The following is a 136,813-nucleotide window of genomic DNA, read 5'->3' as shown; positions in this document are numbered from 1 at the left end:
TAGCATCATATCTCAGGGGAACCATATTGAGGAGGATCTGTGCTGGGGGGTAGCATCATATCTCAGGGGAACCATATTGAGGAGGATCTGTATTGGGGGGTAGCATCATATCTCAGGGGAATCATATTGAGGAGGATCTGTATTGGGGGGGGGGGGTAGCATCATATCTCAGGGGAATCATATTGTGGAGGATCTGTGCTGGGGGGTAGCATCATATCTCAGGCAATCTGTCATATATGAGGAGGGGAGCATGGTTTGTGCCACCATATCTGAGGGTTGGTCTATGCTGGGAGGGGGGGGTACTATGATATCTCAGGGCATTTACATGTGTGATGGATTCTGTGCTGCCATATGGGAAGGAGGGGGGGGGGGGTACACTGACATATCTGGGATGAGGGCCTCAGTCATACCTGGTGGGACTGGTCTACACTGGGAAGTATCGTATCTCCGGGAATCTGCACTGTCATATGTTTGGGGGGGGAAGTCTGTGCGTCCATATGAGGGAGGCGGTCTATATTGTCACTGTCATATTTGAAAGGGGTCTGTGTCTGGGGGGGGGGGGGCTGTGTTATATCCGGGAGTCAGACTGCGCTATCATATCTGGGGGTCTGTGTTATCATATCTGACGGTGGTCTGTGTTGTCATATCTGAGGGGGTCTATGTTGTAATTTATGAGGGGGGAGGTCTGTGATGTCATATCTGAGGGGGGGGTCTGTAATGTCATATCTGAGGGGGGGAGGTCTGTGATGTCATATCTGAGGGGGCCTTAATTATCATATTTGATGGGGAGGTCTGTGTTGTCATATTTGATGGGGAGGTCTGTGTTGTCATATTTGATGGGGAGGTCTGTGTTGTCATATTTGATGGGGAGGTCTGTGTTGTCATATTTGATGGGGAGGTCTGTGTTCTCATATTTAATGGGGGGGGGGTCTGTGTTATCATATCTGGGGGGGGGGGGGGGTCTGTGTTGTGATACCTGATGGGGGGGTCTGTGTTATCATATCTGATGGCGGTATGTGTTATATCTGAAGAGGGGGTCTGTGTTATCATATCTGAAGGGGGTCTGTGTTATCATATCTGAAGGGGTCTGTGTTATCATATCTGTAGGGGTCTGTGTTATCATATCTGAAGGGGTCTGTGTTATCATATCTGAAGGGGGGTCTGTGTTATCATATCTGAAGGGGGGGGGGTATGTGTTATCATATCTGAAGGGGGGGTCTGTGTTATCATATCTGAAGGGGGGGGGGTATGTGTTATCATATCTGAAGGGGGTCTGTGTTATCATATCTGCAGGGGGTCTGTGTTATCATATTTGAAGGGGGGTCTGTGTTATCATATCTGAAGGGAGGGTCTGTGTTATCATATCTGAAGGGGGGGTCTGTGTTATCATATCTGAAGGGGTCTGTGTTATAATATGTGAAGGGGGGTCTGTGTTATCATATCTGAAGGGAGGGTCTGTGTTATCATATCTGAAGGGGGGGTCTGTGTTATCATATCTGAAGGGGGGGGGGGTATGTGTTATCATATCTGAAGGGGGGTCTGTGTTATCATATCTGAAGGGGGGTCTGTGTTATCATATCTGAAGGGGGTCTGTGTTATGATATCTGAAGGGGGTCTGTGTTATCATATCTGAAGGGGGGGGGTATGTGTTATCATATCTGAAGGGGGGTCTGTGTTATCATATCTGAAGGGGGGGGGGTATGTGTTATCATATCTGAAGGGGGGTCTGTGTTATCATATCTGAAGGGGTTATGTGTTATCATATCTGAAGGGGTCTGTGTTATCATATCTGAAGGGGTCTGTGTTATCATCTCTGAGAGTGGTCTGTGTTATCATATCTGAAGGGGGGGTATGTGTTATCATATCTGAAGGGGGGGGGGGTATGTGTTATCATATCTGATGGGGGTCTGTGTTATCATATCTTGGTGTCTGTGTTATCATATCTGAAGGGGGGTCTGTGTTATCATATCTGAAGGGGTTATGTGTTATCATATCTGAAGGGGGGTCTGTGTTATATCTGGGGGGGTCTGTGTTATCATATCTGAAGGGGGGGGTATGTGTTATCATATCTGAAGGGGGGTCTGTGTTATCATATCTGAAGGGGGGGTATGTGTTATCATATCTGAAGGGGTTATGTGTTATCATATCTGAAGGGGTCTGTGTTATCATATCTGAAGGGGTCTGTGTTATCATCTCTGAGAGTGGTCTGTGTTATCATATCTGAAGGGGGGGTATGTGTTATCATATCTGAAGGGGGGGGGGTATGTGTTATCATATCTGATGGGGGTCTGTGTTATCATATCTTGGTGTCTGTGTTATCATATCTGAAGGGGGGTCTGTGTTATCATATCTGAAGGGGTTATGTGTTATCATATCTGAAGGGGGGTCTGTGTTATATCTGGGGGGGTCTGTGTTATCATATCTGAAGGGGGGTATGTGTTATCATATCTGAAGGGGGGTATGTGTTATCATATCTGAAGGGGTCTGTGTTATCATATCTGAAGGGGGGTCTGTGTTATCATATCTGAAGGGGTCTGTGTTATCATATCTGAAGGGGGGTCTGTGTTATCATATCTGAAGGGGTCTGTGTTATCATATCTGAAGGGGGGTCTGTGTTATCATATCTGATGGGGGGTCTGTGTTGTAATATCTGGGGATGTCTGTGCTATCTGATGGGGGGGGGCTGTGTTGTCATATCTGAAGGGGGGTCTGTGTTATCATATCTGAAGGGGTCTGTGTTATCATATCTGAAGGGGGGTCTGTGTTATCATATCTGAAGGGGTCTGTGTTATCATATCTGAAGGGGGGTCTGTGTTATCATATCTGATGGGGGGTCTGTGTTGTAATATCTGCGGATGTCTGTGCTATCTGATGGGGGGGGGGGGCTGTGTTGTCATATCTGACTTATGTCTTAGGTGGGGGATGTTTTGTCATCTCTGAGAGTGGTCAGTGTTGTTGTAACAGAGGGGGTCTGTGTTATGGTATTTGAGGGGAGGGGGTCTGTGTTGTATTATCTGAGTGGTCTGTGTAATCACAGAGATCTGCTCTGAACTATCACTGAACGGTAGTGTCCATTCTTACGTATATTAGAAATGATGGATCCAACCATCTTCCTCTCCTAACTCCTGTGATGTCTTCATGCACATGTGGTATCATGTTTGGTCAGTTTTGCGATAGATATGACAATAATCAGCATTTGCAACCCCAGTGACAGGAAAAGTCTGCCAGTGAAACAATATGGCTGTGACACTCGGCACCAATGGGGGGGGGGGGGAGGGGGGCAGATCTGGCAGAGGTGGTGCCTGAGTGTGTCGTGTGATGTCATAGTTCAAGGGAGCTGAGCGGAGCGGCTGGAGCCTCGTGTGCGGGTCTGCGGAACGGGAGCAATGCAAGCCGGGAGTGGGACTGTCAGTGCTGTTTGGACTGGAGTGGACTGAAGGGAGCACCTGGTGTGGAGAGAGACTGTCACTGTGCCTCAGGAAGGGACATGTAATGTCGGGGAGGTGTCATCATCATCTGTGCTGCTGCACACTGCTGTCAGTGTCACTGTGAGAGTCAGTCTCTTGAATGTGTGCCTGCCCATTGTAATTTCATCACCTCCTAAGTCCTGTCCCTGAGCTACTTACCTACTATATTGAAAATAAAATAAGAAATATGTTTATCGCCTTAATATCTACCTTAAATCACATTGCTAATTGAATATATTGGACAGCTCGATTTTGGTCTCATCTGACCACAACACGGTGCGGTGCAGTTGTCCTGTCCCCTTAGCAGAAAAACACCCCCAAAGCAGAATGTTTCCACCACCATGTTTCACAGTTGGGATGGTGTTCTTGGGGTCATAGGCAGCATTCCTCCTCCTCTAAACACGGCGAGTTGAGTTGATGCCAAAGAGCTGGATTTTGGTCTCCTCTGACCACAACACTTCCCACCAGTCCTCCTCTGCATCATTCAGATGTTCAGTGGCAGACTTCAGACGGGCCTGGACATGGGCTTTCTTGAGCAGAGGGACCTTGCGGGCACTGCAGGATTTCAGTCCTTGTCGGCGTAGTGTGTTACCAATTGTTTTCTTGGTGACTGTGGTCCCAGCTGCCTGGAGATCATTGACAAGATCCTCACGTGTAGCTCTGGGATGATTCCTCACTGTTCTCATGATCATTGACACCCCACGAGGTGAGATCTTGCATGGTGCACCAGACCTAGGGAGACTGACACTTGTTTTGTGTTTCTTCCATTTGTGAATGATTGCACCAACTGTTGTCACCTTCTCACCAAGCTGCTTGGCCATATTTTGGTAGCCCAGTCCAGCCTTGTGTAGGTCTACCATCTTGTCCCTGACATCCTTGGACAGCTCTTTGGTCTTTGCCATGGTGGAGAGTTTGGAATCTGATGGTTTGATTGCTCCTGTGGACAGGTGTCTTTTATACAGGTAACACAATGAGATTAGCAGCACTCCCTTTAAGAGACTGCTTCTAATCTCAGCTTGTTACCTGTATGAGAGACACCTGGGAGCCAGAAATCCTGCTGAATGATAGGGGATCAAATCCTTCTTTCCCTCATGAACATGCAGATCAGTCATCATTTGTTAGACGCATTTCTGCTGAATTTGTTGTTGTATTCTGTCTCTCGGTGTTACACCGAACATTCCATTGTTAGACCGATCATTTCTGTGTGAGGGGCGAACATTCCATTGTTAGACCGATCATTTCTGTGTGAGGGGCGAACATTCCATTGTTAGACCGATCATTTCTGTGTGAGGGGCGAACATTCCATTGTTAGACCGATCATTTCTGTGTGGGGGGGCGAACATTCAGCATCAGCAGGGGAGGGAATACGCATTTCCTTCACTGTATGTGAACCTAGCCTTAGAACCAGTGGCGGACTGACAACTCATGGGGCCCCCGGGCAATAGGAAATCATGGGGCCCCTGTGTCCTCTCCCACACTCAAACCACACCCAAAAAAGCCCATGAAAGGTACCAAGGGCATCTCATGGGGCCCCCTACTGACCCTGGGCCTAAGTGACTAAATGGTCAGTCCGCCCCTGATCCTGCCAGTCACTCTGACTTCCTAGTTCAAGGTTCAACTGGCGGTCTCTCCCTGGTTCTTGCAGCTACCCCCCCCCCCCCCCCAACAAAGAGGTGCCGGGTCTCACACATGTGCAGAGATGTGCTTAGAACTAACGTTCAGTTGGAGAACATTGTATGGGCAGCGTTAGTAAACCATGAGCACAGAATCTGATATAAAGGGCGGGAGCCCTACACATAGTAAAACGGCCTCATGTAACATAGCTGTTTCCTGGTAATCCCAGGATCTGTGAATAAAGGACACCGCGCTCTGCGTAGGTGGCTGATGCACTCTTATTATAATGGCATCAGCAGTTTATCATGATAGGCGACTGGATTATGGGATGCCCGCGAAGCACAACCCCACAAGTCCTGCACTTTATTACACTTATGAAATTGCCGGGGTCTGGCTCCAGCTCCGCTCTGCGCATCAGTCTAATCATCCATTTAAATGGTAATAATTCTAAAAATACCCACAAAGTGCAGCCATAAGTCATATTAACGGGGACGTGTTACTTCTACCGAGAACTCTTTCATCATCTGCCTGGGAAAAACGCCTCGCCTTTTCAGCCTCCCATTAACGGGAATAGCAATTTTCACTCCTAATTAATATTATTAATCTAAACTGGTGCCATCACTCAACGGGGGTTCGAAGCTCAAGTGGCGACCGTTAATTTCCAGTCTGGTAATCTGGCCACTTGTAGGTCAGTTAATGAGCTCCCAGTGTCACTAATGTAAGCGGTTACCACTTGGAGCAATTAGACGCCCTCGTCGCCCAGCTGCCGTCCTCTGTATTGTGGCAGCAGATGATGAGCATGATAAAAAAAAATGCATTGTCTCTAAATCGACTTACCTTTTTAAAATGCATCAGCCTTTACTTTTTTAGAAATCCGTTGGGGTAATGGACTTGTATTTTTGTTCTGGCTCAGTCCACCAAAAATATTGTTAACCACTTCCAGTCCGGACACTTTTACCCCCTTCCAGTCCAAACACTTTTACCCCCTTCCAGTCCGGACACTTTTACCCCCTTCCAGTCCGGACACTTTTACCCCCTTCCAGTCCGAACACTTTTACCCCCTTTCAGTCCGGACACTTTTACCCCCTTCCAATCCGAACACTTTTACCCCCTTTCAGTCCGGACACTTTTACCCCCTTCCAGTCCGGACACTTTCACCCCCTTCCAGTCCGGACACTTTCCCCCCCCTGCCAGTCCGGACACTTTTACCCCCTTCCTGTCCGGACACTTTCACCCCCTTCCGGTCCGGACACTTTCCCCCCACCTTCCAGTCCGGACACTTTCACCCCCTTCCAGTCTGGACACTTTTACCCCCTTCCTTACCGGACACTTTTACCCCCTTCCTGTCCGGACACTTTCACCCCTTCCTGTCCGGACACTTTCACCCCCTTCCAGTCCGGGCACTTTCACCTCCTGCCAGTCCGGACACTTTTACCCCCTTCCTGTCCGGACACTTTCACCCCCTTCCAGTCCGGACACTCTCCCCCCCTTCCTGTCCGGACACTTTCACCCCCCTTCCAGTCCGGACACTTTCACCCCCTTCCAGTCCGGACACTTTCACCCCCCCTTCCAGTCCGGACACTTTCACCCCCCCTTCCAGTCCGGACACTTGCCCCCCCTTCCAGTCTGGACACTTGCCCCCCCTTCCAGTCCGGACGCTTTCCCCCCCTTGCAGTCCGGACGCTTTCCCCCCCTTCCAGTCCGGACACTTTCACCTCCTTCCAGTCCGGACACTTTCACCTCCTTCCAGTCTGGACACTTTCACCCCCTTCCAGTCCGGACACTTTCACCTCCTTCCAGTCCGGACACTTTCACCTCCTTCCAGTCCGGACGCTTTCCCCCCCTTCCAGTCCGGACACTTTCACCTCCTTCCAGTCCGGACACTTTCACCTCCTTCCAGTCCGGACACTTTCCCCCCCTTCCAGTCCGGACACTTTCACCCCCTTCCAGTCCGGACACTTTCACCCTCTTCCAGTCCGGACACTTTCACCCCCTTCCTATCCAGGCCAATTTTCAGCTTTCAGCGCTATCACACTTTGAATGACAATTGCGCGGTCATGCAACACTGTACCCATATGAATTTTTTAGCATTTTTTTTGAGACAGATAAAGCTTTATTTTTATGGTATTTATCCACCACTGGGATTTTTATCTTTTTTTGCTTTGTAGATGAAAAAGTCCAAAAATTTTGAAAAAAAAGTGTTTTTCTTATAAAATGTTGCAAATAAATAATATTTCATCATAAATCTTGGCCAAAATGTATTCTGTTATCTTTTTAGTAAAAGAAAACAAAAAAAAAACAAATTAGTTTATAACCAAAAATTATAATTTTTAAACATTTTATTTTACATTTTTATTTTATTTTTAATATTATTATTAATGGTGTTTTTTTACATACTGTCACCCTAGTAGTATAGTGTCACCATGGTGACACTGTACTACTTGTGGGGGGTGATGAAGATTTTTTTTTTTATACACTGATTGCTTTTACACCCATAAAGGCTGTAAAAGCAATCATTTCTCCTTCTCTCTAGCTGCATTCTTGCAGCCATTGAGAACTACTGAGTGAGCTGTGATTGGTCACAGCTTGTCACGTGGTACAAGGCTGTTGTGAATAGCCCTGTACCATGTGATCTCTGTGATTATTCACAGATTTCACACGTAGTAAGCCATGATGTCAGAAGTGACATCATTGCTTACTACTCTGCATGTGATCACTGATTGGACAATCAGTGATCACATGATCGGGACCTCGCAGAGAGGTCCCGTACGACGATCGGTGTTCCACTGTGTTCGGAGGACACAGCAGGCACCGGATTGCGGTGCTGCATGCTTCCAGGGAGTGCGCACAAGCAGGGAGCGGGGAGGCCGTTTATAAACCGCCACCTGACCCTGCACTGCTACTGTCCGGCCATTTATATACAACGGCCGGACGGGAGGTGGTTAAAAGAAAAATTGGAATAATTTATTGGCAGGGTGGCATGAGAACTGGGAGAAGCTGGAGGCCGTATCTTAAAGGCAGCAGAGGCCTGTATCGCATGATTTAAAATCGGTAACGGGAGCAGAGGGCCCTCTACGTGAAATGCTAAGTGACAGTTGAAATCCAGCGTGGGCAGACTGGAAAGCCTGATAATCGGATATATGAAGATTTTGCTCTTTGAGGCATCGGTGCATGCAGAAGTAGAGATAGTCAGACTGTATTAACAGGAGATAAGGCTGGATGAAAATGTTATTATAATCACAGCCTGACTGTCTGCAGAGCAAGGAAGAAGTTCTTCTGTGGAACGCTAACGAAACAGATCAATCACGCGGCCTTAAAACAGCTAAATTCGGAGATAAAAACACATTTACTGGAACTGTTCTAACTGCCAGAAGATACTTTGTTCCTCCCACACCTGCTGTGCCATGCTGTACGGCCAAAAGTACATGGGTACGTCTACAAATCATTATTATTATTATTATACAGTATTTATAAAGCGCCAATAGTTGGCTCAGCGCTGTACATTACAAATGGGGACAGAACATGTGACAGAACAATACCAATACAATGCAAAACATGAGAGGATCGAGGGCCCTGCTCCTTGGAGCTTACAATCTAGGAGGGAGGGGATGGTGGTACAGGAGGAGATAGCTGTGGGGGATGGGGTGGTAGGAAGAGTGAAGGAAGTTGGCAATTAGCAGGGGGTGGGGTAGGCTTCCCTGAAGAGATGGGTTTTCAGGGTGCGCCTAAAGGAGAGGAGAGTAGGTGATAATCTGATGGGTTGGGGCAGGGAGTTCCAGAGGATGGGTGACACCCTGGAGAAGTCCTGGAGGCGGGCATGGGAGGAGGAGACCAGGGAACTAGAGAGGAGGTCTTGTGAGGAGCGGAGTGTGCGTGTTGGGCGGTACTTAGATATTAGGTCGGTGATGTAGTTCGGGGCAGTATGGTGGACGGCTTTGTACGTCAGCATTAGGATTTTGAATTTGATCCGTTGCGCAATCGGAAGCCAGTGGAGGGATTGGCAGAGGGGGGTGGAGGACACTGAGTGGAGGCCAGTGGAGGGATTGGCAGAGGGGGGTGGAGGACACTGAGTGGAGGCCAGTGGAGGGATTGGCAGAGGGGGGTGGCGGAGATGGAGCGGTTGGTAAGGTGGATGAGTCTGGCAGCCGTATTCAGGATGGACTGAAGCGGGGATAGCCAGCGGTAAGGCAGGCCAGTGAGGAGGGAGTTGCAGTAGTCGAGTCGTGATATGATGAGGGAGTGGATGAGCTGTTTAGTGGTTTCTGGGGTTAGGAACGTGCGGATTTTGGCGATGTTGCGGAGGTGGAGTCTGCATGTTGTGGAGGCGGAGTCTGCACGAGTTTGTTAAAGATTGGACTTGGGGCTGGAAGGATAGGTTGGAGTCCAGAATGACACCAAGTACTCTGGCCTGCGGGGCGGGTTTGATGGTGGCGTTATTCGATGTGATAGAGAAGTCAATGGGGGGTGGTGTCCAGGCTGGGGGGAAGACAAGAAACTCGGTTTTGGAGAGGTTCAGTTTAAGGAAGTGGAGTGAAGGAAGGGTATTTCTGCAAGCAAAAGCATAAAAGTTTGCTAACAATTAATGTTCATTAATAAAAGAACACACATTCCACATTAATAACTACGCTACTAAAATTAGCGCGTGCTGTAAATTGCCTCCAACATTGCTCCTGTTTCTTCTTTCTGGAGGCCGCCATTTTGTTGAAGCCCAAACTCTCCCCATTTCCTTGGTCTCAAAAACTATGTTTCCAGCCATGATTGTATATCTTGGCTCAGATAGAGAGAAAGGCTGACAGAAGCTTTACAATGCTGAACTTCACAGCTTTCCAAAAAGGATCAGGAAGATAAAATAAGAGACTGCAGGTAGCTAGGTGGTCTTTTTCCTGTTCCTTGGGGGGTCCCCTCAGGATACCAACGGTCACACCTGGACACAGCTACGAGTTCTCGGAAAGTGGATGCACTCAAGTCACCTCAGTTGCGATTGCAAACACTTGGCATAACAACAGGGTTTTTATACTGTAGCCTTCGGGCAGACACACTTTCAGACCATCCAATCAAATACATGTACATTATTTTTGCCTTAACTCAACAATTATTTGTATGAGGTCTGCATTTACACCTTTCTGCCTTATCTTTCACACCATATCTGGTCTAATGTCCAGACCATGGCTATAACCTGGCCCAACGAAAAACTAAAAACAATGGTGTAGCGCTAAGTGAAAACTAAACAAAACCATCAATAGCACATCATAACATATAAGACATATACAAACATATGTGAGCAGTCACAGACTACACAAGTGACCCCCCAAAAGAGAATATCCCCAATATGGGGGACCAAACAACTATGAAATAGGTGATTCCCTATAGGCCAATTCCACTGGTATTTAAGTGCAAGTGTCCAACATATATACAATTCATGCCAGCTAAAAGTCCATTAGAACAGCTTGTATTGTGCAAAATGCAAATAAACCACTTCAATCGGTAAAATCGTGGGGTGATAATGGTGCCACAAACTGTGAGATGATATCCATAAGTGGCCAAAGTGCCTCCTCACCTCCATACATTGACCATAAGGGCCAGCTGGCTTTGTGGGAAACCCACGTATTTGCAGAAATTGCCACGTCACCAGTAAGGCCTCCTTAGGTAAGCCTGTGACCCCAATACTCCTGGGCACTCTCCAATTACCAGGTCCTCATAGACCTCCGTTTCCACCATAGGATCATATTAAAAGACAGAAGAGATCCTCCATAGTGTAAACCTGTAACTTTATTTTCCAAAAAAGCAATAAAAATGCCCACTCACATGTCAGAAAAACAATAACAGCTTTTTCCCATATTATGGGTGTATACTCATGGTTCTCGATGTTTCAATATGGCGTCCGCGCCGGAAACGACGTCACCACGCCCCGGAAGTGCTGTCGATGCGTACCGACGCGTTGCATCACGATGCCCACGTGACTTCCTCAGGCCCAACGATCAAGCTGTGGTTACAACTTTTCAGAAATGAAAGTAAAAGTTACCGTATTTCTCGCTCCATAAGACGCACTTTTTTCCCCCCACAAAAAAAATGTCAGTGCGTCTTATGGAGCGAATATGGAGCGGCCGGTCTGGTATTTCCACCGCCGCCGTGTCAGAATACCGGGCCGACCGCTCAGCTCTGCAGCAGAACCTTACCTGTTCCTCTATCCAGCGGCGCGCTGTCTTCCCAGCTTCTGTAGTGTGGGCGCTCGGCTTGACAGCCGGGTGCCAAGTGCGCATGCGCAAGAAGCGGTGCTCTTTGTGAATGATAAGGCGGCACCTGGGACACATGACAGGTCCCCGAAGCCGCCGGACCAATCACAAAGCGCAGCGCTTCTCGCTCATGTGCACTGGGCACCCGGCTGTCAAGCCGAGCGCCCACACTACAGAAGCCGGGAAGACAGCGCGGGGCTGGATAGAGGAACAGGTAAGGTCCCGCTGCAGAGCGGACGCTAACCAAAGAACAACTCCGCGGAAGTAAGAGCGGGTACCCGCTCCACCCCCTCCCCAAAGGTCAGCAGTCATCTCCTGTACTGTCCACAGTCTCTGGTCATCCCTGTACTGTGTCCGCAGTCTCTGGTCATCCCTGTACTGTGTCCACAGTCTCTGGTCATCTCCTGTACTGTGTCCGCAGTCTCTGGTCGTCTCCTGCACTGTGTCCACAGTCTCTGGTCATCTCCTGTACTATGTCCACAGTCTCTGGTCATCTCCTGTACTGTGTCCGCAGTCTCTGGTCATCTCCTGTACTATGTCCGCAGTCTCTGGTCATCTCCTGTACTATGTGCGCAGTCTCTGGTCATCTCCTGTACTGTGTCCGCAGTCTCTGGTCATCTCCTGTACTGTGTCCGCAGTCTCTGGTCATCTCCTGTACTGTGTTCGCAGTCTCTGGTCATCTTTTGTACTATGCCCACAGTCTCTGGTCATCTCCTGTACTGTGTCCACAGTCTCTGGTCATCTCCTGTACTGTGTCCGCAGTCTCTGGTCATCTCCTGTACTGTGTCCGCAGTCTCTGGTCATCCCTGTACTGTGTCTGCAGTCTCTGGTCATCTCCTGTACTATGTCCGCAGTCTCTGGTCATCTCCTGTACTATGTCCGCAGTCTCTGGTCATCTCCTGTACTATGTCCGCAGTCTCTGGTCATCTCCTGTACTGTGTCCACAGTCTCTGGTCATCTCCTGTACTGTGTCCGCAGTCTCTGGTCATCTCCTGTACTATGTCCGCAGTCTCTGGTCATCCCCTGTACTGTGTCCGCAGTCTATGGTCATCTCCTGTACTGTGTCTGCAGTCTCTGGTCATCTCCTGTACTGTCCACAGTCTCTGGTCATCTCCTGTACTGTGTCTGCAGTCTCTGGTCATCCCCTGTACTGTGTCCGCAGTCTCTGGTCATCTCCTGTACTATGTCTGCAGTCCATTGGTTCAGAATATTTTTTTTCCTGTTTTCTGCCTCTAAAACCTAGGTGCGTCTTATGGTCAGGTGCGTCTTTTGAAGCGAAAAATACGGTATCTCCTTTTTTGTAAAGTTTGCAAAAACACTTATTTCTACATAATGATGGCATGGACAGTTTTGTTAGTGTGTACAAAGTTCATATATATATGTATGTTAAACAAGCATCTTGTATCAGTGTATACAAAATGGATTCGGTTATATTCCTTTCAGAAACTATCTTTGTAAGTTTAAAGTTTACCTAAATGCAAAACTTTTATATTTTTTTTTGGGCGGAGTGGAGATGGATTAGAATTTTATTGCTGGAGGTGTCCCTGTTTGGGAGATTCACCCTCTCTATTTATCCTGTTTACGGTTATCATCGAAAAGTGAAAGTAAAAATTTTGGGCTGACATAAGAACAGTAAGGGCAGCTGCTAAACTGGAGGTTAGGCGCTTTTGGCATTTTTGTGCCAATGCTTCTAAACTCAACTCCATAAAAGCCTACGTGTTCATGTACACTTGGCTTTTAGCAGAGTTTAGGAGCTTAGGTGAGGTTAAACCTCCCTCTCCAGAATCGCATTCAGGATAGGAACCTTCTGGAAGCCATCTGCAGGAAAACGCAAACCATGGCAAAATCGCCGTACCGCAGTTGCCATGATTTGCGTTTTCCCATGGCCAGCGGTCAGGGTAGGCTCATGTGCCTAATAGAGGGGAAATCTTCCAATGGGGACACAAGTTCTGGTGACCCTGGTGTCACACCGGGATTTCCTACACTTCCTGTTTCGGCAGTGGGACAGGAAGTGAAGGTAAATCTCCTCAATGGGTTATAACCCTCCCTTACTCTATCTAAAATTAAAAAAAAAAGTTTTCCCTTTAGTTACACTTTAACTCTTTTGTGCCTCCCTGGCAGCAGAGTTTGGCCTGTCACCTCTTCAGCTTTTGTTTGCTGCATCCCCAATCTGTGTTTCCTCAGCACAGTTTGCGTCCTTCCTGTTGCTTTCTTACCCCTTTGGTAATAGTAAATCCTCAAGCTGTCAGCTGATCAGCCTCTAGTGGCTCTGATTTTAGCCACAATGCCGAGAATATAAAGCAACTGAGCATGTGCAGGGTGAGACAGTGTATTTCTGGATATTAAACAGTGTAAGCACCTATTTTTTATATTTTGCATAGTTATACCTGCCGTAGGGGTCACCATGAAGTGATCTATCTGGACTTAATTTTCTGACGAAAGTTCCACTTTAACTCTAACAACATACAAAGACATTTTCAACCTTGAGCCAGCAGCTTGGAGAAGGCCCTTTTTTGTTCCAGCATGAATTTGCCCCTGTGTACAAACCTAGTTCCACAAAGATATGGTTTGACCAGGTTCGTGTGGAGGAACCAGAGTTCTGAAGTCAACCCTACTAAATACCTTTTTTGGATAAATTGGAATGCCAACTATAAGCAAGCTCTTCTCATCCAACATAAGTAACTGGCATCACTAATGCTCTTTTGCCCGAATGTGCACCAAATCTTGTGGAAAGCCTTTCCTTCCAGGGGAGTGAAGGCTATTATAGCCACAAATGGTTATGGGGGAACAGTATCTCCATAAAAATAGTCCATGGTTTTAGACTTCTCATCCAAAATTAGTACCTGGCATCACCGATGCTCTTTTGCCCGAATGGGCACAAAATATTTTGGAAAGCCTTTCCATCCAGAAGAGTGAAGGCTGTTGTAGCCACAAATGGCTATAGCTGGAAGTGGGTCCTTGGGAGGGCTGCGTCATCTCCATAAATAAAAAGGCCATGGTTGTGAATTGGTCCAGCAAGCTCATCTCCATAAATAAAAAGGCCATGGTTTTTGAATTGGTCCAACAAGCTCATCTAGTATATTTGTGGATGTCAGGTGTCCACAAACCTATAGACATACAGTTTATATTGATTCAGAGCATACAGAAGGTGCAGTTCTGCTCCTCAGAATATGTAAATGAAGATAGAGAGGGGCTGTCTATCTTCTTTTACATGTTCTGAGGTCATCAACCTACGTCATCTCCATAAAAAAAGGCCATGGTTGTGAATTGGTCCAACAAGCTCATCTCCATAAAAAAAGGCCATGGTTTTTGAATTGGTCCAACAAGCTCATCTCCATAAAAAAAGTCCATGTTTTTTTAATTGGTCCAACAAGCTCATCTCCATAAAAAAAAGGCCATGGTTTTTGAATTGGTCCATTAAGCTCATCTCCATAAAAAAAAAAAGGTCATGGTTTTTTAATTGGTCCAACAAGCTCATCTCCATAAAAAAAAGGCCATGGTTTTTGAACTGGTCCACCAAGCTCATCTCCATAAAAAAAAAGGCCATGGTTTTTGAATTGGTCCAACAAACTCATCTAGTATAGTTGTGGATGTCAGGTGTCTACAAACCTATAGCCATACGGTTTATATTGGTTCAAAGCATACAGAAGATGCAGTTCTGCTCCTCAGAATATGTAAATGAAGGTAGACAGGGGCTGTCTCCCTTCTTTTACATGTTCTGAAGTGATCGGCCTGCGTCATCTTCATTAAAAAAAAGGCCATGGTTTTTGAATTGGTCCAACAAGCTCATCTCCATAAAAAAAAGGCCATGGTTTTTGAATTGGTCCACCAAGCTCATCTTCATTAAAAAAAAGGCCATGGTTTTTGAATTGGTCCACCAAGCTCATCTTCATTAAAAAAAAGGCTATGGTTTTTGAATTGGTCGGTCCACCAAGCTCATCTCCATAAAAAAAAGGCCATGTTTTTTGAATTGGTCCAACAAGCTCATCTCCATAAAAAAAAAAGGCCATGGTTTTTGAATTGGTCCACCAAGCTCATCTCCATAAAAAAAAAGGCCATGTTTTTTGAATTGGTCCAACAAGCTCATCTCCATAAAAAAAAAAAAAGGCCATGGTTTTTGAATTGGTCCACCAAGCTCATCTCCATAAAAAAAAGGCCATGGTTTTTGAATTGGTCCACCAAGCTCATCTAGTATAGTTGTGGATGTCAGGTGTCTACAAACCTATAGCCATACGGTTTATATTGGTTCAAAGCATACAGAAGATGCAGTTCTGTTCCTTAGAATATGTAAATGAAGGTAGACAGGGGCTCTCTATCTTCTTTTACATGTTCTGAGGTGATCGGCCTGGATCCACACAAGGAACTTGCAGGAACCGTTACACAGCCCATTGCATATTGTCGTTATTGATGGACATCAGACTTATTTTGCTGATACACTTGTGCGTTTGTGATTTTTCTATTGCAGTTCTGCTCCTCCACATAGGGCTCATTGACATTTGCATTAGCCCTCTGAACAATGATCTTCAGAGGGCATTCGACAGGCATTATTCTGTTGCCTCCTCACTGCCTGTTTTAACCCCTAAAAGCCCGCACCACCTGCAGTAAATGGGTTGCGATGTGGCCCCATTCACTTGAGGTACTTGCAATATTGAACGTGACAACGGGGCTAGGTTTTGCCACAGCATGATGTAAAATAGCATGTGTATACCCCTGTATGGGTATCTTATCAACTTAGAGCAGTGGTTCTCAACCTGTGGGTCGCGACCTCTTTGGGGGTCGAACAACCCTTTCACAGGGGTCACCTAAGCCCATCGGAAAACACATATATTATACTGTATAGAAAGCAGCTACTGTGTTGAAAGCAGCTACTGTGTTGAAAGCAGCTACTCTGTTGAAAGCAGCTACTGCGTTGAAAGCAGCTACTTTGTAGAAAGCAGCTACTGTGTTGAAAGCAGCTACTGTGTTGAAAGCAGCTACTTTGTAGAAAGCAGCTACTGTGTTGAAAGCAGCTACTTTGTAGAAAGCAGCTACTGTGTTGAAAGTAGCTACTCTGTTGAAAGCAGCTACTGTGTAGAAAGCAGCTACTGTGTTGAAAGCAGCTACTGTGTAGAAAGCAGCAGTATTGGAGGTAAAACGACACTTCATGAATTATAATTACTGGGTAAATAATTTTATGGTTGGGGGTCACCACAACATGAGGAACTGTATTAAAGGGTCGCGGCATTAGGAAGGTTGAGAACCACTGACTTAGAGGGAGCGGTTTTTAGCACCCCCCAACTGCAAGTGTAAACTTTGCCTACTTAGCCTACTGCTCCTCCTAACTATACTAATTACAACCATCCTCAGCTCTCTCCAATCTGTTAGCCCACCTGAGAATTTCATCCTCTTGCCCATCAAGCCTTAGCCTTAAAGGCTACTTTTTAGGTAGGTGTGTGGCATCTCCACATAATGGTGGGCTCCAAGCAAAATCAGTGTGGTACTAAAAAAGAACTCTTTGACTTTTTTTCCTTGTATATGGGAGTGTTTATGTTGGTTCATTTTATTTTTTTTTCTATATGATTGGAATTTTAACTGTTTTTTCATGCTTTAAAACATGAAAATTGAAGTTAATGCCGCACATATCACAGTTCCACTGAATTTTATTACTTTTTTATATCTGTCCAGAGAATTTCTTTTTGAATCTATTCGAAAAAAGAAAAGTGGAAGTAAAGTCAAACTGAAGATTTTCTTTGTTTTATGGAACATCTACAAATGTTAATAGTCCCCAAGCAGTACCCCAAAAAAATGCACTTTTTGTCTAGATTTCCTGCTTAAAAATAGCAGTGCACTTCCTGGTATGAAGGTAATGTGAAACGTTCAAGGCCTGACAGGGAAGAAAAAGGGAAAATCAGCGAGCGCTAGGAAACAGCTGCTAATGCACTAGCAAGGTAACCAGATAACCTCCAATAAGTATACAATAATAATAGTGCAGCGCTCATAAAACTAGTGACAATCCATATGCAGGTAATGCTGTGTTCATGTATATATGCATACTGAGACGCAATAAAAATGTGCAAAATTGCTATAAATAAAGTGCTTCAAATAAACTATAAAAAGTCCTGGTGAAAAAAAGTGAAAGTAATAATGTCCATAAAACTGTGATAATAGGTGAAGATCCGTATATGAGTGATCATAAGTAATAATCCATGTGTACTTGACAGAGTACTAGGTGTCATTCTGGACTCCAACCTATCCTTCCAGCCCCAAGTCCAATCTTTAACAAACTCATGCAGACTCCACCTCCGTAACATCGCCAAAATCCGCACGTTCCTAACCCCAGAAACCACTAAACAGCTCATCCACTCCCTCATCATATCACGACTCGACTACTGCAACTCCCTCCTCACTGGCCTGCCTCGCCGCTGGCTATCCCCGCTTCAGTCCATCCTGAATACGGCTTCCAGACTCATCCACCTTTCCAACCGCTCCGTTTCCGCCACCCCCCTCTGCCAATCCCTCCACTGGCCTCCACTCAGTGTCCTCCACCCCCCTCTGCCAATCCCTCCACTGGCCTCCACTCAGTGTCCTCCACCCCCCTCTGCCTGGCTTCCGATTGCGCAACGGATCAAATTCAATATCCTAACACTGACGTACAAAGCCGTCCACCATACTGCCCCGAACTTCATCACTGACCTAATATCCAAGTACTGCCCAACACGTACACTCCGCTCCTCACAAGACCTCCTTCTCTCTAGCTCCCTGGTCTCCTCCTCCCATGCCCGCCTCCAGGACTTCTCCAGGGTGTCACCCATCCTCTGGATCTCCCTGCCCCAATCCATCAGATTATCACCTACTCTCCTCTCGGCGCACCCTGAAAACCCACCTCTTCAGGGAAGTTTACCCCACCCCCTGCTAACTTGCCGACCTCCTCCACTCTTCCTACCACTCCATCCCCCACAGCTCTCTCCTCCTGTGCCACCATCCCCTCCCTCCTAGATCGTAAGCTCGAAAGAGCAGGACCCTCGATCCCCTCATGTTTTGCATTGTATTGTTATTGTTCTGTCACATGTTCTGTCCCCCTTTGTAATGTACAGCGCTGAGCGAACTATCGGCGCTTTATATATACTGTATAATAATAATAATGTACAAAATGAGGTATTTCGGGGATGTGCCAGGGATATAGTAAGAATACGCACTCACCAGATGCGTATTTACAATACGCATATATGTGTAAAGTGTGGTCAGCCGGGGGTCCCCTTTAAAGGATGAAGCAGCCTGGGCAGGAATCTCCCTCCTCTGGGTCCTGTACTGTACTGCAGCCATCCTCCGCAATGGGCTCTGTGGATTGTTTAGCTTGGAATGGAGCCAAAGAAAAGGCTGCCCATAGTGTAGTAACTATGAGTAATTTATTGAATAAATATATGTAGCCATCGACGTGGGTATAAAAACAGTAAAAAAAACAGGTAACAGTAGCATATAAACACACTAACCATCCAAGCTCAAAGATGGCCGCCGGACCTTCTCGAGGCTACGGCGGCATGACGTCACGGCGTATGACTCCTCCTTGACGCGTTTCGTGCCACGCACCTAATCATAAGGGGTGTGCCTTATGATTAAGGGCATATCCCTTGATTAAGACCACACAGATATGAAATTGTATCACTGGACCAAGCCATTCTTCCAGATGATTAGCGCTGAAAATGGTTCATGCACACTGTATGGTTTTCTTGCAGTTGAAAACAGTTGGCACCCCCGTAGTTGAAAATGGAGAAAGTGGAAGAAGAAGGCTTGGAGTGTTCCATCACAGGGCAAAGTCTTCTGGGATCCCGAGGTTGTGCAGAAGACTGTTGCCATCACCTTTCCCTCTGGAAGAACACTTTGAGCCGCCTTCTTCCACTTTCTCCATTTTCAACTTGGCTACGGGGATGCCAACTGTTTGCAAAGGACAAACCCAACTTGAAATGAGAATGTAAGTCCCTTACCACCATGACCTCAAAGTAGCGCTATGACCCACAATTACTGCAACATCAATAATATCGCAGTGCAAAGAGTGCAAATAATGTCCACAAGAAAAGTCCATACAGAGTCCACAAAAGTGCAGAAATATTGTAAACACCACCAGAAATTTCTGTGAATCACCACTTGTGCAAGTGAGGCACCTCCCCCTCCAAGGAGAAACTCACCAGAACATTATGCCATTCATTCTCATGACTGGCATAAAATACATAAATACAAATCCCTGGGATAAACTGCCAATCCATCACTCCTCCATCCGGCTCATAAATCACCATAACATTTAAGGGAGAAAAAGAAACATCCAATTCCAATGGTAAAATCGTCAACAACCACTTTTATATAAAAAATGCCACTCGCAAAGGTAAAATATAAAAGCTCATCTCATAGAAGAATCGATGTCAGACAGTAGTGAACAGTGCTTGTCTCAATCTCTCACCACATCCAGAACTCACAGCCACCTCAGGCCCGTCACTTCCGGTTGCCGCATAGCCACACCCCGACATATTTCATCCTTCGGACTTCATCACGGGGTATTCTCAGGGTGTGCAACAGCAGTGCAGAAGACTGTTGTCATCACTTTGCCTGTTGATGGAACACTTCGAGCCTTCACCTTCCACTTTCTCCAGTTTCAATTTGACTACAGTGGTGCCAACTGTTTGCAAAGAGCACATGAAAACCGTATAGTGCACATGCACTGAACGTCTGGAAGAGTGGTTTGCTGCAGTGGTAAAGTTTCATGTTTGTGTGGTCACCCTTTTCATGTCAGGCCGTGAACTTGTTTGTGAGTGTGTGTAGACACTCCTGTGCATACAGCCCCATAGCTATATATGTGTGAAACTAATGCACTGCTGCCTGTGACTGCCCATCTCTGGAGTGAGAATTAGTGATGTTGCTCGTGTGCTTCTCACTGTTCTCCTTGCTGGAGACTCTGACATGAGGAAGGAAATTCCTGCCCCTACCAAATGTCAAGGTCCTACCTTTTCCCAGAGGTTATGTTACTCCATGTGCTGGCATCCATCTTGGATTTCTGCTGAGCATGGTGGGAATCTTTTATGCCTTCAGGTCTCTGAGGTCCATCCCCCAAAGGGGTGTGGCTGAGTACATATAAGCCTGTGATCCGCACATGCTCTTTGCACTTGTGTCTTGGTCTTGCTACAGCTCTGTGAATACTCTCGTGACTCTTCTGGTATCTGACTCGGCTTGTGACTAAGACCATTCTCTGTGTTTTCCTTCGATCTGACCTTCCGTTGCTGAACCCGGCCCGTGACCTTTGATTCTCTGTCTACTGTTCTGTACCGTTTTGTCCCGTTGTTTTTGACCCGGCCTGCCTGACTACGCTATTGTCATTCTTACCAGCTACACGCCATTGGCGGCGGCCATTACCGCAGCCGGGGTGTCTCGGGGGCCGCGACCTGGTTCCTGGCTGCGTCAAGTCCATCCCCACCATCAGGGGCCCTGGTGAAGGGCAGCCTGGGACTTAGACTCCGCGTCCTGAGGGACTTCGGTCTGTTGGTGGTGGTTGTCATCAGCCAGTGCGTTACCCTGCCACTAGGCCTACCTGTCCGTTCCACAGCCCTGCCCTGACACCAAAATGGCCACCTTCACCCAGAGACACAGTGCACTGCAAGGCATGGTGAGTCAATAATGGGGAGTGATCAGATGATGGGAGAGCTCAGACAGGACCGGTGACTAGTCCTTTGTCTACCTATTTTTGGGCACAACTTCCAGAGCGCAGTTCCTCACGAAGAGCAATTCAAATATGAATTCCCTATTTATCACACGCCTACTGAAATAAATAACAGGGGTTTTGTTTTCTAGAATCCCCTATTTATTTATTTCATTATGTACTATTTGTTGGTTCCTGTAATTAATTAGTAACTATATAAGCTTTGACAATATTGAAGGACGTAATGCAATGCGATATTAGCGATAATAACAAACACAATGCTCAAAGAAGCAAAGTCTTATTTATTTACAAAGCAAGTAAAACTAACATAGAAATGTAAGCCAATATTATAGAATATATAGGAATAATAGTAAAGATAATACGTTGCGTGAGTTCGTCCTCAAAGCTGACTATTTTTTAGCTGGTCCCAGGTCAGAGCAGAAAGAGAGACCAAACACATGGCCCACACTATATTTAAAGGCCCTCTCAAGCACCCCACACACACCCTTGACCCGTCTGGGGTTTTGTTTTCTAGGATCCCCTATTTATTTATTTCATTATGTACTATTTGTTGGTTCCTGTAATTAATTAGTAACTATAGAAGCTTTGACAATATTGAAGGACGTAATACAATGCGATATTAGCGATAATAACAAACACAATGCTCAAAGAAGCAAAGTCTTATTTATTTACAAAGCAAGTAAAACTAACATAGAAATCTAAGCCAATATTATAGAATATATAGGAATAATAGTAAAGATGATACGTTGCGTAAGTTCGTCCTCAAAGCTGAGTATCTTTTAGCTGGTCCCAGGTCAGAGCAGAAAGGGAGACCAAACACATAACCCACACTATATTTAAAGGCCCTCTCAAGCACCCCACACACACCCTTGACCCGCCTGGTGTAGTTCTCCATCCAATGAGCAAGCGTCCATCGCCGGGGCGTCTGGGCTGAGGCCATGCCCCACCGCTAGGGGGTATGTGTGAACTCCCAGGACAAGGATTTTGGTGTGCAACCTTTTGTTACACATCCTGTCGTAAATACTTGCTTTTCTTGACACTCCCAAGATAACATTCAATAGTTCTTTGGCAACCATGCAGCAAGACTCCATAAATGTCTGCTATAGAAACGTGTTGCCTTCCATCACCTACCAAGATGTACCACTGGTGAGACCCACTGGTGATCTGGTGTAAAATGATACTGGGCAGCACAGTGGCTAAATGGTTAGCACTTCTGCCTGGCAGTACTAGGGTTGCTGGTTCGAATATATATGTAAAGCGCTGCGTAAATTGCCGGTGCTATATAAGTACCTGAAATAAATAAAAATAATAAATATATCTTAGTGCTGCATAGTTATAACATTTCACAGTATACATTTCAAATCTGTGTTACTACTATGCTGGTTGAAGCCTTGCAGTCCCAGACAGTGCCCCAAGTTCCCAAACCACCTCAGTGTCCTCCTTGTTTCCCTCACCCCTTCGTGTACACAAATTAACTACTTGTCGACCGCAGATAGCCGAATGACGGCTACACTGCGGCCGGCCAGTTCTGGGTGGACGTCATATGACGTCCTCCCAGAACGCGCTCCCAGGGGCGCGCACCCGGCGATCTCCATGATCGCTGTGTCCTATGGACACAGCTGATCACGTGACGTGGTAAAAGGCCAATCACAGCGGCCTTTTACCACGTGATCAGCCGTGTCCAATGACACGCTGATCACCGGGAAATGCAAATGCTGGTTCTCGGCTGCACTTTCCTCACGCTGTCAGATCGTGAGGAAAGTACTGCCGAAAACCGGCAGTTGTCAGAGCGGGGATCGGCACCGATCGTCAGGGTCACTGATCATCAGTGCCCTGATGATCGGTGCCCAGCAGTGCCACACACAAGTTCCGCCCACTTGTGCCCAGCAGTGCGCCCACCTGTGTCCAGCAGTGCGCCCACCTGTGCCCAGCAGTGCGCCCACCTGTGCCCAGCAGTGCGCCCACCTATGCCACCCAGCAGTGTCACCACCTGTGCCCAGTAGTGCCACCCACCTGTGCCCACCAGTGCCACCCACCTGTGCCCACCAGTGCCCATCAGTGCAGCCCAGCAGTGCTGCCAGTCAGTGCCACCAGTCAGTGCCCAGCTGTTGTGCCAGTCAGTGCCCAGCAGTGCCGCCAGTCAGTGCCCAGCAGTGCCGCCAGTCAGTACCCAGCAGTGATGTCAGTCAGTGCCACCTATCAGTGCTGTCTATCAGTGCCGCCTATCCGTGTCACCTCATTAGTGCCGCCTATCAGTGCCGCCTATCAGTGCCCTTCAGTGCTGCCTATCAGTGCCCATCAGTGCCGCCTATCAGTGCCCATCAGTGCTGCCTCATCAACGCACATCAGTGAAGGAGAAAAATTACCTGTTTGAAAAATTTTATAATAGAAACAAAGAAACTTTTTTTTTTTTTTCAAATTTTTTTGCACTTTTTTTGCTTATAGCACAAAAAGTAAAGTGCCCAGCGGGGAGTAAATACCACCAAAAGAAAGCTCTATTTGTGAGAAAAAAATGATAAAAATTTCATATGGGTACAATCTTGCATGACCGCGCAATTGTCAATCAAAATGCGACAGCGCTGAAAGCTGAAAATTGGCTTGGACAGGAAGGGGGTAGAAGTGTCCTGTAGGCAGGAAGGGGGTAGAAGTGTCCTGTAGGCAGGAAGGGGGTAGAAGTGTCCTGTAGGCAGGAAGGGGGTAGAAGTGCCCTGTAGGCAGGAAGGGAGTAGAAGTGCCCGGTAGGCAGGAAGGGGGTAGAAGTGCCCTGTAGGCAGGAAGGGGGTAGAAGTGCCCGGTAGGCAGGAAGGGGGTAGAAGTGCCCGGTAGGCAGGAAGGGGGTAGAAGTGCCCTGTAGGCAGGAAGGGGGTAGAAGTGCCTGGTAGGCGAGGGGTTAAAGCAAACCTATACTCCATTGTGGAAATAAAGGTCTGTGACTCTCGCTGTTTTGGGTAAGTAGAGAAAAGCAGAAGACCTAAAAGACGTCTCTTTCTTGGAGGATATTCTACTCCTTTCAGTGCTGGCCGTATGTCCGAAAGTTGAAATATCGGTTTTGGATTGAGCGTCCCTTTAAGGGCAGTCCAATTTCAGTCATCATGTTTTATCCATCATCTGCCATACCGATGAATAAAATTAACCTGTCGTTATCTTTCATTCAATGTTGCCCGGTCTGAATGGTGAGTTAAGCCGAATCCCTTTGTAGACCGAAGGAATGTAATGTCCCTAAAGTGCTTTTCTCCAGTATGTTAAAATGTTTTACTGCTATGGAAGGATGTCAATAACATTTACAGCTCCATATAATCTTCTACTCGCTGCCATTGTTCCATCAGAAAAAAAAAAAAGAAGGCGCTCACTTTGTGAAAGTAAAGCAGCATCATGGACAGCTTTCACATGGGCCGACCTCTATTCAGCATCTCATGCTATAGCAACCATTAGAGGCTTCTTTTTATAGAATTCAGCTCCCAGCCATCCGTAACCCAAGGTCAGAGGTGCATGGAAGAGGTGTTTCTTCTAGCTCTCAAGCAAATGTAACATGAAGTTGTATCTACAGCCCTGTGGATATAAAAGCCAAGTACTCAAGTTCCTTTGACAGAGTCGATAGGCAATGTGCCCTTAGAGGCTGCATGACCTTCTAATGCTTATGCCCGATGGAAACCAGTTGTGTTGATGTGATTTGGGTGGTCTTGTTTTCCCCTCTGTGTGTCCTGCAGCCTTATTTTTTTCCCCAACAGAATGTCTTTTTTTTTTTTTTTTTTTGTTCTGGGATTTTCCTTGGCATTAATAATGACCTTTCTCCTTTTTCTGTTGTTTCAGTTAAAGGATCAAGAAAGTTAAGTCTGCCAACAGATCTTAAGACTGATCTTGGTACGGTAGGCGAAAGCCAACAGTTTTAAGCTTCCTCACTTCCATTTAGCAAAAGCATTTTTACCGACCAGCCCATGAGACTCCCGAGGTCTTCCTTCCAGTGCTTGGCGGAGACTTCTCGTTCCATGCAGTTCTGTTGGCAGCATCTGGCATCCCTGCTTGTGTGACCCTCATTTCCTGTGACCGCATTTGTATACCATTTTGCAAGCAGACACACATTGGGAGAAATCAGTAAGATGTCAACATGCTCATTGCCATTTCAGTAATTGCTCTTCACCGCACTTATCCCTTTAACTCCAACAATATCACCCTGAGAATCTCAAAGAGTAAAAAGAAAAAAGAGTTGTTTTATATTTAGACTTTTCCTGGCAGGTTTAATGTTGGAATGGATGTTTATGTTCTAGAAAGAACTGCAAGGATAGTAGTTTTTATGGCTAAGGACGCAGAATTTGTGGAACGCCTATAGCGAAGATGAATGTTGCATTTTTGTGTTGCTCAAAAGTAAAAAACAAAATATGTAGTGATAGGTTCATGGTCTGACAGTCCTTTCAGCTTGGTAATACTTATATACTATACCAGCCCTTACCCACCATCTAGTCCGCAGTGGTTCTCAACCTTCCTAATGCCGCGACCCTTTAATACAGTTCCTCATGTTGTGGTGACCCCCAACCATAAAATGATTTACCCAGTAATTATAATTCATGAAATGTCGTTTTACCTCCAATACTACTGCTTTCAACACAGTAGCTGCTCTCAACACAGTAGCTGCTTTCAACACAGTAGCTGCTCTCAACACAGTAGCTGCTTTTAACAGAGTAGCTGCTTTCAACACAGCAGCTGCTTTCAACACAGTAGCTGCTTTCTACAAAGTAGCTGCTTTCTACACAGTAGCTGCTTTCAACACAGCAGCTGCTTTCTGCACAGTAGCTGCTTTCTACACAGTAGCTGCGTTCAACACAGCAGCTGCTTTCTGCACAGTAGCTGCTTTCTACACAGTAGCTGCTTTCAACACAGCATCTGCTTTCTGCACAGTAGCTGCTCATTACACATCGGAAATATGTGTTTTCCGATGGTCTTAGGTGACCCCTGTGAAATTGTCGTTAGACCCCCAAAGGGGTCACGACCTACAGGTTGAGAACCACTGATCTAGTGCTTCTTTTCTAGACCAGTGCTTCCCAACCTTTTCTCTTTCAAGGGAATTGCGCACAATCCTGGAGCACGCCAGTCTTAGAGTTCGTTCACACCAATAGGTGAGTTTGAGCCTGCGTGCTTCTTGCACATTCCCGCATGTTGCGTTTTTTTAATGGGCTGCTTTTTGCGTGTGAAACATGCAAAAAGGTGCTGGCATGATTTTCAAAATGATGCCGCACCAAAACACATGGTGCTGCGGTATTATGTGTTTTAGCAGACGCGAATATATGCGCATTTGCTAGCTGCGTGATGGTGCCATTAAAAGTTAATGGCTCCCACGTGTGTCTGCAAAAGGCAGTACATTTTTGTGCGGTGCAGGAATACGCTCAATTTTGCATGTGTTACCGCACTGCACCTGGTGTGAACAAGCCCTAGAGTGTACTCCGTGAGGCAGAGTTCAGTGGTCTGTAGGTTGAAAATCTTCTCCCCCCAAAATCCACTTCCTAGCACAAACCCCCCTGCTCCTAAATCCCCCTCCTAGCACAAATACCCACTCCTAGCACAAATCCCTTCCTTCAAAACCGCCTCCCCTAGCACAACTCCCCCCCATCCAAATCCCCCCTCCTAGCACAAATACACCCCCCAAATCCCCCATCCTCGCACAAATACTCCCTCCCCATTTCCCCCTTCCTTGCACAACCCCTCCCAATTCAATCCTCCTATCACAAACCCCCTGCTCCTAAATCCCCCTCCTAGAACATATACCCACTCCTAGCCGGAAGGAGGTGTGGACTGTGGTCTTTCTCCTTCCCCTGCTCCAGCTCATGTCCTTTCTGTCTGTATACAGGAGTTAACACAAGATCACTCTCAGATCCGAATGTACAGGGTTTGATTACCGCCCCACCAGGGTGCTGTGGCAAAAGGACCCTGTAAATTCAGATCTGAGAGCGATCCTGTGTTAACTCCTGTATACAGAAAGGAGTGAGGGAGCACAGCCTGCACCTCCCCAGGGCTCTCTCCTCCTATCTGCTGCTAAACTAAAACCAGCAACCTAGAAATCTCTGTGGGCCACCTGCCTGCATCCTGGCAACCAACGACATCTTTGGTTGCTAAGGACATGTCGGGTGACCCGCACAGCTTTCTAGGTTGCCAACTTTATTATAGATAGCAGCAGAGAGGAGGAGGTAACTGGGAGGAGACATGGGCTGTGCTCTCTTCTTCCTCTCTGTGTACAGGAGTTAACACAGGATCACTCTCAGATCAGAATGTACAGGGCTGGGACAGTTTTTTGTCCTTTTGCCACAGCACCCTGGTTGAGAAGCATTGTTCTAGACTACCAGTCCTCATCCTAAATCTATCATTCCTCCTCCAAACTGAAAGTCCAGATTCACAGCCCAGTAATCCTTGTCAAGATTTCTTGCCCTTACCCATATACTAGCATTCTTCATGTAGTGTCTACCCTTATTATATAATCTAGCATTTTCACAGAGATTGCATACCATGAAAGTGTATATAAAGGCAAAATATTTTTTTTTACACTTTTGAGTGGTTAAGACCCTCTGTCAGGTTTTTATTGTCTGTGTACATGCTGGGGAGATTTATCCTTTCTATTTGTTCTGGCGACCATTGCCATCGAGACAGAGGAAAGTCAAAATGTTACAGTTGTCACCAGAGCAAGAGGAGAGGGGAAATCTTTCACTGGGAACAGACATTTTGGTGACAACTTAGACGAGAATTCCCCTCACTTTGGTGAGATTTCCTATCATCTCCTGCTATGTCACCAGGAAAGGAAGTGAAGGGAAATCTTCCAAGCAGGACACAGAAAGCAAAAAAAACCACGAAAAACTGAAAGGCTAAAAACCATTTCTCTAATCTATTCAAAGCAAAATAAGTTTGTTATAAGAAACACGGAACCTTGCTGCATTGAGCTGCCGTAATCTCTATGACTAAGCCTGGATGGGTAAAACACGTTAGAGGGGCAGAAGGATATGGTGTTTGCTGTCTATCAAATAAACGTACCTATTTTGTGACATCATCATAGAGCGGCCCTTTCCTTCATAGTAAAATAGGTTTTCTGTTTTATATACATGTGAATCTTATTCTAGCACTCTGTCTAACAGCCCTTGGCCACCGTTTTGTGTTTCTCCAGTCTGCAAGTACTTACAATCTAGTGTTCTACCTCCAGACTGCCAGCCTTACCCAGAGGCTAGTGATTCGCATGCAAAGGGCTAGTCTTTAGTCTTTACCAGAATCTAATATTCTTTATCCAGAGCCTTTACCCAGTCTTGTGTTACTTTCCAGACTACCAGCCCCTAGTCCTAGTCTAGTTTACCTCCTTTAGACTACCAGCCCTTACTCCTAGTCTAGTATACCTCCTCTAGGCTACCAGCTCTTACTCCTAGTCTATTGTACGTCATTCAGACTACCAACTCTTACTCCTAGTCTAATGTACCTCCTCCAGACTACAAGCCCTTACTCCTAGTCTATTGTACGTCCTTCAGACTACCAACTCTTACTCCTAGTCTAATGTACCTCCTCTAGACTACCAGCCCATACTCCTAGACTAGTGTACCTCCTCCAGACTACCAGCCCTTACTCCTAGTCTAGTATACCTCCTCTAGGCTACCAGCTCTTATTCCTATTCTACTGTACGTCCTTCAGACTACCAACTCTTACTCCTGGTCTAATGTACCTCCTCTAGACTACAAGCCCATACTCCCAGACTAGGGTTCCTCCTCCAGACTATGAGCCCTTACTCCTAGTCTAGTATACCTCCTGTAGACCAGCCTTTCTCAACCAGGGTGCCCGGGCACCCTGGGGTGCCTTGAGGTTTCTTCAGGGGTGCCTTGGCAAAATGTCTAAAAATTGCCCAAACATTGTATACAAACCAGTGGGTGGAGCAAGCCTGCCTTTTAGTTGCACAAAGCCAGAGGTTTTCATTGTACACCTGTCACGTACCTGAAAGACTGAAATGACGAGGTCGGCCTCACTTGTGTCACTAGCCCTGACCCCACTGGAGTTGGAACAGAGGGAGTCTAGGGACCAGAGGGACAGGAGCGCCAGTAGATATTGGTTGCAGCTCTTGCAGATGATGACTTTGGAAGACTGATGATCTTCTGATTCAGGCACCGTAGTAACAAGCAGAACGGTTCTTGTAGATCGCCAGGCGTGCACCAGAGCAAGGCAGGCAGTGAGGGTAAGAGACAGGAGCAGTGCCACGGAATAGCCAGGGTCATCAACAGTCGGACAGCGCGGTACAGAATCAGGAGGAAAAGCCAAAGTCAGGAGCAGAGCCAAAGTCAGGAACCAGGAGCAGGAGAGCAATCAGAGTCAGGTCAGGAACAAGCCGGGTCAGCAACAAAGGAATCACACAGGAACAAGCAGGACACGGGGGAGCTGAAGACTAGTCAGCACCTAACATGGGCAGAGGCACTCTTTAAATAGCCCGTCTGGCACCAATCTTCGCCGTGCGTGTGCACGATCGTGCATTTCCACGCGCATGCGCACAACTGACCACTGTTCTCTGGACGTTCCTATATGCATGCGCATTTCTATGCGCCATTCGTCTTACCGGAAATCCGTTACAGCACCATTACAACCTTCTAGCGGCTGGTATCCTGACAACCAATGACATCATCAGTTGCTAGGGAGGATGTCAGCTGCCTGCACAGCATCCTAGGTTTGACCCTCCCCTGCCTCTGTCCATCAGTACTGGGGTCACGTTAGCTGAGTGATGGAGAAAAACGTGAGGGAGAGGAGAAACACTGGAATTCTAGTCAGTACCAGTGTGCAAAAGTGTATTTGCTTTTGGAAAAATAAATCACCTCTAACGTTGGGTGTCCTACATGTGTGGATGTTGCTGCATTATATAAAACTAGAATAGTTTTTCACATTTTAGAATGGGGTGCCTCGGGACCGTCCATAATTTTAAAGGGTGCCTCGGGACCGTCCATAATTTTAAAGGGTGCCTCGGGACTGTCCATAATTTTAAAGGGTACCTCGGGACTGTCCATAATTTTAAAGGGTACATCGGGACTGTCCATAATTTTAAAGGGTGCCTCGGGACTGTCCATAATTTTAAAGGGTGCCTCGGGATGTCCATAATTTGTAAGGTGCCTCGGGACCGTCCACTGAAATACTAGTCACTACCAGTGTGCAAATGTGTATTTGCTTTTGAAAAAATAAATCACCTCTAACGTTGGGTGTCCTACATGTGTGGATGTTGCTGCATTATATAAAACTAGAATAGTTTTTCACATTTTAGAATGGGGTGCCTCAAGACTGTCCATAATTTTAAAGGGTGCCTCGGGACTGTCCATAATTTTAAAGGGTGCCTCGGGACTGTCCATAATATTAAAGGGTGCCTCAGGACTGTCCATAATTTTAAAGGGTGCCTCGGGACTGTCCATAATTTTAAAGGGTGCCTCGGGACTGTCCATAATATTAAAGGGTGCCTCAGGACTGTCCATAATTTTAAAGGGTGCCTCGGGACTGTCCATAATTTTAAAGGGTGCCTCGGGACTGTCCATAATTTTAAAGGGTGCCTCGGGACTGTCCATAATATTAAAGGGTGCCTTGACTGAAAAAAGGTTGAGAAACACTGATGTAGACTTCCAAACTTTACTCCTAGCCTAGTGTTTCTCCTCATACTGCCTGCTCTTACTACTAGTCTAGTGTACAGACTCCTCAGAGAGGAACAGAATGTCTGTTTTTACCCATAATCTAGGGTTACTTATAGAATCTGGTATTTCTTATCAAAAAATCTTATCCACAGTCTAATACTCACTGTAATATGCACAATGCTCGTCCATAATTGTCTGGCCCTTATTCCAAATCTAATGTCCCTCATGGTCCTTATCCAGTCTTCAAGCCCCTACCCAAAATCTAGTGTCCTGATGCAGATTACCAACCCATACCCCCAGTCTAGTGTCGCTAATGTTTTTGAAGTGCTTGTCCTTACTCTTAGCCCAGCATCTCATGCAATTAAACAGTCTAGTGTATCTTCTACTTCTTATGTCCTTCTACCTTTTCTTAGTTATAGTCTATTGTTCTTCATCCAGTCTTCTAGTCATTACCTAATGCTTATTATGCGTCATCCAGTCTACTAGTCGTTACCCCGAGGCTGATGTTCACTTATCCATAATCTATTTTCTTTTAATGTATCGGTTATTATTTGTTCACGATAAGTATCTTTCATTCAGGCTGCCTACCTTACCCACTACCAGTGCTCCTCATCCAAACTGCTAGCCATTACCCATGTCTAATATTCTCCTAGTGCAGTGGTTTTCACCTTTTTTTTGTCATAGACCCCTTTAAGAATGTGATGAAAGCTATGGACCCCCTCCCCAGAAATATTCCCATAAACACAACTTTGCATGCAATGAATATACAGTGCTGTGAAAAAAGTGTTTGTTCCCTTCCTGATTTTTTTTTTTTGCATATTTGTCACATTTAAATGAGTCCGATCATCAAACAAATTTTAATATTACATAAAGATAACCCGAGTAAATACAAAATGCAGTTTTTAAATAATGATTTCATTATTAAGGGAAAAAAAGCTGTCCAAACCTGCCTGGCCCTATGTGAAAAAGTAATTGCCCCCTTCCCGTTTGCTAAATCATGAATTACTTGTAATTAACCCCTTGACGCCGAGCGAATGCAAATATGCGGCCTCTCGGCGGCTGGGCCTTGGCGCCGAGCGGCCGCAAATTTGCGTACCATTTGAAAATACATATGTGCTGAGAGCGCGCGCTCCCAGAACATATGTCGTTGATTCACGAAAAGGTCCCGATCTCCCCTTGCGATCGGGACCTTTTCCGATCATGTGACCACCGTGACTGCGAATCACGCCTGTCACATGACCCTAAAACCCCAACCTGCCTCCCTGCTTCTGAAACCCCTTAAAGGGCTGGGAGGTGCAAACGCAAAGGGGTTAACCACCCTGGGCAAAAATGGCCTCCATGGGAGAGTTCCAAGGCCAAAGCCACTGCTGACCAAAAAGAACACAAAGGCTGGTCTCACATTTTCCCAAAAACATCTTGATTACCCCCAAGACTGTTGGGCAAATATTCTGTGGACTAATGAGGCAAAAGCTGAACTTTTTGGAAGGTGTACGTTTGGCACCATTTAACAGCATTTCAGAAAAGGAACATCATACCAACAGTCAAACATGATGATGGTAGTATGACCATCTGGGGCTGCTTTGCAGCTGCAGGACCTGGATGACTTGCAATAATTGATGGAACTATGAATTCTTTGCTCTACTAGAACATTCTGAAGAAGAATGTCCAGCCATCGGTCCATGATCTAAAGCACACTTGGGTTATGCAGCAGGACAACCTCTGAAGGGCTAAAAGTCCACCTCTGAAGGGCTAAAAAAAACCCATAATGAAGGTTTTGGGGTGCCCTAGTCAAAGTCCGGGCTTAAATCGGATTGAGTTCCTGTGGCATGACCTTAACCCCTTTACGCCGGCCGCACACATATGCGTGGCCTCCCAGCGTCTGGGCCTAGACGCCGAGCGGCCGCACATTTGCATTCAATATACAAAATACATATGTGCTGAGAGCGCGCGCCCTGCGTGCTCCCAGCAAACATGTACGGTACTCACGGAAAGGTCCCGGTCTCCTCTTTTGATTGGGACCTTTCCCGATCATGTGACCGCCGCGACGACGCGTCACGGCGGTCACATGATCCCTAAACCCCGCCCACCCGCCCCGCCTCTGGGCTTCTGAAACTCTTAAAGGGCCCGGCGGCGCCGGCGTGAAGGGGCTAAACAGGCCGTTCATGTTGGAAAACCTCTGAATGAAAACAATTCTGCAAAGAAGAGTGGGCCAAAATTCCTCCACACTGATGTGAAAGACTCATTGCTAGGTATTGCAAACACTTGATGGCAGTTGTTGCTGCCAAGGGTGGCACAACCAGTTATTATGTTCAATTACTTTTTCACATAGGGCCAGTCAGGTTGGGTCAGCTTTTTTCCCTTAATAAATGAAATCATCATCTAAAAACTGCATTTTGTATTTACTCGAGCTATCTTTGTGTAACATAAAAATTTGTTTGATGATCTGAATCATTTAGGTGTGACAAAAATGAAAAAAAAAAACAAAACAAAGGAAGGGAGCAAATACTTTTTCCCTGTGTGTACCTTTATACACAGCCCTGTATGTACTTCTCATTTCATTCTCTGACATACACAAAGTTTAAATAAAGGAAACAATCATGACAAAAATCCCCACTCCTTTCCATGCAAAAAGTAACGGCCAGTCATCACAAAAATAAAATACAATCATCTTGTGCAAATTAAACAAAGCCATTTTAATTCTGCTCAGATCTACTACTACAACTAGAAAATGAGAATTAGCACTTGTTATGATGGAGCAGGGGCAGACTGACAACTCATGGGGCCCCCGGGCAATAGGGGATCATGGGGCCCCTGTGTCCTTGCCCAAACTCAAAAAAGCCTATGAAAAAGGTACCAGGGGCATCTCATGGGGCCCCCTACTGACCCCGAGCCCCCGGGCAGTGCACGAGTTTCCAAATGGTCAGTCCTCCCCTGTTATGGAGTGGCACAAGATGGCGGTTGTGCGGAGAATGATGTTAGAAATGTAAATGGCAAACATGGGCCAACAACAAGTGAAGAAATAATTAGCGGTAGGCAAGGCTTTTTTTCTCAAGAAATAGGTGCAGGAACTCCCCTCTTTTCAGTTAGTCTCCGCCCCCCCTATCCACCTCTGAGCGCTGTCACTTGGCACCACCCCCTACCCACCTACCAGTACCATTTGTTAATGATGACAAGGAAAGCAGTAAAATCGATCTGCAGCCAGCAGCATTAAACCCCCCCAGCAACAAGATTCCTCCAGCAACAATGGACCCCCAAAACGAAATACCACCCCAACAACAATAGACCCCCAGCAGCTGCAACAGATTATCTCAGCAACCAGCATCAATAGACTCTCCAGCAGCCAGCAACAATAGACAGGAGACCCCTCCCTCAACAGTAGATCCCTTCCAGCAACAATTGACCCACGTCAACAAAAGATCCCCCATCAGCAAAAATAGACCACCGCACAAAAATAGATCCCCTCCAGTGACAATAGATCCCCAAGCAGCCAACAACAATAGATCCTCAAGCACATCCCAGCACCCCTTGCGATTACATACATTCAGTGCTGGAGGTGCCAGAGCCCTGGCGGTAGGTGCCATAAGCAGTGGCAGGGGACATTTTCTTAAACCTCTTTCAAATGGAAACCATTGATTGGGATTGGGGGGGGGCTGTATAGTGACTGTAAATGGTTTTTTTTTATCTGACCCTCACGGACCCCCTGAAACCCTTCCAGGGACCACTTAGGGATCAATGGACCCCAGGTTAAGAATCCCTATACTAGAGATTACCATCCCTTACCCCAGTCTAGTGTTCCTCTATCATGCTAACAGCCCTAATACAAGTCTAATATTCTTCCACCAAAATACCAGCCACAGACCAAAGTCTGATTTTCTTCATTTCAATTGCCAGCCTTCACAGTCTAGTGCTCCTCCAGCAGATTATGGATTTTTATCTACAGTCGAGTGCTCCTCCAGCAGATTATGGACTTTTATCTACAGTCTAGTGCTCCTCCAGCAGACTATGGACTTTTATCTACAGTTTAGTGCTCCTCTAGCAGACTATATACTTTTATCTACAGTCTAGTGCTCCTCCAGCAGACTATGGACTTTATTCTACAGTTTAGTGCTTCTCCAGCAGACTATAGACTTTTATCTTCAGTTTTGTGCTCCTCCAGCAGACTATGGACTTTTATCTACAGTTTAGTGCTCCTCCAGCAGACTATGGACTTTATTCTACAGTTTAGTGCTCCTCCAGCAGACTATAGACTTTTATCTACAGTCTAGTGCTCCTCCAGCAGACTATGGACTTTTATCTACAGTTTAGTGCTCCTCCAGCAGACTATGGACTTTTATCTACAGTTTAGTGCTCCTCCAGCAGACTATGGACTTTTATCTACAGTTTAGTGCTCCTCTAGCAGACTATAAACTTTTATCTACAGTCTAGTGCTCCTCCAGCAGACTATGGATTTTTATCTACAGTTTAGTGCTCCTCTAGCAGACTATGGACTTTTATCTACAGTCTAGTGCTCCTCTAGCAGACTATATACTTTTATCTACAGTCTAGTGCTCCTCCAGCAGACTATGGACTTTTATCTACAGTTTAGTGCTCCTCTAGCAGACTATATACTTTTATCTACAGTCTAGTGCTCCTCCAGCAGACTATAGACTTTTATCTACAGTCTAATGCTCCTCCAGCAGACTATGGACTTTTATCTACAGTTTAGTGCTCCTCCAGCAGACTATGGATTTTTATCTACAGTTTAGTGCTCCTCTAGCAGACTATAGACTTTTATCTACAGTCTAGTGCTCCTCCAGCAGATTATGGACTTTTATCTACAGTCTAGTGCTCCTCTAGCAGACTATAGACTTTTATCTACAGTCTAGTGCTCCTCCAGCAGACTATGGATTTTTATCTACAGTTTAGTGGTCCTCTAGCAGACTATGGACTTTTATCTACAGTTTAGTGCTCCTCTAGCAGACTATAGACTTTTATCTACAGTCTAGTGCTCCTCCAGCAGATTATGGACTTTTATCTACAGTCTAGTGCTCCTCTAGCAGACTATATACTTTTATCTACAGTCTAGTGCTCCTCTAGCAGACTATAGACTTTTATCTACAGTTTAGTGCTCCTCCAGCAGACTATGGATTTTTATCTACAGTTTAGTGCTCGTCTAGCAGACTATAGACTTTTATCTACAGTTTAGTGCTCCTCCAGCAGATTATGGACTTTTATCTACAGTCTAGTGCTCCTCCAGCAGACTATAGACTTTTATCTACAGTCTAGTGCTCCTCTAGCAGACTATGGACTTGTATCTACAGTCTAGTGCTCCTCCAACAGATTATGGATTTTTATCTACAGTCTAGTGCTCCTCCAGCAGACTATGGACTTTTATCTACAGTCTAGTGCTCCTCTAGCAGACTATGGACTTTTATCTACAGTTTAGTGCTCCTCCAGCAGATTATAGACTTTTATCTACAGTTTAGTGCTCCTCCAGCAGATTATGGACTTTTATCTACAGTCTAGTGCTCCTCCAGCAGATTATAGACTTTTATCTACAGTTTAGTGCTCCTTCAGAAGACTATAGACTTTTATCTACAGTTTAGTGCTCCTCCAGCAGACTATAGACTTTTATCTACAGTTTAGTGCTCCTCCAGCAGATTATGGACTTTTATCTACAGTCTAGTGCTCCTCCAGCAGACTATGGACTTTTATCTACAGTCTAGTGCTCCTCCAGCAGACTATGGACTTTTATCTACAGTCTAGTGCTCCTCCAGCAGACTATGGACTTTTATCTACAGTCTAGTGCTCCTCCAGCAGACTATGGACTTTTATCTACAGTCTAGTGCTCCTCCAGCAGACTATGGACTTTTATCTACAGTCTAGTGCTCCTCCAGCAGACTATGGACTTTTATCTACAATTTAGTGCTCCTCCAGCAGACTATGGACTTTTATCTACAGTTTAGTGCTCCTCCAGCAGACTATGGACTTTTATCTACAGTCTAGTGCTCCTCCAGCAGACTATGGACTTTTATCTACAATTTAGTGCTCCTCCAGCAGACTATGGACTTTTATCTACAGTTTAGTGCTCCTCCAGCAGACTATGGATTTTTATCTACAGTCTAGTGCTCCTCCAGCAGACTATTGACTTTTATCTACAGTTTAGTGCTCCTCCAGCAGATTATGGATTTATATCTACAGTCTAGTGCTCCTCCAGCAGATTATGGACTTTTATCTACAGTCTAGTGCTCCTCTAACAGATTATGGACTTTTATCTACAGTCTAGTGCTCCTCTAACAGATTATGGACTTTTATCTACAGTCTAGTGCTCCTCTAACAGATTATGGACTTTTATCTACAGTCTAGTGCTCCTCCAGCAGATTATGGACTTTTATCTACAGTCTAGTGCTCCTCCAGCAGATTATGGACTTTTATCTACAGTCTAGTGCTCCTCCAGCAGATTATGGACTTTTATCTACAGTTTAGTGCTCCTCTAGCAGACTATGGACTTTTATCTACAGTCTAGTGCTCCTCTAGCAGACTATATACTTTTATCTACAGTCTAGTGCTCCTCCAGCAGACTATGGACTTTTATCTACAGTTTAGTGCTCCTCTAGCAGACTATATACTTTTATCTACAGTCTAGTGCTCCTCCAGCAGACTATAGACTTTTATCTACAGTCTAATGCTCCTCCAGCAGACTATGGACTTTTATCTACAGTTTAGTGCTCCTCCAGCAGACTATGGATTTTTATCTACAGTTTAGTGCTCCTCTAGCAGACTATAGACTTTTATCTACAGTCTAGTGCTCCTCCAGCAGATTATGGACTTTTATCTACAGTCTAGTGCTCCTCTAGCAGACTATAGACTTTTATCTACAGTCTAGTGCTCCTCCAGCAGACTATGGATTTTTATCTACAGTTTAGTGGTCCTCTAGCAGACTATGGACTTTTATCTACAGTTTAGTGCTCCTCTAGCAGACTATAGACTTTTATCTACAGTCTAGTGCTCCTCCAGCAGATTATGGACTTTTATCTACAGTCTAGTGCTCCTCTAGCAGACTATATACTTTTATCTACAGTCTAGTGCTCCTCTAGCAGACTATAGACTTTTATCTACAGTTTAGTGCTCCTCCAGCAGACTATGGATTTTTATCTACAGTTTAGTGCTCGTCTAGCAGACTATAGACTTTTATCTACAGTTTAGTGCTCCTCCAGCAGATTTTGGACTTTTATCTACAGTCTAGTGCTCCTCCAGCAGACTATAGACTTTTATCTACAGTCTAGTGCTCCTCTAGCAGACTATGGACTTGTATCTACAGTCTAGTGCTCCTCCAACAGATTATGGATTTTTATCTACAGTCTAGTGCTCCTCCAGCAGACTATGGACTTTTATCTACAGTCTAGTGCTCCTCTAGCAGACTATGGACTTTTATCTACAGTTTAGTGCTCCTCCAGCAGATTATAGACTTTTATCTACAGTTTAGTGCTCCTCCAGCAGATTATGGACTTTTATCTACAGTCTAGTGCTCCTCCAGCAGATTATAGACTTTTATCTACAGTTTAGTGCTCCTTCAGAAGACTATAGACTTTTATCTACAGTTTAGTGCTCCTCCAGCAGACTATAGACTTTTATCTACAGTTTAGTGCTCCTCCAGCAGATTATGGACTTTTATCTACAGTCTAGTGCTCCTCCAGCAGACTATGGACTTTTATCTACAGTCTAGTGCTCCTCCAGCAGACTATGGACTTTTATCTACAGTCTAGTGCTCCTCCAGCAGACTATGGACTTTTATCTACAGTCTAGTGCTCCTCCAGCAGACTATGGACTTTTATCTACAGTCTAGTGCTCCTCCAGCAGACTATGGACTTTTATCTACAGTCTAGTGCTCCTCCAGCAGACTATGGACTTTTATCTACAATTTAGTGCTCCTCCAGCAGACTATGGACTTTTATCTACAGTTTAGTGCTCCTCCAGCAGACTATGGACTTTTATCTACAGTCTAGTGCTCCTCCAGCAGACTATGGACTTTTATCTACAATTTAGTGCTCCTCCAGCAGACTATGGACTTTTATCTACAGTTTAGTGCTCCTCCAGCAGACTATGGATTTTTATCTACAGTCTAGTGCTCCTCCAGCAGACTATGGACTTTTATCTACAGTTTAGTGCTCCTCCAGCAGATTATGGATTTATATCTACAGTCTAGTGCTCCTCCAGCAGATTATGGACTTTTATCTACAGTCTAGTGCTCCTCTAACAGATTATGGACTTTTATCTACAGTCTAGTGCTCCTCTAACAGATTATGGATTTTTATCTACAGTCTAGTGCTCCTCCAGCAGATTATGGACTTTTATCTACAGTTTAGTGCTCCTCCAGCAGATTATGGATTTTTATCCACAGTTCAGTGTTCCTCTTGCAGATTGAATGTCGTTACCTAGTCAAAGCTCCTCCTTATAGCAGCCCTTTGTCCCCCTCTAATGTTTCTAATCTACTTTTACATTCTCCCCAGCCTAGCAGTTATCCTCTTCCTGCCAATTTCTTATAGTCCTCCACTCAACACAGTTTAACCCCTTCCAGTCCGGACACTTTCCCCCCCTTCCTGTCCACGCCAATTTTCAGCTTTCAGCGCTGTCACACTTTAAATGACAATTGCGTGGCCATGCGACACTGTACCCATATGAATTTTTTCGCATTTTTTTGAGACAGATAAAACTTTATTTTGGTGGTATTTATTGGTATTTATTCACCGCTGGGATTTTTATTTTTTTGCTATATAAATGAAAAAGTCCAAACATTTTGAAAAAAAAGTGTTTTTCTTATAAAATTTTGCAAATAAATAATATTTCTTCATAAATCTTGGCCAGAATGAATTCAGCTATCTTTTTAGTAAAAAAAATAACCCAAATTAGTTTATAACCAAAAATTGTCATTTTTAAAAAAGATTTTTACATTTTTATTTTATTTGTTATGGGCAGCACAGTGGCTAAATGGTTAGCACTTCCGCCTGGCAGTACTCGGGTCGTTGGTTCAAATCCCAACCACGGCACCACCTGCCTGGAGTTTGCATGTTCTCCCTGCGCCTGCGTGGGTTTCCTCCGGGTACTCTGGTTTCCTCCAACCCTCCAAAAAACATGCTGGTAGGTTAATTGGCTCCTGTCTAAATTGGCCCTAGTATATGTATGTATGAATGTGAGTTAGGGACCTTAGATTGTACACCCCTTGAGGGTTAATGACTGATGTGAATGTACAATATATATGTAAAGCACTGCGTAAATTGACGGCGCTATATAAGTACCTGAAATAAATTATATTTTTTTATATTATTACTAAAGGTTTTTTTTTACATACTGTCACCCTAGCAGTACAGTGTCACCATAGTGACACTGTACTACTTGTGGGGGGTGATGAAGATTTTTGTTTTTTTGTTTTTTACACTGATTGCATTTGCACCCATAAAGGCTGTAAAAGCAATCATTTCTCCTTCTCTCTGGCTGCATTCTTGCAGCCATTGAGAAATACTGTGTCAGCTGTGATTGGTCACAGCTTATCACATGGTACAAGGCTGTTGTGAATGGCCCTGTACCATGTGACCTCTGTGATCATTCACAGATTTCACACGTAGTAAGCAATAATGTCAGAAGTGACATCTTGCTTACTCCTATTCATGTGATCACTGATTGGCCAATCATTGATCACATGATCGGGACCTCACACAGAGGTCCCGTACGGCGATCGGTGTCCCGCTGTGTCCGGAGGATACAGCGGGCACCGGTTTGCGGTGCTGTGTACTGCCAGGGAGCACACACAGGCAGGGAATGGGCAGCACAGTGGCTGAATGGGTAGCACTTCCCCCTGGCAGTACTCGGGTCGTTGGTTCGTATCCCAACCACGGCACCACCTGCCTGGAGTTTGCATGTTCTCCCTGTGCCTGCCCAGGTTTCCTTCGGGTACTCCGGTTTCCTCCCACACTCCAAAGTCATGCTGATGGGTAAATTGGCCCTGGTATGTGTATGTATGTAAGTTAGGAACCTTAGATTTTACACCTCTTGAGGGTTAGGGACTGATGTGGATATACAATATATATATGTAAAGTGTGGCGTAAATTGACAGCGCTATAGAAGTACCTGAAATAAATAAAAAATATGTAAAAAAAAATAAATGGCCACCCGCTCCTGCACTGCTCCCGTCCGGCCATTTATTTACATGAGCTGGACGGGAAGTGGTTAAAGAGACCCTGTCACCAATTTATAAAAATGCAGGTAAAAGTAAAGAAAAATCAAGTGTTTTGAATGCTTTCTTGCAGTATTTTTCCTTTCCAAAAAATATTTTTGTAATTCAAATTCACTTGCAATGTGCCTTTGAACTCACTAGAACATTTGAGTACCCAGGAGAATTAATACCCTAGCATTGCCCCCTCCCTCCTTGTACATGTATTGGCTATTGTGGGCCTTTAATAATTTTCACCTTCTTGGGCCTATAATAATTTTCACCTTCTTGGGCCTATAATAATTTTCACCTTCTTGGGCCTATAATAATTTTCACCTTCTTGGGCCTATAATAATTTTCACCATCTTGGGTCTATAATATTTTTCACCTTCTTGGGCCTATAATAATTTTCACCTTCTTGGGCCTATAATAATTTTCACCATCTTGGGCCTATAATAATTTTCACCTTCTTGGGTATATAATATTTTTCACCTTCTTGGGCCTATAATAATTTTCACCTTCTTGGGCGTATAATAATTTTCACCTTCTTGGGCGTATAATAATTTTCACCTTCTTGGGCCTATAATAATTTTCACCTTCTTGGGCCTATAATAATTTTCACCATCTTGGGTCTATAATAATTTTCACCTTCTTGGGCCTATAATAATTTTCACCATCTTGGGTCTATAATATTTTTCACCTTCTTGGGCCTATAATAATTTTCACCTTCTTGAAGGTTATTGTGAACTTTTGATCTGTGGGGAATGCCACTTAAAAAGACTCAATTGAGGTGAGGAGGATGGAAGGCAACTGGGAATTCCTGTTTTTCTTTAACTAAGCTGACCATTGACCTGAGCCCACCCATGGGAGGCACCAAAACCTACATCATAGCCCTCTCCTTTTCTGGGAGTGTCTAAATACTCTCTGTACTGGCCCAGCTCCTCGACTCCGTCCATAACTTTTTATGTAACTGCTGGGAGAAGAGTGAAGAGGAGTACTGTAGAGAGTCTTCTGGGGCTGCCGACGTCAAAGCCAAGATGGGGGGATCCAGCAGCAATCTCAGGGCTTTTGGATGCCTACACGAGGGAGACTTTTACAGGAAATAACACGCATACAGTATATTCAATTCATATATAATCTTATGGGAAAATATTTGTTGAAATGAATGGGCGAACGACAGGGCGACTTTATGGTTTTTTTTTTTATCTGTCGGAAAACAAGCAAACCGTCTTAATGGGTTAAACTGGTTATCTGTTGCTGTAATACCAAAGAAAGGTATGTATGGTGTTGTATGTCCCAGTCCCAGCACAATGTTTCATTATGTCAGTGTTCTTGCATTCATTTAACAAAGTATTGTATGGCGTTCCCATGACAACTAGGCTTGTCCCTGGCCTCATCTCTGCATTGCCTACCATCATTGCGCCCCTTGCCCACATTAATGTACCTGGTATGTAATGGCAGAAAAAAGGAATGTTCTTGAATAGGCCTGTGCACTTAACATTTCCTCCAGCATTCACTCCTGATGTTTGGGTATCTGGGTTTTTCTGTACACAAAGAAGTGCACTCATTACATTTGCATCTAATAGTACCAGTATGGATGGGTACTTTAGGGCAGGGCTTGAAATTTCCACTCGCCTGCTCACATTTGGCAAGTGAAAATAACATTGGGGCGAGTGTGTCCCAGGCACCGCATCAGAGGGTGGGGGGCCGGTGCTACCAGCAGCACCAACCTGCCCCGAGCACTGTGTTGAGGGGGGGCGCACTGCTGGTGCCGCTCCTCAGTGACCAGAATGATCGCAGTTTCACTCCTGTCAGAGCGAGCAACTGCTAACACTTGCTGGAGGAAGGACTAGGCTTTCTCCTCCCTCCTGCCTGCAGGGGGCAATAGACAGCTGGCACTAAGGAGTGAAGGAGATCATATCCCCCCTTTATGTATTATACATGGAGATCATATCCCCTCTTATGTATTATACATGGAGATCATATCCCCCCTTATGTATTATACATGGAGATCATATCCCCCTTATGTATTATACGTGGAGATCATATCCCCCTTATGTATTATACGTGGAGATCATATCCCCCCCTTATGTACTATACATGGTGATCATATCCCCCTTATGTATTATACATGGAGATCATATCCCCCCTTATGTATTATACATGGAGATCATATCCCCCCTTATGTATTATACATGGAGATCATATCCCCCCTTATGTATTATACATGGAGATCATATCCCCCTTATGTATTATACATGGAGATCATATCCCCCCTTATGTATTATACATGGAGATCATATCCCCCCTTATGTATTATACATGGAGATCATATCCCCCCTTATGTATTATACATGGAGATCATATCCCCCCTTATGTGTTATACATGGAGATCATATCCCCCCTTATGTATTATACATGGTGATCATATCCCCCTTATGTATTATACATGGAGATCATATCCCCCCTTATGTATTATACATGGAGATCATATCCCCCCTTATGTATTATACATGGAGATCATATCCCCCCTTATGTATTATACATGGAGATCATATCCCCCCTTATGTATTATACATGGAGATCACATCCCCTCCCTTATGTATTATACATGGTGATCATATCCCCCTTATGTATTATACATGGAGATCATATCCCCCCCCTTATGTATTATACATGGAGATCATATCCCCCCTTATGTATTATACATGGAGATCATATCCCCCCCTTATGTATTATACATGGTGATCATATCCCCCCCTTATGTATTATACATGGAGATCACATCCCCCCCCTTATGTATTATACATGGTGATCATATCCCCCTTATGTATTATACATGGAAATCATATTCCCCTTATGTATTATACATGGAGATCATATCCCCCTTATGTGTTATACATGGTGATCATATCCCCCCCCTTATGTATTATAAATGGAGATCATATCCCCCCTTATGTATTATACATGGAGATCATATCCCCCCTTATGTATTATACATGGAGATCATATCCCCCCTTATGTGTTATACATGGAGATCATACCCCCCTTATGTATTATACATGGAGATCATATCCCCCCTTATGTATTATACATGGAGATCATATCCCCCTTATGTATTATACATGGAGACCATATCCCCCCCTTATGTATTATACATGGTGATCATATCCCCCCTTATGTATTATACATGGAGACCATATCCCCCCCTTATGTATTATACATGGAGATCATATCCCCCCCTTATGTATTATACATGGAGATCATATCCCCCTTATGTATTATACATGGAGATCATATCCCCCCTTATGTATTATACATGGAGATCATATCCCCCCTTATGTATTATACATGGAGATCATATCCCCCCCTTATGTATTATACATGGAGATCATATCCCCCCTTATGTATTATACATGGAGATCATATCCCCCTTATGTATTATACATGGAGATCATACCCCCCCTTATGTATTATACATGGAGATCATATCCCCCTTATGTATTATACATGGAGATCATATCCCCCCTTATGTATTATACATGGAGATCATATCCCCCTTATGTATTATACATGGAGATCATATCCCCCCCTTATGTATTATACATGGAGATCATATCCCCCCTTATGTATTACCTCGCTCTTCAAAAGGTTGAGCACCCCTGGGCTAAAGCCACATTTTTTTTTCTTTTGAACAGTGTACGGAAGGGTACCTGTGTCCCATTAGGGCAGTGTTTCTCAACTCCAGTCCTCATGGACCCCCAACAGGTCATGTTTTCAGGATTTCCCTCAGATGAAACAGCTGTGGTAATTACTAAGGCAGTGAAACTGATCAAACCACCTGTGCAAAATAATGGAAATCCTGAAAACATGACCTGTTGGGGGTCCATGAGGACTGGAGTTGAGAAACACTGCATTAGGCAGATTTACCATCATTATCGGGTCTGTAGTCATGGCTGTCTTAAGAAATCATGGGGCCCTGTACAGCCCACCAAACAGATTTTCTCTCTAGAGTGGTGGGTGAACTTCTCTGGAACTGTGCAGAGGAGCAGATTCTATAATAGCAGCTTGGCAAGTGACTAAGGGGCTTGCTGGAAGATTCTCTGGCCTTGCAGCAGACCAGTCCCAAGCCTGCAAGCAGCCCCTGCCAGACCCAGACCCCCCCCCCCCCCCCGTTTAAAGCAGAAGTTTTAGCCAGAAAATTAGGTCCTGCTAGATCACTTCAGGCTGGCCATTTTTGCAAGTATAGCTATAATAAAATGTTAAAATAAGTATCTATACTGTTTAAAATCCAGTAATACACTGTCTTATACCCGCTCTGCACATGCTCAGTTGCTCTTCTTTTTTGGCATTGTACCGAAAACCAGAGCCACTAGAGGACGATCTGCTGAAAGCCTAAAGATTTACTGCTGCTCAGGGGCTTTAGGCTTCAACAAAATGGCGGCCTCCGCCAAGAAGAAACAGGAACAATGCTGGAGGCATTTTATAGCACACTAATTTTGGTAGCATATATTATTGATGCGGAATGTATGTCCCTTGCTAAAGAACATTATTTTTTTTTATCAAGTTGTTATGGATAAAGTTTCTCTTTAATGACAACTTAGTTGGCTTTGTAATTTACTACGAGTGTCTGGGGCTCACTGAAGTATCCTCTGGCCCTCCAACTAGCCATTTCGAGCTTGAAGGTAGCCCTTTCCAGGCCCAATCTTACTATAACCCCCATACACACACACACCTGCTTAGCCAATGAGGCCCAAGCCAGGTATTGGAGTACTATCCTCTGGCCCTTCAACTAGCCAGTTTGGTCTTGAAGGCAGCCCCTTCCAGGCCCAATCCTCCTATAACCCCCCTCTCGCCACACACACACATCTGCTTAGCCAATGCCAGGAATGGGAGTACTACCTGTACCCCAATATTGGCAGCCCTGCCTGTAGATACAGTACAGAGTGAGAAGCAAGCTCAGCAAAGTTATACGCAAATTTCTCTAACGGAAGATTTCCCCCAACCTCATGTTCTGGTGACGATTCAGAGTTTTGGGTTTTCCACCACTGGCCTCATGCTAAAGCTGCTAGAAGCTGCTAACGCGCCTAAACACTAGTGCTTGACCAATAATTCATTTCAATGACCAGAATACATTATTTATTCTGTCCAATGAAATTAATGAATGCACAAGAGCTTGACGCCTGTAAAAGCTCCTAAAAGCTTTAGACACTTTTTCAAGCGTCAGGCATTTTTATTGCAAAAACGTCCCAATGGTCACCAAGACAAATAGGGACTACTGTGGAACTAGCATTGCATTCATGAAATAGGCCATGGCAGCCCACAGCTCTGGACAGGATCCTCTACTGAGCTGTTATGAGAGGTTCACCTTAAAGGTATCATCAGGAATTTTTGTTCAGCAGGAACTTGATGGAACTCAGTTCCCCCACCTAAGGCTCAGGCCCTCTGCTCCCTGCACATCACTATCACTTCTAAAAAACACAGAAGTCCGGCTTCTGTGTTTACAACTGACAGCTTGCAAGTGTACTATCCAAGCGCACACATTCCTGCGTTACAAATGGCGGTGTGTATAAGTGGGTGCTGCAACGAGCGTCGGCTGGAACCGAACAGAATCAGCGAGGGAGAATGTCACCAGCACACCGAGGATCACCAATATGGGTCCAATGTTTTTACGAACGATCACATAGTTACACCTAGGCAACGTTTTGGAGCCTCGCAGGACCCCTTAAAAACTGGTCCCTGAGGGGTCCTACGGGGCTCTGAGGAAGAGGCAAGTCCTCGAAACGCGTTAGCCTGTTGGAAGTCCAGGGTTCTCATTGCGGATGGACGTGTAGTGTGGATTGGACAGTGCAGTTCTTTATGATGTGCCTTTGACATATATGTCATGTGTGAGTACGATACCTATTTTTATTACTTCAATAAATGTTTTTTACAGTAATGCACTAGGCCGGTGCGCCCTCTGTTTGTTTTCTTTATATCTAGTGCATTTGGACTACCTCGGTCCGTTGAGTACAGCAAGGAGTGCACATTCCAGGACCCCCGAGATGTGGCCATAGCCCAAGCTGAGTCCATCCCCAAATGTAGGAGTATTTGGGTTTGCTGTACTCCGAAACGTTGCCTTGCTGTAACTATGTGATCGTCCATTAAAACCTTTGGACCCGTATTGGTGATCCTCGGTGTGCTGGTGACATTCTCCCTTACGAGTGACAGCTTGTCTCCCAGTGGCTCCCACAGATGTAATTTCTTAAGTGGCTCCCGCTGAATGCAGGAGGGGTGCAAGTGAGATGCAGGTGCCTGGGGTGCAGTGCGGTCATGGGCGGGAGGGGGACATTGCATGGTAGGTTGCTCCCTCTGTGATCTCCTTTTTCCTGGTGCTCAGATGCCAGTGCCCTCGCAGAGTAGTCTCCTTGAAAGTGAGAGAGGCAAGGCCGCCTACAGTGTTCAGGGAGGTACTAGAGCTGGTTGGTTGCTTCAGTGTAATACAGCAACAAAAGTAAGACACATGGCAGATGGTGGAGCTTTCAAAGAGGGGGGAAGATGAGGGCAGTGGAGGGTGGTTGTATGCAGAGGTCAGAGCTGAGGAGGGGTGAAAGTGAGGTGCAGAGGTCAGTAGCTGTGGAAGAGGGCTGAACGCTGCACTCTGTGTGTAGCACACTCCTGAAATCTGCACTCTGTACATATCGCACCCCTGAGCTCTGCACTGTGTAATGCACCACTGAACTCTGCACTCTGTATGTAGCACACTCCTGAAATCTGCACTCTGTCCATATCGTACCCTTGAACTCTGCACTGTGTAACGCACCACTGAACTCTGCACTCTGTATGTAGCACACTCCTGAAATCTGCACTCTGTACATATCGTACCCTTGAACTCTGCACTGTGTAACGCACCACTGAACTCTGCACTCTGTATGTAGCACACTCCTGAAATCTGCACTCTGTCCATATCGTACCCTTGAACTCTGCACTGTGTAACGCACCACTGAACTCTGCACTGTGTAACGCACCACTGAACTCTGCACTGTGTAACGCACCACTGAACTCTGCACTCTGTATGTAGCACACTCCTGAAATCTGCACTCTGTCCATATCGTACCCTTGAACTCTGCACTGTGTAACGCACCACTGAACTCTGCACTCTGTATGTAGCACACTCCTGAAATCTGCACTCTGTCCATATCGTACCCTTGAACTCTGCACTGTGTAACGCACCACAGAACTCTGCACTGTGTAACGCACCACTGAACTCTGCACTCTGTATGTAGCACACTCCTGAAATCTGCACTCTGTACATATTGCACCCTTGAACTCTGCACTGTGTAACGCACCACTGAACTCTGCACTCTGTGCGTAGCACACTCCTGAAATCTGCACTCTGTACATATTGCACCCTTGAACTCTGCACTGTGTAACGCACCACTGAACTCTGCACTCTGTATGTAGCACACTCCTGAAATCTGCACTCTGTACATATTGCACCCTTGAACTCTGCACTGTGTAACGCACCACTGAACTCTGCACTGTGTAACGCACCACAGAACTCTGCACTCTGTATGTAGCACACTCCTGAAATCTGCACTCTGTACATATTGCACCCTTGAACTCTGCACTGTGTAACGCACCACTGAACTCTGCACTCTGTATGTAGCACACCCCTAAACTGTTCACTCTGTGTGGAGCGCACCCCAAAACTTTACAAGTAGAGCACCCATGAATTCTGCAACCTGTGTGTAGCAAACCTCTGAACTCTTAACTCCATGTGTAGAGCACCCTCGAACTTTGTACGTAATGTACTCCTGGTATTTAATGCCCCTTTAAGACCCTCCCACTGTTAGTGAAATTTGGCCACACCTACCATGCAGTTTGGCGGTTGTGTGTGTGTTGGGGGGGAGTGGTTCTAGGGCATGGTTGAGTTCCTGCACCTGGTGAGAATAAATCCCTGGGTATCATCATCTCTGTAGCATTACAAGTAAGTAGTAGACAATTATGTTTTATCGACAGTCCTATTCTGCATCGCTGGCCTTTCCTATGAGGAAATCTTGTGGGTTGTTTCTGCGTTCGTCATTCTTATCCTTTGTCCAGTGGGCTGCCTTCAGCTATGTGGTGAAGTGAAGAGAGCCATGGGGTGGCTAGAACAAAAATCTCTAATTCCAAAAGTCTCTCATGTGAAACAGTTATTTGTTGCCTGGGACACAACTGGTCTAAAATTCTTTGTCTCCCTCTGTGTACTTGGCTCCTCTTAATGACGGTCAAATATGGCAGATACCAGTGCTTTAGGGCAGTGGTCCCTAACCTTTTTGGCTTCAGCCAATTTTTCCAGTGACCGGGAAGGAGGGGCAGGGAAGGGGGTTGTGGAATTTTTAGGGAGTCGGTTCTCAGCCCCCTTCACATCACAACCCCCTTTACAGCACAACCTCCCCCCCCCCCTTTATATCAGTGTCCACAGTTCCCCCTCTAAAGCAGTATGTTTTATGCTCGATTTTTTACAGTGAAACAAAATCCATCCAAACACAAGCACACAGCAAGCATAAAAATAAAAGTGAATAAAAACCCAGTGACGGAATGCCTAACTAATCAACCTAACAAGCAAAAAGCCTCACTAACAACTAACTGAATACAATATTTACAAAATGGGAATACAGGAAAGCAAATGAAAACTGGAGGTGCAGGAAACAGATTGGAAGGGGGAGCAAAGCTGGGTTCAGGAAGGGTACAAAGGTATAAAGTTGATAATAAAATAAAGGTACAGTGTTAAAAAAAGTACATTTAAATTATTAATTAAAAAAAACATTAAAGCACTCCCATCCCCCTGTGCGAACATGCACATAGTTCACGCATGCATATGTAAATGGTGATCACACCACGCATGTGAGGTATCACCAGGAACATCAGGGTAAGAGCAATCTGGCACCGGACCTCCTGTGTAACTCTAAACTGGAAACCTGCAAAGGCTTTTAAAGGATAAGTTCACCTTTTAGAAAAAAATAATAAATGCACATTTTTTGTAGGTAAAAAAAATGTGCATTCATTATTTTTGTCTGCAGGAGCCTGGAAAGCATTGCACCAGTGATCAGTAGATCGCTGTGCCATGCAGGTCCCCTGCAGACCTGTCAGAATATCTGCTTGTCCGTACGGGGTGTATGAGCAAGCAGATATTTTGTCAGGAACAATGAACTATCATAGCGCTTCACAGCTCAGTGGTAGCTCATTGAGGACTACAAGCTGACAGCTGCTAAGGCTGTTGGGACTTGTAGTCACTTACTCACAGATGAATTTGAATGAGTGATGTGGACGTGTGGGCGGAGCCCAGCACGGCCACTTTTTTTACAATTTGACAGCTGGTGAGGGGAGAGAAGGTCCCTTGATAACTGTTAAAGTGGGGAGTGGACGCCGGTCTGAACGTAACATGTTACACCCTGAATATGAGTGTAACATGTTACAAAAGGTGAACTTATAGCGGTGCTCCATCCAAAAGGGGAAGTTCTGCTTTAAAGACTGGTCCCCCGCTCCCCATTAAGGATTGGCACCTTTGGGGAGTGGGGGGGGGAGCAGGTACCAGAAATTGACAGGTACCCGGAAGTGGAAGTTGTCCTCCTACCCTCCCTCCCCGTAGTCTTCTGGGACACATGACAGGTCCCAGAAGACTGTAGGGCCATTCAGGAAGTGCAGCGCTTCTCGCACATGCTCAGTGAAGCTGCAAGCTGTCACAGTCGGGTGCCCACACTGAAGATGCCGGCACCTGGAAACACCAGATGGCTGGTGAAACGGGCTGCGTGGAGGACACCACAGGATCGTGGGACAGGTGAGTGGCTGTTTTTTAAAAGTCAGCAACTACAGTTTTTGTGAGTGGAATTCCGCCTTATCCTTTAATTTATTGTGCCATTAGCATTCCACGAACCACGATTTTAACGTGTGACATGTTTGGCATCTATTTACTCGGCATCACATCATCTTTTATATTTTATCAAAAAATTGGGTATTATATAGTGTTTGTGTGCACTGCAATTCAATAAAGTGTGATTTGTTTTTAAAAAATTGCATTTAAAAAAGCCACTGTGCAAATACCATGACATAAAAATTGCAACACTATTATATTCTCTAGGGCCTCTGCTTAAAAAATATATAATGTCTGTGGGTACTAAGTGATTTTATAGCAAAAAAAAAAGATGATGTAACGGAACCGGACCCCGACTGTACTTGGGTATTTCGGTTTGGATGCCGCTTCCCCATTTGAACACAGACCACAGACACCACTCTTGAAGGAAAACCAGGAAATAGACTACTTTATTTTAACACAGATACAAGATATATACATTCAAGGGAACAATTCTCCCCTCCCTGCATTAGGGCAGAGGGCGGGGCAAACCACATCTAGCAACAAGAGACACATCAGCAGACACCCCCCACCAAGCCAATACACAAACACATACATCCCATAATAGTTTGCTCCCAAGCAAGACACACAATAGAACAATAGGATGCAACCACATGGCATTAAACAATCAACAACCCCCCACCCCAATATTAGGACCAATCAACCTGTACCCCTAACAGGCACAGGATGACATACACATAAGAAGGATATGGGGAGCTGAGACAGGGGTCTCCCCACCTCTCCAAAGTGAGCTGTGTTCCATGGGCCCCCCACCCAAAGTGACTCCACCCCCACCCAAATATTAGGACATTTCACCCTGTACCCCTAACAGGCACAGAGTGACTTACACATAAGAAGGATATGGGGAGCTGATACAGGGGTCTCCCCACCTCTCCAAAGTGAGCTGTGTTCCATGGGCCCCCCACCCAAAGTGACTCCACCCCCACCCAAATATTAGGACATTTCACCCTGTACCCCTAACAGGCACAGGATGACATACACATAAGAGGGCTATGGGGAGCTGAGACAGGGGTCTCCCCACCTCTCCAAAGTGAGCTGTGTTCCATGGGCCCCCCACCCAAAGTGACTCCACCCCCACCCAAATATTAGGACATTTCACCCTGTACCCCTAACAGGCACAGGATGACATACACATAAGAGGGCTATGGGGAGCTGAGACAGGGGTCTCCCTACCTTTCCAAAGTGAGCTGGGTTCCATGGGCCCCCCACCCAAAGTGACTCCACCCCCACCCAAATATTAGGACATTTCACCCTGTACCCCTAACAGGCACAGGATGACATACACATAAGAAGGATATGGGGAGCTGAGACAGGGGTCTCCCTACCTTTCCAAAGTGAGCTGGGTTCCATGGGCACCACACCCAAAGTCACTCCCATCACAGATTATTTTTACATGTATGAGAGAAATGTCAGAATTGGCCTGGGTGGCAAGTGGTTAAAGCCCTTCATGCAGTGTTTCCTTCGTATTGGTAATTAGTACTGATTCTTAGGCTCGCCATACACTATACAATTTTCTATCCAATTTCTGCCCAATTCCCTTTAGATTTATCGTCAACTATGTAGTGCAAAAGCCCGCCTAATTGGATACAGTTGAAAGTGTTATTAGTTTTGACCTCCTATTATCTGGTTTGTGGTAAATCTAAACCAAAAATCTCAAGAAAATTGTATAATGTATGACCAGCCTTAAAATGTTACTAAGCTGAAGCAGAGTTTTCTGTGATTTCGCTCACACCAGAGACCACCGATGTTTCAGGAATTCACCAGCCATTGGTGTTGCAGGATTAGGGATGATGGTAATAACATGGATAGGCATTAAAACCGGGACAATACTTCTGACTCGCTACCAGGGGCGGACTGACAACTCATGGGGCCCCCGGGCAATAGGGGATCATGGGGCCCGTGTGCCTTGCCCACACTCAAAGCTTACCCAAAAAAAGCCTATAAAAAGGTACCAGGGGCATTTCATGGGGCCCCTGCAGGGGCAGACTGACAACTCATGGGGCCCCCGGGCAATAGGGGATCATGCCCAAACTCAATAAAGCCTATGAAAAAGGTACCAGGGGCATCTCATGGGGCCCCCCACTGACCCCGGGCCCTCGGGTAGTGCCCGAGTTTCCAAATAGTCAGTCCGCCCCTGGGCCCCTGTGTCCTTGCCCACTCTCAAAGCACACCCAAAAAAGCCTATAAAAGGTACCAGGGGCATTTCATGGGGCCCCCTACTGACCCCGGGCCCGCTCGAATGGTCAGTCTGCCCCTGCTCACTACAAGCACAGGATTGTGTGGAGAGCATCGGCTTCGCCATTATTTCTGGATGAGTGTTAGGGTACATTTCCATTTTAACTGCTCATGTTTGAGGTATCGGGGTTGCCTTTACTCCTGTTAGCTTCCTTGTGACTTGCGCCTCTGTTTTCCAGATCATGTGAACGGCCACTGTACGAGTCCAACATCACAGACCTGCACTTCAGGCAAACGCATCTCCAGTGCTGACGGAACAAAGTCCAACAGGAGGGGTCCTGGAAGACCACCGTTCCGGAAAGCCCAGTCTGCGGCATGCATGGAGATAACACTCCCCGTCACTAATGAAGGTAAGGATATGTGTGATGGTGACCCTCTGTACAGAGGTGACCCGTGGAACCCACAACATCTGAGATCTCTTGTGGAAGGCACGGATCACACCTGTATATACAGTACAAGCACCCTTTGTGTAATAGCCAAAAAAGCCATTGGTAACCTTTATATTCCATGTCTAGATATTCCTACTAACAATGGTAGCAACACTGTGTCTTAAAGGATAACTGTATCTTTGGTGCAAGTTTAAGGCATTCCTTCATCCCTCAGAGTGCGGCCCAACTGGTCCAGTATTTGCCTCTGCCCCATTCCAGTGATCACCAATATGTGGCCCTACCGAAAATCACACAGTGTTCGCACCGGGTCCTGTTTATCCGGCACATGCTCACCATGGCCCTATTAACCACTTCCAGTCCGGACGCTTTAATCCCCTTCCAGTCCGGACACTTTTCCCCCCTTCCAGTCCGGACACTTTTACTCCCTTCCAGTCCAGACACTTTCACCCCCTTCCAGTCGGGACACTTTCACCCCTTCCAGTCCGGACACTTTCACCCCCTTCCAGTCGGGACACTTTCACCCCCTTCCTGTCCGGACACTTTCCCCCCTTCCAGTCCGGACACTTTCCCCCCCTTCCAGTCCGGACACTTTCACCCCCTTCCAGTCCGGACACTTTCCCCCCTTCCAGTCCGGACACTTTCCCCCCCTTCCAGTCCGGACACTTTTACTCCCTTCCAGTCCGGACACTTTCACCCCCTTCCAGTCGGGACACTTTCACCCCCTTCCAGTCGGGACACTTTCACCCCCTTCCAGTCGGGACACTTTCACCCCTTCCAGTCTGGACACTTTCACCCCCTTCCAGTCGGGACACTTTCACCCCCTTCCTGTCCGGACACTTTTCCCCCTTCCAGTCCGGACGCTTTCCCCCCCTTCCAGTCTGGACACTTTCACCCACTTCCAGTCCGGACACTTTCACCCCTTCCTGTCCAGACGCTTTCATCCCCTTCCAGTCCGTACGCTTTCATCCCCTTCCAGTCCAGACGCTTTCACCCCCTTCCAGTCCGGACGCTTCCACCCCCTTCCAGTCCGGACGCTTCCACCCCCTTCCAGTCCAGACACTTTCCCCCCCCTCCAGTCCGGACGCTTTCACCCCCTTCCAGTCCGGACGCTTCCACCCCCTTCCAGTCCGGACGCTTTCCCCCCCTTCCAGTCTGGACACTTTCCCCCCTTCCAGTCCGGACACTTTCATCCCCTTCCAGTCCGGACACTTTCCCCCCTTCCAGTCCGGACGCTTTCCCCCCCTTCCAGTTCGGACACTTTCCCCCCTTCCAGTCCGGACACTTTCATCCCCTTCCAGTCCGGACACTTTCACCCCTTCCAGTCCGGACACTTTCCCCCCCTTCCAGTTTGGACACTTTCCCCCCCTTCCAGTCCGGACACTTTCCCCCCCTTCCAGTCCGGACACTTTCCCCCCCTTCCAGTCCGGACACTTTCCCCCCCTTCCAGTCCGGACACTTTCCCCCCCTTCCTGTCCAGGGCAATTTTCAGCTTTCAGCGCTATCACACTTTGAATGACAATTGCGCGGTCATGCAACACTGTACTTTTTTTTTTTTTTACACTGATTGCTTTTACACCCATAAAGGATGTAAAAGCAATCATTTCTCCTCCTCTCTGGCTGCATTCTTGCAGCCATTGAGAACTACTGAGTGAGCTGTGATTAGTCACAGCTTGTCACATGGTACAAGGCTGTTGTGAATAGCCCTGTACCATGTGACCTCTGTGATCATTCACAGATTTCACACATAGTAAGCAATGATGTCAAAAGTGACATCTTGCTTACTACTCTGAATGTGATCACTGATTGGCTAATCAGTGATCACATGATCGTCCCGTCCGACGATCGGTGTTTCACTGTGGCCGGAGGACACAGCGGGCACCGGATCACGGTGCTGCACGCTCCCAGGGAGCGCGCACAAGCAGGGGGCCGGGAAAGCCGTTTATAAACGGCCACCCGACCCTGCACTGCCACCGTCTGGCCGTTTATATACAACGGCCGGACGGGAAGTGGTTAATTACTACAAGGGGAGACTTGCTCGGCATGCTGCCATAAGTAAGGCCCCTCTATGTAGTGAAACGGGGCCATAACACATGTGTATAATGAAGCAGATCTGGTAGAGATGCTTTTTGCTGTGCTGTTTTGGGCAGAGCCACCTAGTTAAAGTGGTTGTGAAGGCTCAAGGTTTTTATCTTCATGCATTCTATTTATGAAGGTAAAAAAACCTTCTGTGTGCAGCAGCCTCCCCAACCCCCCCCCCCCCCCCCCTAATACTTACCTGAGCCCCATTGCGATCCAGCAATGTGCATGAGAAACTCGGCAGTCCCGGGTCTCTGCTTCTTCATTGGCTGAGACAGCAGCGGGAGACATTGGCTCCCACTGCTATCAATCACAGCCAATGATGAAACAGAAGAGGCAGGGTCAAGCCGCGGCTTCGTGTGTGAATGGATACATGGAGCAGTGGCGTGGGAGCTCGGGTGGCCCGATAGCAAGCTGCCTGCTATGGGGGCACCTTACAGAAGGGAGGAGCCAGGAGCGCCCCGAGAAGAGGAGGATCTGGGCTGCTCTCTGCAAAACTACTGTATAGAGCAGGTAAGTATAACATGTTTGTTATTTTTAAAAAGAAAAAACTGAACGCATTAAGACCGCTGGAACAGGGTAGGTAGTCCCCTGACTTCTCTGTCAAGATCAATGACTCAACTATTAACCCGTCCCAGCATGCCAAAATGCTAGGTGTAATCCTGGACTCCGAGCTCTACTTTTGGCCCCACATCCAATCACTTTCCAAAGCTTGCCGCCTCAACCTCAGCAACATCCCCAAGATGCGCCCCTTCCTAACCAATGATACCACAAAGCTCCTAATCCACTCCTTGGTTATCTCTTGTCTCGACTACTACAACTCCCTCCTCATTGGCTTACCTTTACACAGGCTATCCCCCCTCCAGTCCATCATGAATGCTGCTGCCAGACTCATCCACCTTACCAACTCCTCAGTGTCTGCCACCCCCTTCTGCCAATCCCTCCATTGGCTGCCACTCACCCAACTAATTAAATTTAAAAAACCTAACAACGTACAAAGCCATCCACAACTCGGCCCCCAGCTAAATCACTAACCTTGTCTTAAGATTTAGAGCAGATCTTTCTTTTCATTCCTCCCAAGACCTTAATAATAAAATATAAAAGTGAGCGCTATCCAATCAGCAGCTAAGCACTCGAGGTAACCAGCCTTACAAATAGAATGGGATTAAAACAGTGCAGCGCTAAAATTATGAATACAAGACAGTATTGAACAACAAACTAATATTAAAAGTTCGATATAGATGACAGTCTGTGTGACTAAAGTGCCAGGTGACTGGTTTAAAACTCGATGGTGGTGCTCTGTGAATAATGGCAGAATTACGCACTCACCAGATGCGTAATAATTATACGCATTAAGTATCACATCCAGAGGTTTCCTCATCAGGTATAGGTCTGTCAGGGCTAGGTGATCCTCCCTCAGGGTAGTAGTCAGCAAATGCCCGGTAACAGATTACTCAGATCCAGGTAACCAGAGGTCCCTTTAAGGGATGGGTAGAAGAGGCTGCCTGCTTACAAGATAACTTCCTTCTCTGGGTAAGGCAATTGGATCTCAAAAAACAGGCTCTGTAAATAAATACTCCTCACAAGGAGTCAGGGAAGGATGCCCATAGTGTAGTATTCAAAATCTGATATTTATTAAGTAAAAAGATGGTTTGCAAACATGTACAAGCGAGTAAAAATGCATCAGAACTAACCTTCCAGAGTCAAAGATGGCCGCCAGGCCTCCACGTGGCTCCAGCGGCGTTGCGTCACAATGTCCTGGCTCCTCCCAAGACCTGCTCTCTAGCTCCCTCATCACCTCCTCCCATGTTCGCCTCTAGGACTTCTCCAGAGCCTCTCCCTACCTCTGGAACTCCCTAGCCCAATGTGTCCAACTATCTCCTACTCTGTCCACTTTTAGGCGATCCCTAAAAACTTTTCTCTACAGAAAAGCCTATCCTGCCCCCACCTAACAAATGTAAACGTATTTTCTCCATCAGCTCATCCTCCACAGTTATTACCTTTTGTGTCACTTGACCCTCCCTTTTAGATTGTAAGCTCTGGCGAGCAGGGACTTCTGATTCCTTTTGTAGTGAATTGTATTGTAACTGTACTGTCTGCCCGCATGCTGTAAAGCGCTGCACAGACTTGGCACTATATAATAATAATTAGACCAGTCGGGCTGCACTCGGGGGTGGGGTCATGCCTTAAAGGACAACTCCTACCAAAGGTAGAAGTAGGCATGATTTAATGTCACCAAAACAGCACTCTGTGCATGGATACATGTAGGTGGCATGGCCCTGTGTCAAATTATCACCTCCTGTTTGGACTGATGTAAATGGCATGAGCTCGTGTCACACTGATAGCACTTTCTATTTTCAAATCCATGTAGATGGCATGATCCCGTGAACCTGCAGTAGAACTTTGTGTTTGGATACATGTAGATGGCATGTCTTGTAGTAATAGCGTTCTATGTTTAGATACAAATAGATAGTCTAACCTCTGTTGGTCGTTGGTTCGCTCTGTGTTGTCCATTGGCCTTGGTTTTAGGGGACAGATTCTGAACCGGGGTGTTGGATGAGAACAGAAACCAAATGTCATACTGTCAGCTGCACATCTCCCGTTCAGTGTAGTGTTGGTCTACCTGTGGTCCAGAGAACAGCCACCGAATGTCATGAAAGGATCCTGAAGTGTTGCAGTGTTAAGGTCTACCAAGCAGCCCTAATACCATCCATAATTCAGTTCTGTAGGACCACACTAGGAACAGCCACCAAATGTCATGAAAGGATCCTGAAGTGTTGCAGTGTTAAGGTCTACAAAGCAGCTCAAATACCATCCATAATTCAGTTCTGTAGGACCACACTAGGAACAGCCACCGAATGTCATGAAAGGATCCTGAAGTGTTGCAGTGTTAAGGTCTACCAAGCAGCCCTAATACCATCCATAATTCAGTTCTGTAGGACCACACTAGGAACAGCCACCAAATGTCATGAAAGGATCCTGTAGTGTTGCAGTGTTAAGGTCTACCAGGCAGCCCTAATACCATCCATAATTCAGTTCTGTAGGACCACACTAGGAACAGCCACCGAATGTCATGAAAGGATCCTGAAGTGTTGCAGTGTTAAGGTCTACCAAGCAGCCCTAATACCATCCATAATTCAGTTCTGTAGGACCACACTAGGAACAGCCACCGAATGTCATGAAAGGATCCTGAAGTGTTGCAGTGTTAAGGTCTACCAAGCAGCCCTAATACCATCCATAATTCAGTTCTGTAGGACCTCTTTGTTGCCAGAGGCAACAGCCAACAAGACGCAGGACAGATGATAGAGCGCAAGTCGTCAGATAGGCTCGCTAGGCCACAGACAGGTTCCAACTAGGTTGTAGTAATGGCTGACAATGACAGAGTAATAGGCCAGTTAGCCAGACAATCATAGATATGCGTACAAACACCGTTAACAGGGAAATTCAACGCATGAACTGTGAAGACAGAGACTGAAAGATCTCTATCCGGGGCATGAGCAAACTGAAAATGGTGTTGATCAGGCACAGGATTGAAGTCCACTAATGAGGACAGGTGTGGGAGGGTGTACACAGCAAAGACCAGGTCTGCAGACTGGCAGATGGCAAAGGGTCAGGGTTGCTCATTATAGCTTCACACAGCTGGCTTGGGTCCATGGGTATATGCTACACTTGGGGTATACCCAGGGGCTGACTGACAACTCATGGGGCCCCCGGGCAATAGGGGATCATGGGGCCCCTGTGTCCTTGCCCAAACTCAAAAAAGCCTATGAAAAAGGTACCAGGGGCATCTCATGGGGCCCCCTACTGACCCCGGGCCCTCAGGCATTTTCCAAATGGTCAGTCTGCCCCTGGGTATACCCTTCAGTGCAGCTGGAACCTGAATTAATCTGACTAGACTAGGTACTTTTCAATCATTGATAGTCTATTGTTGCTCTGTTAAGGTGTATGTCTATGGTAGGTGTTTTCAAGCGTGTATGGACACCTACCTGTTCCCCAAAGATTCTGGACCTACCACAATGTACTGTGTGACTTGTCCTACAGCTTCTTTGCAGTGAAGTTCTTCCATCTTCTCAGTGATGAAAAAGTGGGAGAGTTACCTGATGAGGCTGGTGGCAGAATGTAATGATCAACGTTGCCTACTATAGCTGGCAGCACTGCTCAGTTGGCAAGCTGGTTTATAGAAGACAATTGGTAGAGCAACCTCTGTACAACCAGGGTGCCCATACATGGATCGAAATATGGCTGGTCCCTGCTGAACCAGATGAATTTCGATCCATGTATGGCTGGCTTAAGCTTGACACTAGCAAAGGACATACAGGCTTGGACAAAATTATGGAAACAGAAGGTAAAAGAACTAATTCGTTACCTAATGTGGTGTTGGACCACCTTTGGCATCCAAGACGACCTGAATCCTCCTGGGAATTGACAAATATAATTCTTGGATGGTGAATAATGGAATCTGATACCACTCTTCATGCAAAAAATCGTTCCAGTCCTGGAGGCGGAAAACGAGCCCGAACCTTGTATTTTCAAACGTGACTATTAGGGCTGTATGATATTGAGGTCCAGCGACTGCAACACCCAGGGAAGGTGTGAGACTTCTTCTGCATGCCCGTCAAACCATGATTTGACAACAGCTGTGTGAATTGGAGCATTATCATCTTGGTAAATGGCGCTGTCTCCCAGAAACAATGTCTGCACCATGGGGGTGCACATGGTCGGCCAAAATTTGTACATACACTAGTGGCCAAAATTGTGGATAGACCTTCTGATTTTGTCAGTTTTGGTTGATATCTTTACTTACTCCCTTGTTTTTGAACTGCCAACAAAGAAAGAAAAGAGTCGAATGGGCCAAGGAACATCAAAATTGGACAACAGAAGATTGGAAAAAAATTATTTGGAGCGATGAAACACAAATTTCTATTTTCGGAAGCGATGGAGTTCGATACGTGTGAAGAAGGTCAGGCGAAGAATGCCTTCCCGAGTGCATGATAGCAACAATGAAACACCCTCAAAGCGTCATGATATGGAGCTGCATGTCTTGGTATGGCGTTGGACGAATGCAGGTTATTGATGGCATTATTAATGCAAAGTGATACATCAAAGAGATCCTGGAACCAAAATTGATCCCACCAATAAGTGACTTATCGGACAAAGGCACAGAATTTATTTTTCAACAGGATGGAGCTCCATACCATATACAGTGGGGATCGAATGTTTGGGCACCCCAGCTAAAAGTTTGTATTAATGTGCATAAAGAAGCCAAGGAAAGATGGAAAAATCTCCAAAAGGCATCAAATTACAGATTAGACATTCTTATAATATGTCAACGAAAGTTAGATTTTATTTCCATCATTTACACTTTCAAAATAACAGAAAACAAAAAAATGGCGTCTGCAAAAGTTTGGGCCCCCTGCAGAGTTAATATCTTGCACTGCCCCCTTTGGCAAGTATCACAGCTTGTAAACGCTTTTTGTAGCCAGCCAAGAGTCTTTCAATTCTTGTTTGAGGTATCTTTGCCCATTCTTCTTTACAAAAGTCTTCCAGTTCTTTGAGATTTCTGGGCTGTCTGTCACGCACTGCTCTTTTAAGGTCTATCCATAGATTTTCAATTATGTTGAGGTCAGGAGATTGTGAAGGCCATGGCAAAACCTTCAGTTTACGCCTCTTGATGTAATGTCCCATGGATTTCGAGGTGTGTTTAGGATCATTATCCATTTGTAGAAGCCATCCTCTCTTTAACTTCAGCTTTTTCACAGATGGCATCAGGTTACCATCCAAAATTTGCTGAAATTTTATTGAATCCATTTTTCCTTCTACTCGTGAGATGTTCCCTGTGCCACTGGCTGCAACACAACCCCAAAGCATGATTGATCCAACCCCATGCTTCACAGTTGGACAGAGGTTCTTTTCATTAAATTCTGTGCCCCTTCTTCTCCAAACGTACCTTTGCTCATTCCGGCCAAAAAGTTCAATTTTAACCTCATCGGTCCACAGAACTTGTTTCCAAAATGCATCAGGCTTGTCTATATGTTCATTTGCAAAGTTCAAACGATGATTTTTGTGGTGAGGACATAGAAGAGGTTTTCTTCTGATGACTCTTCCATGAAGACCATATTTGTACAAGTATCTCTTTATAGTGGAATAGTGACCACAACTCCAGTGTCTGCCAGATCTTTCTGGAGGGATCGTGCAGTCAAACGTGGGTTTTGAATTGTTTTTCTCACAATCCTGCGAGCTGTTCTGTCTGATATTTTTCTTGGTCTTCCAGATCTTGCTTTAACTTCCACTGTTCCTGATGACTGCCATTTCTTAATTACATTCCGAACAGAGGATATTGACATCTGAAAACGCTTTGCTATCTTCTTATTGCCTTCTCCAGCTTTGTGAGCGTCAATTATTTTCAGTTTCAGTTTTCTAGACAACTGCTTAGAAGAACCCATGGTGCTGATTGTTGGGGCAAGGTCAGATGAGTCGGGGCATTTAAAACCTTTGGGATTGACATCACCTGGTCTGCCCAGACGATGATTGAGAACAATCCATGACACTGGCAGGTCTCAGCTTGGCAAAGGGGGCAGTGCATGCTATGAATTCTGCAGGGTGCCCAAACTTTTGCAGACGCCATTTTTTTGTTTTCTGTTATTTTGAAAGTGTAAATGATGGAAATAAAATCTAACTTTTGTTGACATATTATAAGAATGTCTAATCTGTAATTTGATGCTTTTTGGAGATTTTTCCATCTTTCCTTGGCTTCTTTATGCACATTAATACAAATTTTTAGCTGGGGTGCCCAAACTTTCGATCCCCACTGTAGCTCGTAAATGCCTTAAATGGTTCAATGACAAGAAAATTCCTCTGCTTTCCTGGCCCGGAAATAGCCCTGACTTGAATCCCATCAAAAATCTGTGGTCAAGATTGAAACGCATGGTCTCGAGCAAGAATCCAAGCAACAAGCGAGGACTCATTGAGGCTAGCCTCAATGAGTCCTTGCTTGTTGCTTGGATTCTTGCTCGAGACCATGTAATAATCCATTCCGGGCATCATATGGTACATTTCCAGCCAAAATTGAACTTATTTAAATATTTTTTTGTTAAGGCATTAATTTACTATATTAAATTTTACTTGTGCTATGAGATTTTTAGAGATTTTTATATAAAAAGTACTTTAAACTGCAAAATTTTGTAAAAATGTAAGGTGTATCCACAATTTTGGCCACTAGTGTAGTTGCTGGCAGTGACTCTACCTTTCAAGGAGATGTTGGGGCCTGCAAAATACCAAGATATGGCTGTCCAAACCATGATTGCGCTGCCACCATGTTTCACAGTTGGCACAAAACAGTCCTGGTCATAAGCCTGGGCCGGTGTTTGCCACACGTCTGGTGGTTGGGAACAGTGTGAATCTTTACTCATCAGACCATACTACAGTCTTCCATTGATCGATCATCCACGATTTATGGGTGTTGCACCACTCTGTCTCAGCTCACCCATGAAAGTTCTTCTTATTGAGTTCCCTCCGCACAGTTTTTGTGGACACGGGCTTTGAAAGACTGAGACTGAGCTCTGCAGTCACTTTTGCAGCAGCTGCTGTCTTACTCCAAGGCACAATCCCGCGCATCGTCCTTTTGTCTCTTACGGTCAGTTGACCATGTCGATCGCACGTATGCCTATCAGACGACTTTTTCCTGGAAACTGTATACGCCGTCATAACCTTGGATACTGTACCTCCCAACACGGCAAATAAATTGGCAATTTCAGTCTCAGAGGCGCCAGTTTAGCGGCACCAACAATTTGCCCTCTTTGAAGCTCAGCAAGCTCTGACTCCGCATTATTAGCAGCGCACGCAGTGAATGAGGAAAGTGAGGCTTGCCACCTGTCAACTAGGTGTCTCATCACACAGCGTCAGCAAAAGAGTGTTACATCATTTCCGCTTTCACACCTGCAAATCATGTAGCGTTTCCATTTTTTTGCCCAACGCCTGTAAATACTATGTAAAGTCATCTGATTTCAATTGGGCAGCTCAGATTATATTAATAAAAACAGTTTACTACATTTCTATTGCTGATGATCAGATGACCAGCTGGACTCTTACCATAAAAAAACTAGGGATGCACCGATACCGGTATCGGGTTATATTACAAGTGCTTGTACTCGTGAAAATGCTCCCGATACCCAATCCGATACTTTGCGGTGCGATCTGCATCAATACAAAATGCATAGACGCAAATTGCACCACAAAGAATAGCATGTGATTTGAACAGGAATGCGATTCCTCTCCAATTCGCATGCAGTTTCCCCACTGCTCCTGTGTTGCATAGTTAGTCTGGCTGAAAAAAGACAAAAGTCCATCCAGTTCAACCATAGAAAGAAAAAAGTTATAATCCTACACCCACAGTTGATCCAGAGGAAGGCAAAAAAAAACCCAGCAAAGCACAATCCAATTTGCTCCTGCAGGGCAAAAAAATCCTTCCTGATCCCCCGAGAGGCAATCGGATATTCCCTGGATCAACTTTCCCTATAAATGTTATATCCAGTTATATTCTGTGTATCCAAGAAAGAATCCAGGACTTTCCTACAGCAACCCACTGAGCTGGCCACAACCAACTCTGGAGGGAGTCTATTCCACATTCTCACAGCTCTTACTGTGAAGAAACCTTTCTGTGTTTGGGGATTACATTTCTTTTCCTCCAGACGTAAAGAGCGCCCCCTTGTCCTCTGTGATGACCTCAGGGGGAATAGCTCTACACTGAGCCCTTCTCTGTACTTTCTCCAGTTCCCCAATGTTCTTTTTGTGAATTGGTGCCCAAAACTGAACTGCATATTCCAGATGAGGTCTTACTAATGATTTGTACCGGGGTAAACCCAGAGTTTACACAGGAGTGGTATGGGAAACCTCCCTGCACTAATCCCATGCTCAGAAGGGCGTGTGGGAATGTATACACCGGCATCGGCTATCAGGCGATGCCGGATGGAGGCAGCTGCTCTGGATTCTCAGCTGTAGGAGAGGATAGAAAGCCTCAGGGATTTGAAATCTTTGCGGCTTTCTCTTCCTTGCAGGGATGACAGCACGGCCTAGACTGCTTTTAAATGGTCAGCACCATCACGTACTGTGATTCCTGCACTGAGAGGAGAGAAAGCCGCAAGGATTTGAAATCTGCTCAGAATCCGGAGCAGTTGCCTCCATCCTCCAATGGCCGACACCAAAGTATACATCTCCACATGCCCTTCTCTCCCAATCTCTGCTCAGTATGGGATCGATGCCGGGAGGTTTCCAGGGATTTGAAATCTGCTCAGAATCCGGAGCAGTTGCCTTCATCCTCCAATGGCCGACACCAAAGTATACATCTCCACACGCCCTTCTCTCCCACTCTCTGCTCGGTATGGGATCGATGCCGGGAGGTTTCCAGGGATTTGAAATCTGCTCAGAATCTGGAGCAGTTGCCTCCATCCTCCGATGGCGGACACCAAAGTATACATCTCCACACACCTTTCTCTCCCAATCTCTGCTCAGTATGGGATCGATGTTGGGAGGTTTCCAGGGATTTGAAATCTGCTCAGAATCTGGAGCAGTTGCCTCCATCCTCCGATGGCGGACACCAAAGTATACCTCTCCACAGGCCCTTCTCTCCCAATCTCTGCTCAGTATGGGATCGATGTAGGGAGGTTTCCAGAGATTTGAAATCTGCTCAGAATCTGGAGCAGTTGCCTCCATCCTCCGATGGCCGACACCACATCTTCACACGCCCTTCTCTCCCACTCTGCTCAGTATGGGATCGATGCCGGGAGGTTTCCAGGGATTTGAAATCTGCTCAGAATTCGGAGCAGTTGCCTCCATCCTCCGATGGCCGACACCACATCTTCACACGCCCTTCTCTCCCACTCTCTGCACAGTATGGGATCAATGCCGGGAAGTTTCCATGGATTTGAAATCTTCTCAGAATCCAGAGCAGTTGCCTCCATCCTCTGATGGCCGACACCAAAGTATACTTCTCCACACGCCCTTCTCTCCCACTCTGTTCAGTACGGGATCGATGCCGGGAGGTGTGAACTCGGACTATGGCAAGCCTGGGTTCACACAGGAGTAATGGAGAAATCACATACAATTTGGACAGGAATCACATTCCTGTTGAAATCGCATGCTATTGTTTGCAGTGCAATTTGCGTCCATGCAAAGTATCGGTACTCGGTATTGTCGAATACTTGACCGAAAGTATCGGTACTCGTACTCGCCAATCAAAAAATGGGATTGGTGCATCCCTATAAAGTAGTTGAGTCTATAGCCAGTTTGAACATCTCTATAAAGCCAGCCATACAGGGACTGAAATGTGGCGGGTTCAGCAGGGAACAGTCAAATTTCAATCCATGTATGGGCAGGTTGGTTGTACACAAGTCAGTCTATAAATCGACTTGTCGGGTTTTCTATAAACCAGCCGGTCGGGTTTTCCCTGAACGATCAGTGCCACCGGTTGTCGCCAGCAACACTAATCATTGTATGCTGACTGTGGGGAAGGATTCGTATGATCAGAATACAATCCAACATCTGGAAGGATTCCTCCGTCCACCTCTATTGAGTAGATGGGGGAATCGGTTCATTTTTTGTTCAACCCTCTGGTTGAACAAGTAAAAATGAATCATGTATGGCCAACTTAAAGGGGACCTGAGGGACGTGGAGATACCAGCGATGACATCATTGCAATATGTATATATTCTGTATACAAAGGATTATCAATCCCATATGGATCAGGGCTAGACAGACAAGGTGGGGTCAGCTTGAGACAGAATGAAGGAGTGCAGGAAATGCAACCTGCGCTGCTGAAGTAGTTCACGCTCATTCAGGGGGAGGGGTATATTGGTCTTTTCACCTTGGGTTCTAAATGGTCTTGTCCCAGCACTTCTCCAGGTTCACCAGCACACCGAGGATCACCAATACGGGTCCAAAGGTTTTACTGAACGATCACATAGTAACAGCAAGGCAACGTTTCGGAGTCTCGCAGGACCCCTTCATCAGGCATGTGACCAGTTATATTCTGATGAAGGGGTTCCTGCGAGACTCCGAAACGTTGCCTTGCTGTAACTATGTGATCGTTCATTAAAACCTTTGGCCCCATATTATTATTATTATTATTATACAGTATTTATATAGCGCCAAAAGGTTTGCTCAGCGCTGCACATTATAGTGAGGGACAGAACATGAGACAGTACAGTGACAATACAATACACGAGGGGTTCGAGGGCCCTGCTTCTTGGAGCTTACAATCTAGGAGGGAGGGGATAGTGGTACAGGAGGAAGTGGCTGTGGGGGATGGAGTGGTAGGAGGAGTGGAGGAGATCGGCTGTTAGGTGAGGGTGGGGTAGACTTCCCTGAAGAGGTGGGTTTTCAGGGTGCGCCTGAAGGTGAGGAGGGTAGGTGACAGTCTGATGGATTGGGGTAGTGAGTTCCAGAGGATGGGGGAAGACCTGGAGAAGTCCTGGAGTCGGTCATGGGAGGAGGAGACCAGGGAGCTAGAAAGTAGGAGGTCTTGTGAGGAGCGAAGAGTACGGGTTGGGTGGTATTTGGGTATCAGGTCGGTGAGGTAGTTTGGGGCGGCGTTATGAATGGCTTTGTATGTCAGTGTTAGTAGTTTGAATTTAATGCGTTGGGCAATCGGGAGCCAGTGGAGGGAATGACAGAGGGGGGTGGAGCCCAGTGGAGGGAATGACAGAGGGGGGTGGAGCCAGTGGAGGGAATGACAGAGGGGGGTGGCAGATGTGGAGCGGTTGGTGAGGTGCATGAGTCTGGGCGCTGAGTTCAGGATAGACTGAAGCGGGGATAGCCTGTGCTGGGGTAGGCCGGTGAGAAGGGAGTTGCAGTAGTCCAGGCGTGAGATAATAAGGGAGTGTACGAGTAGTTTAGTGGTGTCTGGGGTTAGGAACGAATGTATTTTGGAGATGTTGCGGAGGCGGAGCCTGCATGAGTTTTCCAGCGATTGGACATGGGGTTGGAAGGACAGGTTAGAGTCTAGGATGACACCTAGGACTCTGGCTTGCGGGGTGGGCCTGATGGTGGCGTTGTTGGTCGTGATGGAGAGGATGGGGGGGGGGTGCGGGCTGGGGGGAAAGTTAGGAGCTCGGTTTTGGAAAGGTTCAATTTGAGGAAGTGGAGTGACATCCAGTCTGATATGTCGCTCAGTAGGTGGGTGATACGGGCGGAGACTGAAGGGGTGAGTTGAGGGGTGGAGAGGTATATTTGCGTGTCATCGGCGTAGAGGTGGTAGTTGAAGCCGTGGGAGTGTATCAGTTTGCCGAGGGAGGAGGTGTAGATGGAGAAGAGAAGGGGCCCGAGGACAGAGCCTTGGGGCTCTGGTGATCCTCGCTGTGCTGGTGACATGCTCCCTCGCTGATTTTGTTCGGTTCCAGCCGACGGTCGCTGCAGCACCCACCTATACACACCGCCATTTGTAACACAGGAACGTGTGCGCTTGGATTGTACACTTGCAGCCTAGGATGACAACGCAGCTCCCTCCATAGAGACAGTACAGTGAGCGTTGCCCCCCCTAGGACAGGAGCTGTGTTAGTGGCAGGTTCACCAGGTGAAAATAAAGGAAATAACACCCTAAACCCCATTTCACCCCAATGCGACCCCCGAAGTTGTGTGATTTTAAGTCCAACTATGTTGTGCAACTTCATCGCTACTTGCTGCCACTTCAGTGCGACTTTCAGTGCAAGTCATAATGAAATGAAGCCGTACAAAAGTAGAGCAGGAACTTTTTTTGGAGTCGCTGCAACTTTGAAGTCGCAAGTCCCGTGACAAGTCGCATTGGTGTGAACGGGAGCTAAAAAAGAACACGAATACAGCCGCCGCAAGGACTGGTAAACTGACATTTTTGTTGTTGGTTTTAGATATAGATACATTTTAGGAGTCTACCTTCAGCTCTAGAGTATACGGCATAGGTCATATCTCTGTTCGGCGTCTCTACCAGTAGTAGCATGTAGCCATCAGGGGCGGACTGACAACTCATGGGGCCCCCGGGCAATAGATTATCATGGGGCCCCTGTGTTCTTGCCCAAACTCAAAAAAGCCTATGAAAAAGGTACCAGGGGCATCTCATGGGGCCCCCTATTGACCCCGGGCCCTCGGCAGTGCCCGAGTTTCCAAATGGTCAGTCCGCCCCTGGTAGCCATAGTTGTGTTCTGCTTGCTAGTGTTTTTGTCTACTAAATAATTCCTTCTGTGTCTCTTCTGTTAGTTCATATGTAGTATTGCAGCCCTCTTGCTTGTCAGTGTCTTTGTCTGGTTATGATCCGGTCCAGCAGAATTTATTTTTTATGAAGAGAAGAGATGAAATGCTTTATATGTTTTATTATCACTGATACAGTATTTAGGTGTTAGTGGGGGGGGGGGGTAGAAGGGTGGTGAAGTTATTGTATAGTCTGTGTTCTTTGATCCCAGGGTGATGGTTGCATATCATATACTAAAGACAAAACCCCCTCATACTTAATTTTACATCATTCAACAGCAAAGCCAGCTCATCGGTCTAAATGATTTATTTAATTATTATTGGAGAGATTATTATTATTATTGCAATCACATTTGAAGTAAAAGAAGATACATCAGATATCCCCATAAGAGTACCTCCTTACATCAGGTATCCCCATAAGAGTACCTCCTTACATCAGGTATCCCCATAAGAGTACCCCCTTACATCAGGTATCCCCATGAGAGTACCTCCTTACATCAGGTATCCCCATAAGAGTACCTCCTTACATCAGGTATCCCCATGAGAGTACCTCCTTACATCAGGTATCCCCATGAGTACCTCCTTACATCAGGTATCCCAATGAGAGTACCTCCTTACATCAGGTATCCCCATAAGCGTACCCCCTTACATCAGGTATCCCCATAAGAGTACCCCCTTACATCTGGTATCCCCTTAAGAGTACCTCCTTACATCTGGTATCCCCGTAAGAGTACCTCCTTACATCAGGTATGCCCTTATGAGTACCTCCTTACATCAGGTATCCCCGTAAGAGTACCTCCTTACATCAGGTATCCCCTTAAGAGTACCTCCTTACATCAGATGTCCCCATCAGAGTGCCCCCTTATATCAGTTGTTCCCATCAGAGTGCCCTCTTATATCAGTTGTTCCCATCAGAGTGCCCCCTTATATCAGTTGTTCCCATCAGAGTGCCCCCTTATATCAGTTGTTCCCATCAGAGTGCCCCCTTATATCAGTTGTTCCCATCAGAGTGCCCCTTTACATCAATTTTCCCCATCAAGGTTCTCCCTTACATCAGGTTTCCCCATCAGATAGCCCCTAACATAAGGTGTCTCCATCAGTGTATTCCCATACATAAGATATCCCTATCAGAGTGCCCCCATACATAAGGTCTCCCCACCAGAGTACACCTTAGATCAGTTGCCCCCATCAGAGTACCCGCATACAACAGATGTCCCAATCAGAGTGCCCCCTTACATAAGGTGTCTCCATCAGAGTATTTCTAAGATTAATTGCCCCCCATCAGAGTACCCCCTTACATCAGGTGCCCCCATCACTGTACTCCCCTATATCAGGTGTCCCATCAAAGTGTCCCCTTACATCAGGTGTCACCATCAGAGTGCCCCCTTACATCAGATGTCCCCATCAGAGTGCCCCCTTATATCAGTTGTTTCCATCAGAATGCCCCCTTATATCAGTTGTTCCCATCAGAGTGCTCCCTTACATCAATTTTCCCCATCAGAGTGCTCCCTTACATCAGGTGTCCCCATCAGATAGCCCCTTACATAAGGTGTCTCCATCAGAGTACTTCTTAGATCAGTTGCCCCCCATCAGAGTACCCCCTTACATCAGGTGCCCCCATCACTGTACTCCCCTATATCAGGTGTCCCATCAGAGTGCCCTCTTACATCAGGTGTCACCATCAGAGTGCCCCCTTACATCAGGTGTCCCCATCACAGTAGCCCCTACATAAGGTGTTAATATCAGGGCACCCTCTTGCATAAGAAGTCCCCATCAGAGTAACCCCATAAATCAGGAGACCCAATCAGAATACCCTCATATATCAGTTGTCCCCATCAGAGTCCCCCTTATATAAGGTGTCCACATCAGAGTGCCCCCATACACCAGGTTCCTCCATCAGAGTGCCCACATACATCAGATTCATCCATACATCAGATTCCCCCATTAGAGTGCCCCCATACATAATGTGTTCCCATCAGAGTACCCAAATACAACAGATTCCCCCATCAGAATCTCACTATAGACCAGCAGAGTCCGTTAGATCCGGGCAGGCAGGGGGAGGGAGCTGAATGAATAATGATGAACACACACATGACATCATTGGTTGCTATCACATTGGTGGTCCCAGCAGCCAATGACTGCAGCTTAGTGAGGATCCAATACAGCAGAATGTCCAGCCTGAGCTCGGTCTGGATCTGGACCGCAGTCCACCATTTAGTGAAGGTTGGTATAGAGCAGCCTTTCTCAACCTTTTCAACACATAGGAACCCTTGAAATAACTTTCCGGTGAAAGGGAACCCCTGCTAATAATTACTTTATCTACAACTCATGATACATTAGCCACTGAGAAGAATGCTCCTCACACTTGTGGTCATTGGGAAGAATGCTCCTCACACTTGTGGTCATTGGGAAGAATGCTCCTCACACTTGTGGTCATTGGGAAGAATGCTCCTCACACTTGTGGTCATTGGGAAGAATGCTCCTCACACTTGTGGTCATTGGGAAGAATGCTCCTCATACTTATGGTCATTGGGAAGAATTCCCCTTTACACTTGTGGTCATTGGGAAGAATGCTCCTTACACTGGTGGTCATTGGGAAGAATGCTCCTCACACTTGTGGTCATTGGGAAGAATGCTCCTCACACTTGTGGTCATTGGGAAGAATGCTCCTCACACTTGTGGTCATTGGGAAGAATGCTCCTCACACTTGTGGTCATTGGGAAGAATGCTCCTCACACTTGTGGTCATTGGGAAGAATGCTCCTCACACTTGTGGTCATTGGGAAGAATGCTCCTCATACTTATGGTCATTGGGAAGAATGCTCCTCATACTTATGGTCATTGGGAAGAATTCCCCTTTACACTTGTGGTCATTGGGAAGAATGCTCCTTACACTGGTGGTCATTGGGAAGAATGCTCCTCACACTTGTTGTCATTGGGAAGAATGCTCCTCACACTTGTGGTCATTGGGAAGAATGCTCCTCACACTTGTGGTCATTGGGAAGAATGCTCCTCACACTTGTGGTCATTGGGAAGAATGCTCCTCACACTTGTGGTCATTGGGAAGAATGCTCCTCATACTTATGGTCATTGGGAAGAATTCCCCTTTACACTTGTGGTCATTGGGAAGAATGCTCCTCACACTGGTGGTCATTGGGAAGAATGCTCCTCACACTTGTGGTCATTGGGAAGAATGCTCCTCACACTTGTGGTCATTGGGAAGAATGCTCCTCACACTTGTGGTCATTGGGAAGAATGCTCCTCACACTTGTGGTCATTGGGAAGAATGCTCCTCACACTTGTGGTCATTGGGAAGAATGCTCCTCATACTTATGGTCATTGGGAAGAATTCCCCTTTACACTTGTGGTCATTGGGAAGAATGCTCCTTACACTGGTGGTCATTGGGAAGAATGCTCCTCACACTTGTGGTCATTGGGAAGAATGCTCCTCACACTTGTGGTCATTGGGAAGAATGCTCCTCACACTTGTGGTCATTGGGAAGAATGCTCCTCACACTTGTGGTCATTGGGAAGAATGCTCCTCACACTTGTGGTCATTGGGAAGAATGCTCCTCACACTTGTGGTCATTGGGAAGAATGCTCCTTATACTTGTGGTCATTGGGAAGAATTCCCCCTTACAGATGGCTAAAAAGATCAATGGTGTCAGTGGGAACTTATCTAAGAGGCAGAAATTGCTCATTGTTCAAGGAACCCCTAGCAACTTCTGGAGGAACCCTAGGATTCCATGGAACCCTGGTTGAGAAAACCTAGTATAGAGTATAGATGGGTTTAAACCCTTGTCAGTTTTTGTGTCTCATTGGGGAGATTTCTCTTCACTTCTTATCCCTTAGCAACAACAGGAAGTAAGATAAATTCTCTCCAAAATAAGGGAAATTCGACAATTGTCTCTGGAATACGTTTCTCCATTGGTAGAATTTGCCTTCACTTTATTCCCATTCTAACGACAACTCAAAATGTTGGATGTTCCATCATTTTCTGTCCTTGTGCAATAAAAACAGTAAAAAAACATACATAAATGTTTAGCTTTACATACACTTTAAATATGTCCAACCATAATTTTTATTGTAATTTTGGACAGAGTAGAAACCCGTGTCGGGTTATTATTGCAATCAACAGCTCCATTGGGACTTGATCACACCAGCAGCTGATCGCGTGGCCCCTAGTGTGCGATGGGAGGAAGCAGTGCTGATCCCCATAATCACATTTTTTTTTTTTCAGGAGAAATTTATGGAATTGTCACAATTCATTAAGTTCTGTTCACCACAATGGTGTTGAGATGCAGTGGTTTGTGTCACGCCCTTCCGTGCTGAAAAAAGTACTGCATGCCATACTTTTTTTCAGCACGCAACACTGTAAGGGCTCCATGTACACTGCAGCTGATAAACTCACGTTTAGGAGCTGTTCAGCGTTTTTTTCAGCAGCCCCTGAAGTCACCCTAATGTTTTCCTAAGTGTCCGTGTACACATCTTTGTTTACAGCCGTTTACAGGCAGTTGAGTTTACAGTTGTTTTTTTGAACGCAGAAAACTTGCGTTCAGCAGTAGATTTTATCCGCATTTCAAACACATGTAAACGCGGCTAACCATTTGCGTTTGGACATTTTTTTTAACTCTTCTATTTCCAGATGCTGTCCAAAGCCTTTTTTCATCATGAAAAATGCATGCAAATCGTTTTCAAGGTACTCAAATGGACAAACCACTGAACACAGGATGTTTCTACTGAGCTTGTGACACATTGTAATGACCAATTTACACCACAGACCTCTCCCATCCTTGGAAACAAAGGATATGTTAATGACCATTCACACCTCAAATCCTCATGAAGACCCCCTGCCAAGTGGCCTTAATGACTCCACCAGCCACCTTTCCCACCCTTGGAAACAAAAGAAATGTTAATGAGCAACTCACACCTCAGACCTCTCCCACCCTTGGAAACAAAAGAAATGTTAATGACCAATTCACACCTCAGACCTCTCCCACCTTTGGAAACAAAAGAAATGTTAATGACCAATTCACACTTTAAACCTCTCCCACCCTTGGAAACAAAAGATATGTTAATGACCATTCACACCTCAAATTCCTCATGAAGACCCCCTGCCAGGTGACCTTAATGACTCCACCAGACACCTTTCCCACCCTTGGAAACAAAAGAAATGTTAATGAGCAACACACACCTAAGCTAATCTCAACACATACTGCTGTCTCTGCTTCTACTCTCTGTATTTCTCTGAAATAGTTAATAATTTACCACTTTTCAGTGCATTCTCGCCATTTGGGAGGTTGTCCTGTGCTTATCTTTAAAAACCGCTTCTAAATGCAAACGCGCATAAACGCGGCTAAACGCGGTATGCAAATGTGTCAAAACTGACTTTTTTTAACCTGCTGTCAATTTCCAGCGTTCAAACATGAGTTTTTCAGCTGCAGTGTACATGAGCCCTAATGCAGCGGTGTGAATGACTTTCACAGGGAACAAATTGGCTGATCTTTGAGCTGGGACTATTCAACGCGAATGATATGAACAGGCCCCTTGAAATAAGATTTCCCTCAATTCCTGTCAAGGTGACAACATCTTACCAAACAAGATGACCTAACCCTTCTCCACTCCATCCATACCTTCAAAGAAACCTTTCCAGCATCTACCACACACTAAAGTTAGCTGACTGTCCCTTTCCTTAGGCCCCATGTACACGGGACACTTCTGAACGATGGAAACTGACTGCTGCAAAACGTAGGTTAAAAAACATCTGTTTAGCCGCGTTTGCATACCGCGTTTATGCGCGTTTGCGTTTAGAAGCATTTTTTAAAGATAACCTCAGGAGACCTTCCCAAATGCACTGAAAAACAGTAAAAAATTAACTATTTCAGACATTTTGAGAGAAATAGAGAGAACAGAAGCAGAGAGAGCAGTATTTGTTGAGGTTAGCTGTCTTTTTTTTTTGTGGTGTTTGGATCAGGGGTGGACTGACAACTCATGGGGCCCCCGGGCAATAGGGGATCATGGGGCCCCTGTGTCCTTGCCTAAACTCAAAAAAGCCTATGAAAAAGGTACCAGGGGCTTCTCATGGGGCCCCCTACTGAACTCAAGCCCTCGGGCAGTGCCCGAGTTTCCAAATGGTCAGTCCATCCCTGGTTTGGATGTGTTCCAGCTCATTTCTGTGCAGAATTTATTGCAGCCGTGTCTCACATATTTCCTCAAAGTACGGTGTACCGGATCCATTGGAGTACCGGGAAAACGCTTTGCGTGCATTTTTCATGATTAAAAAAGGTTCTGGATGGCATCTGGAAATGGAAGAGTTAAAAAACATTTCCAAACGCTTATAAACGCGGTTACACACATTTACAAGCATTTGAAACGCTGATAAAATCTACTCCTGGACGCAAGTTTGGTGCGTTAAAAAAAAAGACTAAACTCAACAGCCTGTAAACGAAGATGTGTACACGGACACATAGGAGAACATTAGGGGGGGTTCAGGGGCTGCTGAAAAAATTGCAGAAAAGCTCCTAAACGTCAGTTTATCAGCTGCAGTGTACATGGAGCCTTAGTTTTTGTTGAAGTTGAAGAATGATGTACAGTTGTGCTCAAAAGTTTGCATCCCCTGGCAGAAATTGTGAAATTTTGGCACTGATATTGAAAATATGACTGATCATGCCAAAAAATGCTCTTTTATTGAAGGATGATGATCATATGCCTGGACTACTGTAACTCCCTCCTCACCGCCATACCTCATCACAGACTATCCCCGTTTCAGTCTATCCTGAACTCAGTGGCCAGACTCCTCCACCTTACCAACCGCTCCGCATCCGCCACCCCCCTCTGCCAATCCCTCCACTGGCTCCCGATTGCCCAACGTATTAAATTCAAATTACTAACTCTGACCTACAAAGCCATTCATAACGCCGCCCCAAACTACCTCACCGACCTGATACCCAAATACCACCCAACCCGTAATCTTCGCTCCTCACAAGACCTCCTACTCTCTAGCTCCCTGATCTCCACCTCCTACGCCCGACTGCAGGACTTCTCCAGGTCTTCCCCCATCCTCTGGAACTCTCTAACCCAATTCATCAGACTGTCACCTACCTTCCTCGCCTTCAAGCGCACCCTGAAAACCAACCTCTTCAGGGAAACCTACCCAACCCTCACCTAACAGCCTATCTCGATCTCCTCCACTCCTCCTACCACTCCATCCCCCACAGCCACCTCCTCCTGTACCACGATCCCCTCCCTCCTAGATTGTAAGCTCCAAGGAGCAGGGCCCTTGAACCCCTCATGTATTGTATTGTTACTGTATTGTCTCATGTTCTGTCCCCCACTATAATGTACAGCGCTGAGCAAACCTTTTTGGTGCTATATAAATACTGTATAATAATAATAATCATATTAATTGATTATCAAATAGTTGTTTGGCTCCTTTTTAAATCATAATGATAACAGAAATCACCCAAATGGCCCGGATCAGAAGTCTCCGCCCCGTGGAAGGTGTGGCTTGGTACAGACACACAAGGTGACACACACATGGGTTAAAATTCCAATCAGAGGTTAATGTCCCACATCTGTGGCTTTTTAAATTGTAATTAGTGTCAGTGTATAAATTATCAATGCGTTTGTTAGCTCTTACGTGGAAGCACTGACTAGCCTAGATACTGAGCCATGGGGATCAGAAAAGAACTGTCAAAAGTCCTGCGTAACAAGGTAATGGAACTTTATAAAGATGGAAAAGGACATAAAAAGATGTTGCCAATCAGTACTGTTAAATCACCTATTAAGAAGTGGAAAATTCAGGGACCTCTTGATACAAAGCCAAGGTCAGGTAGACCAAGAAAGATTGCAGCCACAACTGCCAGAAGAATTGTTCGGAATACAAACTCATTGACTATTCACACACTGACATTAATTGCAATTTAAAAAGCCATGTGGGACATTAACCTCTAATTGGCATTTTAGGTGTGTCACCTTGTGTGTCTGTACCAAGGCCGAACATTCCAGGGGAGGGAAACCTTTGATCCGGGCCATTTGGGTGATTTCTGTTATCATTATGATTTAAAAAGGAGGCAAACAACTATCTGATAACAAATGGCTTCATATGATCACCATCCTACAATAAAAGAGCATTTTTTGGCATGATCAGTCATATTTTCAATATCAATACCAAGCTTTCACAATTTCTGCCAGGGGATGCAAACTTTTGAGCACAACTGTAGATAAGATAAGAACATGTGTAGGAAGCCTTATTCCAAAAATAATAAATGTAACCCTTAGCATTTCAGAACAACAACCCCAACCACTGTGCGGTCCTGATGCACCTTGACAGTTGGCAATGCACAGAGCAGACCAAGGCCTTTCCGGCCACTGGTGACTATGTGAATTTGTATTCTCATTCACCATCGGAGAAGCAGATGTCCATTTACAGCTGCTACAGACCTCACAGGCCAGAACTAATCAGATTAAAGAGATTTACAGACATCATCCGGGGATCTGTGCGCCGACACCCGGAATCTGCCAAACACAACTTCCTAATCCCATTAATAGTAGACGGCCGTGTCCAGACATGCAGAGAGACGGCAGATACAGATCCTATTGTGTTCTGTTTTCACCTAAATGCACCAAACATTTATGACACACAATGATTTATAAATGCGTTATTCCCAATGACATTTTCAAATAGTTAGGGCTGCCGCAGAGCGAGATAGTGCTAAGACGGTGACAGTCCACCGATAGGTGTTTTTTTTTGGGCCAGATTGGGTGGTGTCTGTTGATGAACTCACCATTTGGAAACTCGGGCACTGCCCGAGGGCCCGGGGTCAGTAGGGGGACCCATGAGATGCCCCTAGTACCTTTTTCATAGGCTTTTTTGAGTTTGGGCAAGGACACAGGGGCCCCATGATCCCCTATTGCCCGGGGGCCCCGTGAGTTGTCAGTCCGCCTCTGTGATGAACCATTCACCTGCAGCTCACCACTCTTGGGGCGAACAGTTTATTGGACAGGTTAGAAAAACACATTGCTGACTGCACTTCGCTCTTCGTTCTCCGCTGTGACAAGGAACACCAATAATGAGACACAATTCCTCCCACTGACACCAACAATGGGACACAATTTCTCCCAGTGACACCAACAATGGGGCTCAATGACAGAAATTATGGGTGTCACGGATCCTAACCCACGCATACGCCCACAGCGACTAGCTAACCGAGGCGTGCATGTCTGGCCGTGACTTGGGGTAAAGAGGGAATGAGGGGGACTTACTTTAAGCATATAAGACTGGCCGTGATACACTTTCACAGCCCGCACTACCTCTGGCGACCACTAGAGGGAGACTCCACTTCAATCCAGCTGGCTGACCACACACAGGCAGATACGAATCTTACATATAATCTGGTGCACTATTAGGGTTGGGGAGCAGTCTAGCAATTGGCACACCCTTCTAGGATTCCTCCAGCTATCCTAAAAGCTAGAACCCCGGTGTTAATAACTCTTCCTACTGTCCACACCCCCCCACACCAGACACACAACGAACGGTAGCTTGCCACCACCCAACAGTTTGTCCGCAGACTGGTCTACTGGGCCACCACATACACACACACAGATCTCCGTCTGGCAGATCTGCTACTTTACAATCTGCATGCAATCTACCAACACGCAGTGCAATTGCATACAGATAGGCAATGAACTTGACCGAGCACATATAGACACTGCAATACAATACAATCTCTCCGGAGATATGAGCCCGAGCTTAAGTACCCAGAAGCCACTTATTAATTTTATGATTTAATATCCCAAAAGTGGGCAGTGCATAAAATATGTACAAAGTATAAAGAGTTACAAATAATATGGAAAATACAAAAAGACACACAATTGGATATTCACTATAAAATAAAAGGGAATAAAACCAGAAATAAAACTTTTACCGAGAGTTATCCTGCGACTGGCGCAAGTCAGAGAAAGTCCGTGATTCGCCAGTCAAATAGAACCGGCTCCGTACGAATCACACCGTCCATATCTCATGGTCCTCAATTTATTGAAATATGGACGTGGGCTGGACATTAGCCCTTGGCCAATCAACCCTGGGGGGTGTTCCTGTACCAGCCCACAGGATGTTCTGGGTACTGAAGTGCCCAAAGTCGATTGGACCAGGAACAGTTTGAATCAACAAGTCAGGGATAGAATTTCCGACACCAGCGCATCAGTCTGATCGTGACAGTTTCAATCGCCGTTCAGCTGTCGCAATCAGGCGCCATATAACCATTTTCTGCGTTCCTCTGGGATTTCACAGGGGCTACAAATACAGTTTTACATGCAGATGTAGCCTACAGTGTGTCCAATCAGAAGGAAGTATTTTCATCTCTCTGCAACTAATATTTTAGCTTTTATGAGAGATGAAATATATTCCTTTGATCTGCTGATATAAGTAAGAGCTGACAGACAGATCGAAGCCACTCCTGGTCTCCTGCTGCTTGCCGAAGCCAAAATGGCTGGAGTCCTTCTTTTAGACTTCAAGAAGGTGGCAAAGTCTGGCTGCATAGATGACAACATTTTATTGACATCTAGGTGTCACCACCAGCCTAGAAGCTGCTCTGTCCTTTCAGATGCTAATTGGTGAACATATGTCTCTGACCGAATACTGAACACAGATCTCTAATAACATGGAATGAAACTAAATCTACAATTACATATTTCTACTGATCACATCTCAACTACCTGAATCTTACATTTATGTTACAATGGGGTACAATTCCTCTTAATGACACCAATGATGGAGCACAATTTATGACAAAAATGAAGGGGCAGGGGCAGGGGCATTTTTGATTGGACTTGTTCTCCGCTGTGACATGGAACAATGGCAGACATGCAGAGTTTATTACAAATGCCTATTGCAGTTGTCTCAAAACTGCAGCCCTTTGCTTGCTTTTATCCAGCCCTTGGGGCACGGTTTCAATCACTGATACCAACTAAGAGGCATAATTCCCACACTAACCCCAAGAATGGGGCCCAATGACACCAATGATGGGACACAATTCCTCCCACTGACACCAACGATGGGACACAATTTCTCCCAATGACACCAACAATGGGGCCCAGTGACAGAAATGATGGGGTACAATTCCTCCTAATGACACCAACAATGGAGCACAATTTCTCACAATGACAAAAATGAAGGGGCACAATTCCTTCTAATGACGCCAACATTGGGGCACAATTTCTCCTCTGACACCAAGGATGGGACATGATTCCTCCCACTGATACCAACAATGCGGCATTGTTCTTTTCCCACTGATGTGAGCGATTTTTCTACTCCTAGTGGCCACAGTCTAGCCCCCCTAAGGTTTGAAGGACAGTAAACTAGCCCTTTTGTTTAGAAAGTTTGGAGACCTCCGGCCTACTGCATTACCACCATAAATGTTTATTGGATCCAAAAGACATTTGCATACTCACATACACTAGAAAAAACAGGTGTATCAAATACCAACTCTAGCCGTAAGGCGATGACATCTGATCATGTATCACACAGTTGGAAGGCTGACACGTTTTGGGGTACGTGCCCCCTTCTTGAGAGCTAATCCAGCCAAGCACATAGTAACATAGTTAGTCTGGCTGAAAAAAAGACAAAAGTCCATCCAGTTCAACCATAGAAAAAAAAAAGTTATAATCCTACTCCCACAGTTGATCCAGGCAAAAAAAAAACAGCAAAGCATGATCCAATTTGCTCCCGCTGGGAAAAAAAGTTCCTTCCTGATCCCCCGAGAGGCAATCGGATATTCCCTGGATCAACTTTCCCTATAAATATTATATCCAGTTATATTCTGTGTATCCAAGAAAGAATCCAGGACTTTCCTACAGCAATCCACTGAGCTGGCCACAACCAACTCTGAGGGAGTCTATTCCACATTCTCACAGCTCTCACTGTGAAGAAACCTTTCCGTGTTTGGAGACTAAATCTCCTTTCCTCCAGACATAAAGAGCGCCCCCTTGTCCTCTGTGATGATCTCAGGGTGAATAACTCTACACCGAGTTCACTATATGAACCACTGATGTATTTATACATGGAGATCATATCCCCCCTTATGTATTATACATGGAGATCATATCCCCCCTTATGTATTATACATGGAGATCATATCCCCCCCTTATGTATTATATATGGAGATCATATCCCCCCTTATGTATTATACATGGAGATCATATCCCCCCTTATGTATTATACATGGAGATCATACCCCCCCTTATGTATTATACATGGAGATCATATCCCCCCTTATGTAATATACATGGAGATCATATCCCCCCTTATGTATTATACATGGTGATCATATCCCCCCTTATGTATTATACATGGAGATCATATCCCCCCTTATGTAATATACATGGAGATCATATCCCCCCTTATGTATTATACATGGTGATCATATCCCCCCTTATGTATTATACATGGAGATCATATCCCCCCCTTATGTATTATTCATGGAGATCATATCTCCCCTTATGTATTATACATGGAGATCATACCCCCCCTTATGTATTATACATGGAGATCATATCCCCCCTTATGTATTATACATGGAGATCATATCCCCCTTATGTATTATACATGGAGATCATATCCCCCCCTTATGTATTATACATGGAGATCATATCCCCCCTTATGTATTATACATGGAGATCATATCCCCCCTTATGTATTATACATGGAGATCATACCCCCCCCTTATGTATTATACATGGAGATCATATCCCCCCTTATGTATTATACATGGAGATCATACCCCCCCCCCCCTTATGTATTATACATGGAGATCATATCCCCCTTATGTATTATACATGGAGATCATATCCCTCCTTATGTATTATACATGGAGATCATATCCCCCCTTAATCTCCTCTTCTGAAGTACAACACCACATCCTGGATTGGACAGGTTAGAAAAACACATTTCTGATGGCTTGTTCTCCATTTGTGGTAAGGAGCACTGGCAACCTTCAGTCTCCAGTCTCCCAATTCAGATAAATGTGTAAGAAGAGAGTGCAGAGAGTTTAAGCCAAGGGTGCTGGGATCGTGCCAGTGCGTCCAATTGCCTCCTGTGTCCATAGGCGCCCTAACACCCATCCATCAGTATGGTCAGAGCCTAGTGCACCCTCCCAACCCATTAGTAACTCTAGTCAGCACGGTACAACAAATCCCCCCCAACAGATAACTGGAATTTGCTTCCCTCAACCCCATAACACCCCCCCCCCCCTTTTAATCCACAGAACACCTAAAAACTACTGACTACAATAAAACTAAATAAAAAAAGACACATATGTTTATTTTAGGTCCCCCCGTAACTTGGTTTTATCAGCTGTTGATTCTGCCAGTAGATCCACTAATGTTCCATTTAGTTAAAGGGTGACAATAGTGTTCATTCACAAATTCACAATGGCATTGTCACCCTGTAGATGGGCAAGTAGTTTTGGATGGACTAGTATTTGTCCACTATAGCAGTCCTTTGCCAGCAGAATCCTGCATCTTTAAAAAGACATAGATCCCCCACCCTTCCCACAAATCACATGGCATTTATCAGCTGTTAGTGCAATTTAGGAGTGATTAGCTAAAATTTGATCTCAGTGATGAGCAGAGTGGTAGCAAATGTAAAACTCCTGCGTAGTGCCTTTTACATGTCTCTCAACACACAGCTGCACACATTAGGCAGGAAGTACCCCTACCTCTGGAAATTACATACAGAACATACCTTCAGTGTTTATAGTAGCGGAAGAGGGATGGGAGCAGCCAGTGTAGACACAGAAGAGAAATGGAATAGCTATTATGGGTAGTGTAGAGTAATGGAGCAGTCAGGTGAAGAAGCAAAATGGAAGATTTCTTATGAGTAGGAGAAGGATGGAGCAGTCAGATGGAGATGAAGAATGGAAAAGGTTTTTTGGGTGGGAGGAATGGGATGGAGCAGTGAGGTAGAGAAAAAGAATGTAACAGTTCTTATGGATAAGGGGAGATGGTTGGAGCAGTGAGGTGGAGAAGAGGAATGGAAGAATTCTTATGGGTATTGGGAGATGGTTGGAGCAGTGAGGTGGAGAAGAGGAATGGAAGAATTCTTATGGGTATTGGGAGATGGTTGGAGCAGTGAGGTGGAGAAGAGGAATGGAAGAATTCTTATGGGTATTGGGAGATGGTTGGAGCAGTGAGGTGGAGAAGAGGAATGGAAGAATTCTTATGGGTATTGGGAGATGGTTGGAGCAGTGAGGTGGAGAAGAGGAATGGAAGAATTCTTATGGGTATTGGGAGATGGTTGGAGCAGTGAGGTGGAGAAGAGGAATGGAAGAATTCTTATGGGTATTGGGAGATGGTTGGAGCAGTGAGGTGGAGAAGAGGAATGGAAGAATTCTTATGGGTATTGGGAGATGGTTGGAGCAGTGAGGTGGAGAAGAGGAATGGAAGAATTCTTATGGGTATTGGGAGATGGTTGGATCAGTGAGGTGGAGAAAAAGAATGGAAGAGTTCTTATGGGTATATGGAGATGGACAGAACAGTCAGGTAGAGAAGAGGAATGGAAGATCCCTTATGAGTAGTAGAAGAAGGATGGAGCAGTCAGATGGAGAAGAGGAATTGAATAGTTTTTTGAGTAGGTGGAAAGGAACAGAGCAATCAAGTGGAGACGAAGAATGGAAGGGTTCTTATGGGTATGGGGAGATGGTAAGAGCAGTGAGGTGGAGAAAAGAATGGAAGAGTTCTCATTGGTATAAGGAGATAGTTGGAGTGGTCATGTAGAAAAGGGGAATGGAAGAGTTCTTATGGGCATATGGAGATGGACAGAACAGTCAGGTGGAGAAGAGGAATGGAAGATCCCTTATGAGTAGTAGAAGGATGGAGCAGTCAGATGGAGAAAAGGAATTGAAGAGGTTTTTTGAGTAGGTGGAAAGGAATGGAGCAATCAGGTGGAGAAGAAGAATGGAAGGGTTCCTATGGGTATGGGGAGATGGTTGGAGCATTGCGATGGAGAAGTGGAATGGAAGAGTTCTTATGGGTGTTTGGAAATGGATGGAACAGTAAAGTGGAGAAAAGGAAAGGATAAGTTCTTATGGGTTGGAGGTGAGAGATGGTACAGTCAGGTGAAGAACAGGAGTGCAAGAGTGATCATGGGTAGGTTAGAGGCATGGAGCAGTCAGGTGGAAAAAGGAATTGAAGATTTATTTTGGGTAGAAGGAGAGGGGAAGAGCAGTCAGGTGGAGAAAATGAAGAGTTCTTTTGGATAGGACAAGAGGGATAAGTAGGATAGGGATTGAGCTGACAGGTGGAAGAGTTCTAATGGGTATGGGGAGATAATTGGAGAAGTGAGGTGGAGAAGAGGAATGGAAGAGTTCTTATGGGTATATGGAGATAGTTGGAACAGTCGAGTGAAGAAGAGGAATAGATATGTTCTTATGGGTTGGAGGTGAGGAATGGTGCAATTAAGTGGAGAAGAGGAGATCCAGAGTTCTTATGGGTAGGGTAGAGGCATGGATCAGTCAGGTGGATTAGTCAGGTGGAAAAAAGGATTTAAAGATTTCTCCTGAGTTGAAGGAGAGGGAAGGAGCAGTCAGGTGAAGAGGATTGAATGGAAGGTTTCTTTTGGCTAGGATTAAAGGGATGAAGCAGTCAGGTGGAAAAGAGGAATGGAATATATATTATATACGTAGGATAGGAATTGAGCTGACAGGTGCAGCCTGTCCTGTCTATCTCTCTCCCCGTGTTTAGGAACTCTTCCATTTTCCACCTTCATCTGACTTCTGCATCTCTCTATTGGAATGGAAGTTCTTATCGGTAGGAGAAGAGGGTATGGGTAGGATGGAGCAGTCAGGTGCAGATGAATGAAAGAAATCATTTTGGCAGGAGTAGAACAATAGCAGGAATGCAAGAGTTATTTTGGATCGGACGAGAAGGATAAAGCAGTCAGGTGGACAAGAGGAATGGAACAGATCCTATATGTAGGATAGGGAGTGAGCTGACGTGTGGAGAAGAGGAATGGAATTGTTCTTATGGGTATGGGGAGATTGTTGGAGCAGCGAGGTGGAGAAGGGGATTGGAAGATTCTTATGGGTGTATGGAGAAGGACAGAACAGTCAGGTGGAGAAGGAGAATGAGTAATTTATTATAGATTGGAGATAATGGATGGTACAATCAGATGCAGAAGAGGAGTGCAAAAGCTCTTATGGGTAGGGTAGAGGCATGGAGTAGTCAGGTGGAAAAAAAGGAATTGAAGTTTTCTCCTTGGTAGAAGTAGAGGGAAGGAGCAGTCAGGGGAGAAGATGAATGGAAGAAATCTCTTTGGTAGGAAGAGAATGGTAAAGTAGTCAGGTGAAGAAGAGGAACGCAACGGTTCTTTTGGATAGGATGAGAGGGATGAAGCAGTCAGGTGGAGAAGAGGAATGGAAGAGATCTTATATGTAGGATAGGGATAAAGCTGACAGGTGGAGAAGAGGAATAGAAGAGATCTTATATATAGGATAGGGATGGAGCTGACAGGTGGAGAAGGGGAACAAAAGAGATCATATATGTAGGATAGGTATGGAGCTGACAGGTGGAAAAGGAAAATGGAAGAGTTCTTATGGATAGAGGGTGAAGCATTGAGCAGTGAGGTTGAGACTTCTTCATTTGACTCTTCATAGGAAATCTTTTATTCACCTGACTGCTCTGTCTCTCTCCATTTATCTTTAGGAATTCTTACATTCTTCATCTCTATCTGACTTCTCCATCTCTGTTAAAATGGAAGTTCTTATGGATAGGAGGAGAGGGATGACGTGATCAGGTGGAGGAGGAGCATAGAAGAGTTCTTAGGGGTAGGAGAAAGTGATAGAACAGTCAGTTGGAGGAGGGTTCTTATGGATAGGAGGAGAGGGATGATGTGATCAGGTGGAGGAGGAGGAGCATAGAAGAGTTCTTAGGGGTAGGAGAAAGTGATAGAACAGTCAGTTGGAGGAGGGTTCTTATGGGTAGGAGGAGAGGGATGACGTGATCAGGTGGAGGAGGAGCATAGAAGAGTTCTTATGGGTAGGTGAAAGTGAGAGAACAGTCAGTTGGAGGAGGGTTCTTATGGGTAGGAGGAGAGGGATGATGTGATCAGGTGGAGGAGGAGGAGCATAGAAGAGTTCTTAGGGGTAGGAGAAAGTGATAGAACAGTCAGTTGGAGGAGGGTTCTTATGGGTAGGAGGAGAGGGAAAGAGCATTTTTTATAACTGGAAATTAGTTTTATAGAGGTCCTGGTAGAGGTCGGACAATAATTCTAGGAGGTAGACATGGGAATGTCTCAAGTGCAGAAGACTTTTTTCTATATTTGATGTTTTGTATTTCACAGGTAGTAGGTAATTGTGAGTTTTGTTTTTAATCTGTGTGCCAATAATTGTTGCTTCAATTGTTGCTGTCCTTTTGCTGTACATGGCTCTTGTAGCAGTAGGTTACATATCCAGGCGGACAATGCTTCATCAATTACATGGAGTCAGTGTATTCTCAAATGACGAGTACCACTATTCTTCTTCTAACTCGTGGCCAGAGAAAGGTAAGACCACAAGTAGTAGTGTGTCCCTTGCTCTGTACTAGTATTGTGTCTTTCCTTCCAGCACGTGGTACAAAGTAGTTGTGTCTAGAAGATGTAGTATTTAGTTTTTTCCCTGTAGACCTCCTTGACTTGCTCTGTTGTATTTTCATTTTTTTATATTGGCCTCACCTAACGTGACATTATTCCTTCTTCCTGGTGATGTTACACATAACCTTAGCTGGGTAACTCCCCAGGATTCTGCAATTTGAAGATGACTTGATGATATGTGGTTAAGAAAGACAAAAAGGCTTTTAAATGAGTTATTTGGGTATTGGTAACAATTGCACCGAAGTCTGAATTCACTCACAGTTACACTATATGGCAAAACAATTTTGGACACCTGATCATCATTCCTGTATGAGATTGTTGGACATCCCATTCCAATACTACGGCCATTATTGTGAAGTTGCCCACTAGAGTTTTACATCTTTAACAGCCTACACTCTTCTGGGAAGTCTTTCCAAAATATTTTGAAGTGTGTCTGTGGAAATTTTATACCCATTCACCCAAAAGAGCAGTTATCAGGTCAGGTACTGATGTTGGATAAGAAGACCTTGTTCACAATTATTGGCTTTCCAGTTCATCCCAAAGGTGTTCATTTAGGTTGAAGCCAGGGCTTTGTGAGGACCACTGGAGTTCCTTCACAGCAAACTGGTCAAACTATGTCATTATGGAGCTGGTTTTCTGTACAGGGGTATGATCATGCTGGAAAAGAAAAGGGCCTTCACCAAACTGTTGCCACAAGGCTGGCTGAATAGTACATGTTGGGTTCAGGTTTCCACAAACTTTTGGCCATAGAGTGTTTAAGGATGTTAGGTGGAAGATGAATGTACTATTGAACTAAGTCCTAATTGTAAATCATCATCTTTGGTAAATAACAAATCTATGCCAGACGAGGGTGCGTGTCCCTACACACCATCTGGCCAATCGATAAATCTAAAATATAACCTTTATTGAGATATCTATAAAATGTATGCTCAGCTGTAATGAATGTCTATTGGGGTGGACTGTACGGCACACAACAATACGACTGGATACAATTACAATTGTTTACCTTCCATCCAAATGGTTAATAACACCAGACCAGATCAAATACTATACCGTTTTAGATGAAGTGACGGCATAAAAAAAAAAGACACTATAGTTTGATCATAAGCCTATCAGCTTGAATATACAATCTCTGTTAACCACTTCAAGTCCGGACACTTTCATCCCCTTCCTGTCCAGACACTTTCATCCCCTTCCTGTCCGGACACTTTCATCCCCTTCCTGTCCGGACACTTTCATCCCCTTCCTGTCCAGACATTTTCATCCCCTTCCAGTCCAGACACTTTCATCCCCTTCCTGTCCAGACACTTTCCCCCTCCTCAAGTCCGGACACTTTCATCCCCTTCCTGTCCAGACACTTTCATCCCCTTCCTGTCCAGACACTTTCATCCCCTTCCAGTCCGGACACTTTCATCCCCTTCCTGTCCGGACACTTTCATCCCCTTCCTGTCCGGACACTTTCACCCCCTTCCAGTCCGGACACTTTCACTCCCTTCCAGTCCGGACACTTTCACTCCCTTCCAGTCCGGACACTTTCACTCCCTTCCAGTCCGGACACTTTCACCCGCTTCCAGTCCAGACACTTTCCCCCCCCCTCCAGTCCGGACACTTTCATCCCCTTCCTGTCCAGACATTTTCATCCCCTTCCAGTCCGGACACTTTCATTCCCTTCCAGTCCGGACACTTTCATCCCCTTCCTGTCCGGACACTTTCATTCCCTTCCTGTCCAGACACTTTCATCCCCTTCCAGTCCGGACACTTTCACCCCCTTCCAGTCCGGACACTTTCACCCCCTTCCTGTCCGGACACTTTCACCCCCTTTCAGTCCGGACACTTCCCCCCCTTTCCAGTCCAGGCCAATTTTCAGCTTTCAGCACTATCACACTTTGAATGACAATTGCGCGGTCATGCAACACTGTACCCATATGAATTTTTTAGCATTTTTTTGAGACAGATAAAGCTTTATTTTGGTGGTATTTATTCACCACTGGGATTTTTTTTTTTTTGCTATGTACAGTAAATGAAAAAGTCCAAAGATTTTGAAAAAGGTGTTTTTCTTATAACATTTTGCAAATAAATAATCTTTCATCATAAGTCTTGGCCAAAATTTATGCCATTATCTATTTATTAAAAAAAAAAAACCCAAATTAGTTTATAACCAAAAATTATCATTTTTAAACATTTTATTTTATTTTTTTTATATTATTATTTATGTTTTTCTTGTTTGTTTTTTTTACATACTGTCACCCTAGCAGTACAGTGTCACCATTGTGACACTGTACTACTTGGGGGGGGGGGGGGGGTGATGAAGATTTTTCTTTACACTGATTGCTTTTCCACCCATAAAGGCTGTAAAAGCAATAATTTCTCCTTCTCTCTGGCTGCATTCTTGCAATCATTGAGAACTACTGCGTAAGCTGTGATTGGTCACATGGCACAAGGCTGTTGTGAATAGCCTTGTACCATGTGACCTCTGTGATCATTCACAGATTTCACACGTAGTAAGCAATGATGTCACAAGTGACATCTTGCTTACTACTCTGCATGTGATCACTGATTGGCCAATCGGTGATCACATGATCGGGACCTCGCAGAGAGGTCCCGTACGACGATCGGTGTTCCACTGTGTCCGGAGGACACAGCGGGCACCAGATTGCGGTGTTGCACGCTCCCAGGGAGTGCGCACAAGCAGGGGGCGGGGAGGCCCTTTATAAACGGCCACCTGACCCTGCACTGCTCCTGTCCGGCCATTTATATTCAACGGCCGGACGGGAGGTGGTTAAGGAAATTAAGTTACCCCATGGACAAAACTAATTAGATAGTATAAATTGTCTTGCTACAGATATGTAATACGGGTACACTCATCCATGGGCCTTAATGTCAGCCTCTAATGGACAAACCCCATACATCACCATATCCAGTCAAAAATACCTCACTGTCTTGAGAGCCAAAGAAAAGAAAAAAAAGAAACTCTACCTGTTTCGCCCCAAACAAACGGTATGGTATGGTATGGTATTTGGTCTGGTCTGGTGGTATTAACCATTTGGATTGAAGGTAAACAATTGTAATGGTATCCAGTCATATTGTTGTGCGCCGTACATTCCACTCCAATAGGCATTGATTACGGCTGAGCATACATTTTATATATATATCTGAATAAAGGTTATATTTTCAATTTATCAATTGGCCAGATAGTGTCTTTGTTTATGCTGTCACTTCATCTAAAACGGTATGGTATTTGATCTGGTCTGGTGTTATTAACCAGTTGCCGCCCGGCCTGTGGCCAAATGGCGGCCGGGCGAACACTTCGTCCCTCCGGGAGGACGCCATATGAAAGATGAATGTAGCAGTTAATCTTCATTCACTTTTGTATGGCGTAGGCCTTGGAATTTTTTTAAGCAGGCAAGCCCAATGGAATAGGATTTGTTGTACTGCCTTCTACAGGCAGACTTCAGACAAAGCAAATCATGAACAATATCAACATTTAAGTAATCTTTTAAGAATCGTATATATTATAGTGATGAACATGTCAGGTGCTAGTGGGAATCCTATTACAGACAGAGCAACATGAAGTGGAGGGTAGTTGGCTGAGACACCTTCTGACTTCTTTTTTTACTTGGGGACACCAGCAGTGACACCTCCCTGCTTTAGCTCCTGATGGTTTTCCTCCCCACCTTGGAGCTCTGGGTGTTTCTGCTAATCAGGGAGGTATTACTTTTTCTATTGCTTGATTCATGAATAGAAAATCCTGAATTAGGGGCAGACTGACAACTCATGGGGTCCCCGGGCAATAGGGTATCATGGGGCCCCTGTGTCCTTGCCCAAACTCAAAAAAGCCTATGAAAAAGGTACCAGGGGCATCTCATGGGGCCCCCTACTGACCCCAGGCCCTCGGGCACTGAATACCCGTGTACTAAAGTATCACGTACCTGGTGTTAGAGGCCAATGGAGAGAGGGCTTCCCTTTCGGCTAAGTTCCAGACTCCCTTGAGAGTGGGACAGCAGGAGTGAGGCCCAAAGTGGCACAGGTCGCCTGTAGGAGTGCTCGTTGGTGGTCCACCCAGGAGCAAAGCTGATGTACTGAGATGGGGTCTGCAGACGGGTGGTGCTTGTACGAGGTATGCAAGCCTTCCGGGAAACCGAGGATCACAGGATAGCCGGTTCAAAGCCGAGGTCAGGTACCAGGTGGGGATCAGAGCAGACATAGTCAGATGGGATAGCCGAGGTCATACACAGAGGAGCGCGAGAGAGTATCTGTAAGCCAAGCTGAGGTCAGATCAGGGGTTAAGCAGAGAAGACAGGTCCAAGAGCAAGCCGAGTCAGTATCAGGAAATCACAGATCACAGTAGCACAGGAACAAGGTACTGGGAAGCCAGAGATCAACCAGCACCTGAGAGTAGGGCAGGGCTTCCTTATAAAGGCCGTTTGGCACCAAATTTGAACAGGTGTGAACTTCTGCGGCCATGCAAGGTATTGGCAGGGGTGCCAGGTCTCCTAACACCTCTGCCGAGGACAGAGCCCTGACATGAAGGGTGTAGTTGAGCTGTCCAGGCCTCATTTACACTAGATCCCTCCAAAGATAGAGTACAATGAGTTAAAAACTGTTTTAGTAGCAGGATCCCCAGGTGAAAATAAAAGAAATAAAACATTAAAGGCTTGTTCACTCAAGCTTTGCTCTCGTAATCTGCATTCAGATCACACTTTGGGGAGCATTTGACAGGGAATTAGGAGGCGTTGTATCCCGTCCTCGCCACCTGTTATAACCCCTAAATGCTGGACTACCACCCTGCAATCTTGTACACGAGCTGGAGAAGTACTGAGTGTCCCCCGGTGATACATGGAGCAATCTATTCTCAAATGTTATTTGTAAGGATGTTAGTAGTCACCGGTGAGTTTGGAGACCTTTGTAAGGCCACAGACCAAATGTAGTGTGAAGGTCTGTCCACTCCATGGCGCTACTTTCTGTTCTTTAGAATAAAAGGACACACAACAAAATATTCCGTTTTGTGGGTCTTGTTTGTTGTTAACCTGCGTATCACTGTATGTCTGTCTTTATACTTTTTTGGAATAAAATCCCAGTAAGACATGAATAGTAAAAATATTACCCATGTTAATCTTTTGAAAGAGTTGCCCAACAGCAGGCGCTACAAGGTGTCTTCGCCCCCCTTCCCACTGGATCGTGGTTTCACTTTGTTACTTAGAGTTCAAACTCTCTCAGTTTGAAACCAAAGCAATACCTGTAATCAGGATATGGACAATAAAGCTTTCTATGTTCTTACCAAGTAGTAAAAGAGCTTTAAAAAAATCCCTCATTCACCTCTGTGGCTGCTGTCACTGAGGAGCAATTCATTCTCAGCGCTCAGTTACATTATGTATTGCATTAAAGCATGATGCGTTAGGCATTAAAGTGGTTGTAAACCCTTACACATACCCAGTGAATTGACTGGCCTCAGGTGGTACGCAGAGATTAAACATAACATCCTACATAGGTTGTACCTGTTTATCTACACCCTTCTGTCCCCTACATCCATTCAAAGTGCAGAATGTACACAGGATCTCTCAGCTTGAAAAGCAGGGAGCAGGAAGTTGAAGTTACATCAGTGAGAGTTCTGAGAGCTGATTGGAGGGAAGGGACCCCCCCCAAGAGCTGAAATTGTCAATCACAGGCTGTGCCCCCCTCATCACAATTTTTCTCTTGATGTCAGGAAAACTTGTCAGAAGAGACTCATGCTGATAGTGGAGGAACAAGGCAGTGGACAGAAATGACACTTAGTGCTCTTAATTGAGACAAGTACACATTATAAGCCCTAGCAGTACACATTAATTAATTAAAAAAAAAACCCTCAGTATTTTTGGCAACAGAGCACACCACAACACACACACTATGTTGTGTATTGTAGGCGCCTTAGCAGCTACTCCACAACTCCACTCCATGAATGGCTCTGCAGTGCAACACACATTGCAGTTACTGCAACGCATCGCTGACACAGAGGATCATGTGACTGGAGCGGACTGAAAATACATAATAGGGATCATAGGGAGTAGGAGGGGGAGGGAACATTTTTAGGACTAGTTAGTGTTCGGCTGGAATTCTACTTTAAAGTTCACAACAGAGGCACTGACGTTGCAGCTTTCTCCTTCCTTGCTTCTTCTGGCATCAGGGATGTGTCAGTGTTTTAGCCTTCTAATGTAAGCACACAGAGGGTGCCGGAAACCTTTCAGAAACTGAGTTAGGGCTCGTTCACACTCGGCTGTTTTACCAACGCTTGCCAAACTCCCCTATAGCGTTTGGCAAGCGTTGGTCCGGCGTTTGCCGAATGTTTTTTAACGCTCGGCAAACGCCGCATGTGCGGTTTAGCAGCGGTTGCTAGGCATTTGCTGAGCATTAAAAATGCCCCACAAATGCCTATAATGCAGTTTGAATGGTGTTACCGCTCTGCAAACCCCCCGCAACCGAGTCGCAACCGCACCGCAAATGCGGAGCGGCACCATAGACTAGAATAGGAGGCTTCAACGCCTCCTGACTCGACCAGAGGCGTCCGTTTTGCCGCGACGCAAACGCTCCCGTTAGAACAGCACTGTAACGGAACCGGTACCCGACCGCACTTGGGTATATTCCGTTATACCGCAGCTTCCCCTATCCGAACACCATCCACGGACCACACCCTTGAAATCCCTCAGGAAACAGACAGCACCCAGCTCTTCTTAATACAGGAAGCCAACTCTTTTTATTTTAACACAAAACACAGGATATATACAGAGGGCGGGGAAACACAAACAGGAACAGGAAATACATCATCACCCCTCCCCATCCCACCAAGACACAGAACAATGGGATGAAACACATGGCAAAGGACATTGACCAACCCCCACACCAATACACAACCAGTACATCCCATAATAGTTGGCTGGACAGGAAGACACAGCACAATGGGGGGTAGCACATGGCAAACAGACAATGGACAACCATGTGACTGAGAACAAAGGAACACACACTATACACAAGACTCAGACATTCACATACACACCCTGTACCCCTTAACAGGCACAGGGTGCCTTAAACATAATGGGAATTTGGGAAGACGATACAGAGGTCCCCCCACCCCCAAAAGTCACTCCCGTCACAAGCACCATGTGCTGTAATGTGCAGAATTGGCAGAGGCGTAAAAACGCTTCCCAAACGCCTCTCTGCCGCCTGCACACAACGCTAGTGTGAACGTAGCCGTTCTGTTGTGATCTCTGAGGATAAATTTCTGCACAGTGGCTGCAGCTACAGAGGTAACTGTTACTGCTTGTTAAGAATATGTAAATGCTTTAAATGGCCACCAGTTCACCTTAAGCCTCATCCTCTTTACTGGCCACTGAGACTCGCTTATTAGACAGCGATGGACAGCGGTTTCTAGTTATGAGGGTTGAGGCTTGACATTGAAAGCGGAAAAGTCAACTCTTAAAGATAAAGTGGGAGATGAACAGATATGCCCAGGTGAATCACCTTGTCAAATCAGGCTTCTTGTAGCCACTTTCAGAAAGCCATCATCCGGAACATACAACACTTTGATGCCTGGACATTTTCTAAACACACAGAAAGTGCCGTAGGTTTCTGGGATGGGTTAGGTTTGTTGGTGATACCGGTGCTCCTACGTGTTCCCCAGCTAACAATCCTCTGTTGACCTTCATTTTGCAGAAAGTCGGGACAGCTCCTTCAGTCGATCGCGCAGCTCCAGCGTGTCAAGCATTGATAAGGAGACCAAAGAGGCCATCACAGCCTTGTACTTCATGGAGTCCTTCTCCCGGAAGAATGATCCGTCACCCTCGCCGTGCCTCTGGGTGGGGACCAGTTTGGGAATGGTGCTGATCATATCGCTGAACATTCCCGCAAGTGAGGAGCAGAGACAGGCGGAGCCAGTGGTGGTCACTCCAAGTGGTAAGTGGTCGGTCTGTGCTACCTGACACACCAGGCGGTGGCGTGAGTTGGTGGAATTTAATGGCCCCAACAAATGTGATTGTTGCAACTGAGGTAAACATACTTTGACCAAATCTTAGCACAGGTCAGGCACTTCAGTAGGCAGCTCTGCAGTTACATTGTTACCTGGTTTTAACCTCTAGAAAAAAAATGAAAGGAACTCCAGAAGTTATTTGTATAAATATAAGCTTTGAATAAATGTAAGTATGCACACCTAATGGGCCGCTGGGGAGGCTGGAGATCACTGTAGAAGTTAACGCTGGATCTGTGAACTCTTACAGTGATTGTAAAGTAAGCTCTCAGGCACAGCGCTGGATCGAGATCAGGCTCAGGTAAGTATTTAGTGGGGATTGGGGAGCAAAAGTGATTATAAAGTTAACTTTTTTTTTAACAACTAACATGTTATACTTACCAGTATAGGTTTGCACAAAGCGACCCTGAATCTTCTCTTCTGGGGTCTCCCACCAGCACTCTTCACTCCTCCTCCACTGTGTCTGCCCCTCTTGCAAGCTGCATGCCTGGAGGGCAGATGTGCAGGCTCAATCCTGAGCTGCGCTGTGAGAGTCTATTGACACACAGAGTGGCTCGGCCCCTCCCCCCTACTCCCTACCCACATAATTTGATTGGCACCAGCAGGAACCAATGGCTCCCACTGCTGCCTTCATGTCCAGTGAGGCGAAAGAGAGTAGTGCAGCTGCTCTCAGGCACAGCGCTGGATCGAGATCAGGCTCAGGTAAGTATTTAGTGGGGATTGGGGAGCAAAAGTGATTATAAAGTTAACTTTTTTTTTTAACAACTAACATGTTATACTTACCAGTATAGTTTTACACAAAGCTGTCCTGAATCTTCTCTTTTGGGGTCTCCCACCAGCACTCTTCACTCCTCCTCCACTGTGTCTGCCCCTCTTGCAAGCCACTTGCCTGGAGGGCAGATGTGCAGGCTCAATCCTGAGCTGCGCTGTGTGAGTCTATTGACACACAGAATGGCTCGGCCCCTCCCCCCTACTCCCTACCCACATAATTTGATTGACACCAGCAGCAACCAATGGCTCTCACTGCTGCCTCCATGTCCTGTGAGGCGAAAAAGAGTAGCGCAGCTGTTCTCAGGTACAGCGCTGGATCGAGATCAGGCTCAGGTAAGTATTTAATGGGGGTTAGGAGGCACATGTTAAAAGAGCAATACGGTCAAAGCTTTTTTGGCCTTGCTTTTCTTGTGGGTCACGGGTGTACTACAATTTTTTTTGTCCTCCTGTGACCAAGAGTCAGGTTACTGATCGGTATCAGCTGACGAGGCAGAGCTCTAGAAGGATCCCAACAGTATTGTTGGGACCCACGTAGCTACCCAGCCTGGCGCACCGTTGAGCTCAGGAGTGGCAGAGCAGAGAGTGGTGACTGACAGTTACTGCTCTCCGCTCGCATCTCATGTATACACATATGCCAGTACTTGTGCTAACGCATGAACAGGGTCCAGAAGTTCAATATAATTCCAGCCTCGAAACTGTTTATCTTCAATAGCACCACAACCTTGCTGCTCTCACAAACAGCACTGGAAATGGCAAACACACAAACAAGAGAGAAGAGCGCAGAGGTTCTGGTGCAATACCCTTTATTTTATGAATACAAAAAAAATATATCAGAGCTTATCAATCACATCTCCCCACCACCGCACCAAAATCCTTTCGCCACCCTTGATAGGAGCTCCAGCTGACAGTGTGGATATGGCAGCAGCACCGGACCGAAAGCACTCGCCGCTGTGCTTGAGATCCCGAGATCGTTTTTTTTTTTAGCTTTCACCATAAAATCACCTTGAAATGTATTGAAGACGTATAGAAGGCAAACAGCTGAGGATGAAGCTTAGATCTCAAATGAATCACATAAACAGGATATGAATCCCTTTCAATACCCGCAGTTCTAATGAATTCCAATCTGGGCTTGTCACCAACAGGCGTTAGAACCTGTAATATACTCGGTCCACGCTAAGGACTCCATTTTCACAAGTGTCATTTGTAACCCAGAGAATGCAAATGCTGAAGTGGATCAATATCTCCTAGAAATGTCTCATCTGCCTTTGTGAAGGTCCTTGCAATCTCCGGACAGCTATAATATATAGCCCCCTGGCACTCGTATTCTCATCATAATTAGTCGATATAAAGTATCCCAGTTTTTATTTATTTATTACAGGTACTTATATAGCGCCGTCACAGCACTTTATATATATATATATATATATATATATATATATATATATATATATATATATACAGTCAGGTCCATAAATATTGGGACATCGGCACAATTCTACCATTTTTGGCTCTATACACCACCACAATGGATTTGAAATGAAACGAACAAGATGTGCTTTAACTGCAGACTGTCAGTTTTAATTTGAGGGTATTTACATCCAAATCAGCAAATTTGCAACCAAGTATTAAAAAGTGTAAGTTTGATTTATGATTATTATTCTGTCCCGTTACTTTTGGTCCCTTAACAAGTGGGAGGCACATATGCAAACTGTTGTAGTTCCTACACCGTTCACCTGATTTGGATGTAAATACCCTCAAATTAAAGCTGACAGTCTGCAGTTAAAGCACATCTTGTTCGTTTCATTTCAAATCCATTGTGGTGGTGTATAGAGCCAAAAATGGTAGAATTGTGTCCATGTCCCAATATTTATTATTATTATTATTATACAGTATTTATAAAGCACCAATAGTTGGCTCAGCGCTGTACATTACAAAGGGGGACAGAACATGTGACAGAACAATAACAATACAATGCAAAACATGAGGGGATCGAGGGCCCTGCTCCTTGGAGCTTACAATCTAGGAGGGAGGGGATGGTGGCACAGGAGGAGATAGCTGTGGGGGATGGGGTGGTAGGAAGAGTGGAGGAGGTTGGTCAAGTTAGCAGAGGGTGGGGTAAGATTCCCTGAAGAGATGGGTTTTCAGGGTGCGCCTAAAGGAGAGGAGAGTAGGTGATAGTCTGATGGGTTGGGGCAGGGAGTTCCAGAGGATGGGTGACACCCTGGATAAGTCCTGGAGGCGGGCATGGGAGGAGGAGACCAGGGAACTAGAGAGAAGGAGGTCTTGTGAGGAGCGGAGTGTGCGTGTTGGGTGGTACTTGGATATTAGGTCGGTGATGTAGTACGGGGCAGTATGGTGGACAGCTTTGTACGTCAGCGTTAGGATTTTGAATCTGATCCATTGCGCAATCGGAAGCCAGTGGAGGGATTGGCAGAGGGGGGTGGAGGACACTGAGTGGAGGCCAGTGGAGGGATTTGCAGAGGGGGGTGGAGGACACTGAGTGGAGGCCAGTGGAGGGATTGGCAGAGGGGGGTGGAGGACACTGAGTGGAGGCCAGTGGAGGGATTGGCAGAGAGGGGTGGAGGACACTGAGTGGAGGCCAGTGGAGGGATTGGCAGAGGGGGGTGGAGGACACTGAGTGGAGGCCAGTGGAGGGATTGGCAGAGGGGGGTGGCGGAGAACCTAACTGTATATATTGTATATTTACATCAGTCCCTAACCCTCAAGGAGTGTACAATATAAGGTCCCTAACTCACATTCATACTTACACATACTAGGGACAATATAGACAGGAGCCAATTATCCTACCAGCATTAGTAATCATAAATCCCCAGCGCCAGAGAAATATATATCCCCAATAGATAAATTAAATGCTGCTGTACACAAATGCAATAAACTCCAAAGAACATAAAATCAACATAAACAGCGCAAATAATCAAACCCCAAAAAAAGTTATAATTAAAATAAAAATTAAAAATTAAAATTAAACCATATATTCCCTCAAAAAATTGTGAAATTTAGAAAGTGTCAGAAAAATCTGAAATAAAACAAACAAAAAAGACAAAAAAAAAAAAGTCCTTGATCCAAAAGAGAGTGTGCTTCCACCATGAACCAGTGCTCCAACCAACATATACCGCACTCACCAGATTCTGGTGAAATAAACGCCTTTTAGGTATTTTAGGGATCCTAGACCCTTCTTTACCGCCTCCAGAACTCCACTCCACCAGGTCTCGTGGAAGCACACTTTCTTTTGGAACAAGGATTTTTTTTTTTCTTTTTATCTTTTAGTTTTTTTCTGATTTTTCTGACACTTTCTAAATTTCACAATTTTTTGAGTGGGAATATATGGTTTAATTTTTAATTTAATTTTTAATTATTAATTTTTTGAGGGTTTGACTATTTGCGCTGTCTGTGTTGATTTTATGTTCTTTGGAGTTTATTGCACTTGTGTACAGCAGCATTTCATTTATCTGTCTATTGATTTTATATCCTACCAGCATGTCTTTAGAGGGTGGGAGGAAACCGGAGTACCCAGAGGAAACCCATGCAGGCACAGGGAGAACATGTAAACTCCAGGCAGGTGGTGCCGTGGTTGGGATTCGAGTACTGCCAGGCGGAAATGCTAACCATTTAGATTCTGTGCTATCTGGGACAGTAAAGGTGCTTCCAGAAGGATCCAATTACTAGAGTCAGTTCAGATTCATACAGGGCTCAGCATACAAATGTGAATCCATGATGCATGAGGTAAGTGCCGTTCTTTAACAGTCAATTACCTGAACCACGGACATGGTGGATGTTAGTTGTAGCTTGTTAATGAGCTTTTTTTTCACTCCCAATCTGATAACCTGCTCTTACGCCAGTTCAGGAATGACCGTGACTTGAGGATGTCAATGCCCAACATCAAATAATGCCCGCAGATATATCATGTGTGTCCCTCTCAGAGATATATATCTCAGCGGGAAATATCTTTGTATTCATAGTTATAGGAACAATGGCCACGGCCATATACAAAAATCAATGGAGTCTCCTATCCCAATCTCAAGAGATCTTTCTGCTCATCCTGCTGAATTTTTATTAACCACCTCCAGTCCGGGCCTTTTCTGGCACTTTGTGTTACATAGTTAGTCTGGCTGAAAAAAGACAAAAGTCCATCCAGTTCAACCATAGAAAAAAAAAAAAAAGTGATAATCCTACACCCACAGTTGATCCAGAGGAAAAAAAAAAACCCCAGCAAAGTACGATCCAATTTGCTCCTGCAGGGGAAATAATTCCTTCCTGACCCCCCCGAGAGGCAATCGGATATTCCCTGGATCAACTTTCCCTATAAATGTTATATCCAGTTATATTCTGTGTATCCAAGAAAGAATCCAGGACTTTCCTACAGCAATCCACTGAGCTGGCCACAACCAACTCTGGAGGGAGTCTATTCCACATTCTCACAGCTCTCACTGTGAAGAAACCATCATGTTCACATGTAACAAGCAGTATTTTTTGCTAGAAAATGTCTTAGAACACCCAGACATTATTTTTTTTTTTAAAGCAGAGGCCCTAGAGCGGGTGTCGGCAACCCGCGGCTCCGGAGCCGCATGCGGCTCTTTTTCACCTTTCCTGCGGCTCCGGAGCACACTGCCCACCAGGTGACAGGCAATAGGGTCGGCAAGCCGCGGCTCTTTTAATGTAGATCTTCTGTGTGCCGGGCGCCCGCTGGCAAACATTGGCTGTCAGGATGTAGGCGGGGCAGCCCGGATGTAGGCGGGGCAGCGTGACGAACTCCTCTAATCTCACAGTCCGCCCTGAAGACCAGAACGGCGCGGGAACCCAGCGAGAGGAACGCGCGGAGCAAAGGTAAGTGAATTCACACAATATGGGGAATGAATTACTATGGGGGATGAATTACTATAGGGGGGATGAATTACTATATGGGGGATGAATTACTATAGGGGGGATGAATTACTATATGGGGGATGAATTACTATAGGGGGGATGAATTACTATAGGGGGGATGAATTACTACGGGGGATGAATTACTATAGGGGGGATGAATTACTATGGGGGATGAATTACTACGGGGGATGAATTACTATAGGGGGGATGAATTACTATAGGGGGGATGAATTACTACGGGGGATGAATTACTACGGGGGATGAATTACTATAGGGGGGATGAATTACTACGGGGGATGAATTACTACGGGGGATGAATTACTATAGGGGGGATGAATTACTATAGGGGGGATGAATTACTACGGGGGATGAATTACTATAGGGGGGATGAATTACTATAGGGGGGATGAATTACTATAGGGGGGATGAATTACTATGGGGGATGAATTACTATATGAGGGATGAATTACTATATGGGGGATGAATTACTATGGGGGATGAATTACTATATGGGGGATGAATTACTATGGGGGATGAATTACTATATGGGGGATGAATTACTATGGGGGATGAATTACTATATGAGGGATGTATTTTCAGTTTTAAAAATGTTTCTCTCAAAATAAATTTCAATCGTGGTTTTGGCGAGATTTGGCTCAGTCGAAAAAAAAGGTTGCCCACCACTGACCTAAGGCTATGATTGTGATTATGACGATACACTGTGGCCCTGATTAACCCTTTGCTTACTGGGCCCTTAAACCCCCTTCATGACCAGAGCGTTTTTTGTAATATATGCAGTGTCGGATTTGTTTTAAATGTTGCAATGGTTTTGCGGCTCCCAGTCTTTTTTTCCCTCTCGGAAATGGGTCCAACTGGCTCTTTATGTCTTAAAGGTTGCAGACCCCTGCCCTAGAGAATAAATTGGTGGGTTTCTTATCTGGAAATTTTATTATCATTTTCTTATCTGGAAATTTGTGCAGCAGTTTTTTGGGGAAAAAATACGCTTGTTAAATCTTAATACAAAAAAAACACATAACCCAATTTTTTTTGTAAAATATAAAAGATGATGTTTTGCCGATTAAATAGATGCCAAACATGTCACACTTTAAAATTGCGCACACCCGTGCAACGGCGACAAAAAATTAAAATTTTACACTTTAAAAGTGATACTTTAAAAGCCTTTACAGGTTACCACTTTAGATTTACAGAGGATATCTGGTGCCAGAATCACTTCCCATGATCTGTTGTTTGCAGTGATACCTCACATGTGGGTTGATCGCCGTTTGCACACGAGCATGGATGGACGGGGTACTTACACTTCTTTGTTTTTAACCACCTCCCATCTAGCCGTTGTATATAAACGGCCGGACGGTGGCAGTGCAGGGTCAGGTGGCTGTTTACAAACGGCCTCCCCGCCCCCTGCTTGTACGCGCTCCCTGGGAGCGCGCAGCACCGCGATCCGGTGCCAGCTGTGTCCTCAGGACACAGTGGAACACCGATCGTAGTACGGGACCTCTGTGCGAAGTCCCGATCATGTGATCACTGATTGGCCAATCAGTGATCACATGCAGAGTAGTAAGCAAGATGTCACTTCTGACATCATTGCTTACTATGTGTGAAATCTGTGAATGATCACAGAGGTCACATGGTACAGGGCTATTCACAACAGCCATGTGACAAGCTGTGACCAATCACAGCTCTCACAGTAGTTCTCAATGCAGCCAAAGAGAAGGAGAAATGATTGCTTTTACAGCCTTTATGGGTGTAAAAGCAATCAGTGTAAAAAAAAAAAAATCTTCATCAAGTAGTACAGTGTACAGTGTCACCCTGATGGTGACACTGTACTGCTAGGGTGACAGTATGTAAAAAAAAAAAAACCCATAAAAAATAATATAAAATATTAAAATGTAAAAAAAAATGTTTAAAAATTATAATTTTTGGTTATAAACTAATTTGGGTGTATTTTCATGGATCACTGTATCAGTGTTACTGACGACATTATTGTCAGCTAGTGTACCTCCCAGCCAGTGCCTGTTAGTGCCAGATTGCCTGCCACACTATCACAGTCACACTATAAGTCACTGATCACTGCCATTATCATAATAGCGTCATAGCTGCATAAATTCCAGCATATTAGTATAGTTTGTAGGCGCTATAACTTTCATACAATTCAATTTATATGGACAGTGCTGATTGGCCCTGTGCTGATCACATGCACCCTCCCCCCAAAAAAAAAACTTCTCTAGCAATACACATCAAACTGAGCATGTGCAGACTTGCCACTGTTGCTCTGTACTATGGCAGATAGATAGAAGATTGTGGAAGAAGGGGAGGATCAGAGAAGACAGGCTAAAACATCCTTTTTTACACAATGAGGAGGATTAACCCCTTAGGTTCCACAGTGATCATAACAAGCATTCTTTTCTGCATATACAGACTGATTTTGCTGTTGTGGGTTTAGCAACACTTTAACCACTTGCCGTCCGGCCACTGTATATAAACGGCCAGACGCTGGCACTCCAGCTGGCACTTCATAAACAGCACCCGCCATTATGGACTGTGCGCGCTCCTGGGAACACCGATCGCTGTACGGGACCTCTGTGTGAGGTCCCGATCATGTGATCACTGATTGGCCAATCAGTGATCACATGCAGAGTAGTAAGCAAGATGTCACTTCTGACATCATTGCTTACTACATGTGAACTCTGTGAATGATCACAGAGGTCACATGGTACAGGGCTATTCACAACAGCCTTGTACCATGTGACAAGCTGTGACCAATCACAGCTCTCACAGTATTTCTCAATGGCTGCAGGAATGCAGCCAGAGAGAAGGAGAAATGATTGCTTTACAGCCTTTATGGGTGTAAAAGCAATCAGTGTAAAAAAAATCTTCATCACCCCCTACAAGTAGTACAGTGTCACTATGGTCACCCTACTGCTAGGGTGACAGTATGTAGAAAAAAAACAAATAATAATATTAAAAACAATAAAAATGTAAAAAAAAATCTTTAAAAATTATAAGTTTTGGTTATAAACTAATTTGGGTTATTTTTTTTTTTTACTAAAAACATAACTGAATAAATTTTGGCCACGATTTATGATGAAATATTATTTATTTGCAAAATTTTATAAGAAAACCTTTTTTTTTTTAATTTTTAGACTTTTTCATTTATATAGCAAAAAAATAAAAATCCCAGTGGTGAATAAATACCACCAAAAAAAAGCTTTATCTTTCTCGAAGAAAATTCTAAAAAATTCACATGGGTACAGTGTTGCATGACCGCGCAATTGTCATTCAAAGTGTGATAGTGCTGAAAGCTGAAAATTAGCCTGGACTGGAAGGGGGTGAAAGTGTCCGGACTGGAAGGGGGGAAAGTGTCCGGACTGGAAGGGGGTGAAAGCGTCCTGACTGGAAGGGAGTGAAAGTGTCCGGACGGGAAGGGGGTGAAAGTGTCCGGACTGGAAGGGGGTGAAAGTGTCCGGACGGGAAGGGGGTGAAAGTGTCCGGACTGGAAGGGGGTGAAAGTGTCCGGACTGGAAGGGGGTGAAAGTGTCTGGACTGTAAGGGGGTGAAAGTGTCCGGACTGGAAGGGGGTGAAAGTGTCTGGACTGGAAGGGGGGAAAGAATCCGGACTGGAAGGGGGGGAAAGAATCCGGACTGGAAGGGGGGGAAAGTGTCCGGATTAGAAGGGGGTGAAAGTGTCTGGACTGGAAGGGGGGGTGAAAGTGTCCAGACTGGAAGGGGGTGAAAGTGTCCGGACTGGAAGGGGAGAAAAGTGTCTGGACTGGAAGGGGGTGAAAGTGCCTGGACTGTAAGGGGGTGAAAGTGCCTGGACTGTAAGGGGGTGAAAGTGTCCGGACTGTAAGGGGGTGAAAGTGTCCGGACTGTAAGGGGGTGAAAGTGTCTGGACTGGAAGGGGGTGAAAGTGTCCGGATTGGAAGGGGGGAAAGCGTCCGGACTGGAAGGGGGTGAAAGTGTCCGGATTGGAAGGGGGTGAAAGTGTCTGGACTGGAAGGGGGTGAAAGTGTCCGGACTGGAAGGGGGGGGAGAGTGTCCGGACTGGAAGGGGGGGAAAGTGTCCGGACTGGAAGGGGGTGAAAGTGTCCGGACTGGAAGTGGTTAAAGGGTTAAAGGGAACAGCACTGAATACCACTGACCGCCTATATTTTTGAGCTTTTTCCAGTATGTAGAATGCGGCGGTTTTAGGCCAATGGCGATGCGTCCTTCCAGTCCTTCCTTGTTCCTGACACGTTTCACAGATGAAATCTGCTTCATCAGGACAGAACGGTATCACATTGAGGTGTTATTGTATCTTCTATGCCTTCGTGGTAACCAAATAAAAGCGAGACAAAGCTTACACTCGGTGGCAAGAGGACAGTGATCATAAACAAAAAGGGTTCCCACCCCAGCGGTCTCAGAATCCAATGAATAGTCCCAAAATATAGTTGGATTAGCTACTATACACACTAGGTCACCAAAGGACGGGCGAGGATTTTAGGGTGATTATGGTGGGCCCCAATAATAAATGACAATAGACAACCTAATCGTAGGATAATGGGAAGACCCCCTAGAGGCAGGTAAGAAAATTACTTGTCAGGGGAAGACAAAGAGTAAATAAAGACACCCCATTATTAATCTTTATATTCTCACCAAACTCCTGGTTAGGAACTGACCACAGTTTAAAATCAAGCATGGGGAGTGGGACCCCTACGTACAGTGGTCCTCCTAGCTGAGGTCAGGGTGTCCCCAAGCACTGATATCTGGTTTACCTATCCATCACCTGCCAAACACCGAATTACCAACCCTTTAAACACGCCTACTTTCCACAGATATTCATCTTATTATTCTCAGGGTCTCCTTATGAATAGATCATTGCACAATGCAGAGAATCTCCATTTCATGTATGATCGGGACAATGGGATTATGTCTGACTACATGCTTTATCTGTCTGCAGGTACTGCGCTCACTCTGAAGGGGGCAGTACTGACCTTCTCCTGCCTGGACTGTATGGGATCTTTAATCCACCCGTCCTATGAAGTCTGGAGGGACCCGAACAGCACCGATGACAATGAGAAGACGAGGAAGAGGAAACTGGTGGCGTTCTCTCCATCCTCCTCGCAGGATATGAGCGATCACCAGTTTGCCGTGGTCTGCTCAGAAAAGCAAGCCAAAGTTTTCTCTCTGCCTTCCCAGACGTGTCTGTATGTCCACAACATTACCGAGACCTCCTTCCTCCTGCGGGCGGACGTGGTCACCATGTGTAACAACGTCCTGCTGGCCTGTTTCTGTGCCAATGGGCATATCATGACAATAAGGTAAGTGGGCACAGGCTTCATCATCTTCCATCTTCATCCATGATGTCCCGTCTCTGTCGATTGCTGCAGTCTGAGACACATAGGCATTTTTTCATACATTTATCAGAAAAACTTTGTAAATGTACAGTTGTGCTCAAAAGTTTGCACACCTTGGCAGAAATTGTGAAATTTTGGCATTGATATTGAAAATATGACTGATCTGCCAAAAAATGCTCTTTTATTGAAGGATAATGATCATATGAAGCCATTTATTATCAAATAGTTGTTTTGGCTCCTTTTTATATCAGAATGATAACAGAAATCACCCAAATGGCCCGGATCAAAAGTCTCCACCCCCCTGGAATGTTCGGCCTTGGTACGGAAGTCTCCACCCCCTGGAATGTTCGGCCTTGGTACGGAAGTCTCCACCCCCTGGAATGTTCGGCCTTGGTACAGACACACCAGGTGACACACACGGGTTAAAATGCCAATTAGAGGTTAATGTCCCACATCTGTGGCTTTTTAAATTGCAATTAGTGTCAGTGTATAAATAGTCAGTGAGTTTGTTATCTCTTACGTGGAAGCACTGACTAGGCTAGATACTGAGCCATGGGGAGCAGAAAAGAACTGTCAAAAGTCCTGCGTAACAAGGTAATGGAACTTTATAAAGATGGAAAAGGACATAAAAAGATATCAAAAGTCTTGAATATGCCAATCAGTACTGTTAGATCACCTATTAAGAAGTGGAAAGTTCGGGGATCTCTTGATACCAAACCAAGGTCAGATAGACCAAGAAAGATTGCAGCCACAACTACAACAATTCTCCGGGATTCAAAGAAAAACCCACAGGCAACCTCAAAAGAAATACAGGCTGCTCTGGAAAAAATGGTGTGGTTGTTTTTAAGGAGTACAATACGGTGATACTGAACAAATATTAGCTGTTTGGTTGAGGTGCCAGAAAGAAGCTTTTACTGCACCAATGCCACAAAAAAGCCCGGTCACAATATGCTTGACAACACCTTGACTTGCCAAACCGGGCCTTCTTGTGTCATTGATGTAGTAAAGGCTTCTTTCTGGCACCTCCACCATGCAGCTCATTTTTGTTCAAGTGTCATCATATTGCGCTCCTTCAAAACAACCACACAGTCTTTTTCCAGAGCAGCCTGGATTTTTCTGGTGGTTACCTGTGGGTTTCCCTTTGTATCCCGAACAATTCTTCTGGCGGTTGTGGCTGCAATCTTTCTTGGTCTACCTGTACTTGGCTTGGTATCAAGAGGTCCCTGAATTTTCTACTTCTTAGTGGAAGTGATGACTGGCATATTCAAGGCTTTGGACATCTTTTTATGTCCTTTTCCATCTTTATAAAGCTCCATTACCTTGTTATGCAGGACGTTTGACAGTTCTTTTCTGCTCCCCATGGCTCAGTATCCAGCCTAGTCAGTGCTTCCACGTAAGAGATAACAAACTCATTGACTATTTATACACTGACACTAATTGCAATTTAAAAAGCCACAGATGTGGGACATTAACCTCTAATTGGCATTTTAACCCATGTGTGTCACCTGGTGTGTCTGTACCAAGGCCAAACATTCCAGGGGGCAGAGACTTCTGTACAAGGGCCAAACATTCCAGGGGGAGGAGACTTCTGATCCGGGAGTGGAGACTTCTGATCCGGGAGTGGAGACTTCTGATCCGGGGGGCGGGGACTTCTGATCCGGAGGGAGGGAAACTTCTGATCCGGGCCATTTGGGTGATTTCTGTTATCATTCTGATTTAAAAAGGAGCCAAACAACTATTTGATAATAATAAATGGCTTCATATGATCATCATCCTTCAATAAAAGAGCATTTTTTAGCATGATCAGTCATATTTTCAATATCTGTGCCAAAATGTCACAATTTCTGCCAGGGGAGGGAAACTTTTGAGCACAATTGTATACTCTTAATATGATCATTTGTTATTTAAACTGTAGAAAATGTATTTGTAAACGAAGCAGAAAACACAAGGTGAATATCTGAGATATAGCGACCTGTTTGGCGTCACGACGATGCAGCCAGCACGCACAATCGTCTTTTATGTGAAAAAATAATGATTGTTTATCTGCAGAGAAATGTCAGTCTGTGAAGGATCATTCTATAGATAACGGGGCGTTTTTATCTCCGCAGCCTGCCAAGCCTGCGTCCTATGCTAGATGTCAATTACTTACCTCTGACAGATATGAGAATAGCCAGGACGTTCTGCTTCACTAATGGCGGCCAGGCGCTGTACCTGTGTTCTTCCAGTGAGATCCAAAGAATAACATACAGCCAGGAAATGTGCGACAGTCTTCAGGTGAGACACTTCGTAGCCAGATGTTGATGATGGGGTGTATGGGGTGTAAACGTATACGGGGTGTATACGTTTACCAGTACACCCCCCCATGGACAAGAATAAAGTTTGCATTTCTGCTATGAGCCTGATAATTGTCCGACACTAACACTGTAAGTACTGACCCTAGGTTCACATCTGTGCGGGTGGTGCCACTGCGGATCCGCACAAAAATCCGTGCAGCTGCACCACCCGCACAGAGAATTGTGGGCACACCGCCTGCACTGGTAAACACAACCGTACTGGGAACTGAGATTCCCGTGCGGACTGCGATTTCCGACTTCTTTCCCTGCATGTCATGGGCACGGGAGTCCATTCAAATGAATGGGCTCTCGTGCCCGTGCAAAACACATCCCGCACGGCCACAGAGATGTGAACCGGGGGTTAAAGTGAACCTTCCTCCTTCCCACCTCCTTATTTCTTTGTTTAGAGAGCAGGCACCTATTTCCGGCAGGTACCCGCTCTCTTTTCCCTTCAGTTCACCTAGGTGAGCAGAGTGCGAGTTCAGTCTGCCCGCAACCTCCCCCAGGAGACTGCAGGAGCATTCAGAAATCGCAGCACGCATTGGTTGGGGGGTGGGAAGCTTAGCTGGCTGTGAAGCATCAGAAAGTCACAGCCCAGTGCTGGCACCCAATGTCCACCCTATCAACCAATGACTTCATCGGTTGTTAGGATGCCAATGGCTTACCTGCACAATGCCCAAGGACATAATGATGCACAATAGAAACCTGTAACTATGTGTAACAAAAAGGCAGGTTTGATCCACTTGCTGACTTGTTGACAATGTTTGGGCAATTTTCAGGCTTTTAGCCAAGGCACCTCTGAAGAACCCAGAAGGCTCCCTAGTGTGTCATGGCACCCTGGTTGAAAAACGCCGGTCTCATATAATTCAGCCATTTATTCCAAACTTCAAGCAGCTGTTTCAAGCTTGTCGGTTAGCATTCGTGCAATGCATGGAAGTAATGGCTTCAGTGGATAATGGCTTGGAAATTAATGAGAAGGTAAAATTCAAAAAAGTGTGGTATCGTGGGCCAAAAGGAAACTCAAATAAATAACCAGGTGAAATCTTTCTGAATCCAGACTCCTCTCTAAGGCTGGCCATACACTATACAATTTTATTGAGATTTTTGCTTTATATTTACCGAAAACCATATAATAGGAGGTCAAACCCAAATAACACTTTCAGTGGTATCCAATCAGGCGGGGCCTTGCACTACACAGTTGAAGGTAAACCTAAAGGAAATTGGGCAGAAATTGGACAGAAAATTGTATAGAGTATGGCCAGCCTTAGACTGGCCATACAATTTTCTTGTACAAATTTCCTTTAGATTTACCAAAACCATATAATAAGTAAAATAAAAAAGTGAGCGCTCTAAAAACAGCAGCTGTAGGTAACCAATATAAAAACCTCAACAATAATGTAATAAATAAATAAGTGCGGCGCTAATAGTAATACATATATTAGTCCATATATATAGAGATATGCAAAATGTAAAATAAACGAAAACAATCCATAAGTGACAGTCTAGGTGAAAATAGCAGCAATAAAGATCCAATGACGGTGCTCCAAAACAGCATAGTAAGAATACGCACTCACCAGATGCGTAATGTAAATACGCATTAAAACAAGCAGTAGAGGTCCCCTTTAGGAGTCGGATATGATCCTGGCCAAGGATAATCCTCCCTCTGGGTAAAGGTGGTGCTGTCGGAGCTAACCGGAGGTAAGGGATCCAGTCAGCCAGAGGTCCCCTTAAAGGGATGGGTGGGTGTAGAAGCCTGTATTGCATATAATAGGTGGTCAGACCTAAACACTTTCAATTTGTATACAATCTGTATACAGTCAGGCAGGCCCTTGCACTACATAGTTGTAGGTAAATCGAATGAGAATATTTGGCCAGCTTAAAGGGGAGTTCCACTCACTCTGTAAAAAAATAAAAGTCAGCAGCTACAAAAACTGTAGCTGCTGACTTTAAAAAAACAGCCACTCACCAGTCCCATGATCCCGCAGTGCCCCCGCTGCAGCCTGTTTCACCGGCCTTCCTGTATTCTAGGGTCCGGCATCTTCAGTGTGGGCACCCGGCTGTGACAGCTTGCGGCTTCACAGCCGGGTGCCCACTGCGCATGCGCGAGTAGCGCTGCGCTTCCTGAATGGCCCCGTCATCTTCTGGGACCTGTCACGTGTCCCACAGGACTACGGGGAGGGAGGATAGGAGGACTTCTTCCGCTTCCGATCGCAGCGGAACTGGGAGCTGGTACCTGTCAATTTTGGGTACCTGCTCCCGCTCCCCAAAGGTGCCAATCCTTAATGGGGAGCGGGGAACCAATATTTAAAGCAGGACTTTCCCTTTTGAGTGGAGCTCTGCTTTAAGGATGAAATGAAAGCGCAGGAATGGCATTCAGCCCATTTTTGCATTCCTCCCTGTCAGCAGTCTAATATTCCCTTGCACAATGTTCCTTGTTGAGGGTACGTTAAGCCTCAAACACACGATGGGAATATCAGAAGAATTATATTGTCCATTTTTTTTGCATGCTAGTCTCCTATTAAAAACCAATAGGTTACTAAAGTTACAAAAGTTCTCGTACAACAGAATACAACTTCGGGGTGATACAATGTGTTATATGATGCAATGTGTTATACAGTGAGGAACAGAAGTATTTGAACCCCCTGCGATTTTGCAAGTTCTCCCACTTCTCCATCATGGAGGGTCTGGCATTCACATTGGAGGACACTCCCACTCTGAGGACAGAATTCAGGAAATCCCATTGTATGATTTGTAAAGAATGTATTTGTCTCGCACTGCTGAACAGAAGTATTTGAACCCCTGAGAAGATCCGTGTTAATATTTGGTACAGAAGCCTTTGTCTGCAATTACAGAGGTCAGACGTTTCCTGTAGTTCCTGACCAGGTTTGCACTGCAACAGGGATTTTGGCCGACTCCTCCACACCGATCTCCTCTAGATCAGTCAGGTTTCGGGGCTGTCGCTGAGCAACACGGAGTTTCAGCTCCCTCCAAAGATGTTCTATTGGATTTAGGTCTGGAGACTGGCTAGGCCACTCCAGAACCTTGATATTCTTCTTACAGGGCCACTCCTTTGTTCTCCTGGCTGTGTGCTTCGGGTCGTTGTCATGTTGGAAGACCCAGCCACGACCCATCTTCAATGCTCTAACTGAGGGAAGGAGGTAGTTGCTCAAAATCTCACAATAAATGGTCCCATTCATCCTCTTCTTAATACAGTGCAGACATCCTGTCCCCTTCGCAGAAAAGCACCCCCAAAGCATGATGTTATCACCCCCATGCTTCACAGTAGGGATGGTGTTCTTGGGATGCCACTCATCCTTCTTTTTCCTCCAAACACGACGAGTGAAGTTTAGACCAAAAAGTTCTACTTTGGCCTCCTCTGACCACATGACTTTCTCCCATGCCTCCTCTGCATCATCCAGATGGTCATTGGCAAACTTCAGACGGGCCTGGACATGTGATGACTGGAGCAGGGCAACCTTCAGACGGGCCTGGACATGTGATGACTGGAGCAGGGGAACCTTCAGACGGGCCTGGACATGTGATGACTGGAGCAGGGGAACCTTCAGACGGGCCTGGACATGTGATGACTGGAGCAGGGGAACCTTCCGTGCAATGCATGATTGGAAACCATGACGGCGTAGTGTTCTGCCGACAGTGACCTTTGAAACTGTGGTCCGAGCTCTCTTCATGTCATTGACCAGCTCCTCCCTTGTAGTTCTGGGCTGATTCCTCACCTTTCTTATCATCAGTGATACCCCACGAGGGGACATCTTGCATGGAGCCCCAGTCCGAGGGAGACTGACAGTCGTCTTTAGCCTCTTCCATTTTCTAACAATTGCTCCAACAGTTGATCTATTTTCACCAAGCTGCTTGGCAATTGCCCCGTAGACCTTTCCAGCCTTGTGGAGGTCCACCATTTTGTGTCTGGTGTCTTTTGACAGCTCTTTGGTCTTGCCCGTGGTAGTAGTTGGCGTCTGACTGACTGTGGGGTGGACAGGTGTCTTTAAAGAGCTCACACAGGTGCTACTAAGTGAGATGAATGAGTGGAGTAGAGGGGGACTTTTTAAAGTCACAGTAACAGGTCTTTGAGAGGCAGAATTCTTAGGTGTTCAAATACTTCTGTTCAGCAGTGCGAGACAAATACATTCTTTACAAATCATTCAATGGGATTTCCTTAATTCTGTCCTCAGAGTGGGAATGTCCTCCAATGTGAATGTCAGACCCTCCATGATGGAGAAGTGGGAGAACTCGCAAAATCGCAGGGGGTTCAAATACTTCTGTTCCTCACTGTATACAATGTGTTATATGTGTATATGAATGACGAATTCTGTGCTGATTAAATGAAAATCATTCGTTCTGGCATTGTGCGAGAAACATTTTCGTGTTTGTCCCTTCAGATTATTACGCATGAACTGCCGTGATTGGCTCTAGAAAGCTGCGTACTAATGATCAGATAGTCATACCATCACTTAGAAAGCAGTATTTTTAATTCAATTTTCTGATCGTGTGTACTAGGCAGGGGCGTCCCTAGGCAGGTGCGGGAGGTGAGCGCCGCACTGGGTGACACCTTTTGCATGGGGTGACACCAGACCCGCTCCACCGAGGGCCTGGGGTCACTACAGGGCCCCATAAGAGGTTCAGTCCGTCCCTGTATGTGCCGCTGCTGAAATAAGCAAGTATTGAGGGAACGGACAGTGAGGCAGGCACTTCGGACACCTCTCCTCCTCGGAGTTTCAGCAGAGGGGCGGGTCCACATCCCTGCCACGGGTGCTGAAGTTGGAGAAATGGAAGGACGGGCAGAGTATGCAGCAGGTCAGTGTATAATCCCCGGCCCCTGGTGACAGCACTGCAGCTTCATGTAGTAGGTGGGGGGGGGAGAGAGGGAGGGGGGGGGAGAGGGGAGAGAGAGGGGGGGGGGAAGAGGGCAGGGAGAGAGGGAGGGGGGAGAGAGAGGGGGGGGAGAAAGAGGGCGTGGGGGAGAGGGGGAGAAAGAGAGGGGAGGAGGGGGAAGAGGGCAGAGAGGGGGGGGGGAAAGAGGGCACGGGGGAGGGGAGAGAGAGAGTGGGGGGAAAGAGGACAGAGAGAGGGGGGAGAAAGAGGGAGGAGGGGGGGGAGAAAGAGAGTAGGGGGGGAGAAAGAGGTCATAGAGGGAGGGAGAAAGAGGGCAGAGAGAGCGGGGGGAAGAAAGAGGGCAGAGAGAGGGGGGAAGAGGGCAGAGAGAGCGGGGGGAAGAAAGAGGGCAGAGAGAGGGGGGAAGAGGGCAGAGAGAGCGGGGGGAAGAAAGAGGGCAGAGAGGGGGGGGGGGGGGAGAAAGAGGGCAGAGAGAGGGGGAGAAGAAAGAGGGCAGAGAGAGAGGGGGGGAGAAAGAGGGCAGAGAGAGGGGGGGCAGAAAGAGGGCAGAGAGAGGGGGGGGGGAATGTGGGAGAGAGAGAGAGAGAGGGGGGAAAGAGGGCAGAGAAAGAGAGAGGGGGTGTCACCAAGTGTTCCGGCTCCGGGTGACACCAACCCTAGGGACGCCCCTGGTACTAGGCAATAATCTACATAACCTCTTTGACACTCTGCCCTTCTACTGTTAGACCCGGCTGTCACTGACAGCTCCTGTCCGCACACATGACCGGGAACCAATCGGAGTTGTTTCCAATCCTATGATCACTATGTCAGCTATGACACTAATCACATGCAAACTGGAGGCTTCATTCACAAAGGAAGACATCAGCCTGCAGATGGTCCTGTAGCCTGAAGATAGCAGCGTGCCTCTGTTTAATACAGGAATTGTCAGATGCAATCAAAGTATTAAAAAATAATAATATAGTTTTTTATTTTTCCTTTTTAGTGCATTTGTCAAAATATAATAAAATAATATAACCTTTACAAAAATATAAAAATGATTTAAATAGGCAAATTACTCCTAGCTTTATAGTTCTGTTTAGCAATGCATGCTTATGCTGCAAGATGTGGCATGGGCATCGAACTTTATGGACCTTGAAAGGGTTGACCAGGCTGGAGTTTTGAAAAGCTTTCCATAAATAGATGTTTGCCAGCTGCTGGCCTGTAGGGCCCAGAGTCTTATCACATTCATGTGCAACGGGTGAGCAGGGTGTGCGGGCCACTGCTGTGCTGGCTAATATGTGATTGGTAATGTTCTCAATTTTTTCCATTGGGCAATGGGAAGCCAGTGGATGGACTGGCAGTGAGGAATGGAGGACACTGAATGGAGATCAGTGGAGGGATTGGCAGAGAGGGATGGAGGACATTGAGTGGAGGCCAGTGGAGGGATTGGCAGAGAGGGATGGAGGACACTGAATGGAGATCAGTGGAGGGATTGGCAGAGAGGGATGGAGGACATTGAGTGGAGGCCAGTGGAGGGATTGGCAGAGAGGGATGGAGGACATTGAGTGGAGGCCAGTGGATGGATTGGCAGAGAGGAATGGGGGACACTGAATGGAGATCAGTGGAGGGATTGGCAGAGAGGAATGGGGGACACTGAATGGAGGCCAGTGGAGGGATTGGCAGAGAGGAATGGAGGACACTGAATGGAGGCCAGTGGAGGGATTGGCAGAGAGGGGTGGAGGACACTGAATGGAGACCAGTGGAGGGATTGGCAGAGAGGGTGGAGGACACTGAATGGAGGCCAGTGGAGGGATTGGCAGAGAGGGTGGAGGACACTGAATGGAGATCAGTGGAGGGATTGGCAGAGAGGAATGGAGGACACTGAATGGAGATCATTGGAGGGATTGGCAGAGAGGGATGGAGGACACTGAATGGAGATCAGTGGAGGGATTGGCAGAGAGGAATGGAGGACACTGAATGGAGATCAGTGGAGGGATTGGCAGAGAGGAATGGAGGACACTGAATGGAGATCAGTGGAGGGATTGGCAGAGAGGGGTGGAGCAATCTGATCAGGTTTTTATTTGGAAAACAGACAGGTGGACATGATTGGTCCGCTCGTGTGAAAGGGGCCTACGAGTGTGGAGGTGAGATTAGATTGTGAGTTCTTCAGGGGGCTAATGTGTACAATGGAAGGCGCTGTATATGTTTGATAAATACTGGAAATAAAAGCACCTATGCCAAGACTGCGGTAACAATATAATCGGCATACAGAAGAACGATTTCACAGCTGTGTGTCTGTTCCTCACACTCAGGAAATGCTGGGGGACCTCTTCTCGCTGGTGGAGACCCCGGAAGCTCAGAACAGAGGATTTCTGAAAGGACTGTTTGGTGGAAGCGGGCAAACCTTCGACAGGGAAGAACTCTGTAAGTGGCATTTTCTATCACTAGACTTCTTACTATGCCTATTGGGAGAACATTGAATATTGCGGACATGGACTGTAACTCTTACCCAAACACAACGTATTTGTGGGCATAATAAACCTCCCCCCATATATTATTTATTGATTGTTTAAAAAGTTTGATCACAACTGCTGTTCCTGACCCTGTCCGGTAGAGTCCTTTCCCACACTTTGTCCTGCTGTGATATGGTTCTGACCTCTTCTGTTCTGTCTCCATAATTGCTAAATTATTTCTATGGTAAATTCACTAGGGCAGTGTTTCCCAACCTAAATCCTCAAGTGCCCCCCCAACAGGCCATATTTAGGGTATTTCCCTTAGATAAAATATCTGTCATAAACACCAAACCATTAACGTTGACTTAAAGCACCTGTACAAGGTGAGAGAAGTCCTGAAAACATGACCCGTTATTATTATTTATTATTATTATTATACAGTATTTATAAAGCGCCAATAGTTCGCTCAGCGCTGTACATTACAAAGGGGGACAGAACATGTGACAGAACAATACCAATACAATGCAAAACATGAGAGGATTGAGGGCCCTGCTCCTTGGAGCTTACAATCTAGGAGGGAGGGGATGGTGGCACAGGAGGAGATAGCTGTGGGGGATGGGGTGGTAGGAAGAGTGGAGGAGGTCGGCAAGTTAGCAGGGGGTGGGGTAGGCTTCCCTGAAGAGATAGGTTTTCAGGGTGCGCCTAAAGGAGAGGAGAGTAGGTGATAATCTGATGGGTTGGGGCAGGGAGTTCCAGAGGATGGGTGACACCCTGGAGAAGTCCTGGAGGTGGGCATGGGAGGAGGAGACCAGGGAACTAGAGAGAAGGAGGTCTTGTGAGGAGCGGAGTGTGCGTGTTGGGTGGTACTTGGATATTAGGTCAGTGATGTAGTTCGGGGCAGTATGGTGGACGGCTTTGTACGTCAGTGTTAGGATTTTGAATTTGATCCGTTGCGCAATCGGAAGCCAGTGGAGGGATTGGCAGAGGGGGGTGGAGGACACTGAGTGGAAGCCAGTGGAGGGATTGGCAGAGGGGGGTGGAGGACACTGAGTGGAGGCCAGTGGAGGGATTGGCAGAGGGGGGTGTCGCTGATGGAGCGGTTGGTGAGGTGAATGAGTCTGGCAGCCGTATTCAGGATGGACTGAAGCGGGGATAGCCAGCGGTGAGGCAGGCCAGTGAGGAGGGAGTTGCAGTAGTCGAGTCGTGATATGATGAGGGAGTGGATGAGCTGTTTAGTGGTTTCTGGGGTTAGGAACGTGCGGTTTTTGGCGATGTTGTGGAGGTGGAGTCTGCACGAGTTTGTTAAAGATTGGACTTGGGGCTGGAAGGATAGGTTGGAGTCCAGAATCACACCAAGTACTCTGGCCTGCGGGGCGGGTTTGATGGTGGCGTTGTTGGACGTGATGTAGAAGTCAATGGGGGGTGGTGTCCGGGCTGGGGGGAAGACAAGAAACTCGGTTTTGGAGAGGTTCAGTTTAAGGAAGTGGAGCGACATCCACATCCACCCTTGAGGACTGAGGGGTACTTGAGGACTGAGGACACTCTGTGGCCAAACTGGCCAAACCATCCATACGCACCAAATGACCCTGGTGCCTCAATGACCCCTCACTGGAAACACCTGACCGCAATGACTTGGAAGGTTGTCCACATAACTTTTTTGAAATATAGTGTACAATGTCCCATATTAATGATTTCCTTGTATGACATTCTGTAAGCTGAATGAATCCTTCTAATGTGTCCCTCTCTGTCCTGCAGTCGGTGAAGCCTCAGCCGGAAAAGCCTCCCGCAGCTTGGCACAGCACATCCCCGGACAAGGCGGGATAGAGGGAGTGAAGGGAGCAGCCACTGGAGTGGCCGCTGATTTGTATAGAACTCGTCTCGCCCTGGATGAAAGAGGACAGCGGCTGGGCGAACTGGAGGACAAGACAGAACGGATGATGACAAGCGCAGAAGCTTTCTCTAAGCACGCACATGAGGTGAGAGGAAAGCCCAAGCAGTGCCATTGCCACCCAGACTGGTTGTGAGTTCAGAGACACAGAAGGGATTGATAGGGAGTTATTATTCTCAGGTGGTCGGGCGTGACACCCTGAGATTTTTCTCAGCACAGGTTCCCTTTAAAATGTACCTGTAGTGATATTTTTTAATTTGCCGGCGGAATGTTCTAGCTGTCTCCTGTAGGTGCCGGCATGCACTTTTGGTTTCCTGTCACCTTAAAACGTAGGAAGCTCTATTATGCAAATACTGACTTCAGGCAGAAAAACCTATATAAAGCACGGTCCAGTTTGCTCCACCAGGGGAAAAATGAATTCCTTCTGATCCCTACGGAGGCAATTGGATATTCTCTGGATCAACAATCCCTGTCATTATCACCTATAACTGTTAATATCCAGTTATATTTTTTGACTATAGGAATGCATCCAGCTTTTTTATTAATCTACTGAGGTGCCAGAACCAGCTCTTGAGGAAGTCTATTCAATATTTTCACCGCTCTTACTATGAAGAAGCCTTTCCGTATTTGGAAATTAAATCTCCTTTCCTCCAGACATAAAGAGTGCTCCCTTGTCTTCTGTGATGACCTGAACGTCAATAACTTTACACCGAGTTCACTATATGGACCACCTATGTATACTATATTGCCACAAGTATTGGGCCGCCTGCCTTTATACGCACATGACCTTTAATGGCCCCCCAGTCTTAGTCCGTAGGGTTCAATATTGAGTTGGCCTCGCCCTTTCCACGCACATGACCTTTAATGGCCCCCCAGTCTTAGTCCGTAGGGTTCAATATTGAGTTGGCCGGCCTTTCCATGCACATGACCTTTAATGGCCCCCCAGTCTTAGTCCGTAGGGTTCAATATTGAGTTGGCTGGCCTTTCCACGCACATGACCTTTAATGGACCCCCCAGGCTTAGTCCGTAGGGTTCAATATTGAGTTGGCCCCGCCCTTTCCACACACATGAACTTTAATGGCCCCCCAGTCTTAGTCCGTAGGGTTCAATATTGAGTTGGCCCCGCCCTTTCCACATACATGACCTTTAATGGCCCCCCAGTCTTAGTCTGTAGGGTTCAATATTGAGTTGGCCCCACCCTTTCCACATACATGACCTTTAATGACCCCCAGTCTTAGTCCGTAGGGTTCAATATTGAGTTGGCCCCGCCCTTTGCAGCTATAACAGCTTCAACTCTTCTGGGAAGGCCGTCCACAAGGTTTAGGAGGGTGTCTATGGGAAGGTTGGACCATTCTTCCAGAAGCACATTTGTCAGGTCAGGCACTGATGTCGGGGGAGGAGGCCTGGCTCGCAGTCTCCGCTCTAATTCATCCCAAAGGTGTTCTATGGGGTTGAGGTCAGGACTCTGCAGGACAGTCAAGTTCCTCCACCCCAAACTGGCTCCTCCATGTCTTTATGGACCTTGCTTTGTGCACTGGTGTGCACTCATGTTGGAACAGGAAGGGGCCATCCCCAAACTCTTCCCACAAAGTTTGAAGCATTAAATTGTCCAAAATGTCACCTTAAGAGTTCCCTTCACTGGAACTAGGGGGCCAAGCCCAACCCCTGAAAAACAACCCCACACCATAATCCCCCCTCCACCAAACTTTACACTTGGCACAATGCAGTCAAGCAAGTACCGTTCTCCTGGCAACCGCCAAATCCAGACACGGCCATCGGATTGCCAGAGAAGCATGATTGGTCACTCCAGAGAACTCATCTCCACTGCTCTAGAGTCCAGTGGCGGCGTGCTTTACACCACGGCATGCGACACTTTGCATTGCACTTGGTGATGGGAGGCTTGGATGCAGCTGCTCGGCCATGGAAACCCATTCCATGAAGCTCTCTACGCACTGTTGTTGGGCTCATCTGAAGGCCACACCAAGTTTGGAGGTCTTTAGCTATTGACTCTGCAGACAGTTGGTGACTTCTGCGCACTGTGCGCTTCAGCATGCGCTGACCCCGCCCTGTCATGTGACGTGGCCTACCACTTGGTGGCTGAGTGGCTGTTGTTCCCAGTTGCTTCCACTTTGTTATAATGAGAGTGGAATATTTAGTAGCCAGGAAATGTCACGGATGGACTTATTGCTCAGATGGCCACCTATCACGGGACCACGCTTGGAGTCACTGAGCTCCTGAGAGCGACCCATTCTTTCACCAATGTTTGTAGAAGCATCTGCATGCCTAGGGGCTTGATTGTAGACACCTGTGTCCATGGAGGGGATTGGAACACCTAAATCACATGATATGGAGGGGATTGGAACACCTGAATCACATGATTTGGAGGGCTGGCCCAATACTTTTGGCAATATAGTGTATTTATACATGAAGATCATATCCCCCCTTATGTATTATACATGGTGATCATATCCCCCCTTATGTATTATACATGGTGATCATATCCCCCCTTATGTATTATACATGGAGATCATATCCCCCCTTATGTATTATACATGGAGATCATATCCCCCCCTTATGTATTACACATGGAGATCATATCCCCCCTTATGTATTACACATGGAGATCATATCCCCCCTTATGTATTACACATGGAGATCATATCCCCCCTTATGTATTACACATGGAGATCATATCCCCCCCTTATGTATTATACATGGAGATCATATCCCCCCTTATGTATCATACATGGAGGTCATATCCCCCTTATGTATTATACATGGTGATCATATCCCCCCTTATGTATTATACATGGAGATCATATCCCCCCCTTATGTATTACACATGGAGATCATATCCCCCCTTATGTATTACACATGGAGATCATATCCCCCCTTATGTATTACACATGGAGATCATATCCCCCCTTATGTATTACACATGGAGATCATATCCCCCCCTTATGTATTATACATGGAGATCATATCCCCCCTTATGTATCATACATGGAGGTCATATCCCCCTTATGTATTATACATGGAGATCATATCCCCCCTTATGTATTATACATGGAGATCATATCCCCCCTTATGTATTATACATGGTGATCATATCCCCCCTTATGTATTATACATGGAGATCATATCCCCCCTTATGTATTACACATGGAGATCATATCCCCCCTTATGTATTACACATGGAGATCATATCCCCCCCTTATGTATTACACATGGAGATCATATCCCCCCCTTATGTATTATACATGGAGATCATATCCCCCCTTATGTATTATACATGGAGATCATATCCCCCCTTATGTATTATACATGGTGATCATATCCCCCCCTTATGTATTATACATGGAGATCATATCCCCCCCTTATGTATTATACATGGAGATCATATCCCCCCTTATGTATTATACATGGAGATCATATCCCCCCTTATGTATTATACATGGAGATCATATCCCCCCTTATGTATTATACATGGAGATCATATCCCCCCTTATGTATTACACATGGAGATCATATCCCCCCTTATGTATTACACATGGAGATCATATCCCCCCCTTATGTATTACACATGGAGATCATATCCCCCCCTTATGTATTATACATGGAGATCATATCCCCCCTTATGTATCATACATGGAGGTCATATCCCCCTTATGTATTATACATGGAGATCATATCCCCCCTTATGTATTATACATGGAGATCATATCCCCCCCTTATGCATTATACATGGAGATCATATCCCCCTTATGTATTACACATGGAGATCATATCCCCCCCCCCCCTTTTGTATTATACATGGAGATCATATCCCCCCCTATGTATTATACATGGAGATCATATCCCCCTTGTGTATTAGAGAATACATTCAGTTCCTCCAATCTCTCCTCATAGCTGATCTCCTCCATGCCTCTTATCAGTTTGGTTGCCCTTCTCTGCACTTTCTCCAGTCCTCTGATATCTATTTTGTGAATTGGTGCCCAAAACTGAGCTGCATATTCCAGATGAGGTGTTACTAATGATTTGTACCCGGGGGGGGGGGGGGGATGATATCTCTCTGTCTGGAGTTTATACTTCTTAATACAAGTATCTTGCTAGCTTTAAAAACCGCAGCTTGGCATTGCTGCCATTATTAGGTCTTTGATCTACCAGAACCCTCAGATCCTTCTCCACCGTTGACTCCCCTCAGTTCTTCTCTTTTCATGCTGCTGAAAACATGCATTGTAGGAGAAGTAGGCAGAACCTTTTACAGCCATACATTTCTGGGTCAGAGGTGCGCACTTATTTCTGCACTCCTGTGACCCAGATTCAGCAGGCAGCATGCTAAAGCTCGCCGTCGGCTGACATCCCAGAGCCGGTCCGGGCTGTGCAGGGATCCCGACCGGCAGTTAGCTCAACCTCTCACCTGTGCTAGCCACTTATGCCCCGCCCACAGCCTGCTTCTCCAGTAAGCACTGGAGGGGCAGATCTCTGCTCAATGAAGATTGAGAACTGAGAGATCAGCTGTCATGCGATCACTCAGTTCTTGGTCTTAGAGCTGGCAGGGTACAGAAGCAGCATCAAAGTAACAGACAAATGTGGGTGTAGGATTATCACTTTTTTTTTTTAATGGTTGAACTGGATGGACTTTTGTCTTTTTTTTCAGCCAGACTAACTATGTAACTACTGTATGTAAGGATAACATTCTGAATGGGGTTTTGTAGAGTAAGTCTATCCCAACCATACCATTGCTAATATTGAGAGGCTAAAAATTACAATCTGGCATTGGGTATTGCTACCCCCCCCCCCCCATCTTTAGGTAGTTGTATTGTAGACAACCAAATTCTAGGGTTCCTGTACTTCCAAAAGAGGTCACGAAAGAGGGAGTCTGTACCAAACAAACTCTGCGGGAGCCATATTGGGCCATGTGCAGGAATGTAATTACCACCAGGCAAACAAGGCTTTTGCCTAGGGCGGCATTTTTCAGGGGGGGGCAGCACTGCTTCTCGGAAGAAGGGACACACGCGGCATGGGGACCTGGTGGGTTCCGAGAGAGGCTGCGGGTTTCATGACGGTGGATGCACAGCCTGACTCTCGTTCCTGGGGATGTAAAGAGCTGTGAAGGTGAGTGTCTCTCTCTCTCTTGCCATGGGGGATGGTGGCTGGTGTATGGGGGGCAGTGGTAGGCTCTCTCGGGTGGGAGGCAGGGGTGTTGTTGGCCAATGTCAGGCTCTCTCTGCAGGGGGCGCTGATTTTTGTGTTGCCTAGGGCAGCACCAATCCTGGTCATGTGTACACTTTGAACTCTAGCCCTGTTGTGTACTTTCTGCCATTGAGCTCTGTACAGATCCAGCCTGCTGGCATTTACATGTGTTCATGTCTCTGTCTGTCTTTTGCAGCTGATGCTGAAATACAAGGACAAGAAGTGGTACCAGTTCTAAGTTGTGGGGGGGGGTTTGGAGAGGCATGAAAATTTTCGTCCTATCAGGGACTGTGAATGACCCTCCCCCTCAACCGATGGCTAAACTCCAGCATTCTCCAGCAACACAGAAAGCAGCACGCCATGGTCCCCCCCCCCCCACACAGGGAAAGCGTGTTGAGCACTGTTTGGACAGACTGTGCAACAGGAACTGCGCTCTAGTGACCCCTCCCCTGCGGAGCCTCCGCAATAACAGAACCTGGGGAGGGAGGGTTAGACTCTCTACAAGGACTTTTCAAAGTAGATTCTCAAGAGGGCATGTCAAAAAAATTATTTTTTTTTTTTAAATGTTTTCTGAAAACAAAAAAGAAAAAAAATTATATGTGTCCTGTACAAAAAAACTAGGCTATATTCGCACTTCTGGTGACAAACTACGCAGAAAATGTAGAATCTTTATTTGCATGACAAGAACAGACGCATGCTGTGGAGGGATTATAGCAAGATGGAGGCACGCTGGCGGCCAGCGCCCAGACGGTATTTTTCATTTTGTGCGCCTAGTCCTCGCTGTTTCATTTAGAGCTTTGTCTTTGCTGCACTTAGAGCCTTCGTTGCGTTGTTTCCCCCGGAAGCGCGAAGGGGGGGGGACGCGAGCGCAGAACGGGCATTTTTTTTTTCAGTGTGCGGAGTTGTACAGATGTATAAAAGAGAGGAATTATTGTAAAATCCCGGATGCTGGGCTGCACTATCCTGTACCAAACGACTTCTTATGTAAAGGAAACCCGGGGCCCCGTGAGCCTACGCTGTATGTAAGTGACCGTGGCCGAACGCCAGCCGTTTACAAGAGGTAGGTAGCTGTCGCCCACTCCTTTCCATAGAATAGTTCTACAAATGAAAAGCAAAAATGTATGTGTTTGAAAAATTAAAGTGTAATTTGACATCCCTATGAAGGGAGAGACTGGTCTGTGTTGTTGTTTTTCCATTTCATTTAAAAAAAAAAAAAAAAAACCCTAAACCATTGGTTCTCAACCTTCCTAATGCCGCGACCCTTTAATACAGTTCCTCATGTTTTGGTGACCCCCAACCCTATAATTATTTACCCAGTAATTATAATTCATGAAGTGTCATTTTATCTCCAATACTGCTGCTTTCTACACAGTAGCTGCTTTCAACACAGTAGCTGCTTTCAACACAGTAGCTGCTTTCCACACAGTAGCTGCTTTTAACCACTTCCTGACCGGCCGTTATATATAAACGGCCAGACGGTGGCACTGCGGGGTCAGGTGGCCGTTTATAAACGGCCTCCCCGCACCCTGCTTGTGCGCGCTCCCCGGGAGCGATCCGGTGCCCGCTGTGTCCTCCGGAGGTCCCGCTCATGTGATCACTGATTGGCCAATCAGTGATCACATGCAAAGTAGTAGGCAAGATGTCACTTCTGACTCATTGCTTACTACGTGTGATATCTGAATGATCAGAGGTCACATGGTACAGGGCTATTCACAACAGCCTTGTACCATGTGACAAGCTGTGACCAATCACAGCTCACTCAGTAGTTCTCAATGGCTGCAGCAATGCAGAGAGAAAGAGAAATTATTGCTCTTACATCCTATATGGGTGTAAAAGCAATCAGTGTAAAAAAAAAAACAAAAAAATCTTCATCATCCCCAAAACTTAGTACAGTGTCACCATGGTGACACTACTGCTAGGGTGACAGTATGTAAAAAAAAAAATCAAATAAAATATAAAAAAAAAAAAAAATGTAAAAAAGTAAAAAAATTATAATTTTTGGTTATAAACTAATTTGGCTTTTTTTTTTTTACTAAAAAGATAACGGAATAAATTTTGGCCAAGATTTATGATGAAATATTATTTATTTGCAAAATGTTATAAGAAAAACACTTTTTTTAAAATTTTTTGGACATTTTCATTTACATAGCAAAAAAAATAAAAACCCCAGCGGTGAATAAATACCACCAAAATAAAGCTTTATCTGTCTCAAACAAATGGTAAAAAATTCATATGGGTACAGTGTTGCATGACCGCGCAATTGTCATTCAAAGTGTGATAGCGCTGAAAGCTGAAAATTGCCCTGGACTGGAAGGGGGTGAAAGTGTCCGGACTGGAAGGGGGTGAAAGTGTCCGGACTGGAAGGGGGGGAAAGTGTCCGGACTGGAAGGGGGGGAAAGTGTCCGGACTGGAAGGGGGGGAAAGTGTCCGGACTGGAAGGGGGGGAAAGTGTCCGGACTGGAAGGGGGGGAAAGTGTCCGGACTGGAAGGGGGGGAAAGTGTCCGGACTGGAAGGGGGGGAAGTGTCCAGACTGGAAGGGGGGGAAAGTGTCCGGACTGGAAGGGGGGGAAAGTGTCCGGACTGGAAGGGGAGGAAAGTGTCCGGACTGGAAGGGGGGGGAAGTGTCCGGACTGGAAGGGGGGGAAAGTGTCCGGACTGGAAGGGGGGGAAAGTGTCTGGACTGGAAGGGGGGGAAAGTGTCCGGACTGGAAGTGGTTAACACAGTAGCTGCTTTCAACACATTAGCTGCTCTTTACCCATCGGAAATATGTGTTTTCCGATGGTCTTAGGTGACCCCTGTGAAAGGGTCGTTCGACCCCCAGGTTGAGAACCACTGCTCTAAACCTCTAGGTCTTGTATACACCACCTTTAGCTTCTTTGAGAGCAGCTTCAACAGGGCATTTGCAGAGTTTTTTGGGCTCGTTTACACTTGCTTCAAAATGTGGCATTTACAGCACTCTGAATGCCAATCAAAGCTCCTCTGACTAAATAAAATGGTTACCTTACAGTCCTGTTCACACTGTTGTGTTTGCTTTGCTTCAAAAATTATACCCCATGTCAAGGACGGACTGGCAACTCATGGGGCCCACGGGCAATAGGGGATCATGGAGCCCACACTCAAAACACACCCAAAAAAACCTATGAAGGATACCAGGGGCATCTCATGGGGCCCTCTACTGACCCCGGGCCCTCGGGCAGTGCCCGAGAGCCCTATTGGTCAGTCCGCCCCTGGTTTTAACAAGTACTATAAACATAATTATGTTAAAGGTAAAGAGGATTGATTTAGTCAAGGGCGGACTAACAACTCCTGGGGCCCCTGGACAATAAGGAATCATGGGGCCCCCGTGTCCTTGCCCACACTCAAAGCACACCCAAAAAAGCCTATAAAAAGGTACCAGGGGCATTTCATGGGGCCCCCTACTGACCCTGGGCCCTCGGGCAGTGCCCGAGTGCTTGAATGGTCAGTCCGCCCCTGCCCCATGTCTCTTTCTTGGTGCTCCAAAGCATCTCCTAAGCCTCCATAGAAGTCTATGACAGCGCTTGCTACCAGCACCTGCAGCATTTGAGGGGCTTTTATTCAGAGTTAACGTCGCTTTGTTTTGAAGGTATCTTAGGATGCACTGGGAAACCAACAAGTGCACCAGAAAGACGTCAGCAGCAGTCACTTCCGGTTCACGTGTATAAATTCTGGGACAGTGTGGTGCAAATGTCACATCTTGGTGTGGAGCAGGAGGAAGGTGAGCGGGGTCCTGACTGGAGCAGAGCAACTAGCAGATAGCATATGTGGTGCACAACATGGGAATGCTATAGCAGAAGTTGAACAGGGACCGTAGAGATAGGACTGAGTGGCAGAGGATCAACAGAACGGGGGGACCAAAGCCAGAGAAACTAGCAAATGTCACATTTGGTGAGCAGCATGGAAGCACAATCAAGGGAGGTGAGCAGGGACTGAGTGGTGGTGAATCAGCAGAGCTGGGGGACAGGGCAGGAGAAAGTAGCAGATGTCAAACGGGGTGTGAAGCATGGGAGCAATATAGTGGGAGATGAGGAGGGACTGGAGAAAGAAAGGACTGAGTGGTGGGGAATTGCCAGAGCTGGGAGACCAAGAAAGGAGAAATGAGCAGATATCACATGTGGTGTGTAGCATGGTAGCAATATAGCAGTGGGTGATCGGGAACAGGAGAGAGAGGAGGATCAGCAGAGCTTGGGGTTACTACTGAGTGGGGGGGGGGGATCAGCAAAGCTGGGGGTTATTACTTAGTGGGGGATCAGCAGAGCTGGGGGTTATTACTTAGTGGGGTTCAGCAGAGCTGGGGGGGTTACTACTGAGTGGGGGATCAGCAGAGCTGGGGGGTTACTACTGCTTGGGGGATCAGCAAAGCTGGGATTACTACTGAGTGGAGGATCAGCAGAGCTGGGATTACTACTGAGTGGGGGGGTAATAAGCAAAGCTGGGGGTTATTACTGAGTAGGGGATCAGCAGAGCTGGGGGGTACTACTGAGTGGAGGATCAGCAGAGCTGGGATTACTACTGAGTGGAGGATCAGCAGAGCTGGGATTACTACTGAGTGGAGGATCAGCAGAACTGGGATTACTACTGAGTGGGGGGTAATAATCAAAGCTGGGGGTTACTGCTGAGTGGGGGATCAGCAGAGCTGGGGGTTACTACTGAGTGGGGGATCAGCTGAGCTGGGGGTTACTACTGAGCGGGGGATCAGCAGAGCTGGGGGTTACTACTGAATGGAGGATCAGCAGAGCTGGGATTACTACTGAGTGGGGGGTAATAAGCAAAGCTGGGGGTTACTACTGAGTGGGGGATCAGCAGAGCTGGGGGTTACTACTGAGTGGGGGATCAGCAGAGCTGGGGTTTTCTACTGAGCGGGGGATCAGCAGAGCTTGGGGTTACTGAGTGGGGGATCAGCAGAGCTGGGGTTACTACTGAGCGGGGGATCAGCAGAGCTGGGGGTTACTACTGAACAGGGCATCAGCAGATTTGGGGGTTACTACTGAGTGGAGCATCAGCAGATTTGGGGGTTACTACTGAGTGGAGCATCAGCAGATTTGGGGGTTACTACTGAGTGGGTCATCAGAAGATCTGGGGGTAGTACTGAGCCAGGGATCTGCCTTACAAGGGTACAAGTGAGCTAGGGATCTGCTGAATGGGGGTACTAAGTGCTGTGACATTCCTAATCATAATTCAAGAAGAATTAGCACTTAGGTGATAGGTACCTAGGTGCCCTCTAACACTAGCTGCGATGTCGGATAGGGTGCCCCCCCTTGGCACACTCAGCAATGGCAAGAGCAATGCAGAGGGACAGTCTCGGCTCCTTCTCCATTCCTCATGTTGGTAACTTCCTCAGGCAAGCGCTCGCCAACAAAGCAGCCGTTTTACTTGCTAGCTTCGGTGTTGGCATGCAATGGCCAGGTTGGGGCACCCTTGTCAAACATTGCAGCTAGCATTACAGGGCACCCAGAGATATGGGACAGAGTACTGCATATGCTTTGTCAGGAACTGAATATTGTAAGAATATAAGCGAGAATTCTACTTGAACACCGAAGTCTGACATTCCATCAGGTAAGCGTTCCGCGGCACAACTTCTCTCCAAGAGACCCAGCGAGCTCCAATCATGGTAGAGATAAGAATTCATGACTCGTCTCCACTTTGTGCTCCTCCCTCCCAGCGCCATCGTCCGCAACTCAAAATAAATCCAATAAAAACGACGAGCTGTAGAGAGATTTGAAGACAAGGTGCAAGGTTTCCCCTCAAGCATCACACTACTGCTTGCCATTATTAGTGTCCCTTCACCCTGCACAAGTTGCAACAACCCCCCCTCCGGCTTCACTGTGGTCACCAATGGGCCACCCATTTTTCAGCTTTTGCCTGCCCATGCCTCTCGGCCCTTTAAGGGTTTCGGGAGGCGGGCGAGGTTTAGGGTCACATGATCGGGAAAGGTCCCGATCGAAAGAGGAGATCGGGACCTTTCCGTGAGTACTGGACATGTGTGCTGGGAGCGCGCAGGGCGTGTGCTCTCAGCACGTTTTTTTTTTTTTCAATAGAGCGCAAATGTGTGCCCGCTCGGCCTCTAGGCCCAGACACCGGGAGGCCGCACATTTGTATTCGGTCGGCGTGAAGAGGTTAATCACCATTTGAAAAGAGCCTCTTACCACACTGCAAGGACCATTAAGTTATAAATGGTCAATGGCGCATGAATGAGCCTATTCCTACGATCTCCTGGGCTGATCCCACCATCCTGCAAGGATCGCCTGGATGGAAGAACTCCATTGTGAAACAGCAAACCAGTTCTTTCCATTTTATTAAAATAAGCCAAAAACCGCATCCACAGATTAAAAACGCCAGAGATTCAGCAGCATTGCAATGTAGCAGGCTGTATAGGCATGCGTGATGACGTCACATTGTAGCCACACCCTACACATTTAGTCAGAAATGTCGGAGGACTAGCAAGCCTCGCCATCACTACTCTGCATCATTATGCTCTTATCACTGCACTTTACCCCTCCTCCTACCAGTGTGCCTTAACTACCCACCCCCATTTCACACCTTATGCACCCTATAGCTGTGCACCCCCCTTTACCACTGCACCTATACCCCACATCAAACCAGTGAACCAGCGCATGCATGCTTCCCTTCCACTCTGCCCTATGTGACAGGAGTGACTTTAGGTGGGAGGCCCATGGAACACAGCTCACTTTGGAGAGGTGGGGAGACCCCTGTCTCAGCTCCCCATATCCCTCTTATGTGTAAGTCACCCTGTGCCTGTTAGGGGTACAGGGTGATCTGTCCTAATATTGGGGTGGGGGATTGTTGTTTGATGTTATGTGGTTGCATCCCATTGGTGGCTTTGGAGCAAACTATTATGGGATGTATGTGTTTATGTGTATTGGGGTGGTGGGGGTGTCTCCAGCAGCTCTCCCTCCTGATGGGACTGTCTGTTGGTGTGTCTCTTATTACTAAATGTAGATTGCCCCGCCCTGTGTCATTATGCAGGGAGGGGGGATTGTCCCCTGAGTGTATATATTTTGTATCTGTGTTCAAATAAACTAGCCTACTCCTGGTTTACTTCAAGATTGGTGTCCTCTAGTCTTGTATGGTCAGCGGTGGTGTCTGTGGTCGGTGTTCAGACGGGGAAGCGCTAGTCTAATGGAAGTACCCAAGCGCAGTCTGGGGTCGGTTCCGTTAAACCCTAAAACCCTCCCCACTATTGCCCTATGTTTGTTGGAAGCCCTCACCCCTTCAAACCCAGCACCCATGGACCTTATCCTACCCCCACCCCCACCCCAATGCTCAGACCACACAGTTTTGCTTAGTTTATTATAGAATTGTGATGTAGAGAGAAATTTCCCCAGAAAATGAAGACAATGTGGAGGTCTATTTATATCTCGTCATCTCCCTGCAGCTTGCCACCAATAATGTCACGGAGACAGCGATCAGGTCCGTGTCCTCTGCATTGTCACCATATTATGTGACATCCGTCCCGTTTCATCTCATGATATTTACAGTAAAATCGCTTTGACATGCGTGAGGCCAATTAATGAGAGGAGAGAGAGAACGCTGCGAGACAATGAGGCCCCTGAGGTCGGGGTGATCATCTATTCTTGTGCGAAGGACTCCGGCTGTGGATCTTCTTCTTTGTACGTCTTCCGCTCTGTCACATTGTGTTCACCGGTCGCCATTAACTCCCCCTTCACATCGCATCATGACTGCCTGCGTGAGACAGTTCGATATGGGACGAGGTCAGCAGTCTGTTGCACATCGGCCACCAATTCTCTTTGGCTATTCAAAGCACAAGTGACAGCCATTTGTTTTCTCATGAAATAAAAGCAGGGGTAGGCAAGAGGCGGAGATCTACCTGAACAACATGGAGGAGACCAAAGATCTCATCTCCGGGGTGCGCCATTTTAGAAAAAGAAATTTACTAGCAAACCGCCCGTAAGTAAAGACCTATAGTTACTTCCGTGGCGACGAAACCAAAGCCACTCCTGACACACAACCCCGGCTGCTGCAGCTAAAGGGGGAGTGGTTGGGAGGTGGTAAAACTGCAGGTTTTACTGCTCCCCCAAGCACTAGTGTGAACAAGCCCTAATGTACAGAACACTTTACCAAGTCCCAGTCCAATCACCTCCTCTGCTCTGTGCAATTCACTCCCCGCGAATATTCCTTATGATAGAGATATCCCCTAAGACTGATGTGAATGTACGATATATATGTAAAATGTTGACGGCGCTATACAAGTAACTGAAATAAATATCCTCCCTCCCCGCCTTCTCCCTCAGTACAGACGCACTGTCCAGCACAAACCAGCCAGCTTTACAATACAGACCCCCCCCCATCCCAGCACACCTCTCCCCCCACTCTGTACAGATCTCTCTTCCCAGGTCAGGTGTCGGCTCTCTCCATTCCTGCTCCTCCTGCCCGACTCCCTCCTTACCTACTTCACCCTCCTGGCTCTCTCCGTTCCTGCTCCGCCTGCCGGCTCTCTCCGTTCCTGCTCCGACTGCCGGCTCTCTCCGTTCCTGCTCCGCCTGCCGGCTCTCTCCGTTCCTGCCCCGCCTGCCGGCTCCCTCCTTACCTGCTTCTCCTGCCGGCTCTGTCTGGTCCTGTTCAGCCTGCTCCCTCCTTACCTACTCCACCTGCCTGACTCCCTCCTTACCTGCTTCACCCATCTGGATCTTTCCGCTCCTCCTCCGCCTGCCAGCTCCCTCCTTACCTGCTTCTCCTGCCGGCTCTCTCCGTTCCTGCTCCGCCTGCCGGCTCCCTCCTTACCTGCTTCTCCTGCCGGCTCTCTCCGTTCCTGCTCCGCCTGCCGGCTCCCTCCTTACCTGCTTCTCCTGCCGGCTCTCTCCGTTCCTGTTCTGCCTGCTCCCTCCTTACCTACTCGACCTGCCTCCCTCCTTACCTGCTTCACCCATCTGGATCTCTCCGTTCCTCCTCCGCCGGCCGGCTTCCTTCGTTCCTGCTCCGCCCGCTGGCTCCCTCCGTTCCTGCTCCGCCCGTCGGCTCCCTCCTTACCTGCTCCGCCCGTCGGCTCCCTCCTTACCTGCTCCGCCCGCCGGCTCTCTCCGTTCCTGCTTCGCCCGCCGCCTCTCTCCGTTCCTGCTTCGCCCGCCGGCTCCCTCCGTTCCTGCTCCGCCCGCCGGCTCCCTCCGTTCCTGCTCCGCCCGCCGGCTCTCTCCGTTCCTGCTCCGCCCGCCGGCTCTCTCCGTTCCTGCTCCGCCCGCCGGCTCTCTCCGTTCCTGCTCCGCCCGCCGGCTCTCTCCTTTGCTGCTCCACCTGCCGGCAATCTCCACCCCTTCTCCACCTGACTTCTCACCCTGGTCTGCCCAGTAAACCACTGGGGAGGAGCAGTTGAGCCCAGGGTCGGCAATGCAGGCACTTGATCTGCCCGTCATTGGTGGGTTGCCAACCCTGGCTCTCAAGATATTAGGGTAAGGTGGCTTGAAGTCCAGGAGTAAAGGTATACGTGACCGGGACTTCAGAGCACCTGACGGCAACAATGAGCTTTTTTTCGCCCCTCCATGTTTTGATTTGAACTATATGGCCAAAAGGCTGCGGACACCTGACCATCACACATATACACCGGGTAAAATAAGTATTGAACACGTCACTATTTTTCTAGGTAAATATATTTCTGAAGGTGCTATTGACATGAAATTTTCTCATGTCGATAACAACCCGTGTAATCCATACATACAGAGAAACCAAAACAAATAAGTTCAAAAATTAAGTTATGTGTAATAAAATGCAATGACACTGGGAAAAAGTATTGAACACGCTAACTGAATGACAGCTTTAAGATGCCTCCTGTATGGAGAAACTAGTGGCATGCATGACTCGGGTGTGATTTTGGCCCGTTCTTCCACACAGTTTTCAAACCTTGAAGGTTCTGTGGGTCCCTTCTATGAACTCTGATCTTTAGTTCTTTCCATAGATCCAGGTGATTGGCTGGGCCATTCTAGCTGCTTTATTTTCTTTGGAATCAATTGAAAGTTTCCTTGGCTTTGTGCTTGGGATCGTTGTCTTGCTGAGATGTCCTCCCTTGTTTCATCTTCATCATCCTGGTAGATGGCAGCAGAGTTTTATGTCTTGGTATATTTTTCCATCCTTCCTTCAATGACATGAAGTTTGCCAGTACCGTATGTTGAAAAACAGCCCCACACCATGATGTTCCCACCTCCATGCTTCACTGTTGGGATGGTGTTTTTGGGGTGATGTGCTGTGCCATTTGACCTCCAAATATGGTGTATATTATGGCATCCAAAGAGTTTAATTTTGGTCTCTTCTGACCAGACTAGATTCTCCCAGCATTTCACAGGCTTGTCTAAATGTTTTGCAGAAAATTGTAAATGAGCTTCAACATGCTTTTTCTTCAGCAATGCAGTCTTGCGTGGTGACGTGCATACCGGCCATGGCGGCTGAGTGCATTACTTGTTTTCTTTGAAACAATTGTACCTGCTAATTAAGGGTTTCTTAAGCTCTCCACAAGTGGTCTTTGGCTCTATGACAACTCTTCAGATAATTCTCACTTCTCTCAGAAATCTTGCGAGGAGCACCTGGCCGTGGATGGTTTATGGTGAAATGATGATCTTTCCAGGTCCGGATTATGGCCCCAACAGTGCTTACTGGAACATTCAGAAGTTTAGAAATCCTTCTGTAACCAATGCCATCAGTAAGTTTTGCAACTATAAGGTTTCGAAGGTCTAGAGAGAGCTCTTTGCTTTTACCCGTCATGAGATGTTGCTTGCTAATGAGACACCTTTTTATAGGCCACCAGTTGAGAGTGAACCAGCTGCTATTAATTTGTAGGATTGCTTTCTAATTACTGATAGATTTCAGCTGGTGTCTTGGCTTTCCATGCCTTTTTGCACCTCTGTCTTCCAATACTTTTTCTCTGTGACATTTCACTTTATTACACATAATGTAATTTTTAACTTCTTTGTTTTAGTTTCAATGTATCTATGGATTGCATGGCCTTCTACCGACATGTGGTGAAAATTTCACGTCAATAGCGCCTTTAAAGATATATTTACAGAGGAAAAAATGGTGACGTGTTCAGTACTTATTTTACCCACTGAGAGCTTGTGGGCTTCTCATTCCAAAACCATGGCCGTTATTTATGGAGTTGGCCCCCTTCATGGCTATAACATCCTCCACCCTTCTGGGAGGTCTTTCCACAAGATTTTGGAATAGGTCTGTGGGAATTTGTGCCCATTTGTGAAATCGAGTGCCAACGATGGATGAGAAGACCTGGCTCATAATCAGCATTCCAGTTCATCAAGGTGTTCAGCAGGTTCGAGGTCAGGGGCTATGTAGGGGACACTCCAGTTCCTCCACACCAAGTCTTGATGGAGCTGGCTTTGTACATGGGCACAGTCATGCTGGAACAGGAAAGAACCTTCGCCAAACTGTTATCACACGTTAAAAGGTTGCAAGTGTATAAAATGTATTTCTTTGTCTATGTTGTAGCATGAGCAGTGCCCTTCACTAGAAACACCTGAACTCAGTCATTTGGATGGGGTGGGGGGGGGGGGGGTCCTCATATTTTTGGCTGTATAGTATACAAACTCTGTACTCGATACTGGTGTACCTCGGTTTATGAATGTAATGCGTTCTGCGGGACTTTTCGTATTGTGAAAAATTCATACACTGAAACAGGGACACTATATAAAAAAATATGTAAATGCATTGAAAACCAATTAATCCGTTCCAAAGGTCAGAAAAAAGTAAAAAAAAGTTTTATCTGTTCAAAACTCTTTATAAAGTGCACTTTAAAGGCATAAATACTGTACAGGAACATGATTAAGAAAAAATAATTTGTAAATACATTGAAAACCAATTCATCCGTTCGTATTGCGAAAAGAAAATCGTAAACCGAGGCATTATTTTCAATGGGTTTTTATTCGTAAACCAAAAATTATGTTAACCGAGGCACACCTGTATACTCATACTTGTGTTAGGGCTCATTCACACTTGGCTGTTTTACTAACGCTTGCCAAACGCCACTATAGCGTTTGGCAAGCGTTCGTCCGGCGTTTGCGGAGCGTTTTTTAACGCTCGGCAAACGCTACGCAAACGCTGCATGCGCGGTTTAGCGGCGGTTGCTAGGCGTTTGCCGAGCGTTAATAACGCCCCACAAACGCCTATAATGCAGTTTGAGTGGTGTTACCGCTCCGCAAACGCCCCGCAACCGTGTCGCAACCGCACCGCAAACGCCGGCCGGCGTTTGCGGAGCGGCACCATAGACGAGAATAGGAGGCTTCAACGCCTCCTGACTCGACCAGAGGCGTCCGTTTTGCCGCGACGCAAACGCTCCCGTTAGAACAGCACCATGTGCTGCAATGTGCAGAATTGTACGAGGCGTTTGGGAAGCGGTAAAAACGCTTCCCAAACGCCTCTCTGCCGCCTGCACACAGCGCTAGTGTGAACGTAGCCTAACTGTCAGAGCTCGAAATGCACTTACAAGATCTTTGTTTTACTGGAACCTGGGACAGACCTGAATGGAGGAAAAAAAACAGCACTGTGTAAAATCAAGGCGAATTTCTAATCTGTAGATATCAATTTCTACTTACAACGCAAATAAATTTCTATGGTATGAGCTCAACGTAGTTCAAAAATGCAGCTGACGATCGGTAAGTGGGTGCTGGAGGGCTGAATAACCAGTTTCCCCATTCCATCCAGCTTCTCATCCCAGTGACCCAAGACCTTCCAACATGTAATATATGACAAAGTGTCCTCGGAGCACCGTGGGTTAGCCAAAAATCATAATGCTGTATGGCTTAAACTTCCCACTGAGCAGTTAGAAACTTCCTACTGAGTTAGAGAAGTGTGGAGTCTCTGCAAAGAGGGATCTGCTTCTTAATGTAAATTCCAGCTTGAGAGACTGAGGTCTGTAAACAGCAAGATTTGTGCTACAGTGGTAAGTGGAAAATGTAAAAATAAAACCCCCCCGCGGCTCTACCCATTGGCTCAGAATGAGAACGCAGAACATTTTATATCACCTAAAGTGTATGTTCAGTCATTACCTAAATGTATCGCTACACCTCCCTCTCTTCTTTTAGATCATCTATTCACATCTATTTTTTTTTGTTCCTGTAGTAAGACACAACTTTTATAATTTGTAAAATTCTTGCAAAGGTTGCTGCAGGGAGCTCAGTCCCTATTAACCCCTTTGCGCCGGCGCCTCCCAGCCCTTTAAGAGTTTCAGAAGCTGGGAGGCAGGTGGAGTTTTAGGGTCATGTGATGGCCGTGATTCGCTGTCACAAGAATCAGAAAAGGTCCCGATCGCAAGGGGAGATCGGACCTTTCTGTGAGTCACGGAAATATGTGCTGAAAGCACGCAGGGTGCATACTCTCAGCACACACAGTGAAGGAAAATGTGTATTTGATCCCCTGCTAATGTTGAATATTTGTTCACTCACACAGAAATGATCGGTCTAACAATGGAATGTTCGGTGTAACACTGAGAGACAGAATACAACAACAAATTCAGCAGAAATGCGTCTAACAAATGATGACTGATCTGCATGTTCATGAGGGAAAGAAGGATTTGATCCCCTATCATTCAGCAGGATTTCTGGCTCCCAGGTGTCTCTCATACAGATAACAAGCTGAGATTAGAAGCAGTCTCTTAAAGGGAGTGCTGCTAATCTCATTGTGTTACCTGTATAAAAGACACCTGTCCACAGGAGCAATCAAACCATCAGATTCCAAACTCTCCACCATGGCAAAGACCAAAGAGCTGTCCAAGGATGTCAGGGACAAGATGGTAGACCTACACAAGGCTGGACTGGGCTACCAAACTATGGCCAAGCAGCTTGGTGAGAAGGTGACAACAGTTGGTGCAATCATTCACAAATGGAAGAAACACAAAACAAGTGTCAGTCTCCCTAGGTCTGGTGCACCATGCAAGATCTCACCTCGTGGAGTGTCAATGATCATGAGAACAGTGAGGAATCATCCCAGAACTACACGTGAGGATCTTGTCAATGATCTCCAGGCAGCTGGGACCACAGTCACCAAGAAAACAATTGGTGACACACTACGCCGACAAGGACTGAAATCCTGCAGTGCCCGCAAGGTCCCTCTGCTCAAGAAAGCCCATGTCCAGGCCCGTCTGAAGTCTGCCACTGAACATCTGAATGATGCAGAGGAGGACTGGTGGGAAGTGTTGTGGTCAGAGGAGACCAAAATCCAGCTCTTTGGCATCAACTCAACTCACCGTGTATGGAGGAGGAGGAACGCTGCCTATGACCCCAAGAACACCATCCCAACTGTGAAACGTGGTGGAATCATTCTGCTTTGGGGGTGTTTTTCTACTAAGGGGACAGGACAACTGCACCACATCAAAGGGACGAGGGACGGGGCAATGTACCATCAAATCTTGGGTGAGAACCTTCTTCCCTCAGCCAGGGCATTGAAAATGGGTGATGGGTGTTCCAGCATGACAATGACCCAAAACACACGGCCAAGGCAACAAAGGAGCGGCTCAAGAAGAAGCACATTAAGGTCCTGGAGTGGCCTAGCCAGTCTCCAGACCTTCATCCGATTGAAAATCTGTGGAGGGAGCTGAAAGTTCGAGTTGCCAAACGTCAGCCACCAAACCTTAATGACTTGGAGAGGATCTGCCAAGAGGAGTGGACCAAAATCCCTCCTGAGATGTGTGCGAACCTGGGGGCCAACTCCAGGAAACGTCTGACCTCTGTGATTGCCAACAAGGGATTGGCCACCAAGTACTAAGTCATGTTTTGTGAAGGGGATCAAATCCTTCTTTCCCTCATGAACATGCAGATCCGTCATCATTTGTTAGACGCATTTCTGCTGAATTTGTTGTTGTATTCTGTCTCTCAGTGTTACACCGAACATTCCATTG

At 46.1% G+C, this 136,813-nt stretch overlaps 1 protein-coding gene across 1 annotated transcript; it reads left to right on the top strand.

Moving 5' to 3' along the window:
- The first annotated feature begins 20,900 nt into the window (after positions 1-20,900).
- LOC149432959 (syntaxin-binding protein 5-like) lies at positions 20,901-123,086 on the top strand. The gene is made up of 9 exons (XM_089664767.1): positions 20,901-20,942; positions 24,725-24,857; positions 53,106-53,276; positions 93,909-94,148; positions 104,831-105,191; positions 107,336-107,501; positions 114,703-114,814; positions 116,599-116,819; positions 122,124-123,086. The coding sequence occupies exons 1-9, from the start codon at positions 20,901-20,903 to the stop codon at positions 122,163-122,165; spliced, it is 1,488 nt and encodes a 495-aa protein (XP_089520893.1). The 3' UTR covers positions 122,166-123,086.
- The last annotated feature ends 13,727 nt before the right edge of the window (positions 123,087-136,813 follow it).

The sequence above is a fragment of the Staurois parvus genome, unplaced genomic scaffold, assembly GCF_062004578.1.
Source record: "Staurois parvus isolate SC_StPar_1 unplaced genomic scaffold, SC_StPar_1.0 ptg002027l, whole genome shotgun sequence".
Classification (NCBI taxonomy): domain Eukaryota; kingdom Metazoa; phylum Chordata; class Amphibia; order Anura; family Ranidae; genus Staurois; species Staurois parvus.
This window is presented reverse-complemented; position numbering and strand designations above follow the sequence as displayed.

Excerpts from the sequence above, each read along its gene's own strand:
- LOC149432959 (XM_089664767.1), top strand. The coding sequence starts at position 20,901 with ATGGCCACCTTCACCCAGAGACACAGTGCACTGCAAGGCATG. Across the intron at positions 53,277-93,908 it reads ACTCCCCGTCACTAATGAAG|AAAGTCGGGACAGCTCCTTC; the intron begins GTAAGGATATGT and ends TTCATTTTGCAG. Across the intron at positions 116,820-122,123 it reads TCTCTAAGCACGCACATGAG|CTGATGCTGAAATACAAGGA; the intron begins GTGAGAGGAAAG and ends TGTCTTTTGCAG.